At 39.0% G+C, this 110930-nt stretch overlaps 8 protein-coding genes across 15 annotated transcripts; 3 read left to right on the top strand and 5 right to left on the bottom strand.

The window, feature by feature from the left end:
* Positions 1–623: 623 nt before the first annotated feature.
* Positions 624–33232, top strand: skib (v-ski avian sarcoma viral oncogene homolog b). Of its 2 annotated transcripts, none has more exons than XM_079597441.1 (7): positions 624–1930; positions 28635–28748; positions 29244–29347; positions 29478–29755; positions 29975–30246; positions 30824–31054; positions 31287–33232. In XM_079597441.1, the coding sequence occupies exons 1-7, from the start codon at positions 1037–1039 to the stop codon at positions 31506–31508; spliced, it is 2115 nt and encodes a 704-aa protein (XP_079453567.1). In that variant the 5' UTR covers positions 624–1036; the 3' UTR covers positions 31509–33232. The 2 variants fall into 2 exon arrangements, with proteins under 2 accessions (XP_079453567.1, XP_079453568.1); XM_079597442.1 differs by having other exon boundaries at positions 686–1930; positions 29244–29338.
* A 2725-nt stretch (positions 33233–35957) lies between these two features.
* Positions 35958–48393, top strand: plch2b (phospholipase C, eta 2b). Of its 2 annotated transcripts, XM_079597011.1 has the most exons (21): positions 35958–36527; positions 37362–37508; positions 38327–38572; positions 38681–38808; positions 39780–39950; positions 40097–40190; positions 40274–40477; positions 40796–40916; positions 42669–42840; positions 42946–43053; positions 43147–43227; positions 43324–43427; positions 43964–44052; positions 44137–44322; positions 44518–44625; positions 44738–44862; positions 44942–45026; positions 45537–45683; positions 45770–45849; positions 45950–47138; positions 47308–48393. In XM_079597011.1, the coding sequence occupies exons 1-21, from the start codon at positions 36293–36295 to the stop codon at positions 47322–47324; spliced, it is 3837 nt and encodes a 1278-aa protein (XP_079453137.1). In that variant the 5' UTR covers positions 35958–36292; the 3' UTR covers positions 47325–48393. The 2 variants fall into 2 exon arrangements, with proteins under 2 accessions (XP_079453137.1, XP_079453138.1); XM_079597012.1 differs by lacking the exons at positions 35958–36527; positions 37362–37508; positions 38327–38572; positions 38681–38808 and having other exon boundaries at positions 39815–39954.
* grik6 (glutamate receptor, ionotropic, kainate 6) lies at positions 48248–54997 on the bottom strand. Its single transcript, XM_079597013.1, has 10 exons — positions 54546–54997; positions 54072–54141; positions 52356–52387; positions 52074–52253; positions 51709–51935; positions 51436–51533; positions 50006–50223; positions 49680–49899; positions 48492–48736; positions 48248–48362 (listed from the first exon to the last, which is right to left on the bottom strand). The coding sequence occupies exons 1-10, from the start codon at positions 54546–54548 to the stop codon at positions 48264–48266; spliced, it is 1392 nt and encodes a 463-aa protein (XP_079453139.1). The 5' UTR covers positions 54549–54997; the 3' UTR covers positions 48248–48263.
* Positions 54998–55681: 684 nt separating this feature from the next.
* On the top strand, positions 55682–67013 carry brpf3a (bromodomain and PHD finger containing, 3a). 3 transcript variants are annotated; one of them, XM_079596702.1, is made up of 13 exons: positions 55682–55952; positions 57455–58983; positions 59925–60078; positions 60456–60587; positions 60721–60849; positions 61338–61650; positions 62538–62810; positions 63137–63715; positions 63828–63906; positions 65129–65184; positions 65300–65388; positions 65491–65645; positions 65729–67013. In XM_079596702.1, the coding sequence occupies exons 2-13, from the start codon at positions 57503–57505 to the stop codon at positions 65910–65912; spliced, it is 3624 nt and encodes a 1207-aa protein (XP_079452828.1). In that variant the 5' UTR covers positions 55682–55952; positions 57455–57502; the 3' UTR covers positions 65913–67013. The 3 variants fall into 3 exon arrangements, with proteins under 3 accessions (XP_079452828.1, XP_079452827.1, XP_079452829.1); XM_079596701.1 differs by having other exon boundaries at positions 65129–65214; XM_079596703.1 differs by lacking the exons at positions 65300–65388; positions 65491–65645; positions 65729–67013 and adding an exon at positions 64175–64225 and having other exon boundaries at positions 55730–55952; positions 65129–65214.
* Positions 67014–67104: 91 nt separating this feature from the next.
* Positions 67105–73387, bottom strand: mon1bb (MON1 secretory trafficking family member Bb). The gene is made up of 7 exons (XM_079596705.1): positions 72922–73387; positions 72719–72829; positions 72065–72628; positions 70302–71094; positions 68690–68837; positions 68209–68380; positions 67105–68121 (listed from the first exon to the last, which is right to left on the bottom strand). The coding sequence occupies exons 2-7, from the start codon at positions 72804–72806 to the stop codon at positions 68111–68113; spliced, it is 1776 nt and encodes a 591-aa protein (XP_079452831.1). The 5' UTR covers positions 72807–72829; positions 72922–73387; the 3' UTR covers positions 67105–68110.
* A 397-nt stretch (positions 73388–73784) lies between these two features.
* Positions 73785–78972, bottom strand: otud5b (OTU deubiquitinase 5b). 2 transcript variants are annotated; one of them, XM_079596706.1, is made up of 9 exons: positions 77387–78972; positions 75909–76002; positions 75594–75658; positions 75304–75460; positions 75046–75194; positions 74766–74951; positions 74476–74683; positions 74295–74393; positions 73785–74211 (listed from the first exon to the last, which is right to left on the bottom strand). In XM_079596706.1, exons 1-9 carry the CDS (start codon positions 77924–77926, stop codon positions 74090–74092), a joined length of 1620 nt encoding a protein of 539 aa, XP_079452832.1. In that variant the 5' UTR covers positions 77927–78972; the 3' UTR covers positions 73785–74089. The 2 variants fall into 2 exon arrangements, with proteins under 2 accessions (XP_079452832.1, XP_079452833.1); XM_079596707.1 differs by having other exon boundaries at positions 77449–77509.
* grm6b (glutamate receptor, metabotropic 6b) lies at positions 78963–97518 on the bottom strand. The gene is made up of 12 exons (XM_079596704.1): positions 97194–97518; positions 95405–95999; positions 89455–89671; positions 88916–89051; positions 88300–88454; positions 87389–87529; positions 87032–87232; positions 85568–85707; positions 84865–85488; positions 83859–84170; positions 82132–82381; positions 78963–80200 (listed from the first exon to the last, which is right to left on the bottom strand). Exons 2-11 carry the CDS (start codon positions 95942–95944, stop codon positions 82142–82144), a joined length of 2706 nt encoding a protein of 901 aa, XP_079452830.1. The 5' UTR covers positions 95945–95999; positions 97194–97518; the 3' UTR covers positions 78963–80200; positions 82132–82141.
* A 1601-nt stretch (positions 97519–99119) lies between these two features.
* Positions 99120–110159, bottom strand: comtb (catechol-O-methyltransferase b). 3 transcript variants are annotated; one of them, XM_079596551.1, is made up of 7 exons: positions 109432–110071; positions 108976–109046; positions 101855–102026; positions 101525–101642; positions 100549–100742; positions 100263–100394; positions 99156–100075 (listed from the first exon to the last, which is right to left on the bottom strand). In XM_079596551.1, the coding sequence occupies exons 3-7, from the start codon at positions 102023–102025 to the stop codon at positions 99896–99898; spliced, it is 795 nt and encodes a 264-aa protein (XP_079452677.1). In that variant the 5' UTR covers position 102026; positions 108976–109046; positions 109432–110071; the 3' UTR covers positions 99156–99895. The 3 variants fall into 3 exon arrangements, with proteins under 3 accessions (XP_079452676.1, XP_079452677.1, XP_079452678.1); XM_079596552.1 differs by having other exon boundaries at positions 99190–100075; positions 108976–109287; positions 109432–110123; XM_079596550.1 differs by lacking the exon at positions 108976–109046 and having other exon boundaries at positions 99120–100075; positions 109432–110159.
* Between the last annotated feature and the right edge of the window lie 771 nt (positions 110160–110930).

The following is a 110930-nucleotide window of genomic DNA, read 5'->3' as shown; positions in this document are numbered from 1 at the left end:
GCATAATGATTGTAGCCTACCAAAAATATGCTTTTAAATAAATATTTCTTTTGAACTTTCTTTGCATCAAAGATGCAAAGAACGATCATGGTTTCTGGAAACAAATATTAAGCAGCGAAAGTGCTCAAGGTTTTGAACATTATAAGACATTTTCTTGAGCACATCATATTAGCCTATCCTATAGCCTAATAATGACGTAGTAATAATAGTTTTTTAGTAGAAACTTTAGCCTAATCTAGCCTACTTTAAATCAATATTTTATGTCCATGTTTATTTGTCTATCTATTTGGTAAATACGCGTAATTATGTGTTCAGGATCTCAAAGTAGCTACTAAGCACATTAATAGGCTACATTATTTTCACGAAACTTTGATTTATTGAAATGTAGGCCTACATGAACTATTGCTCCTGCTATTAATGTAATGTTCGTGACCTTTAAAGTTTGTTAATAAAAATTACTATAATCCTTGTTAGTAAACTCCACCCCTCCTCCATCCGCTGCAATGGTTCTACGTGTAGTTTGTGTTCCCGCTTTTGCAGCTGCTGGGGCTGCGGGGGGAGGGAGAGCTTCTCATGGAACAGCCAGCCCGGGGAGTCAGTCACATTCTTGGCCGGGATTCAATGACTGAACCAGACACAAACAAACACTGGGAGAGAGAGAGAGAGAGAGAGAGAGAGAGAGAGAGAGAGAGAGAGAGAGAGAGAGAGAGAGACTCACACACTCTCATAGTAAAGCGGAGGCAACTGCGCCGACGAGCTTTACACAAGGCACACATTTTGCGCGTGAGTTGCACCGAGTCTGTTATAGTCGGATTGAGAATTACATTTCGATCAAAACTTTAGACTTTTGGGAGGATTTTCTCGTCGCTCGGAACTCTGGTTCTTTCTGGTACGACTTAAGATTTAAACATGAAACAGTTGAATGGATTACAAGGCGGTGATTTAACGTTACGTTTTCCGAACTGACATGGACTGTTGCGACTCTTTCCGTTCACATTCATTGAATCTGTTGTGATTAGACTGCCCAGGTTTAAACATGGAGGCTCCTTCCAGCTTTCAGCAGCATCCAGGACTTCAGCAAACTCTCAAGCAGTTTCACTTGAGTTCCAAGATCTCTCTCGGCGGTCCGGCAGCCTTCTCGGCTCGGTGGCAGCAGGACATGCTGTTCAAGAAGGACGGCAAGAGCACTGAGGTGATAGTGAACCTCCCGGCGCAGACGCCCCCGGTCATGCCGGGGCCCCTATTCATCCCGTCCGACCGCTCCACAGAGAGGTGCGAGACGGTCCTGGATCGGGAGACCATTTCGTGCTTCGTGGTGGGCGGCGAGAAGCGCCTCTGCTTGCCGCAGATCCTCAACAGCGTCCTGCGAGACTTTTCCCTCCAGCAGATCAACTCGGTGTGCGACGACCTCCACATCTACTGCTCCAGGTGCACGGCGGACCAGCTGGAGATCCTCAAAGTTATGGGCATCCTGCCCTTCTCGGCCCCCTCTTGCGGACTCATCACCCAGACGGACGCCGAGCGCCTTTGCAATGCCCTCATCTACGGCGGCACGTTCCCCCCGCACGCCGACAAAGAGTTGTGCTCCATCGAGCTGGAGCGGACGGAGAAGAGCTTCAAAGTTTATCACGAATGCTTCGGGAAGTGCAAGGGCCTGTTCGTGCCAGAGCTCTACACGAGCCCCAGCGCGGCGTGCATACAGTGCTTGGACTGCAGGCTCATGTTCCCGACCCATAAGTTCGTGGTGCACAGTCATAAAAGGCAGGAGAACAGAACCTGTCACTGGGGCTTCGACTCGTCCAACTGGAGGGCTTATATTCTTTTGGATCAAGACTATAGTGACAAAGAGGAGAGCACCACACTGCTGCAGCTCCTCAATGAGTTAAAGGGAAAATTTGACCTGGGGAACAAGCACAAGACATCTTACAAGGTGAGCTCAAAATAGCGTTATTATAAATCTGAATCTGTTCTGTAGTACTCCAGAATCATTAATATTTTACTCCCAAATATTTATGATCAATGGAATGTGATCATCAAAGTATTATGTGCGCTTTACTTCATTGATTCTCATACACTTGTATTGATTTTTCTCTTTGTCTTGGGCGCTATTTGATCATACAACACCTTACACCTGGTTACACCTCACTGTTTATCGTGCTGTCAAAGTAAACTAAAATATGTCAGACATATTTTCCTTCAATTTCCCCACACAGAACACACTGCGGATAACGCAAACCATACTTCACGTTTCATCCCATATTTATTGTATTCTGTGTCATTTTTTTCTGTTACCTTTCAGTTTTGCCCTTTGTTTTTGAATATCACAACCTGTCCATGTTGACACTTAGTTCATTTGGATTTTTGATCTATGCTCAAACTTCATCTTCCACTCTTTTTAAAGCTATATTTATGCTGCATTTAGCATCATTCTTACTTTTTGAGATCATAACAGACCGTTTGAGAATCACTGCATGTTTTTTTTTTTTTAATATCCTGTAATATCGACTTCTAATGCTATCTTTGAGCGTATTGAAATGAAGGTGCACAGCCGGCCAGTGTCCTGCCCCCAACCAACCCCCCCGAGTGCATTTGTCTAGTTCTTCTGGATGCACTCAGGGGCATCTGCATATGATAAATGGAGCCTCAATTATGTATTTTATGGGAGCCAAAGATAGACAGGGAGGCTTGGGGAAGCCAGTAATGGGCTCCGAGGTGAAGGAGGAGGGTAAGAGTGCTGTGTAGGACATTGTTTTGTGTGTGTGTTTTTGGTGAGGTGGGGGGGAGGGCAGGTTGGGGTTGAGGTCACTCTCTAAAAAGCAGTTGGTGTTGGGTCAGCGCTGGCCTTGGGTCTCCCACTGTCTGATCGGGCTCCGCTCCAGGGTCAGAGATACGGCGAGCGGACAAAAGCACGGGAGTCTCGGGTTGGCTGCTCTCTCCACGCAGCAGCTGTTGAGTGTGATCGTGCTAATGGGTCTACACACATATATGTATGTGTTACCATGGTGTCACTTCAGCAGGCTTGGGATGCATGGTGTGGCAAATGCAGTTTCATCACTGTGGGAAATGTGAGAGACATGGCACATTTCAGAAATGCAGCATCATGTATATTTAACGATCGCTTCTCTATGGGAAAAGTGTTGACTGATATTTGTCACATGAGGCTGAAGGGCTAGTTTGCAGTGCGATGCGTCTGGTTAGGCTAAAGAAAGTCTGGCTTTTCTGTGCAACTATTTTTAGATGATTAGATGGAACCTTGTGTGCATCTCTTATATTTGTTTAAAATGCACATTAAGCATATTTTATCATAACGATATGGGCTGTCCTAACAGTACAGTAGCTGAATGCATGGAAGGGTGGATTTTGTGCAGTTTCTGTGGTTCACTGTCAGAAGTGTCCCAGTTAGCAAGCTGGCGGGGTCCGTGGGGAGCCGTGTACCGGTGGACCTGTACATCACTGGACTAGGTTGGTTGGGGAGAAAAAACATAAAAGAGAAACAACAGCTTGCCACCTTAACCTCAGCTGAATCGAGACGTTTGTTTTATTACGTTTTCCCCCTTAATGCTTGTAATTAAACCTTTAACTTTTAAAATCTTTTCCAGTCTTGCTGAGAATATTTGCTTCATGCTGTCTCTTGCAGAGACTTTTTTTTTTTTTTTTTTTTTGAGAATTACTGTTTCCAAATATTACTCAGATGAGAGGCTGGTCGCCATGGTTATAAGGCTTTTGAGTCCTTTATGTAATAAAGTTGTTCACAGCAGTACAGAGTACACAGAGTTTGCTTTATTTTTTTATCTGAGGGAAAACAGAGTGGAATATCTCTGAGCTGAATTCATTTAAAACAGCATCCAGACTTTGTCTGGTCTGGCTGACATAATGGGGGATATAGCTGGGAGAGGGTGGCGAGTTCTCATTAAGAATCTGTCGCTCCTGTCCACCAGGGCCTTGACGTGCCGTCAAAGGACCGTGACATGTGACCTCTGTCCAAAGCCAGTCAACCAACAATCCCACCCCCTCTCCTTTCAGACAGTCCGGCCAATCGTGTGGCCCTTGCTTCTCCAACTGGACAGATGGTTGTTTGATAAAAGACAGAAAAATACATTGCAAATAAATCGGTAGCAAAACATCACATAAAATTACCATTTGTGTTGGTGTTAAAAATCCCCCCCCCCCCCCATTTTCATGGATTTACATAAAACGTCATCAATTTACCCAGTGTTATCCTCTTAAAATAATAAATCTTAATTCTTACAAATGTTTTTATTATAACTTTTTATTTATTATTATTAATGTTTTTTATTAAAAAAATTATATATATATATACATTATATTATTTTGCTTATTTAAAGATTTTTAAGATTTTTTTTAAAGGTTTTTGCATTTATTTTTGAGGTGCTTTTTTTCTCATCAGTTTGCCAAATGTTGTGCTATTAAATTTATTTATTCATCTTAATTTTAAAAAACAATATTATTTAAATGTATTATATTAATATTTTTTATAATTATCTTTCTTATATTTTAGTATTATATTATTTTACTTATTTGAAGCTTTTGAATTGTTGTGAGACTGAATTGGTGTTTTGCTCCAGTTTTAAACAGATCGATACAGCACATAATGGTTGTGTTGTGTTGTTTTATTTGGAGTTTCAACTTTCCCTTAAACCACATATTTCAAGTGCATGTGCATTGTCCTGCCAGAAATGAAGTAAGGCTCCAGTGAGAATAGTATTGTGTAATAAATTGGACGCAGAGGGGCCGGAGAGCTTTAAATGGGGGGGGGATATCAAACTCTCTTTTGTTCTGCTCTCTCACTTTATCAAATTACAGATGACTCCCAACCTGAGACCAAACCAATCAACTGAGTGTCCGACCCAAGGTGGCCACGGCCATAATAAATGTGCACGCCTGGGGGATAGAGGTCGACATGTGCGTGCGAGTTTGCATTTATAATGCCTGGATCAGCTGTGGGGAAAAGATTAAAATGAGCGCACGTCCTACTCATTTCCATTCCCATCTGTCTGCTGACCTCGCCGTTGCGGCCCGCACTGCGTCCCACCAGCCGCGCTGCCCCTTGCTCTGCCTCCAGACTGCCAACAATTTCATCCGTTTGCCCAACCCCCCTCCACCCAAACACTGCGAGCGCTACTTATTCATCCAGCGCAGTCAGGACACTCACGTAGTCTGTACCACATCACGGCGGGCCGCAAACAACCCCTGCTGCTCAGAATCAGATGCTCAAACAACACTGGGTGCCTGGGGTTTGACTTAGCTGAGTCAAAATCTACTTTCGGACGCCTATTCTCTGAACGGCTGAATTTTAAAAGGGTCGCTTGATGGCTTAACAGTCCCCAAGAGATGCTGTCTCATCCCCTCCCTGGAGGGATGGAGGTGAGGGGGTGGTCAGGGGCTCTCAGAGGTTGTGCCCTCTATTCTCTGCCGAGTGACCTCTTGTTTAAAGGGCGTCAGCTGGAGCTCTCCACTGGCTGATGCTGGGGTGAAGACCTGCCGCCTCTTTTGTTCCCGACATCTTTGTTACTCAAGCTCATTGTGTCTCCGGCTTCGTTTTGGTGCCCGTTGCACGACCGATGTCTCCGTGATAATGAGTCTGTAGGCTTTTGTCTGTGTGTCTGCTGCCAACATGAGATTCATCCACTGTGGTGTAGTGTTAATTTGGTACCACTATAATATTGATCATTAATCGGGATGTAGTTAGCAGCAAATGTCACGAAATCAGGCATCTGTTTTGTGAGCGAGTCTGTATGATGTCTGATGACGGCATTGGTTGAGGTTTAGAGTTGCGCAGGCTGGCACTGCCACCAGTCTGTGGAAACAGATGGCAGAATGATGGTGGTGTTGTTTTATGATCAGTTTCTCAGATCAGGCCCCTTAGTCGATAGCGATCATCAGCTTCATGATTAATATGGCAACCCATCTGCTCTGGAGATGGAAAATCCTGGAGTACACAGCTGCCACTGTGCAAGAAACCCAGTGCCTTAATTGAGGCCCTTGCAAGTCCGCCAATCTGTAACTGTCCACTCGGATGAAGTTTCATTGCGGTGGAAATGGATTAAATGTAGCTTTAATTTAGTGTTCTATCTCTCACTCTTCTTCATTAGATGCACGCCCTTGTACAGCTTTGTATTCCCTCCCTTATCCATCCTCATGAGCTGGAGGATGCGTTTTTATATAATCTGGTTGGAATTTCAATTATTTCTTGGCCAGCCAGAACAAATTAGGAATATTGAAAAAGTCTATTCCTGATCTGAATGTGCTCGACTTAAAGAAACGCACCAGTTTTATTTCAGCCAAAAGAAACAGCGAGGAATCCAAACAACTCATTGCTTAATATTCTCGCATTGTGTCTTGCCTGCAGTGATTATTTTAAATTATATTTTGCTTGAAAACGCCAAACTAAACCGCTGCTGAAAGAATCTGGCGTTCTGGGGCATACTCGAGTGCCTTTACTTCCTAACAGCTGTCGACTTCTGTTAGAGCTGCTCGGAGAAGGGTAAGGACTGTGTGGTAAAGATGTTTCCTCAGGGTCTGTCTGTGGGATGATGCAGCTTCGGTCTGCGTGCGTGTGCCATATGACAAACTGGCATGTTGCTCTCGCCTACAAACCTCCCACTGACCACCCCCAAAGCTATCATGAGGATAAGCTCATGAATCTCAAATGAAGTTGATTTCTAAATGTTCAAATAGCATTGTTAAGTGTTCCACTGTTGCTTGGTCACAGCCTTCCCACATCATGGATTGACGCTGGCTACTCTGTCCATCGGTGATGAGGAAGAATCAATGGAGCTACGCATAATTAAAATGTGTTTAAGATAAATCATTTTATACTATTAATAATGGCAATTCATGTTGGAGCTGTCTAGTAAGCGAAGTGCTTGTGATGACTTGTGCTGTGTCAAATTCATCCATTTCCCAAACTTGCTCCCCCCTCATTATTTGCTTACCCTCATGTCTTTTCAAAAATTTACTTCTGCATAAAAGCTGAATTTTTTACTATCCTGATGTTTTAAAGTGAATATCACTGTTTTCAGTATAACATTGGGCTGTCAAGCACCATAATGACCAGAAAAGCACCACAAAAGTAACTTAGAAACTAGCTCATACAGCTCTTGCACTATACTTCATGTCTTCTGAAGTCGTTCAAATCCTTTGCGTGAAAAACAGAAAGATATGTGAGTTGCAGTTCGCTAAAAATCGTGATATCCACCATTGACCCCCATGGCATGTTCATTTCAGAAGTAGTGGTTACATTTGTAAAAAAAGAGTTTTTCGCAGTTCTTTCTTGAATTAGACTGCCCTGGTTCTCAAATTTAAGTGTGGTCTGATTTTGGTCTGTTCTCCATGCTAATCTGAATTCAGAAGACTTGGAGTTATTCCGATTTTATCCTTTTTGTGTTCCATGGAAGCATTAAAGTCCTATGGGTTTGCAACAACATGATGGTAAGTAAATAATGAATTTTCACTTTAGATGAATGGTTCCTTTTAAATATAAAAAGTGGCAGTTTAAATAAATCATAAGCAAACTGGGTTTTCTAAACCACACAATCGAAAGTTGGCTCTTTTCTAGGCTAAGGAAAAAAGCTTGTTTTTTACCGTGAGCTGTCTGGGCCTTTTATAAAAAGAGGGATTTTGTGTTTTTAAGCAGCCCGTGGCCTCTCGTTCACTCCTCAGAGGCACGCAGACGGCTCTCGCTCCACGCCCAGGCAGCATTATTCAGAAAACTTCTGTGATTGGAGAGTCAGTGTAGTTGCTAAGCAAAGCTGCTCTTCCTGTGCTAAATAAGAACTTGATGCTTCCTGGCTGGTGGGCTGAGGGGAGCGTGCCAGCTCTCTCATGCTCGCTCACTCACTGCTCACTCTGCCTGTCTTTCTCTCTCTCTCTCACACACACACATACACTTTCTCTCTTTAACACATACACAAACAAGTCTCTGCAACACTTGTATCCAGGCCTTCTCATGGTGATTGTGTTACTAGGGAATACAAGGCTCTGTCCTAGCCTTGCAAAAAAAGCAGGAGAAATGATGATGTCAGGATGACCTGATCCATAACCTCCATTTCCCTATGCCTCTCGGGTTCGGAGAAGTGTGAGCCTGTCTCTCGCTCTCGCTCTCGCTCTCTCTCTCTCTCTCTCTCTCTCCTGCTCTCTGGGTGGTGCAAGGATGGAGGGTTTCCTGCATTTGCCCTCCCTATGTTTTGAGGCTTTGGGTTATGAGGCGCATTCAGATTTTTCCAGAAAGGCTGATTCACTTCTCCTGCCCTCAGACAGCTGGCAAGGCCTCCATTTTCCACTCGCTGCGATGGTCCACCACAACATGGTGTTTCAGAAATGCTTCTGGAACGCTCGGCAAGATGGCGTTCTCAACGAAAAGTTCTGTGGATGGAGAGGTTCCTCTGTTTTCATATATAATATCAGATTGCTTGTCTGTACTGCATCTTTCTAAGGCTAAGGCTGTGAAATGTCATGTTTAGTCAGTAAAAAAACGTCTATTTAAAAATGTCTCTTTTCCACGCTTCAGCAAATTGTCTGCATAATACATGCAGTGGAACTGCAGTTACTTAAAGGGACAGTTCACTTCAAAAATAATATGTGGTCTTCATTATTCATGCAGTGACAATGAATGTGTTCTGAAAGTTTTAAGCTTCGGAAACTCATGCAGCGTTGCTATCAATGTGTAATGGCCCTTTTACATCAAGATTGATCGCTATAAAGATAACTGTATGACGCCCACATCAACGGACAATAATGTTCTTTTTAATACCTTTAGTTATGACGTCTGCGATTCTGAAGCCATAAAATGTTATCTGTTTCTCACAAATGTATAAGTTGTTACTCGATAATAATTGTCCACACAATAGGCTGTTAACTGCAGCCACCAGTGAATTGAGCGTGAGAACTGAATCAGTCAAATTCGTGATTCACTGAAAACATGAGGGTGCGTAAATGATTATAGAATTGTCATTTTTAGAACTATCTCTTTAATGTCATTTCGTATTTTTAACAGAAAAGCCATTTTGCAGAGGACAGTGCACATGCTTACAACATGAAGACATAGCTGCGAATATGGTTTTCTTGTTACTCTACATTTCCCTGTAAGCCGATAAGTAAAAATGATACAGAAGAGAGAAGGAAACTGGGTTTTTATGTTCTTGCAGTGGCACCAACAAGCAGACCTCTTGTAAGCCATCTCCCCTAGTGGCTTGAGTGTGTGCCAGATTTCAGCTTGGCACTGGAGATCAGGTATTAAATGCTAGCGAAGCACAATGAAATGTGGTGTGCTGTTAAACACGTACTAAATTTCTGCTATTGGAGCCTTTAGCAATGCGACGCCGAGGCCTGGAGCGAGAGCCCATATCAAACGCATTCAACACGGCTGCCTCCTCACTCTGTACAGCACAGTGAGGTTTTGTGGGACTATTTATCCAGGACCAAAACTGCTGCCACTTTCTTTTTTTGCAGATGACACCCCCTCACTGGCTACTCTAATTCCAAGCATCTGTTCCATCGCTTCTCTATTCTCTCCATTTCTCTTAGGAAGGAGCTTTATTCAAACAGCCTGATGTGTTGTTACAGACATGTCAGCCTCAATTACTCAGTTGTGCTCTGCCTTGGCTTCTTTCTCTCTCCTTTTAATCTGTCCATTCTCACTCTCTCTCTCTCTCTCTACAGTGAGTGGGGCAGGCAAAGGGGAGGGACAGTCAGCTCGGCATATTCTAGATATTAAAAATGTAGAAATGTTGGTGCTGATGCCAATTCTATCTATCTATCTATCTATCTATCTATCTATCTATCTATCTATCTATCTATCTATCTATCTATCTATCTATCTATCTATCTATCTATCTATCTGTCTGTCTGTCTGTCTGTCTGTCTGTCTGTCTGTCTGTCTAAACCCATAACTTCATCTATATTGTTCTGTCTGACTGTCGGTCCTACTGTTTAAAGGTTTGGGGTCAGTATGCCTTAAATTGATCAAAAGTGACAAAGACATTTATCATTTTACAGAAGATTTCAAATAAATGCTGTTATTTTTTAACGTTATATTCCAAAAATATTAAGCAGCACAACTGTTTTCAACACTGATAATAATAATAAGACTTCATATTAGAATGATTTCTGAAGGATCATGTGACACAGAAGACTGAGTAATGCCTTCTGAACATTTGAATGGTTAAACAAATAACAAAATGTATGCTATATTCACTTATTTAGTTTATTTACAATATAATTTGTCATACTACTTTTTTAGTTCACTGTACTTCTATATCACTAAATCTCTGCAGTGAAGACACACTTATTTTCAGTCCTGTTTGAGTTTTCCTCCCTCTCTCTCTGGCTAGGGCAATGTGATAGCGTGCCTGTACCCAGTGTCTGCTTTTATTTATAGTGCGCCAGTGACCACAGACATGGGCAGCCTGAGCCCGGGCAGGCCAGAGCAGAACAGCCTAAAATAGAGAGCTTCTGATCCCATAATGACCCAGCTATTATCAGGCCTATGTCTTAAAATGGGGACCAGCTATCGTGGTCAAGGAAGACGAAAAGCTAGCTTCCCCCTCTTACAAAAATCCAAGCTGCTTTGCGGCTTATCATTATAAGCAGGGTAATCGCGGCTCCTTCTGGGCAGCAACAGCCTAATTGGCCTCGCTATATAGCGGCCTTGGTCTGCTCTGAGGTTTGTCTACTGGTCATCGGCTCACCTGATCCACGGAACGATAGGGGGCTTTGATTGTTCAGGACTTTGTTTAGCAGAAGGCAGCTCTGAGGAGTGCATGCAAACGCTGAGAAGGTTGAGTGTGAATGAAGTGAGGAATGTGAGATTGCGGTGTGACTGGACTGACGCGCAGAGCTTTGATGTGCGGTAGACGTGAAGTCAGCTTGTAAAAGGTTCGCTCAGTATGCATATGGGAGGTGATAGATTCATGACCAGTTGCGATGTGAGGTATCCAGGGGCCTTTTTTTCTGTACACTTTTTTTTTTTTTTATTAAAGTTGAAATTGATGCTCGTAATTTTTATATAATATAGTAATCTGGTTGTATAATTTAATAAGATATAACATTTAATACAGTCGAATAAAATGTACATAAAACGGATAATATAGGTCATTGGGCATTTTTAGCCATGTTTCTTTTTTCTGCAGGGCCTGTCTACGAACCCACATTGGCAAAAAACAAGTTTAGCTCTGTCTGGAGTCTTATGTAATTGCATACCGCAGGACATATAAAAACCTAGATTGGTATGATAGGAAAGGAATGTCTGGGTCAAACCCTGCAAGTGCGAGTTACAACCGCAGTAAAATGGCCATCGATGCATTTCTGCAAAACACTCACTCTGACAAATCTGCGGATACGCGTGCTGCTCAATTTGCACGTTTTAGCTGGTCCTAACTGTACTGGCCACTGATAGAATTAGTCTTTCCAAAAGGATTAGTCACCCTATCATCAAGCCTTCTCCCTAATTTATCTCCTTTTGTTGTGGTGCAGGCTGCATTAAATGGGATCAGGGGCCTTGGCCAGAGACAGTGGGAGGAAGTGGCCCTTTGTGTGCCTGGCAGGTGCACAGGGGTGTGGAATGACACTGGCATTTGCTTGTAGGGGGGTTGGTGGGGGGCGTCTGCGTGTTTGAGGCTGAACCTGTTGGTCTTCTACCAAGCTTCCATGGCGTTCCTCTTTTTCTGCGCTCATTCTTTCTGGCTGTCGCTTTCTCTTTCTTTCCTCAACCAGCCCCTCCGCTGGATAAGTGCTCCTGAGATATCCCAGAAACCCCTGCAACTCCACTTGAACCCTTAATCAAAGGACTCCTCTGGGGTTGGCAGTAAATTCTTCAGGCAAATGTTTTTTGCACTCTCTCTGTCTTTCTTCCTCGCACTCTCTCTTTCTTCTGCACTCCCTTTTGGCTGCCTCCTCTCCGTTTTCTCCGCTCACATCTGGTGAGCAGTCCTTGTCTGCTTTTACTGTGCTGAGGTCATTTTCATCCTATGAGGAAAGTGAAACCTTATGAGTGGAACTGCCAGGGACATGCACAGCTAGGAGGGGTTGTTACAGGCTACTTTAGTGGGACTCCATTTTTATGCTGCTTTACCAATGTCTGTTAACAAGGCCGTTCTTGGCTGTTCAGAAATGTAAGTTGTCTTCGTCCAAAATCTCTGTCCAAAAATCACATATATGCGCCACATTGAAAAAAAACCCTCCTTGAGACATATGGAATGCTAATGAAATGCTTCATGAAAGAAACCCAGCAGTGCAGATTTTGAGGTAGGTTTTTCTCCCCATTGTTGTTTAAAAAAAAAACAGATTAGCGCTTAAAGCAACACCAAGGAACTTTTCCTCTGCGGTCGCCCTACAGGTTGGAAGCAGAATTGTCCATTACCCTTGTCGTAAATAATTTAGCCTACCGCAGCCTACTGTCGCACGCAGGCTCGCAGTTTATTCAGCACCGGCTTTGGAATGAACGATGTCCACAGACAAGTTAGAGTATGATGCATGATTTCATGAAAGTATGATGTATTGCGACATCAGAAACTAAAAAAATCAAAATAATGACTATTGTAACGCTTGATGTAAAGCAAGTCAAATTTGTAGTTTTCTTATGTCTCATTAGAACTACAGAAATGCGACCCGATCTGGCAATCTTACAAAGTGTGGTTATAGCAGATAAAGGACCGCAAAGCGAAGGCAGAAGTTCACCCTATTTCGACTTGATGAACCACTGACACGATTTTGGAAACATTATTTTAAGGTAAAAAATCGTCCTTAGTGTGCACTGCAAAAACATTTTTCACAAAAAAAAAAGATTATTGGTGGATGTTTTACAAGAAAATACTATTTCAGTCTCTTTACATAAAAATGTCATGTTTAATTCAATGTTACTTGCCGTTTCTTTCTATTTAATTGTGTAATTCTTTCAGTGTATACATTCGGATAAATAGTGAGATATTCCAATAAATAAATAGACCAATGTCTGTTAACAAGGCTGATCTTGGCTATTCCGAAATATAAGTTGTCTTCATCCATAATCTTTGGGGAAAAAACAGCTCTAGAGACATGTGAAATGAAAGAAACCCACCAGTGCAGATTTCGAAGTTGGAAGTAGGTTTTCATCGTGTGTTTTTTTTTTTTTTTTTTTTAAACCAGTTTTTCAAGGTCATTTATAACACTATTTTCATTGAAATTCCTGACAAGCCTTGGCCGCGTTTTGCTTGCAGAAGGCCTCACTGCAAAAACCTGAGACAGCTGTGGCTGCTGAAGTGTTCTGCATTCAGCAAGGAAACCAAGTGCTGCATATGCAGAAAGTGGGAGACATTTCCTGGAATGCAAACAACCTCCCTGTCTGATTTTTACTGAAAACGGGCCAAAGAGGTGTCTTTTGGAAGGATCACGTCTTTATTTAGATTCAGAGATTCAGACGGGTCTTTATGTATGATTTCCGCTTTTCTTGGCACCACCGGTCCAGTGTCTGTAATCTCTCTCTTCTTTCTTCCTCTCCTCCTTTTATCTCTCTCTCTCTCTCCTTCATCCACCAGAGAATAGGAAGAAAATGTGCTGAAGCTGCATTTGTCCCTGCTGGCTGACACAAAAAGCAAATTTAGGACTCCCCTCCCCTCTTTCAATTAAAGCTTCTCATGAATATGGAGTTGTCTGTCCGTGGTGGAGAGAGAAGCCAAATGAGAGCTAGCCTGTAAAAATATGAAAGTGACTTAAGCTCAAACAGTTGAAGAATGTAGAAAGAAGATTAGGGATCAGCAGGCTGAGGGCACATGGTGTTGGTAATCATATTTATGCATATTAAAGCCCAAGGGGATTTTCAAGAATGCATGGAAATGCATGGATAATGAGTCTCTTTGGTTGCCTTCAGTCAGATGTTGCTGATTAAACTGGTCAAATGCTTGTATAAAACTCTGTTTGATCAGAAAGAATTTGGCCTTTCTGTTGTCGTGCTTAGAAATATTTATTATTATCCCATTTATTTTGCTCTTTGAACATCTGATTTGTCTTTAAGGTAGACGGGAGGTCACCTCAGGGTGTTTTAGCTAATTCACATTGCTTTAAAACAGACCCAACTGATGCCATTTGATGTCGTTGTGACGGTGTGAAAAGGAGTGGTCCGGTCTTCTCTGTTTTACAGCGGCCCTGTCAGCTTAATGAGGAGAGTATTAACCTTTATCACGTCAAAAGCCCACAGTCCCAGCACCCCTAATGGCCCAGGAAGCCCCGGCCGGGGTTGTAGGGAGGTCAGGTTGAATTACAGGACATAAACAACAACACAAGCAATTTCAGCTGAGGTAAGAAGGTGGGGCTGATGGCAGTTGTTGTTTTTTGAGGGGGATGGGGGGTAGCTAATCTCATGAATTGATAACTAGCAGAGGAAACTATTGATTGATTGATTTTTTTTATTTATTTATGGTGATCTTGCACTTGTAAACTCCCATTGACCTGGATATGTACAGTGGAAAAATAATTTGAAGAAACTAGACGATGGATGGATGGAAAGCCTATTGGAAATATATATATATTTTAATATCTGACTAGTTGGATTTATGAGTGTCTTTTTGAATATCAATTCAATTGAATTTCTGAAAAAAACATAAAAAAAAAAAATAAATAAAAAAAAAAAATATATATATATATATATATATATATATATATTGAAAATGGATTTTCAGAAATTCAATTGAATTGATATTCAAAAAGACACTCATATAAATCCAACTAGTCAGATATTAAAATATATATATTTCCAATAGGCTTTCCATCCATCCATCGTCTGGTTTCTTCAAATTATTTTTCCACTCAGATAAATCCAACTAGTCAGATATTCAAATAGATATTGATAGACATAGATAGATATTCGAATCTAGCTAGCTAGAGAGTGAATGTCAGTTCACCGGGGTCAACTGGTTTTACTGGAGTTGGAGACAAGTCCAGAGACAAGGGGTCCATGGGCACACAGACTCCCCCACCATCTGGCAGCCATAAAAGTGTTGGAAGTTGGAGTTTTTTTTTGGAGGGGGGGGGGCTTTATGGCCTTGCAGGGTGAGACATGGCAAGACACTCTGGATGCCCCCGAGCTCCTCAGCTTCCTTCACAGCCCTCTATTCGGGTCAGAAGTTCATTGCCTTTCTCCCCTTTAAAATACCTTGGAGCTTTAATTCAATTCAATTCAATTCAATTCAAGTTTATTTGTATAGCGCTTTTCACAATACACATTGTTTCAAAGCAGCTTTACAGAAAATGCATTTCAAAAATATACATACAAAAATACAGTTAGTTAATCATGAAATTTAGGGCATAACATATCGCCGGCGTTGGGTCGTCTCTTCACAGGCGTCGAGTCGTCTCATCACAGGCGTTGGGGCATCTGAAGTCTCCATGAGAGGCTGGATACATAACTGGAGCTGACGAACTCTATTTGAGTTATCTCGGGACAGGCGTCCCGAGATAACAACAAAAAAGGCAGATGGGAAATAATTAGCGTAGCTGCTGTTCATAATATGAATGCATTTGATCTGATTTAACTGTAGTATAAAAGGTATGAGATGCATCATGTGAATGCTTGGCTAAAGAGATGCGTCTTTAATCTAGTTTTAAACTGGTAGAGCGAGTCTGAGCCTCGGACAATATCAGGAAGGCTATTCCAGAGTTTAGGAGCTAGATGTGAAAACGCCCTCCCTCCTTTAGTGGACTTAGATATCCTAGGTACGACCAGAAGCCTCGAATTTAGCGATCTTAAAGAGCGCGATGGAATATATGGCGATAGAAGATCTCTTAAATACACAGGAGCTAAACCATTTAGGGCTTTATAGGTCAGTAACAATACTTTGTAATTGATACGGAACTTAATAGGTAAAGATGGTGGGAAGTGGTTTTTATGCAGGCATCTTTTGCATGCGTCTGGCCACGGAGAAAATTTTACAAGGCAGGACAGCAGACGTGATTCACACAGATGGCGAGAAGTTGGACCCTGGTGAGTCAACGAATGAGTTTTGTGTCGATATGCGTCATCATGTGCCTCATCAATTCACTCTGAAACTTCAAACAGCCCCACTGGCACGGAACAGAATAATAAGACAAATAATTAAAAACTTTTTCTGGGTCTCAAATCAATTCAAAATAACATTCAGATTCATGTATATTATGTTTCTACCATCAATTAAAAAGGTCAGGAAACAAAACAAACAATTATGGAATTTTGTTCACGGCACGCTTATTCTCTACTGTCCTATAATCTTACCTTGCATGCTTTGCTCATTGGGATTTTCAGGTCTGATCAAGTCCAGATTCCTTTAGAAATGATATCCTCCACAGAGGCTGAACCAACTTTAACACCTTCTGCAGCTTGAGTAACAATGCCCTCTCATAAGTATCAGTTAACAGAGAGAGACTAAATCAAACTCAGAGGGCGTAAAAACAAATGTACTTTCTTTTGTTAAGAAATTCATTCGGAAGCACAATGACCTTCTTCCAACTTCTTGGCCTTGTTTTTGTTTCCTGTCTGAATTTCCATCTAGTGTATCTCAGCGTGGTTGAGTTTCTAGTCTCTTTACGGCCCCCACTCGTTTCAGCATCCTCTTTGGAGGAGGAAAAATGCTGACAGTGGAAGAGTAAAAACTGTGTTTGGCAGGCACGCCCTTGAAGGTTTCTGTGTCACTCAAGCCCATTGAATTTTTAATTATTTCCTGGCTGTGGTATTCTGCTCTACTTCACTAGGGCGCCTGGCTCCATGCTGTCTCACAGCTCAGATGGTAGACACTGTGTTAGACATTTGCGGTTAAATCTGCTCAAATCCTTGGACGCCTACTGCAAGCAGGTGAGACCTTGGTTCAGAGGCTTTTTTAAAAGGATAGTTAACACAACAGTGGTTTACTTGTTCTAAACCTTTCTTTCTTCTACAGAAGACAAAATAATATATTTTTTAAATATACTTTTTTGGGTGAACTATCCTTTTACTGTAAGCTACTGTGTCTCAAACAGTCCTTGAAAATGTTGCGATACCTTAAGCATGTTAGTGCACATGCAAAACTAAATTGCCTGTATTTACAGCGCCAGCAGTCTGCTGGAGACAGACGGCACTTCCCACTTCACTACGAATCCCGCATGCAGCTTTTGTCTCTCAGACTGATGCATTTAGCATTCAGATCCATCATTATTCCCTGCCCGGCAGACAGCAGTAATGTAATCTCCGTTGATTTACAGGCACAAGTATACATCCCAACTCCCAACAGCTGGATCTGCTCTGTACCAGCGCTGTCTGATCATGCCTATTGGATTTGCCTCTTATAATTATCATAATAATGACTTCAAATGCATTTGACGCCAGGACCTCTGATTGCACTTGACAAGAGCTTCTCCAGGCTGGTGAGTTGCAACATCAAAGAAGCGTTTCGGACTCGGAGGGTGGTGCAGTTTGAGCATTTGGCCCGAGATTTATTGAGAGGCTCTTAACATATTTCAGGCTGTCTCTCTCTCACTTTTCCGTGTCATGTCGAGGTCTCCCGGGTTCCAAGAGAGGAAAAGAGTAATAAGAAAGAGAGCGAGAGCGGGAGATTTTGAATAAACGGCTGGAAATAATGATCTCTGTTCTGAGTTAGTGGTTACATCAACAGCAGTGATTCAGGGAGGAAAAATGTGGTTTATGTCTCTTTAAGTCTCTAGGCTGTCTGCAAAATGCATTAGTCCTGTGGAGCAGACACAGGCCAGGGCAGAGGGAGGAGCCCAGAGCTGCGGAGGGGGGAGGGCTGGAGGATTGAACAGCCGCAGTCTGGGCCTCTAGCCTCCTGGCTAGACTGCTGAAAGTTATTATTGAGTTCCTGAGCAGAGCCTCCCCTCCCTGCCATACTAGTGTCTGTTCAGCCTGTGCTCTCGTTCTCTCAGACTCGCTGGGTGGGTATACGAGCGTGTGTTTACTGGCTGCCAGTTCACCATGGCCTTATACAGTAACGCAGCACACAATTTAGTCTTCCAAACTTAAGAATTAACACTTTGCAATAAAGTTCGATTAGTATGAATTATAAATTAAACATTAACCTGGATTAATAAATGCTTTTTAAAAGTATTGTTCATTGTTACTTCAGGATTCCTAATTCAACAGCTAATGTTAACAAATTTAAACTTAGAGAATCAACATAACGATCTTTATAATAATTATTACAATTACGTACCGGTATTCATAAAATATTCTGAAAAATTATTTAGTAGGGCTGTCAATAAAAAAGCTCAAATTTAATAATGCTGAATAATTGTGATTTAGTATTTTTAAATGTTTATATTTATTTTATTTTTTCACCTTTATTTAACCAGGAGAAAATCTCACTGAGATTAAGAATCCTTGTCACGATAAGTAGCCCGAATTTGCATATACACATATACAAAAAAAAAACAATATATAATAAAACAAACATACAATCATGTTTGTTCATGATTTAAATAATGAAAGCTTAATTTTTGTGTCAACACCACTTTACAATAAGGTCTCGTTACTTAACGTAAGTTAATGCATTAACTAACATTAAAGAACAGTGAACAAAATTTTTGTTACTTATTATTCTTTGTTAATAATTGTTAGTTCATGTTATCATTAAATAATGGTAACAGATACAGCTTTTGATTTTAATAATGTAGTAAAGTAGTAAGTATTGTAATTAGTAAATAATCAACATTAACTAAGATTAATAAATGCACTAGAAGTATTTTTCATTATTATTTGATGTTAACTAATGTTAAAAAATGGAACCTTAAAAGCGTATTTTTAATATATTGCTTACAATACATACTCAAACCATTGCTACCATATCAATTTATTTATCGTTATTGTTCGAAATTGGATATTCAATTGTACATTCTCATTCCCGTATTTTTACATTTAGATTACTTTGCCATGATTAACGCTCACTTTAAGTACATTTTTAAAAACACTAATTTAATAACACTGTTAAATGTCATATTTGGCAGATCTCAAAATGGATATACATTTTTCATACTGTACATTATAATTTTGTGATAACTAAATTCACTTTCACAATTAGCCATTACAATGACTCATTTTAGTGTTTCTTAATTTCATTTATGTATCGTTTCTATTGTATAGATTTATAATACCTGATATCAATCCATTATTGGACATAATTTCAGTGCACATGTATCATGAACGTTGTATGGTCTTATAAGGTATAGAATGCGGTACAAACATATGAGAGGACACAGACAGACACATGTCCCTCAGCTGTTAGTGGAAAGGCCACATAGGTCAGTGTGGATTGGTGCTGGGAAAGCTGGGAGATTACATGCTAACCCCAGGCCGTCTTTTGAGGCAGGGCTCAGAACAGGAGCACCGGGCCCTAATCCCTCTGATCAGATCAGACTGAACAAATTAACGCACAGAGCAGTGTCACATCGGGAACATACACACAGCAGACTCAGGAGACATTTATATAACACACTGGCCTTTATCTTCGTTGTCTCTCTTTTGTGTTAGATCTGAGCTGGCGCTGACTCACTGGTAAGCTACTCTAACCGTCAGCCATTTTGGCATAAGTTCAGAAACACCCGATTATCTGTAAACCAGCCACATCTCGGTTCAAATGAAGCTACTTCACAACTTCACAGGATTTATGCGAGTGGAGCGCTAGTAAAAAGTACATGTTTAATGGATGTCAGGTGTGTAGGTCCATTTAACAAGTGTCCAGAAGACTGGCAGACTAATGTTAGACGCAGGGCTGGGAGAGGGTCTGGTCCGCGAACACCCCGGAGTGGAGATGGCGAATTCAGTATTTTGTTGTGTTCTGTTGGTTGAGTCAGAGCTGAGCTCAAGGTGTTATGCAGTTGCTATGGAGAAAAACATTGGCCCTTTCAGATTCAGAGTGCTGTAAAATGAAAATGGTCCAGGAAAAAGAAGTTTCCAGGAATTTTCAGGGTTAAAAGCACATCAAGGGAGCAGAATAATGTAATGCCTGTTGGCAAAAAAAAAAAAAAAAAAATCAATTGAGGTTGTGTTTTAGATCCTGGTCCCCAGTTTAGGATGCTGATGTCCCCACCAGGTACATAATCTCAAAGATAACATGCAATCCAAAACTGGTGTTTTCAGCAGGGATGCTTCTCATTCTGACAGGTTTGTAAAGTTAAAGTTCACCCACAAATGAATTATTTATTAACGTCATTCTGTATGACTTTCTTCTGGGAAGTTTGAGAAGATATTTTCAGAAATGCTTTCAGTGGTCACCAAATGGCTTTGTTACCAACGTTCCTCAAAATATTTTTTTTTGTGTGTTCCTCGGAAGAAAGTCATACGGGTTTGGAATGACACGGGGATGCGTACATGTGAATTTACTTCATTTTTGGGTGAACTATTCCTTTAAACCTTAATTTTCTTTGTGTAAGACTTAATCAAATCTATATCTTTTGACCAGACATTCAAATCAAAAACGGACTATAACCAGACAAGTATCCCAGCTTTTATTTGAAGGATTTCTTTTTTCCACCATTAGGTTTCCTGTCCTGAAAGAGTGCCCTTCTTTACTGCTTAACGGAAGAATGAGCCTCTCTGTTTCCCTATTAATCTCTTTATGTAATCATCTGCTTTATTAAGCTGTACTACTTCATGGAAAAATGGAAAAGGGATTTTTCCAAAATGCAGGGTTTCCATGTAGAGATGTGACAGCTCTTCACACGTTGCTGTAATAATAGCCAATTCTAACCTTGTATGTTTTGTACTTTGGAAAAAAACGCTCAATTACGGAGTTTTGGGCACTCGGCGGTTAGCTCTTTTTCGCCCCTAATTTTTTGGGTTTTTCCTTCTACCACGCAATTCTCTGTTTTTCCTCTCCTGTTGTTTCTAATGCTTCCTGTCAATCCACGACATCCATTAGCACTCCCACCTCCAGTTTGCCGCACTTGTATTTGTTTTGACAAATGCTGGAGGAACATCGGGCTTTCAAAGTGACTGTAAAAAGCAGAACAAACTAAAATAATCCATTCCCAGCCTTGGCCGTATCAAACCTTAATTATAGGGCCCACTCCCCTCTCTGCCTCGCTCGCAAATGCACGGGCCCTAAGAGCGTTTCACAGAAACTGCCATGTTTTCCATTTACTGTAGGCCTACTTGCGGTGATTAGCCGCAGTCTCAAATGGACATGCTATGAAAGGTCAAGTGATGGCCTCCCTCCTGGATGGGTGCACATTATTGTGCTAGCTCTTGGAGTTGCATGGAAGATGTCTGCTCCATCTTTACAACACCTCTGTGTTGTCGATCGCCAGCGTTTAGATGGCGTCAGGGGTTGAGAATGCCGAAATGTGGTTGGAAGCAGTAAATTTCAGATGGATTTATAGCCTCACTTGAGTCAATTACCACCACGCTGCCCCTCCCCTGTCCCAGGGCAGACACAGTGAAGGTGCTGTGACATCATTGAGACCCTAAGCACTGACCGTAACTTCACCCTGCCAATTCTCAGCGGGAGCTTTTACAACTTGAGCAGCCTCTCCGTACCCTGACACCTTCTGACCTCCCCTTGGCATTCACTCCCTTATCATCCTCCCAAATAAACCCACCACCACACCTTATTTGGTGTAGGAGTCACAGTTATTGCCGTCAGTCCTCCGTACACAACAAAGTATGAGCTTTCACGTGTTCTTCCAGCAGCGGCAGCTTTCTGAAGTGCCTGGGTGTGTGAGGTTAGGTGTTGCTGTGGGAGGGAGTGATTGTATATTCAGTGTCTGACATACCGAAGCAGCTCCCTGACAAAATGCATATCCTGTGTGTCCTGTCCTATTTAACTGTCATGACTGATTGATCGCTGACTGGAGCGTTACGTACAAGTGAGTGCAAGCATTGGTTGCATTCCATGTATGTGGGGAGTATTTCTCCGATGTGTATACCTTTGAACATTTCTTAGACTTTTCTGGTCATTATTTTGAGTCCTTGTCTTTTTTTTTTTATGACTTTTTGCTTCATTAGATAGAGACTGTAGATCATGACTGGAAATTGGGAGAGGCAAGGGAACATGAAACAGAATGTGTTGCAGGCTGGACTCAAACTTGTGTTGCCAGAATTAGCTCCAAGGCATATTTGTTGTAGGATTTTATGCTTTATTGGAGTTTGTAGAGAATGACAATAAATCAGCTTGGAGATATAGGGGGAAAGGGAAGAAATATTTTCTTCTTTAAAAAAATATATATCTTATGCTTACAAAGCTTGGTCAAAAATACAGTAAAAACAATAATATTGTGAAATATTATTGAGATTTAAATGATTTTAATGTTTTCAAATGTAATTTTTTCCTTGGCAAAGCTGAAATTTCAGCATCATTACTCCAGTCTTCAGGGTCACATGATCCTTCAGATTTGGTGCTAAAGAAACATTTATTATTATCATCATCAATGTTGAAAACAGTTCAATATTTATTTTAAGGATTATTTGATGAATAGTTAAAAAGAACAGCAATATTTGAAGTTGGATTTTTTTTAAAACATACATGTCTTTTACTGTCACTTTTGATCAATTTAATGTCCCCTTGCTGAATAAAAGTATTAATTTCTTTAAAAAATCATACTGATCCCAAACTGTATTGTATGTTGGCAGCATTAGCACCAGTACGTGCACCAGCTCTGACAGTGCCCACACTCGACGCTTTTGCTTCAGTTTCTGTGATTTCTTTGCATCAGGCAGGAGGTTTAGCTAGCTGTTAGCGGAGACAGGAGGGGCTCTTCAGTGAGACACAGCTGCTAACAGAAGTCCACACTCTAACTGGAGGAACTAAAGCCCCATCTGCTCAGTCAATCACACAGGCACGAGAGCCAAAGCCAGCCAGCCATTCCACCCTCTGCGCACAGGGACAACTAGAAACTGCAGATAGAAAGGGCGGGAATATCACCCGTTCACTTAGTGTTGGTTAAGGCAGGGCTCGTGGCCTTCTTCAAGCTCTTCTACCTGATATGTGATATTACGGCTCTCCTTATTTCGAGCCCCTTGTGTTGGTGTGGCAAAGAGGTGATTCAGTGAGACTATAATTGTCTTTCTGCACTTAACCTCCTGCGCAATAGCATTAGAACTAAAGCACACAGATTAGAATTTAGGCACGACCAGCACTGAAAATCTGACCGTATGTACAAAGCAGTCAGGTGACTGTACAATATAATATTTTTGTATTCTTGTATTCTATATTGTATTCTGTACTGTTTCTTGTTTGCTGTATTTTCCGGACTATAACTGACCTTTTTTCTCATCTGAAACATGCTGCAAAATATTCCAAAGGGACTTGGTATAATGCAATTAACGTCAAGCATGCAAAATATATGGAAAAAAAGTGCACACATTTGGATTTGTGCCAAATGAGAGAGTACGATTTTTGCACTTATCTGTTTGTTTGTTTTTCTCTCAACAATGCGATTTTGACATGTTGCAACTTGCAACTTGTAGTCAGGTGCGACTTATTTTCTGGAAAAAATACAGTACATTTTTTAAAATCCAAAATTTTCTGTCTATTTCCATAATTGAATGTACAAAATCCCTAGTTTTAAATGTTTTGTCAAACGTACTGATAGACAGATTAGCAGCACTGAGTAATAATCTTTAGTGGTGAGTGTCTAGAGTTTCTACAGACGTTTATTTACTGACGTTTTTCTTTTTCCCCGTCACCCCCTTAGGCTTCCTGGTTTGCATGTTTTCTGCATTATAGTGTTCTAAATGTGAAGAGAAGCAGAAAGACATTGTGTGAATGTGTGTGTGCCTTGTGGGGTGTTTTGTCTCCACCTCAGTGTAAGCATTACTCTCCACAGCATGCAGTTTAATCCATTTAAATACATAACTGCAATCCGTTTCATGAATATATCAAGAGAAATTTGGGTAGAACTGTATGTATGAGTTTTGTAAATGCATTTTATTTGCAGTCTCTGGAGGTGGACTACTTATTGGAGGACTTAAGAGTCCGATGAGACTATACCCTTATGTGCCTGCTGGAATACACCATATTGAAGCAGATGGATTCCTCCATCGCTCTCAGAGCAAGATTACGCATTACACCCCGCCTCTGCCTCAAAAGTCTGTTCCCTCTTCTGCTCAGACAGCAGCAAGACTCCAGTTTAAAGGCTATTATCACAATCCAATCAAGATTGGTTTTCCCTAAGGCTCTGTATCTAACTTCTGGAAAGGCTTCTGAAACAGAATGGACTTGAAGGGAAACGTGATGGCATGGTTTTTTCCTGTCACTGAAAGCGGAAGAGCTGGGGGACATTTTCAAATGGCACCGATCTGCCAGCTGACACCTGGTGACAACCGAGCTTAATATAAATTGCGAGACCCTCCAAAGCACTCTCACGTGCATGAGGACAGCTGGCATTGCCACCTTCTTTCTCTCTCACATACTCTTATACACTTTTATCCTATACAGTCTTCAAGAAGCCCCCTCTAATTAGGGCACCAGTCTCCAGCAATAAAGCTCCCACCCAAGTGTGCTTCACCAGTTTTGCCCTTGACTTTGGCAGAGCACGGCGAAGCACACACAGATCTGGGGATTACATGCAGGATTTCCGTGGGGGGGGAAGAAAAGCTGTAATAGGAAACTTGTTGTGCCTGGTTGCTGTGCACCACCACCGCTACAGTTCTTTCAGGCAGCATGGCACATTATTGTGAGGATGTTAGTAGCTCGAGCAAGTTCAATAGAGCAGACTATTTTAGTTTCACGACGAATGCAACTCCACTTGTTTGGCTTCCAAGTAATGGCAACAGAGACTCAGACCATGCACCTTCTCCCCGAACAAGCTGGATGGTGTGACACGACGAATGCAAGTGGAGGTTGATATTTGCTTCATTAGTCATTCCGAAATCAGAAGCAAACGTGGTCAGATGTTATCCAATCTGTTTTATGACAACATGCACCCATGGCTCTTGGATGGAGCAATGCATTCCAAACTGTTCTACTCAATATTTGCTTGGGACGTTTGCACATCTTGGACCATTTGCAAAAATGTAATTTTTCAAACCCTTTTAAAATCAGTATCAACACATTGAAAAAAACTAGGGTAGGGGTGCATTATATATTGGTACCATATCAGCTGAGATATATTTTTTAAATGTATCTGTATTGATGTTGGATACTGAAAGGGATAGTTCACCCAAAAATGAAAATTTTATGCCCACCCAGGATATCTGCCAGCCATTTTGCTTCCAAGAACCAAGCCTGTTTTTTAGTCTTATTTTTTTATTTATTTAGACAAAGTAGTGTATGATTTTAATATCTGCCATTTATTGTTTATCCGCCAAAACAAGAATATTGAATTTGATTAATGAACTGATTCCTGGAAAACCATCGGTTATGTGTACGCAGATATGCACGTTTCATCCATGTATGTTTGCCGTAATGCGCTCCTTTATAACATGCCTTCAAAGAAATCCTACACAATAGGCAGTTGAAAGGGCATAGGATTGAATGGCCACTTTAAGAGTAAGCCGTACTTGGCCTTCAAGTATACATTCCTGCTGCTTTGTGTTTCCTCTGTGGTCCTGCTCCTCGAACCCGCCCACTCACATTCAGGAACCAGACGCTCCGAGTTCCCACAGGGCCATCAGCCAAAGCAAACTACAGAGAGGAAATGTGGCCCTCACTCACTCACTCTTTCAATCACTCACTCATGTGCTCCATCAGTAATGGAGCCTGTGTTAGTGCTTTTTTCATTTGCTCAACAAGAATATACAGTATGTTACATTTGATCTTACATTAATATTTTATCTGTACTCATGCTGTAGTGTAATTCTAGTGCTGTGCAATAACCTAATTTAGATTTCTTCAAAATTGTATAATACATCCAGATGGCTTCTTTTAAGGTTTATTAGACTGTTGGTTTGAGTCCAGATGTTGTACATGTCCTAATCTGCATCCATTATGTGTTTTGTGTGGTTTTGCCAAGCTGTTTGAGACCGTCTGCCCTGCATGTGTGTCACGAGGCCACGCTTTTGATGTGGTGGTGAGTGAGGGCCATGTCACGGCTGCCCTGCATTTCAGATCAGCGGACGTTGCATCAGCGGCTCCCTTGTGGTGTCTGGGAGGGTGCACAGTCAAAGACTATTATGTCTGGGACGCCCTGGTCTTCCTGGAACTCCAGACCTCAGGGAAGGAACAAACACAGACAGACGCTCTTTGTTGGGTCTGCAGTGGTTGTTCAACGCTTGAGTCATGTTTTGACTTTACCCATCCGCATTTTTTTGGAGGGGGAAAAAAACAGTGCTTTCCTTTGCGCAAGGCAGGCAGGTCTCCAGACTGAGGAAGGAGGGAGGAACTGTTAATTATTGTTTGATTATGGTTATTTTCAGCATGTCACCCACCACAATTTACTTGCAAAAGTTTCCAAAATATTCAACATTATAATTGGATATCACTATGCTAAAAAATGACCAATCATTTTTTTTATTTTTTTTATTTTTTTGGTAAATTATTTTAATTTGAACACCTTTCATCACAGAAAAACTGATATAAATATGTGTCTTTAATTTAAAGGGATAGTTCACCCAAAAATGAAAATTCTGTCATTAATTACCCTCATAAGTCATGTTCCACTTTAGATCTTTTTGATGAAATCGGAGAGCTTTCTGTCCGTCCATAGACCGCTATGCAACTACCACTTTGCCGAATTTAGGCTTTTATTCACATGTAAACATTCATTAACTCACAAATAACTTGTGGTAAATGGAAGTTTTAAGTATGTTTGCTTGATGTGCGAGAATGTTAATTCTTGTGCGTTACGAAGCACGTTTGATCGCAAGAACCAAGTTTTTTTCTTATATTATGCGTCAAGCATGTTTGGTTGAGATTTGTTCGCTGATCAGTGATAATAATATGTGAATAAAAGCCTAAATGAAATGTTTATCATATAAAGCGATCGAGTCACTGCAGAAAATTTGGACTAAAACCGCTCAATTCATATGGATTAGTTTTACGATCTCTTTATGAACTTTTTTATGCGTCAAAGTGGTAGTTGCGTAGCTGTCAATGGAGGGACAGAAAGCTCTCAGATTTCATCAAAAATATCTTCATTTGTGTTCCGAAGATGTACAAAAGTCCTACGGGTTTGGAACATGAGTGTGAGTAATTAATGACAGAATTTTTGGGTGAACTAACCCTTTAATTAAGTAGCCTATCAGTTCCTGAATCAAATCAGAAACAACTGAAAAACGATTTGCCGTTCGGGAAAGGCTTTAAACAATTTACTGACAGTAATGTCTTTTTTCAAATGGCTAATAAGCAAGTCCAAGTGTTTTGTGATTTTATTTTCCCCTTTCCATGTTGCTGTTTAAAATATTGTAGCAATTTTTGTCGCATTTAAAACCATTTGAATCGGTTTAAGCTGTCAGGTGGATTTCAAAGAGAGATGTGGTAGGCTAACGTTATGCCGTGTAGATGTTATAAGTGGAGAAAATAATATTCTTTACACTCGTAAGGTATATTTTACTAATTCTGTATTAGAAGATTACACGTCCTCTATTGTTCTATGCACATTAAAATATTTCAGAAAGTCTATTGAATCGGTAAGAGGCTGCTCTCAAAGCCGCTACACTCATCCTGAAGAGTCCTTGATCACCAATTGGTCCGCGCTATTCTACTCTGCGCTCTCAGAAAATAAGTGTGTGCTTTGTGTATTCCTTGCGTTGCGTGTGTGTGTGTGTGTGTGTGTGTGTGTGTGTGTGTGTGTGTGTGTGTGTGTGTGTGTGTGTGTGTGTGTGTGTGTGTGTGTGTGTGTGTGTGTGTGTGTGTGTGTGTGTGTGTGTGTGTGTGTGTGTGTGTGTGTGTCGGCTCCAAGGCCCACATTACCGACCGTAAAGTCGTCACTGAAGCTGGACGTGGAGGCAAGTGTGTAGCATCAATAGCATGAGTCAGATCCGCATTGAAAGAACCCTCCAAACAGCCATGGTCACATAACGCGTGCTCCCACGCCTTGTGATAACAGGTTTGTTATTATAGTTCGCTACTTAAGATCTGCACAGTGAGCGTGTGAATACACAGTGAATATAATAGAACTACAAGATTCCTTTTTTTTAACTACAAGATTCCTGTCAGCACCCTATGGTGAGACAAATCCAGCGCGGCATCTCCCCCTTGTGTCCCATTACAGTCAACGACTCTTTAGTTCCTGACCTCGTTTATTCAGTCATAATTCTCACCCAGGTGGTGCTTTTCAGCCATAATGCACCACGTTTATTACTCATTGTGAACCATTTTTCTATCAGCACCTCTTCATGACTTTATCCTCCGCTAACTTTCCCACTGACTCTGGTTGTCAGGATGCTCAGGTTACGGGGGTGTTTTAAATTCCTGAACTTGAGTCAGAAAGACAGGTCTGGGCAGGTACTGGTTCGGCAAAGGTAAACACATCCTGGATCTGACATGCTGAAACCTGAGGGCAAAGGGGAGGGATTTCTTACGGGCTTACTCTCTTTTTCAGGAAGCCTTTTTAGTTGTATGAATGCCTGTAGTGTTTGGTTTTTATTTGTACTGATGCTAAATTTACCCTGATTTCTCTCAGATATTTGCTGAGAGCTGTAAGTCGGTTTGACACCTACATGGTCAAAGCTCTACCTCAGCGCTGGAGTCTTGCCTTCACAGTGTTTTTTATCTTCTCATAGAGTGTGTGTTTTTTTGTTACAGGCGTACAGTCCCATTCCCTCCAAAAAGTCCAAACATGACCGCTCAAGATCCCCATCAATGGATAAAGAGAAGCAAGCTGATTGGCTACAGTCTCTGGCTGCATCTGCTAATAAGGTAGATTTGTATTGGTTTGTTTCCTTTAGGGAATACATTATCTGCATAATGATAGATAAATGCAGTGATTCATATTTTGTGGTTTCAAAGCTATTATATCTTTTAATTATCAATTTCATATATTTATTTCATTTAGTTGTTTTGTTTGGTAAATTTTCACACTTGTTTTCATTTTCACACTCCGTCTGAGTATAGTTGAACCAACCCATTGCAGCATAGACCTCCAGATTATGAATTAAATGGAAAGTTACTCTTCAAAATTATAAGCATTTATTATTTTGGCTATTTTATCTAGGCATCATAGATGTTGAAGTTAGGGATGCTTATATTACAATTCTTTACTATTTTGTCTAAATAAATGAAAAACAAATGCAAAAACAAAAAAACTAAACAATTAAATCAATACTGATGAATTGTCTATATTGGCCAATAGCTGATAATATGATACTTCTTGCATCCTTCTTGCATTAAACGGTCTTATTTTTCTCTGTGTAGGATCTTAAGCAGCTCCAGTTTAAGCAGAGACCTTCAGCCTTCAGGCCCTGGTCTCCCAGAGTTCCCTCTGCTGAGCGAGAGACACCTAGCCAGAAGTATGAGAGGTGCGCACATGTAAACATTCTGTGATTATACCATGATAACCATAAGTAGTTAATTCCTCATCTCCACTGCATCGATACATTGCTTTGATTGAGACATTTCATTAATGTCTCCTTTTTCTGTGATATTCAGACCACTTGCTAAAGGACAAGACAGCCTGGCAGTTCCAAATGTATCTCTGCCCATTGACACATTTAAAAATAATGAGCAGCCACCGCACCGTTTCTCTCACCCCAGCGAGACCCACACAAGCAAGACAGAGAGCTCCAGGCCAAGAAAGAGGTGGCCATCTGCAGAGAGACAATCACAGCCGGTGACCAAAGCCTCTCTGCCCACTCCAGTAGTCAGACAGCGTCCTCAGGAGAACGAGGACTCAGACGCAGAAATCGAGGTTGACAACTGTGGTGAAGGTAGGATGTGGAAAAAGAGGATTATCAGTAAAATATGACTGAATCTTGTGAAAACAATTGATACATCCATGTGTGGTATAGATAGTACACTAATATCATGCATGTAAACTGATTAAAGCTTAAAAGAGAGTATTTTTGCAATATCTGGCAACACCATTTAGATTGAGAATAATATATATTACACTTTTATTTCACTGCTGTATTATTCTGTCATTCCAGGTACTGTCTCCTGTTTATTGATGTCCCCTCCGTTTACAAATGGCATTGGAGCGATGAACCTCAGTGCTCCCAGTACTGCAGAGGTGCATGATGGGAGGGTGAGACTAGGGGCGAGTCCTTGCTCTGAGCTGGAAGTCCTCAAGCAGACGCTCTGCAGTGACCTGAGCTCTAAAGAGGCCAGAGAGAAGTTCCTCCAGGAGATCATCCGCATGAGAGTGAAGCAAGAGGACAAGCTAGCCGTCGCTCTGCAAGCCAAACGCAGCCTTCAGCAGGTACTTACTGCGAGCTCCGAAAGTCTGGAAAACTGCAGTTCACAATATCATTTCAACCTGGAAATCAACAAAGGTTTAAGTTTGTTTGTTTTTTTCAAACCAAAGAACGGCCTTAAATAAAGACAAAATATTCAATTCAAATGTTTAAATACTAAAAATAAACAATTATATTTTTAGAATCGTTTTGAATATTCTGAATTTAGAATAATCACAGTGTAGTTGTCAACTAAAACTATTGAAAATAGTTATTGGTAATTTAAATAATGCTAAAATGAAATAAAATTTTGATATTAGATGAAAAACATAAACTTAAAAAACTTAAAAAATATGTATATAAATGTTACCTTGGCCATTAACTGAATTAAATCAATAAAAAAAATTTAAGCTATAGAGAAAATAAAAAAATGACTGAAATCTTAACTAAAATAAAAACTAAAATGAAAATGGTACATATTTACTACAATAATACTGCTCTGCACTATTTCTAGGTCGATAATCAAATAAGCAAATTTGTATAGCGAATTGCTTTTTAAAAATGTGTGCGCTATTCTTCAACAATATTGCCTGTGGTTCACAGGAGCTGGAGTTTGTCAGGGTGACTAAGAAGGGCAGGCTGAGGGAGGCCATTGAGGCCAAGCGGAACCTGAGGAAGGAGATCGAGCGCCTCCGTGTGGAGTGTGAGAAGAAGGTGCGGGACGCCAACGAGTCCTGCGGGAGGCTGAAGAGGGAGCTGGACAGGGAGAGACAGCTCCGGGTGTGCGATAAGGGCTGCGAGGCAGGACGTTTGAGGGCCAAGTATTCCTCACAGGTGAGAGTCAGAACATCCTGTTGGTATATTTTAGCACAGAAGATACATTTACACTGTGTGTTTTTAATGGCTGCTTTTGATGTTAAGACAGCAGGGGGAGTTAAAATGCTAAACAGAAGCGTTTTCACACTTTTGGACACCACTGTGAATAATAAAGTATGACAGCAAATAGGATGTGCACAAAATTTGCTCTGAAAAATGACTTCCAACATCTCTTTTATCTCTCCATCAGATTGAAGATCTGCAGATGAAGCTCCAGCAAGCAGAAGTGGACCGTGAGCAGTTAAGAGAGGACCTGCTGAAGGAGCGGGACGCCCGACAGACCCTGGAGAGGGTCGTCAAAGAGCTTCAGGAACAGCTGGGCCACAAAGCAGAGACGGAGGGACACGCCATCGCAAACACACAACCGACTGAGGGAGAGAAGAAAGAAATGAGAGCTGAAGATGAATCTTAAACGTTTAGAGTAATGTGTTCAATCTATGGCTGAGGATGAAGACTTTGATTTGAGGACGAGTAGAGGACGCCTCTAAAGCCAACGTATTCATGAAAAAAGTTCTGGATCACCGGAAAACGGTCATGATTAACAATCATATTACAGTGTGCGTTTACCAAAACCAATGGAAACTGTAACCATAAATCATGAACTCAAGCAACTGGAAAGAAGTTTGGTCGCTCCTCGATGGGAGGACGTTCAGAGACGGCGGCATCGCGTGTAACTGACTCGCCTTCAGTTAGCTTCTTTAAGCTAATCTAAGGAATTTATTTTGTTATAAGCTATTTAAATTTTTTGCAAAGATACTTGAAAAATATTTGGGAAACAAATGTGTTTTCTATTCACATTACATTGACAGTAGCAGGTGAACAACCTGTTAGTGCCGCTGATACTCTGTAAACTAGAAAGTGTTACAAGCCAGAATTATACTTGCTACACAGGTGTTGTCACTACAAGGTTTTGCTCGCTTTTGTTTCACCTTTTTTTCGCTGTTGTATCGGAATAGTTTGCATGAGCGACAGTGCTATGGTGCAGCAAAGCTTTATTATAAACCTACATTCAAATGAGCTTTTTATCTTTGTATTTTTAATTACCATGTACTTAAAACCCTATAGTATTGGCAATGATCCATATGGGCTGAATCCTACCATCTGTCCTAAACTTCAATATCAAGTATTATACTTTAATTACCAGTTTTTGCTATTTTTAACAGTCCAGACGAGGGCATAAATTTGATCACTTCATGCTCCGTTTGATGGTGAAATGAATGTGTTTTGTTCAGAACCAGAATTATACTCGCGTGACAAATATCCATTTTTAGTCACTGGTTTAAGGTAAAAATTAATACATAAAAATGCTGTTAATGAAAATAACATTTCTACTTATATAGAAAACAAGGATATATATTTTTTTACTTTCTACCAAAAAAAGAATTGCACTTTTAAGAAAAGATAGTTGTATTGTGTATTTGAAGCCCTCTGTTTTTTTTTTTTTTCAGATCTCAGACATCAAGTATTGAATAAAAAAGTTTTCATACATTTGTTACAGATGTGAATACCACTTAAGCATAAAAAAACTATGTAAATATGATAGCTTGCTTTACACTTCACTCTAAATGCTTTTGCTCCAAACCAATAGACTGTATGTATGAAATAATGTAACACGAAAGTGAATTTCTCCTATCATATTTTCAACTAGAGGGCATTTACTGTATAAAATCCTTATGTAATAATATTAACAAAAATCTTAGATCATTATATTTCTGAATAATTTCAGTCCCTTTGGAAATCACTTTATATAATTACCAAAGCAAAGATTCACATTCTGAGAATTCTGGTTGATAAATCAGAAATGTGACTGATGAACTGTAAAGAATATTTGCTGAATTTATAAAAAAATCTTTTATCTCCATTACCCCTGTCTTGAATAAACCTGCAGTAATACATATTCTAACCTCTCCATCGCTCTATTTATTCTGGGTACATTTTTACTTCCCCTTCTATATTACGAGATCCATATGCCTGCCTATGTCAGTTTTTAACCTCTTGATGTTTTTATGCGTCACACTTGAGATATGCATTGTGTGCAGGGTCTTGTCATAGTTTTGGTTTTGATGTGGGTCATTTTCTTTACTTGTTTTAATGTTCCCCCACAAATAATAACATCATTAAACAGAATCAACCATTCGTCTCATGTTTTCTGATATTCTTTGCTACATTCAGTAATTAGGATTATATCATTTTAAAGCAACTATAGAGCCCAGATTTGATAGATTTGAGGCATTTTAAAATGTTTTTATTTCTTGTTTGATTCTGTCAGGAAAAGATTAGAAGAGGTTACCCTGGTTCATAAGATAAGATCAAAATATTAATTATTATTTAAGAGCAGTTAGCCCTAATTCATAAGATAATATTTAAACAATGTTTTTGATAATTTGGGGTTTTATAAGAACAGTTAACACTGGTTACGAATTATAAGATAAAAAATGTATACATATAAATTATTTTAATATAAAGTTATCCATAGTAAGAAAATATATATTTTTTTAAATATGTATTTTTATAAGAACAGTTAACCCTGGTTTATAAAACATGATTATATATATATTATATATAAGAACAGTTCATACCCTGGTTCATAAGACAGAATAATTTATTTTTAACTCTTATCAGTTAACACTGGTTGCAAATTATACTATATAAATATTTTTTATACTATTAACCATATAAACAGTTAACCAGTCACAGTGTATAAATGAAAATATCAAATATTTTAATATGTATTTTTATAAGAACAGTTAACCCTACTAAGTTTAGTGCTGTCAAATCGATTGATCGCAAAACATTTTTGTAAACAAAATATTTTATGTAAGATGCGATTAATCGATTTGAAAGCACAAAAAATATCAAATATTTGTATCATTTGTACTTCTATAATTTTATTTTACAGTTTATATATGTCACGGATTCAGCCAGCAGGGGGTGCCATCCGCCCCAGGTCCTTCAGCTCCACCCACTCGTTCACAATCACCAGAGTTTTAACCTGCCACACCTGTCACTTCACAATTAGGAACACAGTTCACAGTTCAACAGATTCTACTCTATCGGTGGCGGTAATGCACCAATAAGCTAGGTTGCCAACCGCCAAGAAGAAGAAGAAGAAAGAAGAAGAAGAAGAAGAAGAAGAAGAAGAAGAAGAAGAAGAAGAAGCTCCCTGTTTTCTAACCGACAAAGCCAAGATCGCCTATATTATATCACTTCTATGCAAGCAAGTTGAACAAGGTCGTCTGAATTGAGGCTGCCTACTGATAGGGTCTTTCTCCAGATGGCAATTTATGATGATTATATGGGGTTAGAAAACCTGATTAAAACAATCCATTCATGTAGCCCAATGCATCTCAGCTTGCCAGCTAGAAACATTACTGCTGCAATCCTCACCCTTAATTCCATCAGCCGCTACAACAGCACCTCCTAGCGAGCCTATGCAGGTAGACTCATTTCATCTCTCCCAAATTTAGCGTCAACGCCAAAACCATAATTGAGTGCTGTTCAAATTCCCTTGCTAATCTCCACTTAAAATGCACCACAGTATCAGTGACTACCCCTCGATGTTCCATTACAGTTCAAGCTCTCATCCACTCGGGCACCGCGGGGAACTTCATCTCCAGGGAACTTCTCAAACACCCTGGACCTTCTCAAGAAACTTCCCCGTTCACAAACCCTAAGCATCCACTCAATTCTGCATAAGCTGCTGGGTCGAGGAATAATTACTCCTTGCATACCCATAATCATGCTCTGTTTGGAATCCTGTATAGAGGAAATCTCGCTTCTGGTACTGGAATTTAATCACAAATCACTGTAACCTGGAATATCTACAGAATGCACGTTGTTTGAACTCTCGTCAGTAGCAGCAGCAACCAAAAGAGATGAACCTGCTCTGCTGGGAGGTCCTGAGGGACGCACTTACGTTCCATCCATCCTGCACATCTCATGGAGTCAGCTCAGACTGCCCTGTTGCAAACTGAGTCCCCGATTCATATGCCCATTCACCATCCAACGCCAAATAAACGATGTGATGATTTTATCCACCCTACAAAATTTGACCCACCTTTCATGTATCTCTGCTCAAACCTCACCATGACTCTCTTCTCCCTTCCTCCACAGGACGTGTTGCTGCTGACGTACCTTCTCCTCCAGTAGAAGTGGATCACAATCAGATCTACACCGTCCATTCCATCTTAAACTCCCGGCCGACCACATCACATTTAACCGATCACATCACAATCAGGAGTCCCATAAATGCACTAGTTCTACTCGCCTGTTCTCCGCTCTCTTCAGTCTCTACATGAGAGCACCTACCCGACTACCTACCTGTATACTACTCACCTTTGTTAGTCCTTTAAATGCCATTGACCCATCTGTCTTTCACTTCAGAAAACTCCAGGATCGATCCTGCAAAGATAAGAGATTCTTCAGTTAAGTGTGATTGTCAAATATGCCATTCACTTACCTGCTTGATGATCTGAGATGCCATTATCGTTCTATGAATAAAAATCCTGTTCCGTTGATGACGTGCCTCATCTCCTGTTTTGTGATTATGTGTGTGTATATATGTTTTATAAGAACAGTTAACCAGGTGTTAGTTCATAAGACATTAAATATATTTCATGAATTTTTTTGAAGAAAAGCTTATAAAGGACATGCATTTGATATACATGTAATGGAACCCAGATTAATTTCATGCTTCCATTTTTAACTAACATTATTCCAACTATTGATATATCATCCCCTATCCTTTTCCTCAAGTTGACAAGCAAGGCATGAAAATCCCCTAGTACGAGCAATGCCTTCTCCTCATCCTGGATTAGAGATTTACTGACTGCTGACACGTGTGACTCTTCTTCCCGTCCCAGTTCCTCCTAAACTAGCCTACACAACACACTCGTTCACCGTGGCAGTCTAATTGCCCTCACGCTGGAATTTCTGAAGAAAACACAATATCAATGGACCAGAGGGAGGGTCAGTTGCTAAGAGGATCAGTCAAGAAGAGGTGTCAACTGGAATTAAGTCATCTGTCCACATGCACATTGCTACCCTTGAGAATTGTTGGCTCATCATTTCAGTAACACCTGTCTCACTGGATGCCGCTGGTGGAAGAGAGCTAACCTTATGAATTACAGAACTGATACGGTGGGCGAGGAACATGACCAGAGGTCTAGGTTATGACTACACAAGAGTCCAGCAGTAATGAACAGATCTCCAGGAATGGCACCATCATCTCCAACCTTGTTTTCACCGTCTCTAACCCGGCGTCCCGTGAGTCCTGGGAGGAGGCCGCCTTCACCTTTCCGAACACCCTCTCCTTCTATAATGACTTCACCTAAACTATGGCAGAAAGCTGCGATATCACGTCTGGCTGAGGAGTTCTTCTGGATAGGAGGAAGCATTGTTGCATCGCCAAAATGGAGGATGGGCCAGATAGGTAAGAATTAAGACACCGATCTGATGTTTTTATTACAAATATGAAATTATCTAATTGCTGGGTGTACTTCAGTAACTTTTCAGCAGTTCTAAAATGTTATAGTTGTATACTTAATTTAGCTTCAGAGTCATTTTGCATGTTATTTACCTTTTATTTCAAGTATTTTGAGTCCAACAATAAGACAGTGTCCTAAATTATTGCCATCAGGAGAAATGCACCTCACAGCATATGGACACATACAATCCCCAGAGATTAGACTGACTATCTGCGTCACATGACCCTCTGTCCTTGATCCGCTCCTCCAAAGCAACTTTTTTGAAAGCATACCCTGAGTTGACCATTAAAAGTAACCTTTCGTGACTCCTGATCCATTAGAATGTCATTCTGGCATAGACAGAAAATAAACAAACATTACAAATTGTAATAATACTGTATATGATATGATTCAGCAGGTATATTATAGTATGCCTTGAAATAAAGAGATATCTTTCCCATAACGATACAAACAAATGATTGCATGTTGATGCTGTCTCTGAGTTCGTCATGATTGTAGTACTGTTTCCATGATGCATGCCAGCGCACAGTAAACAGCCTTACGAACCTGTGTGTGTGTGTGACGCAGTTGTGTAATCTGATTGAGAAGGAACTTGATGCAACTGCTTCAACAATTAAACTCTGACATTACAATTATTTTCTTAAAGGTGCACACACTAAAGAAATGAATAGTGCCAAAATGTATTTAAAATAATGTACAGACACAAATCATAACAGCCTGTTTACCTGCCAATAACATATGTGCAGCTAAATAATAATCATTAAAATCCTCTTTTGCAGTGGAGAGATGCATGTGCAACATGCAGGCCGGATCTCAAATGATTAAACTAAGAGGAAAATCCAAGGCTCTGGTGCGCCTCTTCTACCTAGATGAGCACAAGTCCTGCATCCGCTGGAGGCCCTCCAGAAAACACGAGAGAGCTAAAAGTGAGTCAGATAGAAAACTGGTGGAGCTGCTGGGGTACATGATGTCAGCATGTGCTTGTTATTTTGAACACCCCCATTAAATTGCATGACAAGTGCAGTTTTCAGTTCATGTAGCCTACAGTACTTTTGAAAGAGGAAATATTTAAAAAAATCAACTCTTGGCATGTTAGGTATTAAATACTACTGCTTACTCAATATTGCATACATAAATAATATGAATAAATAATACATAATAAAAATGTATAATAATAAAATAAAATAAAAATTTCGAAGTGAAACAGTAAACAGTAGTGACCTCACTACATTTATCACATGACCTCTTCACATTGCACGTTTAATCTAGTGAGTGTAAAAAATGTCACATGTTACAATCAAACAATGAGTCAAGAAACAGATGTTAAAAATCACATCTGGAATTACTGGTCCATTGGTCATACTGGAAATGAAAGGTCAACATAGCACAACACATAGCATTGTGGAATACAGTATACCAGTAAGTAAGCTCTGAACTGTTTATCCAGGTATTCTGTGCATAGGCTATAGCAAATTATATTGAAAAAGCGCTGAACAGAATCAATAGTAAGAATAGTAAGATATGCTATCTGAACGGCTTCGATTTGCTACCTACTAACTTTTTGCTAAAAGTTAGTTTTGTCAACATACCGTCCAGCTAAACAGATGTGCTACAACGCGTTTCCGATCAGGTAGCATAGGCCTACAGGTATTTTTCTTTAAAGATTGTTTTGTCAAAAAGTCTGAACTACTGAAGAAATGCTCAGAGCACTGCACTGTTTTTTCTTTGTTCATGGTTTATTTAGTCACCATAGACTCTATCCATGAGGTCTGTGAGGGGATGAGAACTGAGGTTTTCAGGCGATTTGCCAGCAGTAACTTTGATCCAAACTGCTGCTTCAGTATTTACCATGGAGACCATGTGGAATCTCTTGACTTGGTTTCCACGAATGGAGAAGAGGCACGGACCTGGATCACTGGCCTCAAATACCTTCTGGCAGGCATCAGTGACGAGGACAGTCTGGCAAAAAGGCAACGGACACGAGATCAATATCCTTTTAATTGTGTCCTCTCTGAGGGGGAAGGTGCCCCCATGTGACCCCATGTTTCAGTTTGTGTTCGATGTAAGAGTGGATATTTCCTTACATCTTGTTGCAAATGGTTGAGACAGACCTTTTCAGAAGCTGACAAAAATGGAGATGGGAATCTGAGCATTGGAGAGGTTCTACAGCTGCTCCACAAGCTCAATGTGAACCTTCCAAAGCAGAAAGTCAAAGAAATGTTCCAGGTACATTTTATATATAACTAATACTAAATAAAAAAAATCAGTACTAATAACAGCTGATTAAAAAAAATGTGTAGCTTCATCCTTAATAAGCTTCACACTACAGTTCAAAAGTTTGGGGTGAGATATTTTATTTTATGTTCACCATGGCTGCCTTGTGAAATATTATTGCAATTTTAAAAAACTTTTTTTCAATTTTATATATTCCTGTGATGCAAAGCTGAATGTTCAGCAACCATTACTCCAGTCTTCAGTGTCACATGATCCTTCAGAAATTATTTTGATTTGGTGCTCAAGTTCTCACATTGCTTATTATTTTCAATTGAATGCATCCCAGCTGAATAAAACTATTATTATTATTTATTTTTTAAATCTTATTGACCCCTTACTTTTGAACAGTATTGTATAAATGTCAATACCGTTCCACAGTACACAGAGTTGCCGTTGAATAGGCAAACAAGCAAGCTAGCTTGAATGAGCATATCAAACACATTCTCCTAGCTGGTATTTTTGACAAGTCTCATTCTACTGTGTGCTATTTCTACATAGTTTTACTTAAATATCATTAGAGATGTCCTCTGCCAGGTTATATTGGTTTAAAACACCTCCACAGTGCTATTAGCAAAGATGGTGATGAGTACGCTCTGAGTATGTAACATATGGTTCATCTTGAACAGATGGTGTTGTCTGAAACTGGTTAAGGTCTTAACTCTAGTGCCTCTAATCCTTAATGGAGACATATATATATTTCTACTGCAACCAATACCATAACACTACTTTCACTGAAAGTACAAAAAAAAATGATTAGGTAACAGGGGAATCACTAACTAAAAACCTGAGAAAAAAAGTGATTGTTTCACCTTCTAAATTTTCTTTTTTTACATTATCCAAAAAATGCACATTATGCCTTTACGAAATATGTGTGAAATGATGTTTCTAAGTATCTAATTTGAAAGAAACCTCTGCATTCGCAGGAGGCTGACACTGACGATGACCAGGGATCATTGACGTTTGAGGAATTCTGTACCTTTTACAAGCTGATCTCGACACGCAGAGATCTTTACTTACTAATGATCACCTACAGTAACCACAAAGAGCACATGGACGTGAACGACCTCCACCGCTTCTTGGAAAATGAGCAAAAGGCTGGTGTGATTCATTTTGCGTATCGTCATGTATTCGTTAAATATATTACTCTTTTGATGGCCATGAACTGTCATGTTTATAATTAGGGCCCGAGCACCAATGCTACGAATTGCTCCGTTTTTGATGCATGTTCTTTTTTTTCTAGATGGTAAATGTGAATAAAGACTACTGCAAGATGATCATCAACCAGTTTGAGCCATGTTCTGATAACCAAACACATATGCTGCTGGGTATTGATGGTGAGAGACTCTTCATGTGCTTCATTTTTTTTATGGTAATTATAACATTGGAGCTTTACTACATTTTTTTCTTGCTTTCTAAGGTTTCACCAACTACATGCGTAGTCCTGCAGGAGACATCTTCAACCCAGAACACTATCAAGTAAATCAGGACATGACACAGCCACTGACAAACTACTACATCGCATCTTCTCACAACACCTACCTGACTGGAGATCAGCTGCTGTCTCAGTCTCGGGTCGATATGTATGCTTATGTGCTTCAGACGGGCTGTCGCTGTGTGGAAGGTATAAATACTTAAAAGCTTGTCCTTGTCAACATGCTGCAGAATCAAAGTGAATGTATTTTAGATAAAGGGTTGATTAAAGTAACACAATTTAATACGATTTTTACTATCATTAAACTCGACATGAAAATCTTTTCTTCTCTATTATGACGTATATCTCAGTAAAACGGCTTCTCGAACAAGAAAAAATTTAGGTGGGACTTGATTTTGTCCAACAGGAATTAATTAGATTGTTGAGATGTTGTGGTTTCATTGTGATTTAAAACAAAACATGTTATCTCTCAACTAACAGTCTCTCTCTCTCTCTTTGTTTCTCTAGTTGACTGCTGGGATGGTCCTGATGGGGAACCTATTGTGCATCATGGTTACACACTTACCTCAAAAATCCTCTTTAAAGATGTTGTTGAGACAATCAACAAATATGCATTTGCCAAAACTCAGTAAGTGATTTATACTGCCTGGCCAAAAAAAAAAAAAAAAAGTTGCTGTTTGGATGTACCGTTGTGGTCAGAATTATTAGCACACCTGGTAAATCTGATCAAAGATGGCTGTTTATCCTTTTGATCTTTCATTATTTCATGAAATAAATGATTTTCTCCAAAACATGGTGGCCATAATTATTGGCACCCTTTTTTTAAGTACTTTTTACAACCTCCTTTTGCCAAGATAACAGCTCTGAGTCTTCTCCTATAATGAGTTTGGAGAACACCTGACAAGAGATCAGAGACCATTCCTCCATACAGAATCTCTCCAGATCCTTCAGATTCCCAGATCCTTGTTGGTGCTTCTTCTCTTCAGTTCAGCCCACTAATTTTCTAGGGTTCAGGTCAGGGAACTGGGACGATCATGGCAGAAGCTTCATTTTGTGCTTAGTGACACATTTTTGTGTTGACTGTTTGCTTTGGATCATTGTCTTGAATGAAGATCCAACCACGGGCTATTATAAGATTTCTAGTAGAGGCAGTCAGGTTTTTATTTTTTTGATCTGTTGGTATTTGTGGTATTGTTTCCTCATATTTATACTCCGGTGAAACAAGAAGCCATAGCTAGGCAATTTCATGTTCCTAGTCACGGTGGTGTGCTAAAATTTTTATTATCAATGGGAATACTTCAGAGATATTTTACTCATTAAAAATTCTAGGGGTGCCAATAATTGTGGCTAGTTTTGGAGAAAACATTTATTTCATAATGTGATCCATACCCCCCCCCCCCCCAACCCCCCCCCCCCACACACACACACACACACACTTTCAATTTGTTTACTGCAGTGAAAGGTTTGATTTTTGCCATGATTTTTGAATGAAAGATCAAAAGGATAAACAATGCAGATTTATTTTTACAGCAATCTTTGATCATATTTACCAGGGGTGCCAATAATTCTGACCACAACTGTAAATAGGCAAATGCTGAAGAGTCAATGATTGGATCATTTTTGCAGTGATTATTATGTTTCTAGCATGCTATATGTCTAGCAACAGTTCTCCTAACCCTAATTGATGAAGTGTATAGCTTTTAATTTCTTAAACATGTAGGAAGACACATCATGGCCATATTCCAGGATGACAATGTCATGATTCATCACGCTCAAATTGTGAAAGAACGGTTGGGAGGGAGCATGAAGAATCAGTTTCACACGTGAATTGGCACCTCTGAGTCCAGACCTTAAATTATTAGACTTTACAGAGTGATCAACTCTTGTATTGTCAATGCAAGGTCTTGAGAAAAAATGTATGCACCTCTTGATCGAAATAAAATCACAACATTCCATCAAGAGGTGCATCAATTTTTGGTCAAGATTTTGTATTAACAATGCAAGAGTCAAGCACTCTGTAAAGTCTACTCCAGCACACCCCAAAGACTTTCAATGAATTTCAATGGTCTGGACACAGATTTATGTGTTAAAATAATTCAATAAGAAATGAAAAGCTACACACTCTATTTAGAAGAACTGTTGCCAAACACATAACATGCTAGAAACATAATAATCGCTGCAATAATGATCCAATCATTGACTCTTAAGCATTTGCCTTTTTAAATCCAAACAGAAGCTTTTTTTTCAGTCGGGCAGTGTATAGTAATTGTAAATTATTGTTTTTAAATTATACAAATTCATTTCATAAACAAAAATGATAATATATATATATCATATTGTATCATATCATAATATATAAAACTCATTCTTCCACTGTCAGATACCCAGTGATCCTTTCTATTGAGAACCACTGCACTGTGCCTCAGCAGAAGAAGATGGCCCAATACCTCATGGAAGTGCTACAGGACAAGCTGGACCTGTCAAATATAAATACCAATGAGTCCAGGCGTCTGCCATCTCCAGAGCTTTTGAAAGGGAAAGTACTTGTCAAGGTGAGGTAATATTTTACGCTTGTCTTGGAAAACTGCGTAAAGTTTAAAGTAGAATATTTCTGTGACCAAATCATGGGGGGAAAAATGAACACATGTGCTTTCCAGGGAAAGAAGCTGCCAGCAAACATTGATGCTGATGCAGAGGAAGGGGATGTGTCTGATGAAGACAGCGGTGAAGAGGACGAGGAGGAAGAGGAGCAACTCAATGGAGATGTGAGAAGCTTTTTTCTTTTGTCTACATTAGAATAATTGGGTTATTCCCCTTCTGGAGTGTCTGACTAAAAACTGCTGGGTTCTGGGTTACAGACAACAGAAGGATCACCAGAGACGGGTGATGAATCGAAGAAACGCTCACGGAGGACGTTCATGGGCAGCTTCAGGCGCAAGGTCTGCAAACACTTTCCACTTTTCCAGTAAAATAGGGGAAAATTTCATGAAAGCAGCATTATATGGTGTTATGATGTTCCACTATCTGTGTTTTAGAAGAAAAAACGTGTGAAATTAAAAAAGAAGCCCAACGTGAGTGACTCCGATACTGAGCAGGAAATCCTAAGCAGTAACGATAAACAGGCCATCGACTATGGCAAGTGAGTATTTCAGGAGATACAGTTTGTTGTTGAATTATCTGTGTACTGTACAAAAAAAACACAAAAAAAACATGCAGTTTAATTTACAGGATGGCATTTTGGTGCCTGTATATTCATGACTGTATTTTTAATTATGCAATACATTTTATTTGAACAGTAGGGCCTATAAAATATGACTGAATGCCTCAATGTACATAACTGATCGTTCAAATAAGAGAGAAAAAAATACAATTTAAATTATAAAAATCAAATGTGATGCATCATTTATGAAATTATTTTTACTGTTTTAACAAAAACGTTTTTTTATTACAAAAAAACTAATATTTAAATAATATTTTTAAATATTTTATATATATATATATTTACATTATTGTACAGTAAAAATGTAATCTCATATAATATAGTGAGGTAGCTTACAGTTAATCAATTGTCATAGTTTTATTTAATTTATTGTTGCATTCTTACAAAAATTTTACAGTGTGTCTCTAAATCTGTCCAATCTAATGATAGTCCATGTTTTATGGACATTTTTGCAGACGAAGGAAAACAATGAGACTTTCTCGCGCCCTCTCTGATCTCGTTAAATACACCAAGTCAGTGCGTGTTCATGATATAGAAACTCAAGGTAAGACAGTTGCAACCTCAATGAGCACAAACTGTACATGTGTTCTTGATGTTTATGTCTAAATAAACTGTATTGGTGTTGCAGCATACATGTGCAGCTGGCAAGTCTCCTCCTTAAACGAGAGCATAACTAACCAGATTCTGCATTTAAAACCTGCCCAGTTAGTTCGCTTCAATCAACGACAACTCATAAGAGTCTACCCCTCCAACTACCGTGTTGATTCGAGCAACTTCAATCCTCAGACTTTTTGGAACGCAGGATGTCATTTAGGTTTGATTTAGCTTTTTTTCTTTCATTTATTATGAATTATTTCCTTTCTATCATCAAAGCCTTTTGTTTTTTCATTAATGATGAAACAGCGACGACTTTTATTTGAACAGCAATGGATCACTGCTGGCAAATGGTTCTCTCTTTTTTTCCCAGTTCCACTGTGCATTTGTTTGAAATGTTGTTTCATCTTTCCAGTCGCTCTCAACTATCAAACAGAAGGCCGTATGCTACAGCTGAACAGGGCGAAATTTGCAGCAAATGGAAACTGCGGCTATGTGCTGAAGCCAAAATGCATGTGTAAAGGTAAGATGGTGTCTCTAGAGTACAGGTAAAAAAAAGATACATTTGTTTGATGCATTATATTTATTATTTTCTTTGAAAGGCAATCTTCACCACACATAATGATTGTCCTCAGGTGCCTTTAATCCTACACTGGAAGACCCTTTGCTGGGACACAGGAAATCTCAGCTAGTGCTCAAGATAATTAGTGGCCAGCAGCTACCGAAGCCAAAAGACTCCATGTTAGGGGACAGAGGAGAGGTGAGTTCACTCATACTTAAAATGAAAGTACGTAATAATGTGTAACATGCAATCTGAGTTTCACTGCTTTGTTGTCCAGATCATAGATCCCTTTGTGGAAGTGGAGATAATTGGATTGCCTATTGATTGCAATAAACAGCAGACAAGAGTAGTGGATGACAATGGTAAGTACAAATCTGGATCGTGCAAACCGAACAGACAGTATTGGTAATTAAAATATAATGGCATCTATATGGTTAGTGGTTGATTCATAATGTGTTTGTAGTGACTGACACTGATGGAAACACGGCTCAATGTGCAACGTTTATTTTAAATTTGTGTCTGGGGACGTTCACACATACCTCGTTTTTGAGTTCCACTACTTTTTTTTTTATGTAAACAAATGCTAGGCTGATGTCTTTGTATTTTTAAAAGCACTGTGCCAAGTTAAAAGAAGTTATTTTCCATGTGATGTCAGTTCTCAAACAAAATGACTCTTAAGAACCATTCCAGTCAAAAAGATTCATGAGTCTTGAACTCAAATGAGACGCAATCTCGTGATTGTATTCGCAACTAACTCTGACTGAACCGCAAATTATTTTTCAAAATGAACCGTCGCAATTAAAGATTAGCAAATTAACAGCTGAGTTTTGTTTTAAATGTACTTTTCTCATATTTTAATGTCATACTAACAGGTTTTAACCCCATGTGGGAGGAAACGCTAGTGTTTACGCTACACATGCCTCAGATTGCCTTAGTGCGCTTTATGGTTTGGGATCATGATCCAATTGGACGAGACTTCATTGGACAGAGAACCATAGCATTTAAAAGCATGATGCCAGGTAAATTGCATGCCAATAGGTGACTTTATTTGTATTTTCATCAATAATTCAGTCAGTCAGCCTTATATTATTTTCTTGTCCCACAGGATATCGGCATGTCTATTTAGAAGGTATGGAAGAAGCATCTATCTTTGTGCATGTCGGCATTAACGACATCACAGGAAAGGTAACTTTTAATTCGATTTCTCTTTTACATAAATGTAGCTGTTGCGTGAAGTTATTCTGCCTTTTGTTAATTGCCATTTTTCTGATATACTCATAACCAGGTCAAATCAAGCAACGCAGTAAAGCAGCTAATCCAGAAAAACCTTATGCAGACCTCTGAAGATGGCTCAAGGAAGTCATTCAGTGCACACTTCCTGCGTAAAGGTGGAGCTGGGAAGAACCAAACAAAAGTCGTGAAGGGTTTAGCCGACTTCTACACCAAAGAGGACTTTCTAAACCGACGTTACAGTGATGACGTGAGCTCGAAGGACAGCAGGAGCACCTCACAGTCTGCGTCGTTGCTCAGAGGAGCTCAAAGTGAACCCCTGAGAAGGGCCCATAAGGTCTGTTTTCAGGAGCCAGAAGGATCTCATGAGGCACGGCGCCGCCTGTCCTCTATCACATGCTCTGGTGGAGCAGGAGTGGCTATGGACTATAACAACTTAGCATTTGATTCAGAATTAGACATTCAGACTTCTGTGGTTCAATCACACCTTGAGGATAACAAGCTGTTGACGGTTTCAAAACTAAATGAATTACCTCCAACATCTAAACAGGAGTGCGAGTCTACAGATCCTGCTTCTACACTTAATGAGCAAGTCTGGTTAAAGCAGATCTCAGGTGCTACTTCTATTATTGAGGATTCAGTGCAGGAACCTGAGCTTCAAGAGAGCCATCTAAAAATTCAGTCAGAACCTACACAAAAGTGTGAACCCTTGAATTTCCATCCAATACCTGATGGAGTACTAGATCCTTCTAGTGGAACATTAAACACCAGAAATCCGGTGCTCAAGAATAAATTCGGAGCCTCTTTAGATGGTAGGCTTAACCCCCAGTGGCAACCAATGTCAATCCCCGCAACACCTGCGCTGAGCAGACGCAGGAATGACCAAGGCACACCATCTTCCAAAGATTCACCATTTAAAGGATCCAGATCACAAAGCGTCCCAAGACGCCGTCCGTCCTCTCCGCCAAACACTACCGGTCTCATTAGGAAAGAATTCCTCAACCAATACCCCCTCCCACAGTGTAGTTACTCTGCACCAAAAAACTCTGCTCCTAATAATCACAACCTAGCTGAAAGTGAATCAAGCAGCCTAAGTAGTTTGGACAGCCTTGACCTGAGTTCTCTGCCATCCCGTTTCCCTGACAACCAGCAGCAGACAATGGGCACACTGCAGAGGGAAATGAATGCTCTGTTTGAGCAGAAAATGCGTGAGATTCGCTGCCATTCGCCACTGTTTTTCAGAGGTAAGTCGTAACGCACAGAAAAGTGCCAAGGGCTCCTTCCTAAATTATAAATTGTGTTTTAAATTAATGCTCTTTTCATGCTGGTTAAAATGTCTATCAAAAATCACGCTATATTTTTATCTGAGTAGAGATTTGACTGTTTTTTTTGTATTTATTTATACATTTTTAGATTCCTCAACATTGTAGAAAAGCCATGCATGTGAAACCTAAAAAGATACAGAACCGAAAAGAAAATGCCACACCGCAGCTACATGTGATGGATATGAACAGATGCTTCAGGAAGAAAAGCAAACACATAAGCAACTACATATTTGTTTTTTTGTGCAAATATTATTTAGCTTAAATCTTAATCATCTGCTCATGTCATCTGGGCTCATAATTCATGTGTTCATATTTTTTTTCAAAAAGTAGCCTGGAATGTTACATTCTGTCTTTTGCATCTGGAAGCTGCCATTTTGATTTAGATATAATGAATTTAAATCTGTGTTTAAAACTAAACATATGCTTCTACTGCTTTTTTATTAAATAATGCAATCACACATTGGTGTAAGTCCAAGTTTATTAATTCATTAATATACATGGTGCCAGAACGAATACCTCTTTTGTGACAGTAAGAGGTGATTTGTTTTTTTTACACAATTTTATGTATTTTTCCCCATGTACGAATTACAAAACAACTGTAATATGTTACTTGTCATTTTTACTTCTATAAAATATTTTACTTTTTTTAAAGACATTTTCAGATGTCTCCAATCTTTGTCATTCATTAGCAAAATAGATTTTACATTAACATTTTAGACTCATAATGATGGTCTAAATTATGGTTTCAAATTGGAATGCATGATCATTAACTAAAATACAAACAGCTACATGAGATTTTGCTGCAATATTCGAATGAAAAGAAGGTACCTCACGGCACCATCTTCACTGAACAAACAAGTTTAAAAAAATTAAAATTATGTATTAACGTGTACATAATTATGTATCTGTTAAAATGTATAAAATATATTTTCTAGCATGAGAAATAGTAATAATACCTAACACCAGATAATGTACAGACAGTATGAACAGTTAAGTCATCCTGCTATGTAAGACTTACATATTACATCACTGTTGTTTAACCTTTTATGCCTTGTTCTTGTCTGAGGTTTCTTGGTCTCCCTTTGTGTTGGTCATTCTCAAACGCTGGCTCAGCTCCTGAGTCAAAACTGTGCAGCAGGATTTCTGTATGGTTGAGAACAGGTTTATTTTAATTAAAAAAAAAACATCAAAATGTACTACTGTTCCGTTGAAATCTGTGCTGAAGCTTAAAGCCAATGAAAATGCTGTGTGTGTGTGATTGGCATTACTTGCCTTCTGCTCCCCCGCAGTGCTGCGAGACTTTGAGGTGAGTTCAAACAAGGAGAGCAGCACTCCAATCCCAAGGCCTATAGCCAGAACCAGGAAGATGCCCTTCATGCCGTGAGCCCTCAGAGACGAGGCTTTGGCACTATCCGGTATGCAACTGCTGGCCCACCACTTAGTGCGCAGGTACGCCAGCTCCCCAGCCTCGCTCAGCTGCAGGATGGCCACGCTCAGGTTCTTCAGCATAGGAGATCCTGTTCCAAGAAAAAGACTGAGCAACTAAAACCATTCACTGAAGATTGAACTGCAGCAAGAAACATCAAGATGTCGTTTGCTTCCCTTTAAAACAAATAATCCAGCTGAAAAGAATCTCTTGGGTAAACTTTAATGTATGTTAAAGTGCCTCTGTTATGCTTTTTCGAATATTACTTTTCATGGAGTATCATATAGCTGTTTGTGAATGTAAAAGGTCTGCAAAGTTTTTGGGGCTGTTTACACAAAACCATTTTCAAATGGAAAACTCTTTATGCGTTTTGGCTATTCATTTTTATGACAACGACATTTTTGGGGACTGAAAACGGAAACTTTTAAAAACTGTTTTCAAAGCGCAAGTTTTTTTATTGCGCAAACAACAAAAACACGAATTTGTGAAAACGGTGACGTCATGCACATGCGTATTACGTGTAGGTGCGTAGTTTTTCACACAAAGTGACATAACACAGTGTTCTTAATCGTTTTTGCGGATCTGTGTGGAGATTCGCGGAGATCATTTTGACAATGCTGTCGCAGTTCCAAATGATGAGAACTCTTATTGATACAGTAAAACCAACGCCATCGTTACTGTTCACTGCGTAAACAAGTGATGAGGAAGCCTGTGGAGCTGAAATTTCTCTTCTGAACCGTAAGGGGAAGACCAATCACAACAGACTGGGCCCTCTGACCAATCAGAGCAGAGTAGTCTCTCAGAAAGTTTAGATTTAGAGAGACCAAATCCTTGATTGAACGGTGATGACAAAAAAGGTGATGCTGATGTATATTATTAGAAAATGTATGTGCTTTTTTACTTTGCATGCATGTAAACCTGTTGTAGGAGACCTCCAAAACAAAATCAGGAATCTTTAAAATAACATACTAGGGGCACTTTAAGTTTTTAAACTACGTCCATTAAAAAGAACTGCACAATTATGTTTGTCTCACCAAGAGGAGTTACAATGCTGTAACCTCTCATCCCGATGACCTCATGTGCACGGACCAGTTCACAATGCCGTGCCACAGCCAAGTCCAGGGACACCGATTCTCCAATGAAAGCATAATTTCCTTCCTTTGCTCTCTGGACACCCTCATCCATAGAGGTCACGAAACTCTTCCTCCGCTCCATGTGCTCATAGATGCGACGGTAAGATGGGTTATTGGAGTTCTGTGCAAAAAGAATGTTAACATGTATAGAAATATTTCTGTAACATCTGGCAGGAATGAGTTTTACTAATCAGAAAAATGTGCAGATATGATTCATTCAATCAGACCTTGAAGAAGGCGAGGGTGGAGGAGCCGGCAAGCGTTCCATATTCCATCACTTCCTGATTAGCCAAGTCCTCAAACCCTTTAATCATGAGCGGAGCAGAGTCAGACCCCTGAGAGGAATTAAGACTGGAGAAATAACAGGCCAGGAGCACGACGGCAAACAACCACCAGGTACAACTGATAACCCTTCCTGACACCGCTTTAGGGTGAGGGCCTGCACCTGTGGAAAGCAAAACAAATGAGAGGAAAACACGTTATCCTTCCATTATCACAGGCTGAAAAGTAATTCAGATGGGGAAATAGCTGCAGGCAGCAATGAAAGGCCAAGTACACCTTGTAATGCTGAGTATTCCTGTTATTGGATGTTATATTCCTGTTTTTAAAGACAGTCGGTTGAAAGGATAGAAGGACATTATTGTTCATTTCTTTTGACAGGAGTTACAGGCATAAATCTTTGCATACTCTATAAGGGAACGGTGGAGATTACATTTGACAAGTTTTGCTTCTTCGACAGCAATTTTGTTAAAGGTGCACTAAATAAAAGTAAAACTGAAATTAGTTTAAGTTGAAGCATTAAAATTACCAACTGGAAATGAATAAAAACTAAAACTGAACTAAAACAAAAAATAAATTGATTAATTTAATCTACATAGTAATTAAAACATTTGAAAAAAGGTCTGAAAAAAAGTTTGTTTAAACACAAAAATTACAAAATATATAAAAATCTAAAACTGAGATAACAATAAATTAAACCTAAGTAATATTAATGAATAAATAAATAATAACTAAAGGACATACAATTACTAAAGTAAACTATAATGAAAATGAAAACTTAAAAAAAAAGGTTTTTAAAAATATTAATACAAATTATAATAGTATATAAATAATAGTAAAATAACACGAATGAACATGACGTAAACATTAAATTCCCCACCACATCTGACCACTCAAAATATTTTATTTATTTATTGTTTATTATTATTTGTATTTATTTATTTTTATATATGTAAAGCTTTATATATACTTGATATAATTTAATTCATGTAGAAGATCTATGTGTTCTGTTCTTTATATCTGATTGTTATTTGATACATATTCAATAAAAAAAATTAAAAAAAAAGACCACTCAAAATATAAATAAACCGTTATTATCAAAAAACTTCCATAAGATTCTGCAGAACAACACGGAAAATCCAATAAGTTATAATTGAGAGGTTTGGTCTGAATGATCGGAAATTAATTTTGGTGAAAATTCCACAAATTTTGCCATAGGTGTAGAGAAAAAAAGTGAACCACTTTAAAATGGCCAAAGGGGGTGAAGGATATTAAAAAGATTATAAAATAATAGTATTCTGCATGCGAAGCATCAGGACTATAGGCTTTTCAGTGCATGACCCCTAAAATCCGCTATTACATTAATTCTGATGATTACCTTGCAGGGTTAGGGCTCCTACGGCATACCATAAACTGTGGAGAAGTGTGAAGTGATTCGGCTCTGTCTCAGGCTCACTCCATTCACATGGACTCAACCTTGATATAAAGAGACAAATGCAGAAATCAGCATCAGTTCAGGAAAAAATCCTATTCAGAAACCATCCTTGTTCTGAAAAACAGAGCAGCAGTTTTGTAAAACGCTATGTGTGTGTAGTAAAAGAGTAAGTGCTCTTGTTCTATGCGTCTCTGGTGTTCTGCTCATTTCTCTGACCTTCCCACAATGCAGATGCAGACTGCAGTCACAAAGTATGCAATCAGGATGCCGAACCAGGTCTCCCCAGAGAAGGGGGAGAGGAAGTCAAAAAAGCCGGCCTCCTCAGAAACGATATCTTTGCGGAGGAGGATACTGATTCCGGTCTGCATGTAAGGTTTTGTCATTCCCACAGCCTTCTCACGGGCGGCAGTGAGAGTGAGGGGAGCCACGGCGAGATCAGCTTCCTGAGAACAAAATACATGGAAGGTTTCATACTTGGGAAAGATTAATGTCATGGATGATTTAATTGCCATGCTGATTTTAGATTTATATGTAGTACAATATGTGCTTTTGAGTATTTTTCTGTAAAGTGCATAACATACCCCTCTAACAACCTCCCCAATCATTCCGTTCCAGTTTCCACTTTCGTCCTGCCGGCCATACGATCCATCCTTCACCAGGTGAACTTTGTATTTAAATCCCAGTTTCTTAGCCAGCTCAGTGAGCAGATCCATGCAGTAGCCTTCTAACTGCGAGCCCTTGCTCATTGTGTAGGGGTCTTGCTGAAAATAAAACATTTAAGTTGTTAGTATATTATTATTATTATTGTTTAGGCTAAATAATATTAAAATACAAACATCACATTTCATAGTTTTAATGTTTACCTTTATGGTGGTAACTATCAGTTCTTGCCTTGCTGAAATGAAAAAATATATATATTAATAATATAATTAATTTATTATGAATTCAAATATACTGCCGTTTAAAGTTTGGGGTCTGTAAGAATTTTTTGGGGATGTTTTTGACAGGCATATGTTATCAAAACACAGTAAAAAGAGTAATGCTGTGAAATTTATTTAAGTTTGAAATGCCTTTTTTATTTTAATATATTTTTAAATGTAATTCCTGTGATGGCAAAGCTGTATTTTCAGTATCATTACTCCTGTCTTCAATCTTCAGTCACATGATCCTTCAGAAACCATTCTAATATGCTGATTTGGTAAGACATTTCTTATTATTATCAATGTTGAAAACAGTTGTGCTGCTTAATATTTTTGTAGAAGCTGTGATACATGGTGAATAGAAAGTTCAAAATAACAGCATTTGTTTCAAACAGAAATCCGTAATGCGTCTTTGCTGAATAAAAGTATTAATTTCTCTCAAAACAAATCTTACTGACCCCAACATTTTGAACGGTAGCTACTAAAATCTCATCACAGGAGTCTGTCCATCACATAAATAACCATGTCAGCTAAAACAAAAAGTTAAATGAAATTTGAAGGGATTGAAGTCCATAAACAAAACAGCGTCCTACTGAGTCAACACATTTGAAAAGCTTAGATCTGTTCAAGAGTGTGTTTGTTCAAAAGTGACCTCAAGTTGACACAGAGAGACATGGCCAAGATTTCAGTGGCTCCTCTATTGATCTGCCAAATCAGTTCTCTGGCTGGGAGTCTTGATTTCCTGCTGCATTTGTGTCACAAATAGCTCCATCTTAAATTAGCCAGAGTCATCAGAGAACCTTTTGTTCGGCAGCCATCTTCATCAACAAAAAAACACACACATCCTCGCTCAGTCTGCGAATCTCAGGGAGATAATGATGAGTGAATGGCACGGCTGCGTTTGATGCCCTCTTAGGCAGCTTCCGGGTTTCCGGAACCCGCGGCGTTTGGCTGTGTTTTTCTCCTTTCTCAAAAGTGCGAGACAACAATCTCATTGCAAGGCTGAACTGTGACTAATTGGAGTTGATGTTTTTGTCACTCGATCACGAAGTCCTGGTCAGGGCAGTCAAAGAGTATCTAATGCTAAAGTTAAGCAAAGCCCTCAGGGCTCCATCAACACCACAGAGCGATGTTGACACTCATCAGCTCCTCTTATTGAATTTATGACAGACACAGAGGGTCTTCGACGTGCTGTCATAGCTTGGCATGTCTTAAACACTGTTCTGCTTGTTCAAGACTTTGAATTGATTTATAACCGTTTTTGAGAAGATTTCAGCTGGCTGGCTTCCTCTCTGTCAGAATGGGGTTTGAAGTGTGCCAAGAAGGATGTGGTCAGTGGTCACTATCTTTGATGATGTGCCCAGCTGACTCTTCAGCCATTTATCATATGACAGGCCTGTGAAATTCAATAACTTCATGCGGCGAGGACAAGGAGAGTTGGCACAAATTTCATAATAGCTGCTGTTTCTGAAATTACACGAGATGCCGTAAAAGTAACTAATGCCACTATACAGTAGTGGTCCTTTGAGAAAGAGAGGCAACTTTAAGATGGAATACAATAAATAACTGTGCTGTGTGATGCCATTACATCATAACAATTTCACAATTGCTATATTTAAATTTTACATTACATATCCATGTTAACAATCAAACTTGTACCTGCTATGCAGAACTCTGACCCCAGCAAAAAGCATAAAGAAACAATTCCCAACATGTTGCTGATTCTGACCTGCAAGCCAAACAGACAATCTGACTTATTTAAAACATAATCACAAAATAAATACAAATAGTTATGTATTAAATATGCTAAATCATATGCAATATTAAAATAAAAAAAACATATGCTGACCTGTAGCCTAGCTATCAACACATACATTGTAAATAACCAATGTTGTAAATAACCATTTATCCCAAAAGTCATATATTTGTTTAAGCACATTTTATATTAGTAGTACTTGTTGCTTAATATTTTGTTGAGGTTACTGACAATAATACATGAGCAAAAACACTATTTTTACAAGGACCATCAATGCATATTCTCAGATTTTCCAGCATACTTCAAATTAAAAAAAGACAAAAGCAGTGACTTTAAAAAGTTCAAATCAAACAGCGCCCTCCTAATCTCATACTTACCATGATGTCTGCAGTGAAATTCCTCTGTGCTGGGACTGCACTGACACTGACGCTGATCAAGACAGTGGTGTGGTTTACAATAATGAATTAGAGGGTTCCCACTAAAGGCTTGGGAAAAGCCAATGAGTTTCAGGGGGTGGAGAAACTCAAACAAACACTTATAATGAAAAGTGGGTTGATAGAATATTCTAGAGCAAGATGAATTATAGATCTAATATTCCATATATTAGATAGGCCTACAGCAATGTTTAAAATTCATGCAACTTCGATTTTGACATTTGTGTCAAATTTTAATGTTTTAGATAGGCTAAGTCTGACATAATATTGAAAATAAAAAAAATATTATAATAAATAGCATGCCCTTCAACACCAGTGTATCTGAGGGGGAAATTACCAAGCTTTGACTCACAGAAGCTTCATGCATAAAGTGGATAAAAATAACATATGCAATATGCCTAAAGATAGCCTAGTCTTTATAATATTCAGAGAAAAACTGAAAGGATGAAATAATCTCAAATTGTTTAAACCTTCAGATAATTTCATTAAGAATAAACAAACAAAATAATAATAATATTAATAAGTGGACAAAATCACGTAGAAAATAAAAATACATTAAAATAAAGGTAGTCTTTATATGTTCAGAGGAAAACGGAAACGATTAAGTGGGCTAATCTCAAATTGTTTAAAACGTGAGATTATTTCATTAAAAAAAATAAACAAAACAAAAACATTATAATATTAATAAAGTGGAGAAAAATTACATGGGCTATACGCTACCATTAAAATGTTAGTCAGACGGAAAACGGAATTTATTTAAAACATAATAATAATATAGGCTTTTATTATTGTTGTTGTATTATTAGCTACTATCTCAACTGCTATCAAGAAATTATGTTCTTTTTGCACAGTAAAACAATACATTACATGGGCGTTTAATGTAGCTTGTGAACATGGAGTCTATGCGCGCAAACATTTCAGGGAAGTCTCTCGAGTTGTTTTTCTCACCGCTCGAAGCCTCTATTGGGTTTAGCGAGACTCCGTGGCCTCACGATGACCATTTCCACCAATGGCAGAGCAGTGCGCATGATGCGCGCGCCAAGTGCAAAGCCCAACGCCGAGAATTCGCCTTTTTTTCTAAAGGGGCGTATTTTTCTTGCCAATTTAATTACAAACCAACGTTCAATGCACACGAACACTCTGCAATAATGTCAGGCGCCTATTTGAAACACTCGGACTCCATGTCAAGGTGATAGTGTTGTGTAAACAGCCGGGATGTGTGTTTAGAAACGTTTTTGTGGGAAGTCTCATCAATGGAGGGTTGAGGAAGCCCGTCTTGCTACAGAAGAGGACGCTGTCGCCCCTGGATATGACCGGCATTCCCTTTCGTTTCGAGCGATCGATAAAAGAGTAAGTTTGCTGATTTATTCTGCACTGCTTTCTGTAAACAGTAATTTCGCGGGGGCAGGTAGTAGCGCTGCGGTTGCTTTCTTGGACTCTCCAAATATGGCTCCAGCACGGGAAGGCGCTCATTTACTAGCTCTGCCTTTGCTGAATGTACACGGCGCTTTATTACACACAAGTGCTTTATTCTCTGCATATACATACGGCATTGTATGCAACGGAGCTATAGCGTCATATGCAATTATTTGTCGTTTGGTTGACAAAGTGAAAATAAGGCATAGTGCACCGTCAGAGTTTGTTATCAAGAAAAACAATCGAGGTTGAGACTGTCCATCAGCCCTGCTAAAATGGCTGACTGACTCGTCTGTCTCGCTTCAGGATTGGTATTTAGCGCTCTGCAACCGAACTACGTCAACTGGGTCGAGGAAAAATTGAAGGTCTGCCCGGTGATTGGCTCGCATTATTCACGTGATATGAGCACGGCATCCTATTGGTTCACCTGATATACATTTATTACCAACGTTACAAATGGAGCGACACGCACATTGCACACTGTAGAAGATGTGTATCTGTTAATTTGAGAAACCCCTTATATTTAGTAGTTATTAGATATTTATTGATCTCAATGAAGCGTTTATTTTTAATAAACAGCAAACACTTTTTATATTACAGCAAACACATCATGAAGGAGTGGATTCGCTGCTACATTTGATTGTGATGTTTTTATTCAAATGTGCTGATTGACAGTCCTGTTGTTGCTAAAAACAGTTAAAACCAAGGTGATTTGTTGGTCTAAGATGGTTGTTATGGTAAGGCAAGAGTAAGACAACAGGTAAATAGGTAAAAATTATTTAACTAATATACCATATCCTCCCCATAGATTTATCACAAATGTCTTGTGTGGCAAGTTTTCTGAAATTATATGTTTATATGCACAAATTTGCATACATTTGTAGAACAGAAATCAAAATTTGATAATTAGATTTTTTCATTTGGACATGTTATGAGTTTTCACAGAGGGGACTTTGGATAGTTCTTTATAGTTTTACCTCTTCTTAGTCCATAAATCACAAAAACGATGTTTCTAGGAATAAAGTGTTATATAAACCACCAGACCAATTATATATGAAGACGTCCCTCTATAACAACCTTCATAATATTCATTGGAATAAAACTGAAAATGTTGGTGCAACTGAATTGGAGATTTGTGGCTCAGTGCATAAGACATAAGTCATTTTGATAAAACGGCCTTTAAAGATATGCAATTGTAATTGTAATCAACAGACGTAAATAATAATAAAAGAATTAAGAAACACATAAATGTGTATTTTGGGATGTTTTCTATCTACTAGTCTGAAAGAAGACCTGTTATGAAGCGAAATAGCCCAAAATCTCCAAATTGACCAGTGCATGAAAAAACAATGGTTTTGCCTGTAGTGTCTTGCCTTGAGAAGTTTTATTCAGCGATATCTGGTCAATATTGGTAATGTATATTTCTGTTCTTACAGGTACCTATGTCCATTCATATTTTAACATTTATGTAGAGGATAACTTCAATGAGAAAGTTAAAGAAACGAGTTGGCCAATCCAGGGCTGGAGGCTTTGGCAGAGGAGAGGATCAGGGTCAAGTTGGTCCATCCAGCCATGCCGACATGGACGCTCTACTCTGTCCACCTTCTCCATGCAGACTGAACTTCTCTATGACCAGAGACACTCTTACGTATGCGCAGGCTCAGAAAATGGTGGAGGTTGAGCTGGAGGGAAGGCTTCACCGGATCAACATTTACGACCAGCTCTCCGTCGTAACCGAGGACGAAATGCTGGCTCAGGATCTGACGGAGTGCAACAGTAACAAAGAGAACAGTGAGCAAAGACTGGGAAACAAACAAACTGTGTCTAAAAGCAAGCGGAAAGATGGCAAACACGCAGCCAAAAAGAGATCTGGCTCTCAGAATGGCTTGCAAAGTCAGGTCGCTCATTCACAAATCCCCCTGCCAAAGCCTACATTTCGTACGGTGGACAATTTAATGGCCTCAGAAGCCCCTCCTCTTCCTGTGGCTTATTATCGCTACATAGAGAAGTCCGGGGAGGAGTTGGACAACGAGGCCGAGTATGACATGGACGAGGAGGACATGGCTTGGCTAGAGATGGTGAATCAGAAGCGAGTGTCCGATGGCCACGCTTCCGTCCCCCCTGACACTTTTGAGTTACTGATTGACCGACTTGAGCGAGAGTCCATTTTGGAGTCCCGCAGCCAGGCGCTGTCCCAGAGCACCATCGACGAGGATGCCTACTGTTGCGTTTGCCTTGACGACGAGTGTCTCAACAGCAACGTCATCCTGTTCTGCGACATCTGCAATCTCGCAGTGCACCAGGAATGTTACGGGGTGCCTTACATCCCCGAGGGCCAGTGGCTGTGCAGGCGCTGTCTGCAATCCCCGTCGCGACCCGTCGATTGTGTCCTCTGCCCTAATCGGGGAGGTGCATTCAAACAAACCAGCGACGGAAGTTGGGCCCACGTCATCTGTGCCATATGGATCCCTGAATTGTGCTTTGCCAACACTGTGTTCTTAGAGCCCGTGGAGGGAGTGAAAAACATTCCTCCTGCGCGATGGAAGCTCACCTGTTACCTGTGCAAACAGAAAGGCAGGGGGGCGTCTATTCAGTGCCACAAAGCAAACTGCTACAGGGCGTTTCACGTCACTTGCGCCCAGAGAGCCGGTCTCTATATGAAAATCGACCCTGTGCGGGAAACCGGTGTGCACGGCACCACTTTTACTGTGAAGAAAACTGCTTATTGCGAGAACCACTCGCCCCCTGGTACGGGCACTGAGGGGGATGAAGACAATGGGTTGGTCGGGGGCAGGGGTAACAGAGGTCAGAGGTCATACACATTAGGCCCTCCGCTGCAGCAGAACCAGAATGGGCGGAAAAAAGGTTCAGCTGCACAACAGAAGAAAACGCAGAAGAATCCAGCCGGGACCTCGCGGAAGACAGGAGTGCCCCTCCTGCTGGTGCCGCAGATCCCCTCTTTCAGGTAAATGTTTACGTCTGCTCTTTTGTTGGTTATGTCTGGTCTTTTGATCTGACCTCATTGTAAGCGTGTAGAAGTATTTCAGTGTGGAAGTGACTTCCAGTGAATGTTATGTTTACCATTTAGGATACTGTTGTAGAAGTTTGGGGTCAATAAGACTTTTAAAAAGAAATGATATTTCTATTCAGTCAGTAAGGATGCATTTAATTGATCAAAAGTGACTGTGAAGATTTTTACATTGTAACATGATTTCTATTTCAAATAAATGCTGTTATTTTAAAAGTTCCATTCATTAAAGAATACTTAAAATTTTGGAATGATTTCTGAAGGATCATGTGACACTGAAGACTGAAAATTCAGCTTTGCCATCACAGGAATAAATTACATTTTAAATATATAGTGAAATAAAAAGCCATTATTTAAAATTGTAATAATATTCCACAGTATTACTGTTTTTTTACTACATTTTTGATTAAATAAATGTAGCCTAAATGTTTATAATGAGCATAAATAACTTCTTTCAAAAAAATATTTTTATTTTTTATCAGTAAGTAAGCAAATTTGATTTATATAGCACTTTTCCAAACAATTCAATGCAGTTCAGTAGTAGTGTTATGGCAATAATAACAAACAAATATATACTTTAAATAATTACTGTTAGGAAACATTGAGATGCTTTTGAGGGTGAATTTTCTCTTCAACCTCCTCATCCTGGTAAAACAAAAACAAAACAAAAAACGCTTGTTTCCCTCACAAGCGCCTTTAGATCTGACTCCCTTCCAGTTTTACACACTTAGTGTTTACAATCCTATAAATACAATCAAAATAGTTTATTAAATAGCCTGTTTTACTCAGAAATTTGTCACTTTACGGAAGAAAAATGAGAATTGTGAATGTTTCATGTTGAATTTAACAGTTGGCCTTGTTTCATATTTTTGGAATAGGCTCAACAAGATTTGCACAGGGGTCTCTGTTGAAAGGAAAAATCAGTTTATGCAGAGACTCCACAATTACTGGCTGCTGAAGCGTCACTTTCGTAACGGAGTGCCACTCATCCGCCGGCTCCATTCTCATCTACAGACTCAGAAATCTGAGCAGGTTAGTGTGCTGTAACACATTACGCTGTTGTTGACAGTCAAAAGTGTGATAACTTATACTAACTCTAAATAACCAAACTCACACAGAATCTACGACAGCAGAAAACTGCAGATTTCTACAAATTTTGCATCGCTTATCATTCACACTTTTCCCTACCCCATGTTTGTTTATTAGTTTATTAAACATTATGGCTAATTTGATCACGTTTTCAGTTATGAGTAACACATTTAACCATGTTTGAATTCTGCACATTTTCTCCCAAAATCAGAGCAGAAAAATGACAAAATTATCACTTGTGTTGTTGTGTGTTAAATTACCAGAGATTGCTTGTATGTGCATTGCGTTTACAGATTTTTATTTTTTAAATGACTTTTCAGAGAGAGCCAGACGCAAAGTTGCAGGCTGTCAGGGAAGAGCTGAAGTATTGGCAGAAGCTTCGACAGGACCTGGAAAAAGCTCGACTTCTTATTGAGCTCATACGAAAGAGGGAGAGACTCAAAAGAGAACAGGTGACACATCCCCTCTGTCTAATGTTCTTTTGTTACGTTCTCTAGACCCTGTTCTCTGAAAACCATCACTTATTAGGAACAGGATGTGGTAATTACTAATTCACAGAATCGATTGGCTCTCTTCTCTCACCAGATGAAACTTCAGCAGGCTGCTCTGGAGCTGCAGCTCAGCCCTGCGCTGGTGTTTCTGCGCTCTACACTGGAACAGCTGCAGGAGAAAGACATAGATCATATTTTCACCACACCTGTCAATTTGAAGGAGGTAAGGAAATGGGCCCTTTGCAAAAAATAACTTGGTAACACTTTAGAATAAGGTCTCATTTGTTAATATGAATTAATCCATTAACTAACAGAAACTAACAGTCTGTAAATATATTGTATAAAAATGTATTTAACATTTAGATTTTTTAATAAATATTGATTAGAAAAATGTTATTATCATAAGGGCTAAATAGACTATGCTAACCATTCAAACCTTGGTGTAGTTCAGACTCATTCATCAGGGTGGACCAGCTTACTAATTTTTAATGCCATTGATGTATACATGTGGCCAGTCATATTTTAATATGCAAATTTTATGTCAATACCATGATGGTTTCTAAATGACCCACTTTTGCAGCTTAGTTTCCATAGTCTGGGCGGACTTCCCGCTGATAATATTAGTGTCTACATAGTAGATTGACCTTTTTATTTTTAAAAGAGCAAGATTATTATTATTTTTTTCATATGTCGTCTGTATTGTTTTCCCAGGTTCCAGATTATCTGGAGTTTGTTTGTGAGCCGATGGACTTCTCTACAATGCATGACAAACTGGAGGCCCATAAATACTCATCTGTGGCTGACTTGGAGAATGATTTCAATCTCATGATATCCAACTGTCTGAGGTACAACTCCAATGACACAATGTTCCATAAAGCTGCCATGCAACTCCGAGAGGTGGGCGGAGCTGTCCTGAGACACGCCCAACATCAGGCTCTCAGCATAGGCCTTGATCCCAGCACAGGCATGCACCTGCCAGACAAGCCCAGCACACACAATGCCACAGTGTCCTGGTGTGATGAAGGTGAGCAGCTTTCCAATTTTAACAGTCAACAAAACAATGTACAGTCTTAAAGAGAGAGTTCACCCAAAAATGAAATTTCTGTCATTAATTACTCACCCTCATGTTGTTCCAAACCCGCAAGATCTTCGTTCATCTTTGAAATACAAATGTAGATATTTTTTGATGAAATCCGAGAGCTTTCTGACCCTCCCATTGACTGCAACGTTATTACTACTTTCAAGGCCCAGAAAGGTAAAGACATCATTAAAATAGTCCATGTGACTACAGTGGTGCAACCTTAATGTAATAAAGCGACGATAATGTGTACAAAAGAACTAAAAATAAAGACTATTCAACAATTTATTCTCTTCTGTGTCGATCTCTGACACTGTTCACGTAAACAATGCAGCGCTTCTGGGCTATACGTCAGAACGCTGGCTCAGTATTGGCCGGCTCCTGCGTCAGCACCACACGCATGTATCGTGGTCCTCATGTGAACAGCATCAGAGACTGACACGGAAGAGAAGAAGTTGTTGAATAAAGTCTTTATTTTTGGGCCTTGAAAGTAGTAATAACATTGTAGTCTATGGGGGGTCAGAAAGAGCTCGGATTTCATCAAAAATATCTTCATTTGTGTTCCGAAGATGAACGAAGATCTTGCGGGTTTGGAACAACATGAGGGTGAGTAATTACTGACAGAAATTATATTTTCTGGGTGAACTAACCCTTTAAATGACGAGATTAATCTTTCTGATGTTTAGAAAATGTAAATGCTCTCATTATCAATTCCCCCTCATGTCATTTTAAAGTTTCAAACCGGACAAAAAAACACGATAAAAGTAGCCCATGATTCTTGTTGTGATGCCTGATTTTTAATAAAATTTTTTTTTTTCATCGAATAAATACAGTTGACTTGCTTTTGGACCCTGAAAATCGTGTGCACATGTGTCCTGAAGACCAGCTGAAAATCCTGCTGGACAAACTGGATCTGGTGGCGTCTATGCGGACCAGCGGGGGTCGTACAAAACGCATGCGCCTGCTGCGCAGAGAAATTAACAGCCTCCGTCACAAGATCAGCCAGCAGGACCGCAACCCACGACGGCTGAATGGGAAAATGAAACAGAAGAAGAGCAAAGAGGGAAAGAGTGAGGAGAAGATGGATTACATAACCTCCAATACAGGTAACTTCCACTTTAACCTATAATTTCAGTTACCGTAGTTTTTTTTACATTTTAAGTTAAAGCTTTTCGTCATTCATGTATTTTACTTCTGCTTTATTTCAATTAACATTAAAAAAAAGTTTTAGTTAATAACAATAATGGTTACTATTTGTTATTTTAAACTGTCCAAAAATAATATTTTTTTTTACTGAGGCAAAATAGACCTTGGCAGAAGACTTACAACCCAGTCCATCAAGTGATGAATAATTAATTAGCTTTTAATTCAAACTTCCTTAAAAGTTATCTACAAGTTTAAGTTAACCATTCATTTCTTCCCACGGTTGAAGACCCCAAAAAATCAACATCGCAGAAAGCGCAAAAACCCACTTGTCCAGCCTCTTCACCTTTACCTGGAGATTCCCCACCAAACCCGCCTATGTTCTGCCTCGAGACGGGACGGACCACCACTCCAGCGCAGTCAAATAAACCTGGCAGCAGAAAACAGAGGGCGAAAGGAAAAGAAAGAGGCCTGAGAGAAAATCACGATCAGACTTTAGAAGAAGATGAGAACTTCCACACAAAAGAGGAGGACACCAGCCCTCAGGAGGATGCTGTGAACAGGGTTTCCTCCGCAGAGGTGAGGTCTGATTCACCCAAGATGGGTGTGGGTCGCCGGACATCAATCCTCTTCAAGAAAGCAAAAAACGGAGCCAGACCGACAAAGGACAAGCCTGTTTTATTGCAAAACGGAGTCAGCAAAGGCGAAAATGATGCATCGCCACAGCAGACCGCACCAGCCAAATTATTGCCAGCACCACCAGCCCCAAAATCACCCTCTCCGTCCCCTCACCAGCTGAGATCCAGAGGACTGAGTACATGCTCGGACAACGAAGGCGAAAAGGCCCACTCTCGGCCAGAAGAGAATGGTACTGGAATATCTAAGACGATCACTCAAGTTTATTGACCAGTGATTTAAGTGCTGTCATGTCCATCGCAATGTGTTTAATATGCTAACGCGCTCTAATGCTCTTTATTTAGGCTTCGCAAATGGACTCAAGAGACACAGCAGCCACTCATCCGACTCAGAAAGCTGCACTCCCACCTTCCCAACACACAGGTAATGGATGCTGTCTGAACTGAGTGCTTTAAATGCTAGGTTGGCTTGTGGCATCAGTGGGGGTGTTTACACCTGGTCACCTCATGTGTTTTTACTGATCGGATAGCTATCTGATTTGTTAAAACCGTTCCATTTACACTTGGCCACATAAATGTGTCTCCGCAAAACGAATATAAATCCGATCTTCAATTCCGGCGATATATGCAAATTTAACGGAGTTCACGTCAACGAAAGCAACAGATATGAGCTGCATTTTATTTATCATCAGCTAATTTCAAGATCAAAGACTGCAGCAGGAGAGAGAGCGGCATCAGCACTGGTAAGATCATTTAGTCTCACTACTTTTAATGAAGATGATTGTGTGTGTTGAGCGTCTGCGACTTACTTTCAGTTTTATTTGCGGCAGTGCGCGTCGGCTTTCTGAAGAGATATCAGGCTACTCATCTGTGGAGATGTGTGTTGCAGTAGCGCTGTCATTTCATATCAACATGCTCTCACACACTTATTTTTGTAACATTTTCTAGGAGTAAAATTAACATATGTGGCTTCAACAACCAGACTTGTCCAGTTTCGTTTGGAATGCGTCTCAAACCACCTCCTGAAGTGGTTTGAATGATCGGATTTAAATCCGTCTTGAATGCGTTTCGGAGGGCATTTACACCTGGTCTTTTCCCGATCGGATAGCCATCCGATCAGAGAAAACGCATGAAGTGACCAGGTGTAAACACGCCCGGTGTGTCACTGCATGATGAGAAAGTGCAAAAAAAGTTCACCCCAGAGCAAAATATACTTACAAAACATTTCAATTTCAATTATATTGCTTCCCCGGAAGTGGCAAAAATGTTTTAGCAATAATATGCAGATGTTTTTGCTAATCTTAAATTGCATACTGTTTATTTATGAATTTAATTAGTAGTTTATAAATTAAATTACATTTTGATATATTTGAGTTTGTGCATGTTTTCTCACTGAATAAAACATTTATTTGCCTCAAAAGAATTTAAAATGTAGTTTTTTTATTTATATTTTTCATGCAATATCCAAAAATTACCATAAGTATATGGATGGAAACCTGGTTTTATGACCTGTTTTTACACCTGCATTTAGCACTGACCACTTGAGATTGCATCACCTGACACAGATGTTAATACCAGGTGTTCAAGCAAGGTGCCTATTACACAGAAGTAATTTAAAACCATTTGTCTGCTAATGTTTTCTGCAGTTCCTCACCTCCAAAGCGCAGTCGTGGTAAACCAGCTCTCAGTAAAGTTCCTGTTGGTGAGGAGGAGAATGAAGTTACTAATACAAGTGGGTCCAACAAAGACCTTAAAGGAACTATTTTCTTTTTTTTTATTCGTTTTGTTCTATCGTTATTTTGTCTTTACTTTTGTAGGCAGAGACACTTCTCAAAATGATGACGAGATGGAACCTCTAACCTTGGTTTGGGCAAAATGTCGTGGGTACCCCTCATACCCCGCAATGGTAAGGATCACATGCGGTTGCGCTTATGCTTGTGTGTCTTCATGAGACACTTGAATTAGTGTCTAAGTTACCCTAGTCTAAACTAATAATGGTTTTCAACAGGTTGTCGATGCTAACATGCCCCGGGAAGGAATTCTTCACAACGGCATTCCCATCCCAGTGCCTCCTACAGACGTCTTGGATCTGGGTACACGCAGACAAGAGGAGACCGAGGAGAAGCTCTTTCTTGTGCTGTTTTTCGATACAAAAAGAACCTGGTAAGGCGAATCCATTTCATGGAATGTATTTCAAACCTGCAAGCTTGTTTTAAGCCTGTTCATGTCATTGTTTTGCTATTAAGGCAGTGGCTACCATTGGACAAACTCCATCACATGGGCATTGACGACACTGTAGACAGACTGCGTCTGATGGAGGGCAAGAAACCAAATGTGCGGAAGTCAGTGCACATGGCGTATGACAGGGCGATGACACACCTGAGCCACGTGCAGGAAAACTCCACTTTTAACCCCTCAAATTTTATATGAAAGACTTCTATCAAATGTATGTCTAAACTGACTGTAAGATACAAGTGAAGGTACGTTCAAAAAGATGTTTATTGGTTTTTATACCAGTGGAAGGCAGATTTATAAGATAATTTTTGTCTTCTGTCCGGTTTTCCTACCCTCCAAAACTCAAGGCACATCATAAATCAAAACCTGGTTTTATTCCCTTTTAATGTTCTCAATCAACCAAGATTTCTAAGAATGTTTTAAATTCAGTTGTTCTAATTGCACTTATTTTTGTATGTTGAAAATGTTTTGCCACTCGTTCCATTTTCGGCAGTTTTATTGAATGTGAGGTGATGGTATCACTTATGTTGCCAATGCACCAGGGGTGTTCGGGCAGTACGACTCAGGAACTTTGTGCTGAAATGCATTTTGTAATAGTTTACTTGGATACATTTCTGGACTGAGGAAATGCATGTGCACAAAAAAAAGTCCTATTGCCCTTAGATTTGCTGGTTAATCATTCTAGCGTGATCATATATGCTTTTCGTCTTTATCAGATCTTGTCTTTCTAAAACGTCTGGTGTTTGACTACCATAGCTGTTTTACCTACTGTGAGATGCCACTTAATGCTATTCATTTCTTTGGCACTAACACCAAGCTCCTATTTTGTGTCCTTTTTTTAAGTTAGTGCCCGTTTATTTTAAAGAATGGATGTCAAGCTTGTAATTGTGGGTGGAGATCACTGTAAATATAAATGCATGTATGTAGAAAATATGCACAGATGTGTTTTTAAAATCTGAAATGTAAATTAATGACAAACTTTGTACGTCATTTTAATTTATTCGGAGTTGTTATGGAAAGGTTATTTAATAGTAATTGAGAAGGTTTAATTTAACAGCTCTACAGAGCTTTATATTGTTCAGGAAGCATTACTGCTTTAATGCAATTGTTCCTTGGTGGTCTAAAGTGAGAGAACATTATAGTATAAAATATTAAGTAGTCTCTTAGATCATGTACGCAGAGTAAAAGAGAAATGTGTTGTTTTTTTTAAAGCCTGTGAAAAAGCTAATAGTACCAAACAAAAAATGTCTGAAACAGTATTTTCTCAAACGAGAAATAAAAAGACTGTTGAGCTGATGTGTTTCTGTATCTTTCATGTTTACAAGTTGAACTTGAGTAATGTCTTGATGTTACCCGTTCTAAATTTAGCAATCATGTCAGTAAATAAGAGTTCAAAAATACAAGATGTACTTGAGCAACCTCAGATTTATTACAGCACCAATATATTATTCCTCTTGAATACAAATGTTTTGTTTTTTTCCAGAAATGCAAACTTGAGAAAATTGCAAGTATATTGTCATACACTGAGTATTTTTCCTATTAAGTCCAGTGGTTTTAACCTACATTTTATGGTGATCTTGAGCTTATGATTTGATGACAGTCAGGTGCACATGCCAGAAAAGTAAATGTCACAATTCATGACTGGAAAATCAAACAGGAAACAAAAAGTCATATACAACATTTAACTACACATGCTGTGCAGTAACCTAACTGAAAACAGAAAGGAAAGAACATTAATCCCATAGTAAAGACAGAATTTTATGATCTTCTGATATGTTTCAGCTCATGTCATATTCTTGAATTAAAATGGAGCAAGGTTTGGTCTGTTTGGTTTCAAATGCAAAACCATATAAGACAAAGTCAAAGTGAACCTCTAAAAGAATACATCACAAGTACAATGAACAACCAGAAAAGGTGCATTGTGACAAATGCACAGCTCGAGCAGCCATGCTAAATTATTCTGATTCAGACATCGGGACACCAAATTTGATCATTTCAGTTTATCGCATTAATAGTTTCTAATCTATATGCAAATTACATGACCAAATTTAAAGTAAAACAATCCAGTTACAGCTTCAATAATCAGCCATTGCCACCAGTTCTGAAGAAAAAAATCCACATTTTATTGGACCTTTTGCTGAGTAAACTTGTGGTGTTTATCATTTTCACAAAATATGTTTTTTTTTTTTTACTTAAATGTATAAAATCAGATCCAGTCCAGGATGTCAAATGGACAAACAAACAAACAGCAGCTTTACATAACTTATTTACCCACGGTGGTTTATTTATGATCATTTGGTTGAATCAAGTCCATTGTATTACTAAACTGAGTTAAGAATGCAGAGATGCACGTCCTGCCATTTTAGCGATTGGATCGCTGCGGGTCGGTGAGATCAATGTCCATCTGAAACCAGATCAATGCAAATGGTCAGTAGATGGAGGGAATCTTGCAAAAGACCAGGAAACATAATTGATTCGGTTTGACTCTTACCTCTAGAGCTCTTACTGGGGTTGGGGGTTGTGGAGTATTTCGGAGGGTATCGGATAAACAGACGGTCTTCCTCCTTCTTGATCCAGCGCAGCAGTTTGGTGATGGCGTTGATGGCACAGGTTTTCGTGACAAGGGGGCTGAAGCACGTGTACAACTCAAATTTACTCGTGACCTGAAATGAGAAATTGAATTCACTTGCTTTGGGCAACTCGTAATTAACCTGAGAATATTTTCAAGGACGCAGCCAAATAATCAATCACAACGCGACTCCATTTGGAGCAAGGTCAGGGTCCTCATTTGCATAATCTGCATTTGCAAATTTTGACCGCCGCTCAGAGGCCTTAAAGGTAACTCGATCTTTCAAGGTCTTGCCGGGAGAGCGTGTGAAAGCACCAGGCGAGGTGGAAAGCACAACATCAACATGTTTTGCTCTCCGAGTACTGAGAACAGATGCGTGTGACAGCAGCTAATGTTCACATACCCAGGCCAGCAGAGTCTCGCGTTCGGCCACGTGGTAGATGAGCTTGAGGGGGCGTGAGGTGCTGTGGATCCGGCTGTGCATGTCTCTGTACAGGTCCAGGAGTCTCGTCTGCTCCTCCTCACTGCCGTAAGGGGCCTCCATCTCTGGGCTGCGCAGAGAAGCCATGAGACAGAGGAAAACAATGGCGTCTTTGTGCTTTAGATCTAATTTCTGTATGTCATTCATCAACATTTTCAGATATTATATTAGTGGTCCGAGATTGTAAAGAACATCTCATGACAAACAGAGTGCTCTCAATAAAAGCCAATGCATTTGGCATCAAACAATAGGATAAATGAAGAAAGCGTGCTTTCGATTTCTGTCCTTAGTGAAATTCATTTGGGAAATATGTGAGAGGTTTACAGTGAAAATATTAAGCTCAGAGATACTGTAAAAAAGTTATTTGTGGAGATGCTGAGGACAAATCTGATGTCAACATTAGCAAAGGCTTTTTCTCGTTTGCAAAGTGCTACATAAATCAATTTTTAAAAGTTGAAAATTGAAACCAAGTAGTTATTATGTATTGTTTATAGCACTTATTCACATTTTGAATACCTTTTATTTTTATATTTTCAGTTTAAGTTTGTCATTTTAGTACTTCACCTTATTTCAGGTAGTTACCAAGGCAGCATTTTTTATTTTTGGTTACATTTATTGATGTATTATTTATATTTTATTTAATGTTTTTTTATTTCAATTAATAAACAATTTTTTATAGTTTTAGTTCTAGCTAACAATAACCATACTGCAATCACAGAACATCAGATAAATTGCAAGGTGTTCATAACAAGCGGTAAAATATGAGTTAATCTCATTCAAATAAAATAAAAAGTCCAGGTCACATATTATCCAAATATCTAAAGAAGAAAGAAAAGCTATATCTTGCATGAAGAAAATTAAGACATTTTATGTAACATTACAATCAGTGGGTTCTTTTTTTATATATATATATATATAATTTTTTTTTATTCTGACAAAATAGAATTTTAATATCTGCATTTATCGGATATCAGCCACAACATAAAATAATGAGAATTTTTTTGCATCATGTTAATGAGAATTAGAGGAACAAATGTGGTAAACTCTCATGAAAACACTTAAAGAAATCTTAAAGGGATAATTCACCCAAAATGTTTTAATTCTGTCAATTTACTCGCCCTCAAGTTGTTTCAAACCTGTATAAATGTCTTTCTTCTGCTGAACACAAAAGAAGATATTTTGAAGAATGTATGTAACCCAAACAGTTGATGGACCCCATTGACTTCCATAGTATAGAAAATAATGCTATGGAAGTCAATGGGATGCATCAACTGTTTGGGTTACCGACATTCTTCAAAATACCCTCTTTTGTGTTTAGCACAAGAAAGAAACTCATACAGGTTTGAAACAACTTGAGGGCGAGTAAATGATGACAGAATCTTAATTTTTAGGTGAACTATCCCTTTAAGAAAAAGAAGCCTTATTTTAGTAACATTAAAGTAAAATTATAATTTCTTATTTATTTTGCGATGAAATATAAGATGGACATGTTCTCAAAAGGTTTCACGAGACTCTCAATCCTCAAACGACTCACCTGGTGAACTGCGTCAGCTGCCGATGGTTGTCTGGCACGTCGAAGGGCTTGTACATGAAATGCCTGAGGTCAGACACCCCCACCTGACTAACGCTGTACGAGTGAGCTTTCGATATGGCGTTCAGCGCATTCTGCGCTTGCATAGCCTCCTCGATCTTCCTCTTACACTCGGCTACCGAATAAAACGCCTCTTTATCGGTGGAGAGAAGAACCAGACAAACAGTACATTCAGGAGGGTCCAGATAGGAGATGTAAGCATAAAAGTAACAGTCAGGGTTAAAACTGGGCAGGCAGATGGGCGTCCAGATCTCCCCGGCCTGGAAGGCGGACGACGCCCCGATGAGGTTCAGCAGAAGGTGGAGGTCGGCAGGTTCCAGTCGGGCATCGTCGATGACCATCTTTTCTTGCACTATGGTGAGCAGCTGGTTCTTGGCTATGAGGATGGAGAAGACCAGGTTGGGCGTGATGGCCTTCTGGAGAATCTGACTGAGGGAGTCCCTGAGAGACGAGGCCAAGGGGAGACAGTGCACAGCGCAGAGTAAGAGACTGGGGTCTGAGTCCACGAGGTCGAGGAGGCCGTCGAGAATCTTCTCCGAGCCGGCCAGCAGACGACGCAGGTCGTAGTTTTTCTTGTGCTCGAAGATGCGGGTGATGCTGGCCTGCGTGAGCATGCTGACGATCTGGTTGTAGACGTAGAGAAGCTCATTGCGGAGCTGCTGCTCTGACTGACGGCTGCTGGAGACGGACACCAGCACCAGAGGACCCCGCTGCATGAACACAACCGTGTGCTCGTCTATCAGGAGAGAGGAAACCAGATTAAATCATTTAAGCTGTTATTTAGGTAGATGATTCGTTGTTCTTTGGTCTAATAGACATCAGCTACATTTTCACAAATGTGAACAATATACACTACCATTCAAAAGTTTGGGGTCAGTAAGATGTATTAACAGTTTTCACAAAAATATTAAGGAGCAAAACTCTGTTTAACATTGATAATGAAGAAGAAATGGATCTTGAGGACTAAATCAGCATGTTAGAATGATTTCTGAAGGATCATGTGACACTGAAAACTGGAGTAATGGTGTTACTGAAAATGCAGCTTTGCCAAAAGGATAAATTACATTTTAATATGTATTAAAATAGGAAACAGATATTTTAAATTGTAATAATATTGTAAAATATTACTGTTTTCGCTGTATTTTTGATTAAATAAATGCAGACTTGGTGAGCGCAAGAGAGTTCTTTCAAAAACGTAAAAAATGTTGTATGTATGTTTTTATATATAAAAAAAACTTATTAAGAAAAAAGCTTTTTCCCTTTAGAACTACAGCTAATAAAGCTTGATAAATGCTGGAGTCAAATACACGGATTGTATGCATGTTTGTCACATTCTTTCTTGAAAAAAAGAAGACATTTTTCATAAAAATGAATTTAAAGGATTTTAAATAAAAGATTGAAACATTTGCACATTTTTACTCACTAAAAAAAACAGTTCATGTTACATGAAAAATCAAATCAGTGAAATTAAATGAAACACTTAAAGATCCATGATTTCCTAGTCAGTGTCATGAGATAGATGATTGGATAGATGAGGAGCTTGCTCATTATAGAGAGCACCTGATTGGCTAAAGATTAGCATACGCCCCTGAGTGCAAGATGAGTCATCAATATTTCCGGTCTGTTTTCCCAGAAGAGAAAGATTACGAGTAAATGAGCTAAAAAGCATGCCCTTTTCCATCAGTTGGACGTCACAAAGAACTTACCGGAGTAGACTGAACGGATGATGTTGTCTCCACTTTGCACGAAAGACACCAGCGCCATCATCACTCCCATAGTGGAGGACAGAGCCTCCTCACTTCCATATCGGGAATAAATGGGCTTCCCAGCCTCGCTCAACACAAACACATGCTTCCTGTGCTGTCTCCAACTTTCCGCCGTCACGTCCTCGTTCCTGTGCGAAGGGGGTCCCAGAGGTGTGTCGCATAGAGGGGACGAGGCTCCTTTCATTCCCATTCCCTGCTCTTCCATCTTCCCCCGGGCTAACACGGTTACAACAAACTCACTCGAGTCATCTTGGCCATTGTCAACTAATGCAGAGTCCTCGGATGCTTTCCCAGAATCAGTCTCCGAACCACCGGCACACAGAGGCCTGTCATCATCGATGTCGAGCTTCTGCATATCTGTTGAACTTGGCTCTTGCGGTTGGTTGCTCTCCTCTGATGTAGGGTCAGCTGAGTCCAAGAGCCCCTCTGGGTCTGAAGGCATCCTGTGATCTTCATTCACACAGTGGTTTTCTGATAGGACATCACTGTCCGAATAAGCCAAATCTGCAGAGTAGAATCAAGTCTGCATCAGCATGTTACCCACTATGACACAAGTTTAAACTAGTAATAAAACGACGCCACTCAAAACATTACCTATCTGATCAAGACATGGTGGAAGAATGGATGGATCAAATATCTTCACTTCCTCCATATTCCCACTCTGTTGACTGTTTGGATCCATGACATTGACAACATGCAAAACAACTGAATTGAAATTGATAAAGTGACTTAATGACACCCATCAAATGGCAAATATATATATATCAGAAAAGCATTTAACTAATAAAGGTTCGTACTTCGTGTACAACAGTGAAGTCTAACACGTTTAATCTGATTACTGCTGTTATCCCATATCTGCACGGCTCGTGGAGTTCAACACCGTCACGCACGTCTTCTGCCGCAGATAGTTTAATAACAATGAACGACTTTGATAAATAACATTAAGTTAACTGGTTAAAATCATAGAATCATTAACCAGATTACCAGACATAAAGCTAATCTACGTTATTTATGGAAAAATATAATGATCTCCCCGATAAATGACTCCTCGAGTGAACTATTTCACTACTCGTCATAATCACATTCATGTCTGGTGGAATAAATTATTAACGATCATTAAAAACCAAGATCATCTTTCGTTTTCGCTCAGCGCAACTGCAACTGACTCAGCCGCCGGTGCTCCAGGAAGCTTGACGTTAAAAACACTGCAAAACAAAAATCCACAACCACTTCCGGTTGACATATTTCAAAATAGAGGACCATAATGAAATACAACGCAAGTATATTTATAAGTGTGAGATGACAAGAGAAAAAAAATTCAGTCATTTACTATGTATAATTATATTTACATTTACACACACACATATATACATATGAGATTTCACCTCTTTTTACTTTACTCAAAAATACATTTTACAAACTTTTCTTTTACCAATTATTGTAGCAGTTTGGGGATATGTGTTGTAGTGTGTAAAGATCTTAGTTAAGATATTCAATACAGAAATCTCAGGTTTCACGAAATGCTTTTGACAGTGTACAAACATCAACATATTATTTTGAATTGTTTATTGATTATCTGTATATATCCGACAGCATGCTGTGCTGCATTGGTCTATTTAGCAAAAATTAGGGGGGGAAAAAGATCACAACATTTTCAACATTCATATACTAATTAGTATAATTTATTGTGCTCAAATAATGAAAACACCTGATAATAATAAACAGTTGAGATGATATTTTTAATATTAATTTTACAATGTTTATTTAAACATGCACCTAACTAGGTCCATGGAGTTTAATGAAATGAAGGAAAATGGGTTAGCAAAAAAAAAAAAAAAAACACTAGGAAAGATCAGTATACAGTGGTATTTATAAAGAGGGGTGAGGATGAAACATTGCATGGTGTTGAAATAAAGAAATGCAGCCGTTCAATGGTTTCTGCTGCAAGTTAAGCTGTCCAATATATCAACTGCAGTCTGGAGAAGATTCTCTGTGCATTGCATTTTTCTTCAAGCTATCGAGGTATTCTTGTTGTGAAGCAGCCATAACTGAAGCCAGAACGTCATCATCTTCCCAATCTGTTAAACCTAAAACAAAATTAACCACCTAATTAACAAAGACATGAATTATAAGTCAACAAACATTTCTACTAAAGCTTACAATGCCGTACCAAAGGCAGCAGGTGACATATCCTGCATTAGTGTCCTGTACCCCAGGGTTGGGTAGAGAGACACCAGGGAAGAGTTGGCAGAAGACTGATGACTAGGACCTTGAGAAGAAATCAAGGAAGAACCGGTTAGTAAGCGAGAAGTGTGCATTAGCGCAAGTAAAGAAAACATTCACATACAGACCTGGGGCACATGGTGATGGGGGTTTGGGAAGAACCAGCGAGGCTCCTGCTGGGGAGGGGGGTTTGACGGGGGGTTCAGGGTGAGCCGGGCCTGGATGCTCTGGAGAGGGGGCGGAGCTGCGCTGGCGAGGGGACCTGCATCCCCACTCCTCAAAGCCACTGGATGTGGCGGCTGTGGCAGAGCTGCAGGTGGCACTAGCTTTACGAGGCTGAACGGAAAAGCAGAAAGGGAAGTCTGTCAAAGTTGTTTGTTTGAACTTGTTTTGATTTGGTCATGGGATGGTTTCGTACCTGTCTCGCTTGCTTCTCTTGGTCCTGAAGCCACTGCAAGTAGGACTCACGGGCCACCTGTTCCTCGATGGCCTCATTGGTGGCCTCCCAATCTGACGCTCTCTTCTTGTCCTCCAGCATCTGCTGCTCAATCCAAGACTCCTCAGACGTCTTAATAGCGTTTTTCATGAGACTCTGGTCAGCGTACTACATAGAGACAGTATAACAGACATTAGCAACAGAAAAAAAAAATCCTCATAAATAAATACTTGTATTTGTGTGTCTTATTTACAACACCTACCCCCGGTTTAAAGGAGGGGAGGCCAAGCCCCACCCCAACACTGGCCTTGTGGGGATTCACCACAGAGTTATAATGGATGTTCTTGTGGTAACTGACACGTATCGGCTCATCGTTGTTCTCTTGGATGCCGTGGAACGTATTAATTGGCTCTGTAAGGCGGGATTTGTCGAATAATATTAAAACGTATTTCCTCTTCTATCCTAAAATATACCACGGACAGCCTATTAGATGGCAGGAATTCAACAGACATTAACTAACCTGCACCATTCTGGTAAACCTCCACCGGCCGGTTGAACATTTCTGCCATGGCCTGCATCTCAATGTGGTTCCCATGGCAGTTGTTCTTCCTTTTTCTGTTAATGTATGTGGTGAAATCCTCTGTGACATAACTCGAAAAGTAATCCGCATTTTTCGTCTGCAATCGAAGCATAAACAATGAATCAAAACGGCACATCAGTCAAAAATTAAAAGAAGAGGTAAACTCACATTTTAAAGCCAATTATTTTTTAAATACAAAGAATTTATTCTTGAATATTTAACTGACTCACCAAGTAATCCATACACTGCTTCCGTACCACATCATGCATATCTTGGTCCCCATATACTTGATCGGCTTAAAAAACAAACAAAAAAACAATCACATAAATATAAAGTTATTAACTAAACCTATTGAAATCATTTTATGTAATTGAAATAAAGCTAAAATAAAATAAAACATAAATATTACATTACACAACCTTAAAATGAAAAATTTACACTTAAAAAACTTACATTAACATTTAAAATGCTGCCTTAGCAAATACCCAAAATGAAACAAGTTTAAGCTATATATAAATATTTTAATATATCTATATATTTATTACCAACTGCTCTGAAAAGACATGCTCCATCTTCCTTCATTTTTTTTATTTCAAAGCCTTTCTTTTCACTTAAAGCTTTCTCGAACCATTCTTCTTGCTGTAGGTCAAAAAAGAAAGAAAGAAAGAAAGAAAAAGTGTATTATAGTACAATGAATACATGTGACATTTTTCCAATTTCCAAAACAGACAGTGTCTCCAAAAAGTGTTTGGACAATTTAATATTAATAGGAATGGGAAAATGGAAATTTAATTCTTATTAGAAGCTCAACATGACTTTCAAAAATCATTTGTTTTCCACAGAAGAATGAATTAAAACATCAGTCACCATTCACTTTCAGTTTTTGTGGGGGTTAATGTAGGGTTATGTTGATTTTGTGTCACAATTTCAACTTTTTCATCTCATTATTTCAGATTTGTGTCATAATTGTGACAAAAAGTTTACTTATATCAAAAACTAAGACTATGTCATAATTATGATTTTTTTTTCTCAGTGGTAGATATAGACTTCAATAGAGTAAAGATATAAACAATGAACCAAAACTGTAATAATTAAAGAAATAGGCTAGCTCGTCCAAAAATTTAAATTATGTCATTGATTACTCACCCTCATATCGTTCCAAACCCGTAAGACTTTCGTTCATCTTCAGAACACAAATGAAGATATATTTTTTATAAAATCTGAGAGCTTTCTGTCCCTCCATTGACAGCTATGCAACTGACACTTTAAGGTCTCAAAAAGTTCATAAAGAGATCGCACAACTAATACATATGAATTGAGCGGTTTATTCAAATATAAAAACATTCATCAACCCACACATCAGTTGTGGAAAATGGAAGCACAAGCATGTTTGCTTGACGTGCGAGAACCAATGAGGTTCATTCTCGTGGTACGCAGCACGTTTGAGCTTCCACAAGAACCAATGAGGTTTGTTCTTGTGCGTCAAGTAGTTTCGGGTGACCTTCTGTTTATGTTTTCTGATCAATGTTTTTATGTGAATAAAACCCTAAATTTAATCTGTTCATCATATAAAGCGATTAAATCTCTTCAGAAAATTTTGACTAAATCGCTCAATTCATATGGATTAGTTTTAGGATCTTTTTATTAACTTTTTGAAGCATCAAAGTGGTAGTTGCGTAGCTGTCAATAGAGGGACAGAAAGCTCAGATTTCATCAAAAAGATCTTCATTTGTGTTCCGATGATAAACGAAAGTCTTACAGGTTTGGAACAACATGAGGGTGAGTAAATGATGAAAGAATATTAATTTTTGGGTGAACTATCCCTTTAAAAGACTCAAAACAACCAAAAGTCAAACAGGTTTGGAGGGTGCGCAAATTATGGCACTATCCTTTAAAGGCACAGTTTCAAACATTTGAATTTTATTGGGCTAAATGATTATATAGTTAGCTCTCAGCATGCTTGATGGGTCATTCAAACTGGCACAGAAAGCAGTCTAGTAAGAAAACTGTCAATATCCAGAACCTGCTCGACCGTGGCGGGATCCACAAGCTGAAGTCTGGCCGCATTCTCATACTCATCCTCACTGTTGTTGCCTCCAGCTCCCTCTTCGGGTTCCGATACTGGACTACCGCCCCCTCCTCCTCCCACTCTACCTCCTCCACCTGTCAAACCGCTGGAGCAGACCGCCTGCCGTCTGCGCTTGCTGAGTCCGGGTCCCGAGCAGCAGCTTCCAACACCACCTGCGCCGCAGGGTAACTCGACACGACCTGTGACCACAGCCGAGTTCGAGCTCCCTTCGCACTGCACGACCGGAGCTCCAGCAGCACCGGGCTGTGGGGAGGCCTGTTGCGGGCGAGCGCTCGCCTCGATCCGCCGCTCCTCTCTGGACGTGTGCGGTGTGGCCTGGTATGTCCACGGCGGCGGAGAGGCCCTGGGTCGGGACCCCGATCGTCCTGCGAGGGGATGAGGGTGCGACTCAGAGCCGCCTCGTCTGTCCGCTTCATCCGTATGATCACCGCCACCGGCTGTAGAGGCCGGTTTCTTCTTTGGGAGGATTGTCATCGCTGGCCAGCTTGCGGTGATTTGTGTTGTTTTGTGTTACAACACGGAGAATACACGGCCTTTTTAAACTTGTATATAAACAGTTTGTTCGATGCATGTATAGTGTGAAATAATACGGTCGTCACAAATCTTTCAGTTTCGAGGTTTTTCTTTCGTAACAACGACCGACCGAGAGTTTGACACAAACATCAACAAACCACAATGCGATTGCACGTCACTTCCGACGCCTGCTCTGCTTCTTGTTGACAAAATGGGCTCATATTGCTTTGCACTGCCCCCTACCGCATCAACCCTTCGATAGTCTTACGGTGATTTTTGACCCATTTTCAGTAAAGGAAATGTTATTGAATACCACACATTAGAACCATTTTTTTTGGTGACAGTGTATATACTCAACATATTTTCTTAAAAAGTAACTAATTTACATATTTAACTATTTAAAAATGTTTGAACATATAGGTTAGGCCCAAATTTGGCCCACTTTTAAAGTGGCAATAGTGTGCCTCATGTTTGACATTCTCCAAAATTGCTGAACAGATGATCTATAACTGCATAACTATGAACTAGTTTCAGGGTTTTTTGACCACATTAAAGCACCATTCTAAAGTGACGCTTTCAAATAGCCTAATAGTTTGGGTGAATTGTTATTATGTTCAGTAATTCACTCCAGATGAATTATTGAACGTATCTGCACACCCTGAGGTGATAATGTGGCCATGACCCAAAGAGGTTTCACCTCTGGGTGTGTATCAATTTTCAATTATTAAACAGTTTATCGACAATTATTCTTACTTCAGTATTCTTTTGTAACTTTATGAATCTAAACAGATTTTCTAAGACTTCACCCCTCACAGATATTAAGTAAATGAGACATTTACTGTACATGATTTTAGATTATGGAACAACGGATGAAAACCTTCGGGGGAAATGGACCATTGGATGTGTTTTTGTCTTACAACAAATATGAGAACAAAATACACTCACAATCATACTGATTTCTATACAGTAACATATGATTACTTCAATATAATTTTTTCAGGATTTTATTAAATAATTTTTTTCCCAACATGCATTCAATCAATACATTTTTATTCCAGTGTTTTTTCTTTTATCTCTTAAATGAAAACAAGACACCCACAAAATTCATCTAGGCTAAGTAAGCCAACTTGGAACCTGAGTTTACAGCAACTGCATGGTCATCATCATTTCATATTAAATGCTTCTTGAAATAATACTGCAAATACCACTAATCAAACAATGTACTTAATGCACAGTCTTTTCGCTATAAGTGACTACTCTGAATATTGCATGTGACAATAAAAGGATCTGAATGTCAGTCTCTAAAGTCGACTTGTTACTATTTTAATTTTAATCAATCATTAAATACTGATCATTAGCATATACATTTTGTTTAAAAATCAGTATTTCTTGGGGAGCTCAAGGAAACATGATAAAAACTAAACATCTCTAATCAAAACTTTGTTGTCAATACAGATTGTCATTGTTTTCCTCTTGGTAATCTATCATTTTTAATAAATATGATTTAGAATACAGGATTGCCTATTGTAAGGATTGCACACAAGACACTTAAAACATTTATTCGGAAACATCTGAAACATAAGTTATGGCACATTTTCGAAAGCAAAGAGTTCAAAGAGAGTGAAACCTCCATGTATCTGCGTTCTACTGGCTGGACTGTTGAAACATATTTGATCCCAACATTGTCTCTGTAGCTCTGTCATCATTTATGATATGTACTTAAGGAGATAAGGACGGAGATGACAATCTCAAACTGAATGTGACTTATTAATGTACTCAAGTTTTATGTCCGATTCCGTGTGGATACATCAGATGCAAACACTTAGTCCGTCAAGAAATGCTGGTAAAAGAAATGTTCTATTGTTTTTCTCCAGTGACTTTGTTTTTCTTCATCATGAATTCACAAATCTATAATTTCAACTCGGTTGGTGATGCCGTGGTGACAAGGGAAATGTTCAAAGGGACAAATACGTTCCAGTCTCAAAGCTGATGTGAGAGTTTCACATCAAAAAGAATCCATTGATCCTCTAATTTCTGTACATATTGTACAATTAATTCATTATTTCAGAGTTATTCTCAGCCAGACTCTTCTCTTGTTGCAGATATTACAAATCCGCACATCCTCTGGTGATCCTTGTCCATTTGAGGTTGTAAAATGAATGATTTAGCAAACAGCAGTTTGCCTTGACTATCTCCTCAGACTCCTTCATTAGGATGTACACAGGTCTTGGTCACCTGAAGATAGATAGAATATATGTTATATAATGCAATTTTAGTTATAATAATGCAATAACACATGGAAAACTGTGCAGACGTAATTTTGGCCAGGTTGTCACAAAGAAATTATGAACACAAAAGCAAAAACAAGAAGACCCAAGGAAATATTATTAACGGATTATGTTGTAGTCAATATGTTTTTTTCCTGTGAGCTTTTGGATTTTATATGCCTTTTTTTCCATAGTGAAATAAAACCTGTTGCTGTTTACCTTTTTTTGCCAAGTTTAGTGTTTTGTTCTTCCCTCATATTATTTAATATATACATCAAACAAATGATTTGAATGGCAATTTGTAGGGCATAAAAAAACAACTATCCCACATCACTTTTGGCCACTATATATACTCACATAGCCTAAATATATACAGTTGTAATCGAAAATATTCAACCCCCATTGCAAATCAGGTTTATTGGCAAAATTTACAGACTTTCAGCTGTTTGCAATGAACAAATTTAAAATTGGAATAGCTCAACACAACAAATGTTTCAATTTTTTCCCCCAAATTCATCTGAAAATGCATTTTTTAATGACTTCTGCAGTCTCAAAATGATTCAACCCCTTCATGGTAAGCATCTTTAGAACACCCTTTTGCTGTTTGGCCTGCTGCAAACGAGAGGTATAACCAGACACCAGCTTCTGACAGCGTTTCTGAGGAATCTTAGCCCATTCCTCATGAGCAATGGCCTTCAGTTCAGTAATATTCTTGGGTTTGAGTGCTGAAACCGCCTTCTACAAATCCCCTTCAAGTCAAGTGACTGTGATGGCCATTGTAGAATCTTCCAGGACTTCTTCTACAACCAAGCCTTGGTGGAATTTAAGATATGCTTGGAATCATTGTCCGGTTGGAAGGTCCAATGACACCCAAGCTTCAGCTTCCTGGCATGACGTTTTCTCCTATGATTTCCTGATACTTCAATTAATCCATCTTGCTTTCCTGCAGGTTTCCAGTGGCAGAGGATGCAAAGCAGCCCCAGTGCATCAACGGGCACCACCATGCTTTACTGTATAGGCAGAGTGTTCTTTTCAGCATATACTTGCAGTAATTCTTCTTCCTCCAGACATACCCACTGATCCATAGGGACAGAACAGAACAGAATCCCAAAACTTCTGTGGCTTATTTATATGATTTTTGAGCAAATTGGAGCCATCTTTTTTTTGTGCTTTTGGATCAGTAGTGATGCACAAGTTCTGGTATGTGTTTAGTACGCGCCTTACTGTGCCAGCTGACACCTCAGTGCCTGTTGCCACCAAAATTTTCTGCAGGTCTTTTGCAGTTATTTGAGGGGTTTTTTAACCTGCCTTCTCAGAAATCTGGTTGTAGCCGTTGATAGCTTCCTTTTTCTGCCTCGTCCAGGTAGTGTAACCACTGTTCCTTTAAATTTGAACTATGCTTCCAACGGTGTTCTAGGAACATTTAGTGCCTTCGCTATTTTTTGGCATCCTGTTCCTTGTTTGTGATGGGTGATGATTTCTTCTCTTACCTTTTTGGACCATTCTTTTGACTTAGCCATGTTTCTAACATGCAATCAAACGTGACACTCAAAAAACCTAGCCAGTTCAAGTATTTCATGTGTTCTAGCTCAAGCACACCTGGTGCAACTAATGAAGCCCTTGATTGGTTGCATCAGGTGTGCTTGAGACAACACCTGTTTTGTAGATTTGTGCTGTTGTGAGGGATTCTATTCAGGGGGTTGAATAATTTAGATTTTTTGATATGTGTGTGTGTGTGTGTGTGTGTGTGTGTGTGTGTGTGTGTGTGTGTGTGTGTGTGTGTGTGTGTGTGTGTGTGTGTGTGTGTGTGTGTGTGTGTGTGTGTGTGTGTGTGTGTGTGTAATAAATAATAAATAAGTATACAGGTAAGATATACAGGTACAAAATTTTTTTTTTTACCTTCTGGTCTTTATTGGGATCTATCAGGTTCAACTTTGGTCTCTCCGTTCTGCTTGTCGTTGGATTTCTGCGAGAGATGAGTGGAAACAGTGGCTGCCTGGGCCACGGCTTTGAAGCTACGCTTGCGCTTCTGAACGTTCTGCTCAGGGTGGAAGATGATGACATAGACTTTGGGGATGTACAGCATGCCCAGGGACACCGTGGCACTCAAGCTCATGGACACAGTCAGCGTGGTGGTCTGAATGAACATCTGGTTCAGGGCGGAAAAAAGATTAAGAGTAATATTTTAGCCTGGCCTCAGCTGCGACCTATCACAAGTGGTAGATCAGCTGTCAGGGCTTTAGCACTCCACATTACACTTATATACATACTCTCTGTTGATGGTCACAATTCATTCCCTGGAAATCAGTGTACCGCAATCAGTGTAATGACCCAAAGGACTGACATCAGCAATTCAGTCAGTTTATAGTCTCCCGTCTTAGTGCGACATATAATTTGCATACATTAATTATGTATTCAAGTAAGGTTGATGTGAGGTCAGCTATGTGACTCCATATTTTCTTTGTCTTTAATATGAGCCAAATGAATAAACCCTGATCGCATGCTGTTTATTGGCATGTGAGTCTTATATATATATGACAACTGGTGAAGATGCACAACACAGTTGTGTTCATTTATAATATAAATATCGTAATAGCCCCTAAAGAGATCTTACATTTCATGAAATTATGTGGACTGCACTCATATAATGACCGGCACTCTAAAAAGTTAAAAGCGCTGTCACACAAGAAACTAATAAAACTGTTTTTTATTAACATTATAAAACTAAACAATATACAGTTTAAAATTTTAACTCAGTATAATAAAATGTGAGATAACAGCACTCAAAAACATATATCTAAAAATATATATACATACACACTGCAGCCCGCTCTGTAGTCTAGTCTTTTATTTTTCCATGCATTTACAAGAAATGAAAAGACTTGAAGACCACCTGAGGGTCAAAAGCTTTGCGGTTGACTGGCCACTAAAAGACCTCTCTATTAGTCAGAGTATACTTTCCATTTTTAAATCCCCGTGCTTTGTAAGCAAAACCATCCCCCACAGGATGAATAGACGTGAAAAATTGAATGACTAAATGCATTAAATGTGGCTAGCATCTTAACAGCTTTTAGTCCAACACCAAACATCATCCAATTAAATAGCAATTATGTTAACCAGATATAGCTACAGCTTTTTAGGTTTCTAATATCTGATTATGGTTGAAGCATTCGCAACTAAATGTTGCAGCATCATTAACTGAACCAGAGCCATCTTATCCAGAGAAATGTATGTCTAGACGCTTACAGGGTGGAGATCATATTTCTGTATAACATGTTGATGTCAGGCACCAATGAATCTTCTACACAAATATCATGGAAGCAAGACTTAGGATTTTATATAGATGATGCCAACAGACCCAAGCACAGACTGTTAATAGTGAAACAATTGTGAAATTATTGCAATGTAAGTAACATATGAAAAGAAATGCAAAATAATTTTGTGAGAAAATTAATAATAATTTAAAATGTAATGTGCTTATGAGAAAATACTGTATGAACAAATGGAATTAATGCATTGTTTGCATCTATTTTTTTCATTATAGTTTTTATATATAGAGCTGTTCAATATTGCCTGTTCTATTTAAATCAGATAAATCTGTCCAAAATATCTTATTGACAGTTTACCTTTTCTGTGGATTGTGATGTGCCGAAAAAAATGGGAACAAAGGCCAACCAGATGATACAGGTGGTGTACATGGTAAAGCCGATGGGTTTGGCCTCATTGAAGGTCTCAGGAACACCTCTGCTCTTAATGGCATAGACTGTACATGTGACCATCAGCCCCATACTGTAGCTCAGACAGCCAATCAGAGACAGATCTGACATATCACATTTCAGGATTCCACGGGCGTACTCCGGGTTGGGGGGACGTAGCTCATCAAAGTCGACATTCGTGTGAGGGGGCATCACTCCAAACCAAATGAAAACACCCAGGAGCTGTGAGCAGAAAAGAGCCATGAATCAACGTTCACACAAAATCAACTTCTGTAAAGGTCCATGATATCATAAATACCATTAAATCAGTTCAATAAGAATCCAAGAGACCACGTTGTGTTTTCTCAAATAATAAACAACCATTAATGTAATGGAGGACACCAAAAAGAGAAGAGCTTTCAGTGGAATTTGCAGCCCCTCCGTGCAACACTCAAAAGCTTGCTTCTTTAATTATTTAATGGACGAAAAGTCCTTAGACCAAAATATCTTTTGGAGACATAAAGCACAGTGACAACACTGTAAACACACAACAAAGCAGTTACTCTGATCAAGAGTTAATTTAGATACAAATAATTAAAATGAACATTGACTTAAGGTTTGATATATATAGTACATTCCCATATATGTTGAATTACTGTATGTTTTGTGTTTTCAAAAAATAAAAATTTAGTGGAATTGGCAGAATATTGTACATATTTAGTTTTTTTTTTCTACATTTTATTTTATTTTTTGAACACAAAATCAGTAATTCAACATATATGCATGGGAATGTGATAATAAGTTTTGTTAAAAAAACGTTAGATGAGTAAAAAAAATGGTGCATTTTTAATATATGTTGCTCAAGTATCTGGTAGATCGTTTTGTGATAAAAGCGTCTGCTAAATGAATGTAAATTGCATTACGGACAGACACGCACCTGTACTGAAATCAAAATAAATGTGATGATCAGCTGGGATGTGGGGCTGATAAACTTTGGTGGCGTGACTGATTTCTTTCCCTGCTCAAAGATCCTGTAGATTCGATTGGTTTTTGTGAGCATGGCAGAATAACTGATGCACATGCCCAGCCCCAATAACAGCCTGCGGAACGCGCACACCACGGAGCCTGGCTCGGCGATCATGAGGAAGGTGATGAGGTAGATGAGGAAGATACCGGTCAGGAGAACATAGCTGAGCTCCCGGCCCGAAGCACGGACTATGGGGGTGTCGTTGAAGCGGATGAAGGTGATGATGACTCCTGATGTAGCAAGAATGCCCAGCACTGCCAGAAATACCGGGATAATGGCCCACGGAGAGCTCCACTCCAGCTTGATGATGGGAGTTGGTCTGCAGCTTGTGCGGTTAGGGGTGGGCCTCATGTCAAAGGGACACATGTCACAGTTAAACTCGTCCAACAGGTACTGGTAGCCGTCGCATAGTTCGCAGTGCCAGCAGCACGGCACGCCCTTCACCATCCTCTTCCTCTCCCCAGACTCACAGGGGAAGCTGCAAACCGAGTCTGGGACCACTTTATCCCCTCCAGACCACTGCATTTCCTCAGCCTTACAGAAAGAGAGGGGAATATTTCAAGAACACGCATTCAGAAATGTCCCAAACTACAAAGGGGCTTAATATGCTTACACTGAGTCGTAAGTGGTTGGTCCACTGGCCGATAAATTTATATCCCGGGCTGGTGGTATTGGAGAGCTGGTATTGAAAGATATCGTATCGTCCTGGGGCGTCACCGTTTTCATTAAACATCACACCTGTACCGGCACTGCCTTCAGAGTAAACACACAGGGTTTTGATATTCAACATCACTAGTTATTATTTCAAATGAAATCGTTTGAAACAACAGAGTTATTTAAAAGAAACGGCCCACTGGAATGGCATGAAATTGTATTAATGCGTGGCAATGCACGCTTCTGCAAACCATTGTTCTTTTTCACCTTATGATTTAAAGTCAAATTGTCAAGCATAACTTTGAAGGTGACTTTTCCATATCAAAGCTTGCTTAAAAAAATACAGTGTTGTAACTGACAAAATGGTAACACTTTACAATAAGGTCCCATTACTTCACATTAATTAATGCATTAACTAACATGAACTGATGGTAATACATTTGTTACAGAACTTATTAATCTTTGTTAATGTTAGTTGTTATTAGAACATTGTTAGTTCATGTCAGCTCAAATCCATTAAATAATATTAACAGATACATCTTTTGATTTTAATAATGTATTAGTAAATGTTGAAATTAACATTAACTAAGATCAATAAATGCTTTAGAAGTATTTTTGATAGTTAGTTCATGTTAAGTAGCATTTAACTAATAAATGAACCTTTCTGTAAAGTGCTACCGACAAAATGTAATTCTATGAGGAAAAATGTGGTACAAAAAGGCAAACTCAATTTCATGTTCCAGAGTTTACGAATCGCAAATCACGGTCTGCACACAGTGTTTTGTTCCCCTTAGGCACTCAAAGCAGAAAAGATTTCCATACAAGAGCGTGAGGACGTCCACTGTGCGTAAACTGAATAGCTGTGCTTTTCATAGAAATGTCTTAAGAGCGAGTGACGAAAAGAAAAGGGATTTTCACCGAAAGATAGCGCTGAAAAAGGAAATGCGCCTTGTGTTTGGAGAGAGGCTGCCCCAGGGAGAATCATAGACAAGGAGAGAGAGACGAGGTACGTGCGCTGCTGCATTGTGCATTAGTGGATCTCTTCAGGCTGGGATTGAGTGCTGACCTCTCTCGCCGCACTCTGACTAACCCATGGGACTCACAACCCTCCTCCTTGGAAACAGCAGCTTCTGTTCTGGCCTTTCCCCTCTTGCAGAAACTACTCCTCACCTATTATCACCTGTCAGTCTCACAGTAATGGCAATATCCTCGATTCGAGAAGAGCACGTTTATTACGTGCAACCTTCCTGGCAGATTCAAACAAAGCATTCCTCGGAAATAATAACTTACATTCAAACTGCTGTGAAGTTCATTAGTCTTGTATGCATACAAAGCCATTACGGAAATTCTGACTGTCTCAAGGTCTCGTTCACAATGTTTGGAATGGCTCACATGCTTCAGCTGTGTCCTTGAGATGGCTTACCATTAAAATTGACAGCACGGATGTAGCTCAGCAGCATTCTTCCATCCACCGGGTCCATTTTGTCACAAACGCCCATTGAACCCGGACAAAGGTCTATGTGCATGCTATGGAGAGCGTGGGCCATGGCATACACAGCGTCGATCACAAACTGCACTTTCCCTTCCTGCTCGTACGCCGAATCCTGGCTGATTCGTTCTTCTCCTGAAATACCAAAAGCAACATGACAGGAATTGAAAAGCTTTGCTGGAGGAATAATCCACTTCGATGTGCTTTGCGCATCTTAAAAGCATAAGAATGTATGATAATTCAAGTACTACAGCATTTATGGGAGTAATTTGTTGGAAATGATTTCCTCGCCTGTGCATTTCCTCAGCCCGCTTTCGCCTCTGATTCCAGGCCGTGTCAGTTTGCATTTGAAGTCATCTTCCCAGAACTCAGCGAACCAGATGTTCCTCCTGTTGTTTTCCAGAGATCTTGTGGCAAAGTACTGGTCAAACCCTGAGAAACAGGTTAAAGGGATAGTTCATCCCAGAATGAAAAATATGTCATCATTGCGAAACCATATGCTGTTTTTTCTCTCTCTGTTGGACACATACTGTAAGTGAAATCTAGTGTCTTTGAAATTTTCAGCTGTATGGCAAAAGCAGCATTACAATTCTTTAAAAATGTTTGTGTTCAATAGAAAAAAAATGTAGCATACAGATTTGGAATGACATGAATACTTACAAACTTGTCCTTTTGTTGAACTATCCTTTTGCGATAGAAGAACTCCAAAGGTTTTTCCTCTTTACAAAAGTTAGTTTTTCTTGCCTCTGTCACATTCGGGTTGCTCAGTTGGGGTTTAAAAGACTACTTTAATATTATTGAGCTATATTATAGAGCTGGATAATGACACTCACTTAATGATATTTACACTGTTATTGAACTGAACTGAATCAACACTGAACTTTCTTGAGCTGAGTAATAACATCGCCTTCTGTAGAGCTGCTTATAGCTATATATAGCCTACTGTATGTGACTCGATTTGACTTAAGTACTTAATACATGAGCATAGGTGCAGAATCTTTTTGAATAACTGAGGGTGTATTCACACCTGCCCAAAAGGTCCGCACCAAGGGGGGGAAACGAACTAGAGTTCGATTCAATCGAACCAAACAAGGCAGGTGTGAATACACCCTGAGTCTGAATTTGAAAAATGTAATTTTTTGGGTGGATTTTTTTCTTAATTATGAAACCTTTGTTGATCTTACACTGCTACAAGTTCATACCATCAATGGACGCCCGCTTGGGGAGGATGGTTACTGCACCCTCAGCCACGTCCTCCTGGTCCAGGATGGGTGAGATTTTTGCTCCCCAGCTATCAGATCCCACAAACAAAAAGTGACCTGTAAGATTGGCTCTCTTTGCTGCTTCCAGGACACGCCTACAATAAAGGAATTCAAAGGCAGAAAAGGCAGGTTCATTAAAGATAGGGAAAATCAGATCCATTAGTTATGATTTGTTGATTATTGCTGATTTCAGAACGATATGTGTGTGTGTGTGTGTGTGTGTGTGTGTGTGTGTGTGTGTGTGTGTGTGTGTGTGTGTGTGTGTGTGTGTGTGTGTGTGTGTGTGTGTGTGTGTGTGTGTGTGTGTGTGTGTGTGTGTGTGTGTGTGTGTGTGTGCGTGCGTGCGTGTGTGTCATTATCAGGTTCATTACAAAATGCAAATTAAACTAGATTAAAATTCACTCTGTAATATATTAATTTGCCATAATTCCTTCTAAGACTCCTGATGTTCCAGTTGTAGGGTGATTGATCTGTTCTCAAACCATTTTCAAATCTTTTCCAAGGCTATATCTCCAGCTTCCGAGTCATGCAGAATTACATCTAAAAGACAACTCACTTGATGTCATCTTCATTAGCGAAGATAATAACCCCTCTGGCATTGGATGTCTCCATTAGCCTTTTGATGATCTTGTCAAACTCTCCTGGTCTTGGCTCCCTAGGAATTTTAATGGCCTGTGCGATGCAAAGACCCCCTGAATAAAACAAATTAAAATGACGAATAGTTTTGAAGGAGTCTGATACGTTCATAAGAGAATGATGGTGGCAGGGTCTTTAGATTGAATATAACATCCCGGTCAATCTGTAGCATGTCTGTCATTAAGTCTAGGTGACTAATAACTTGTTTACCCACAGAAAATCCCATGAAACCTTTATCCCCTGATCATTAACCTCTTTTCCGCATCAAATACAACACCAGATGTGTTAAATCCTTGGATTGACTATGATAAATTCCTCGTCAGTTATGGAAAATCAGGGTGTGGTAAATCTGGTTAAATTAGCTTACAACCAAAGCACATATTTTGATTTATAGTATATGTAGATTTAAATACAATCTTTTAAAAGCTACTGAAGCCACTTTTCATGACTTTTCTGTACCTGCTTCCCTGGATATCTGGATGAAAGCATCTACACCACTCTCTCCATAGTTCCCCTCTGATGCCAGAGTAGAAACGTAGTTCCATCCCATGGCTTTGACAATGTCCACCATCGCCTGGGCCTGAAAGGAATCTGGCGGCACGACTCGGGAGAAAAATTCGTAGCGATTGTTGTCACTAAGCTCAGGTGCTGTTGAAGCATAACTGATCTGAGGAATCTGCAAAATGGAAGATATAGAACACAACAGTGAGCAACAGCAGGACTCACTTTGCGTCCTTTACATCAATTTCATGAATTTCTCTGATCTGTTAAATTGATTTTACTGGACTAATAAAATACATTTTTAATGATGTTACACCACAGGAGGATGAGTGTTCCCCCTCGGTTGAAATAGTAGACAGGTCTGGGGTAAGGTTCCAAAGGGTAGTTTTCTCAGTAATGCCATAGAATAACCATTTTTGATTCCTCAAAGAACCTCTCAGGCAACAGTCCTTAAAAGAGTTTTCTGAGTGTGAATAAATGTAAAAAAAAAAAAAAAATTGTGCAATGGAAAGGTTCCATGGATGTTAAAAGTTCTTCATGGAGCAAACATGCCAGTAAAGAACCTTTATTTTAAAGAGTGTGGTGGGGATTTATGAGTGACTGTTTCTGTATGTTACATCATTACACCGGTATGTGTCGATGAGTTACTGTGTTATGAGTGAATCAATAAAACATATTCCCAATCGATTCATTTAAAACTGGCTCCATCTGAATATGCAGACTTCCCTATGTAAAGTAGGTGTAATACCGGTTTGTCAGAATTCAGTAGACAAAAAGTACCCGGATGCCGGAAATTCTGAAGTGTGCATTGCACACATTGCAAGGTCACATAACAATGAAAACATGACAAATGTGGTATATCCAGATTACATTAATACTACACAGAACATACTTTTTTATCGGTCGCAAAGCAATTCAAACTAATTGCCTTCTCTGAGAGTACGCGGTTTTGGATGAAGCCATTTGTGAGTCACTGAATCGTTCACTCAGATTCATGCAGGGATGAAATGAGTCATTAGTGTGTCACAGTTTGTGTACTTATGCACTACTCTATGTAATATAAATAGTGTGTTCATCCTGAAAATTTCAAAAAGGAAAACTGCCTTTCAAATACCCGGATGATGAACTTTGCTGGATAACAAAATAACTGTATAATATTCATACACTACACGCTTGAGTACATATAGTGCATAGATAGTGTGTCATTTGGGACACAAATAGTGATATATTCACTCCACCGATTTGTTTAGAAAACACTGATTCAGGAATGTCACTCAGAGACGCTGAACTATAAAAAAAAAGCTGTGGCTTTGGTTTGAACAAAGTTACTGGCAATACTGGGTCTGAGGTTGTTCTTTTGTTTATTGAACTGTTGTATAAAATAAATATCACATGTCTGAAGATAATCATATTCAGTACAACAGCACATAATATTGCTTAGGCATAATTATTGCATAATGTTGCTTGTGTCCTAAAACACAAGAAACGCAAGTCTCCTGCAGCAAAACAACCCTAGCTTTAGTGTTTGCAGCAGCAGATAAAAATCCTGGGGAAATACAGATGGCACGAGCTACCACTGTAAAAGCATTTGTTTGTATATAAAAAAAAAAGGATGAGAAGATTAATTTACTGTTGTGCTAGTTTCTTAATGATGCAGTTGATGTCATTGGGCTAGGCTTTGCGCCGACTAATGTCTGCCGAGCCAGTATGGCTTAATGAAAGGTTCTTTAAAGAAGCGGGCAAGCGGACAGTGAGGAAAAGGTGGATACAGACCCGAGAAGGAGAGAAGAGGGAGAGGACCATTTGACAGATTATCTAGAAGGATTAGAGGGGTTTTAGTCAAATTATGTTAAGCACAGAGGGAGAGAGACAGATCAAGAGACAAGGTTGCCATTTCTCAGCCATAAGCCATACAATATATTTAATTCTACTAGCTTACTTGCTATGACAGATTTAACCACTCCTCCCCCATCATATACTGTATATATTACAGCCTTTGCACTACCCATGACCTTTCGGGCACTTGTTACGTCTGGCATAAGAAACAACAATATCCAAAGTTTGCAATGCATTCCTCACCCAATGCCATTTCAAAGCATCAATGCAAAGATATAAAGGAAAACGTGGCTATAGGAGGACGTTGCTGAAAGATTTTGTCTCAGATACTAATTTGTTGCTATGCATCATAAGCATTTCAGCCTTCCTGCCTTTCCACACATGCGTCATGTCAACATTAACAGCAGTCACATGCAAACATTACCTAGAAGTGTTTCATTCGGTTTAGACATATGCTCCCTACACTTAAAATGTGAACATGTGCATTTTTTCTTTTTCTTAAAAATTACTTTCACTGGTGTGGTGTACAAATATAACCCAAAATATTTAGGTCGATTCATCCAGATTAAATAATAGTTCTGATTAAAAAGTTAATGTAATCATAAAGTTGAATGAAATCATAAATCGTTCTTTTAAAAGTAACATCTTTCCAAGATAGGAAAAAATATATAATGTCTTAAGGCACTTCATCCAATTCTACAAAAATATGCTTTATAGGCCGAATGTCATCCACCTATCATAAGAATCTGATATGGAATGGTTCAGAAATCTTTATTTAAAGACATATTGTGTTGTCTTTAAAACAATCTTTTCTGGACTAGTAAAACCCTTGATTTATGTGAGGGTCAAGCAGATCTAGAGACTGAAATGAGATCTGTCCCTGTCGATCTATGTGTTAAAGGCCCACACTCATTCAGCTAAAGCCACAGAACAGAAGCTGCCTGGAGCTGATAACACGGCAACTGCATTTCTCCGGGCTCATGCTTGATTTTCCATCAGGAGTCTGAGCTGGAGAGAGGGCTTTAATGGAGAGCGGATCCTCCGTAATGCTGTAGTTAATATCTGTCTTCCTCAGTTCCCACTTACCACAACTCAGGGAGGAACATGGACATGAACAAGTTTGTAAAGATAAACATAGAAAATGATTCAAGATTACATTTGACACATGCTGTTTATTCTTTGCAGTAAGTATTGCGGTACGTCCATACACAGCCCTTTCAATGAATCAATTCAAACTCTTTATTATTCAAAAATATTCATGAAAGTCCCTAATTTGATTATTAAATTATATGACAAAAAGATATTTTACAAAGTAAGATATTAATGTTTATTATTATTATATACTGTTGTATTGTTTTATATAAATTAAAAATTATATTTTTCCCTTGACATGCCATGCTAATTTTGTATTGAATTATGAATTCATTATTTATAAAATCTTATTTTTAAGATTTTAATTGTGATTTACTTGCATTAAACATGAATTTCAATGATACATTTTTTGAGACACCAGGGTAAAATAGGGTACAAATTTCAACAAATATATATCACCATACTTCCCCTGTTGTTTAATCACAGTTTTGTATTACAAGTTTTTTTTAAATGCTATGTTAAAAAATATGCAATAATTGTCATATATTCCCAGTACAGAAATCTTAACACTGGATAAAGCCAGTGCCAAAATTCTTGTATATTTATATTTTACATTGTTTATAAATTTGAGTTAAGAATTTTTACAGAGGGGATTTTGGAAATCTCTTTATATCAGTCCATAGATCAGAAAATACTGTCACCATGTTTTTGTCTTGCCTTAATAACAAATTTCAGAGCAAATATTTATGAAGACTTCAGATGCAAAAGCCTCTAAGTAAAGTGCCATCCGAAATTTTCTTCTAGAATGATCCTTTTTATCAAGCTTGTATGTTTATGTTCAGTTATTTAACTTTAATGGCAATGAAAATTACCTATTTATTGTCATTAAAGTGAAATTACTGAACTTAAAGCTACACTGTGTAGGAATTACTCCCATCTAGCGGTGAAATTGTATATGACTACCAACTGAATATTACTTTAGCCCCTCCCATTCCGAGGGCGAATTAACTTATGCGATGGCTGTATTATTTCAAATCTGCCTGCCCGGCAGTCGCGAGAAATCTCCCCCTCGCATTCGTCACGGTGCCACTGAGAGTTAAAACGCGAGAGGCGAAGCTTGAATTTCCAGGCATGTCCATCTTTGCCTAATGTATTTTCAAGATGGAGGCGCAACATGGCTTCCGCCATTCGAGCAGCTCACCCGTATGTATTATAAATGGTAGATTCTACGCTTACGAGAATACTTGATTAGTTGGTAGAAGTAATTATACATTAATGAGCACATATAATTTTGAAAGAACAAAGTGGTTTTTGCTAAGAATCAACTTAAAAAATTACACAGTGTAGCTTTAAATATACGAGCTTGATTAAAATGATCATTTAAGAAGCAAATTTCAGATGGCACTTAGAGGCGTTTGCATCTGAAGTCTTCATATATATATATTGAAATAAACTAAAGTCTGGATGACACTTACTCCAGTAAATATTTCTCAGGCTTCATTTGTGTGACAACTATCCCCCAGTCTCCGCTTTATCCAAGGGCAGCAAAAAAATTGAGATATGATTGTTTCAGCCATATCAGCGAGCCCTGCTCCAGAACGTATCACTAAAAGTAATGAACAACCACATCAAAGTAAGATTAGGATGCACAAATTCCAGGTATAATGTCCTGAGAAAAACCTAATGGAGCTTTGATGAGTCACTTTTATTTTGTGAATTGTTTATCTTCCCTAAACCCATGGTGACTGAAAATGATTGCAAATAACTTCTGGGCGTGAGGTTATCAGCTCACGTACTAAAGCACACGCAGCTTTGAGCGCTGACCACAAAGAACACAAATGATTAAAACCAATAAACAAATAAAAAAGATCAAACGTGGCAGAGGGTGGAATGAAATTGAATGTAGTTCAGGTGTAGGATTTGCAAGCTGAATGACGATCTAGAAATGAGAAAGGATTTGAAATTAAATGACATGCACGCAGCACATTTCAATGTGGTGCTTCTCAATGATTTAAGGAAGGACACATGTCAATGACGTGCATTCAAATTTAGTAATTCAAAAAACACTTCTCACTTCAAGGAAAATCTGATACTCTACAACAAAATAAAGAAAGAATCTATATCATTTAAGAAGCTCTTCCTGAGAGGCCAGTGAGCTGAAACACAATCCAAACCTTTTAACAGAATTAGTTATACTTCCTGTAGCCCTGGCGCTATCTGCAGCGCTGCAGAATCCAGGCTTGCAGCAACACCAAGCAAGAGGAGATCCAGTGACTGCCACACATATACAACATTAAAAAGAGCCATACATCTTATGGCAATACAGGCAAAAACATTGTTTTTTCACTGGTTGTGGTCACGTTTGACTATTTTGCTTCCATAACATGTCTTCTTTCAGACTAGTGGAAAGAAAATATCCATAATGTACATTTATGTGTTCCCACTTTGTCTATTTGCATCGTTATATTGCAAATACAATACATATGTTTAAAGGCCATTGAGTTTTTTCTCATGCTCTGAATCAGACATCTCCACTTCAGTGGCACTCACACCAAACTCTCCAGTTGTAAAATATCTATATTCCGAAAGATTTTAGAGAAGAGTTTGTACATATAAAATTTGCCTGATTTTCTTACATAATATTTTATTCCTAAAAATATGGTGAAATATTTTTCTGGTTGTTTTCTGACAGTATTTTCTGATTTATGGACTGATATAAAAAGAATCCTCCTTGGAAAATCCAATATGTCAACAAAATGAGTTCATATTTATTTGCATGTTTAAACAACCTAAAATTTCAGAAATCTTGTCATACAATACAATTGTCTTAATGTACTGTGATTAATAAACTGGGGAAAGTATGGCGATATCTATTTGTTTAAACTCTATTCACCTGTAATGTCTTGCCTTGAATTAAGCATTTGCTGAGCCTGAGCCTGAGGGAATCAACATTAAAATGTAGTTTAAAATGATCCCTCACCGCAAACAGTCGAAGAACATTGGCCACCATTATGGACACTGAGCTGGCCGAAGCCCCGATGACCCCTACCACTCGCTCTGGTTTTGGAATGATGGGAGGCTCTCCATTGGAACAGCGAACATCTGAGTTGTCTTTCTGGATGAGGGCCTGGACAAAGGTGAGGGACTGTTCCAGCGCATATGTATCCCTGGAGCACGTGTCCAGTATCCTGGCACCCAGGGTGATGTTAGGCAGCAGGTCTGGGTCGCTGTTGATCTGGTCCAGCGCATACAACATGGCCTCCATACGATGGATCCCCTTCTCCTTCTTAATTTCCCCACATGGAACACCAGCGGGGCCCCTGGAATGCACCGGAAAAAGCCCTCCCAGAGTGATGTCACCCTCGATCTTTATGGAATGAGTTGAGGAGGAGGCCGAGGATTCTGGAGTAAATCCCATCATCACTATCCACATGACGTGAATCAGGGAGCCCACGTGTTGTCTGGGTGCCCTGCTGATCCTGCAGTGATGGCATAGTGATGATGTCATAGTTGCTGCCATGCAAGGGGCTGGATCTTCTGCTACAGCACAATGCTTTCTTCTCTACCTGTGTCTCCTGTGGAGAAATGAGACAAAAGATGTACACGAAACTGATGCACAAAGTATGCCTTTCGACAGCACTGCTTTGCAGATAATGCATTAAAGGTGCAGGTAAATGTTTAATATTATCCATTAATTGATATTATCAAGAGACAACTAAATTATAGCTAGTTGAGAGCTTTTCTATTAAATATAATATAATTAATTTACTATAATAATAATGAAATGTGATTACACACACACAGACACACACACAGCATTGTATTTGGTAGCATATTTTAAGTTTGTTTCCTACTTGTTAAAAAATATATATATTTAACACTGTGCCAACCAACTGTTCTATTAAATGTAATAGAATTGATTAACTACTATTATAATAATGCTATACACACACACACACACACACACACACACATCATTGTGTTTGGTTGCATATTTTAAGTTTGTTTCCTAATTTTAGTTTTTAACACTGTGCCAACCAAACCCGCAATATTGACAACATTTATTTTTTTCACTTAAAATAGTTAAAATCATTTTCATATTTAATTACCATTTTTTCCCATTCTATTTCTTTCATCAGGATAATTCAACAAAGAATGAAAAGTCTACCCAACCAACTTGGTTCATTATACTATAATGATATTGTAAAAGTAGGCCTTCTTTCAAAAATAAAAAAAATACCATGCATGGCAAATTTTTTTTTTACATTTGGCCTACACATAAAAGCCTATAGACAAAGATTCAAGGAAGTACAACATGTAGTTTTACATCCAGTGTAGCCTACGTTTATTATAAATAATTTTACTTCACCATTAAAAAAAAAAAATCTTTACAGTTATAGGCTATTTAAACCCAAAGTCATGTCTTCTAGAATATGAACTCACTTTTCCGTCTTCGCACTCAACAGACCGCTGACAGTAGAGGGCATGTATAGGCAAGCATATTAATATTTTATGCAAATTAACTGATACATATTCAGCAACAGGTGAGCGGAAAAATCGCTATATTTGGATTGAAAGCTGAAGTTCCCGCGGGGAGACTCACGCGTCGCACACGCACACCCGTTTGATTAAGTGTTCATGGGGAACCGTTATGTTTCGCGAGACCTGAACAGACATCTTTACAGCATTTTACAACGTTTTAAGTGAATTTACATTCAATGGTTTGGCATAACGATTAGCAATTTATTCGCTTCTTAAAAATGTCTCACCGACTGATGCAGCTGCCAGTGAGCGCCCATCTGGAGCTGAAGTTGGATGGTTTTGAAGCACGACAGTAGATGTCCCCAACATCCGAGTCTTCAGCTCTCATCTTAAAATGTCCACAGTCTTCTCACACAACGACAATCTAAAGATTCATTTGATTAAGGTGAGATTTTAATGTAGAAAGTATTGAGAGCTTTAAGAAACTATAAAACGCTGGAAAAAAGGTGGAAAAGCCCGAACATTCCACAACTGTGATTCTACAAATCACTGTCAAATCCTTTAAAAGCCCCCTCACTCTGTCTGTCTCTTTCGCTCACTCTCTCGCTTTCTGTCTCCCTCTCTCACACACTTTTGTTACTCTCTCTCTCTCTCTCTCTCTCTCTCTCTCTCTCTCTCTCTCTCTCTCTCTCTCTCTCTCTCTCTCTCTCTCTCTCTCTCTCTCTCTAATGGGCACAGATTGGGATTACCACATCATGCATGCATTTGAAAAGTCTCTGAGAGGGATGGACCGGTATATATTTTTAATGTGAACACTGCTGGATATAGTTCTCTGCGTTTAGACCGTCTGCTTTTATGAAACAATCTCGTCATAATGATTTATATGATTTATTTGTGTAGATTTTAGAATTATTCTTTGTCTTTTTATAAAGACAGATAATCTATCTGACCTCACTGTCACGTGTGTTTTTAAATGGTAGTGTATAGTCTAACTCTGGTCCATAATACCATCGTTGGACTTTATTCTGACACACATGGCTGTATATGGGCTAATGGCTTTTCACATCTCCAACATATTGACTCTGCACTCTTCACTTTTGGTTACTTTTTTCTCTGGACATCTTTGGCTTTTGGTTATGAATGAATTATTCAAATAAACGCACCATCTCTATTAAATTTTAAAGCAAACCAGCTACCGAGTATTCCCTGTTCATAGATCATTTAACCCTCTATGGTACGCAATATGATATCAATAAGAGAAAAATATTAGAGTTGTTTATTTGTGTAAGTGTCCTGCTTAAAATTGGACACTATAACAATATCAGTAACCTTTTGCATGTATTTATTTATTTAATTTTTAAAAGTGTGTTGCCTTAGGTGACATTGTATACGACGCATGCATTTAACCATTTGACATTTTCACTTAGAAAAAAAAGGTATTTATTGAAAACATGAATTTCTTTAACATTGAACAAACACATTTATCCAGTTTTTAATGTATTACAAATTTCATATTTAATAAAAAAGTAAGTTTCCAGCGGTTGCTCTCAGGCAACATTGTACCATAGTGGAACACAAGTATTGCCAATCCATCAATATCATCAAGTTATCATATCAAGTTTTCATATCCATCTTCATCCTCATCTCCATCTACGCTCTGGAGGCAACACCGTATAGAGGTTAAGGTTTAATTTTATTTATAAGTGTGCTTGTGGATGTATTATGTTGAAATGTGTGGCTGGGCTGTAGTGGTTAATGTTCAATGCTATTAAAGATTTATGACTGTTAAATTAAGTTGTGGAATATGACACTATAAAATCTGAGAGGGATGGATCCGAACAATAAATTAACAAAAAATAAAAATGTAATTGCCTGTTATATCTTCACAGTCTTGTGTGTTAAGACAAAAGTAGCAACCTTTTTGCTACTCTGGTCAAGTTTTAGTTATTTTGGTTATGTCTGTAAATAACACACACACACACACACACACACACACGCACATTGGTGCAACTACATTATGAGGACTCTTCATAGGCGTAATGGTTTTTATACTGTACAAACTGTATATTCTATCCCCTTACACTGCCCCCGTCACAGGAAACATTCTGCATTTTTAATAAAATATTGTTTTTAAGCTATTTGAATTACGAGGACTCATGAAATGTCCTCATAAACCACGTTTAAGTTGTAATACCAGTGTAATACACGTCATTATACAAATTTGTGTCCTCATAAATCACATAAACAAGCACACACACACACACACACACACACACACACACACACACACTTTATACTGTACAAACTTTATTACACTAACGGGAAATTTTGTTCCCATAATGTAGGGTTTACCAGGCACACACACAAGCAATGGTGAGGTCATGAAAATGTGTTTTATAATTTAGTTAACATTAAGACAGTAGCTTAGATTAAAAAGCTAATAAAAAAAAAACACCTTAAAAATTAAATGAATAAAACATTATTGCCAGAGACAAATACATTTGCAACATTAAAGCATACACAAATGCACAAAAACGTAAATAAAACTGCAATCCAAATAAGCCGCTATCAATACTGCAAAAAAAAGCTCAAATTAAACACACTCTATGACATGAACACAAAGTGCCATTGTTTCAATTATTACAGAATAACTGTAAAATAACCTAAAAAAGTTACATTTTCTGTAAAAGTATAAATACAAAGTCACTGTTTTATATTTTTAAGATAACATTTCTGGTTACACTGTAAGTGAAGGTCTAGAGAGACAAGTCATTTGAAATGTGATCCTACCCTCTAGTGGTACAGAGTGGTAAAAGAGTGGTCTTGTTTCAACAAATGCGTGTCCTGATTCACAGATTTTAAGTACAGTACGTCTTAAGGATTTATGATAATAAATCATTCAAATTACACCTCATGTTAGGTCTGAGAAACTCTTAGCATAAAAAGTCAAGCGAAAAAAAAGGTTAGCATGAACCATTTCTGTATATCTCTAGCCCAAAAACACAGACTTTTCCAAGCCGTCCTCTGCCTTGGTATACTCTAAATGGGATTTAAAATAGCAGCTTTTATAGGAAAGGCTATTGCGCACATATTGAAGATAGTCTGGGACTCCCGGACAGATCACATTATCAGCAAGCAGAACGGTGCCTTTCCTTAGTAGACCACAATCCTATAAATAAAGAAGACAGTAAAAAAGAGAAGTGCAGACAAGGTTGGATATGTGCTTCCAGTAAAATCGAGAGGAAAATACTGACATTGCAACTGAATTCATGAAGTTTTTGGACATTTTTGCATTGTAAAGACAATGATCTCTAACTGAGATTAAATGAAATTACAGTGGTCAGAATCAAACACACCTCCATTAATTTTGTGTCAGGGAGGTAACGGTCCTTCCAGTGGTCCAGAAAAACAAAATCAAATGTTTCAATTCCAAAGTGCTCCTTCATGCGCGGGATCCAATCTTCAGACGCACCTTCTACAAGCTGGACCTGATGAAGTAAAACAACGATTCAAGGCATGATAAACAGGAAATGACTCCTTTCATTTGAAATATATAGGCTACAAACATAACGTTTGCAGAGAGTAGAGAGTAAATAAGGACTACTGTATGTAAAAGTGTTTGTGAAGGAACAGGGCCCTTACTCTGTCTTCAAGACCCGCCCAGGCGATTACTTGTCGAGCAATTGCAGCATAACCTGCATTGAACTCCAGTGTTATCAGACGAGCTCCAGGAGGAAGCAGACGAGCGATGCGCACTGTAGAGTATCCGCAGTATGTGCCCAACTCTAGGACCTTCTCTGGGTTCAACTCACTCACCACTGAGTCCAGGATAGAGCCTGAGTGTACACACACACACACACACACACACACGTTTGTTTCATTATATTAGTGAGGACATTGCAGACTTCCATTGGCCTAACACAACCCTTACCGCTAAACATATCCCTCAAGAAACATGCGCAAAATACAACACTACATTTTAATAAAAACATGTTTTGGTCGATTTATAAGCCTTTTTAACTAGTGGTGAGGATCAGTAAAATGTTCTCACTAGTCGGTTGTTGTCATAATATTTTATTGTATAAGTGAGAACATTTGGCCCTGACAAGTATAGCCAAAAACAATTTTGGTTTTCTATTTTATTATATTTTAAAATGTAATGAATTACTGTGGTGGTAAAGCTGAATAATTTTCAGCACCATGACTGTTTCATGACTGATTTGGTGCTCAAGGAACATTTTCTTTTATTATTATCAATGTTGAAAACAGTTGTGCTGCTTGATATCGTTTTGGAAACCATGATACAATTTTTCATGATGTTTTGATTAATAGAACATTCGAAAGAACAGCAATAATTTGAAATAGAAAACTTTTGTAACAATGTAAAAGTCTATAATGTCACTTTTGATCAACCAAAGACACCCTTGCTGAATAAAAGTATTAATTTATTTAAAAAGAAAACAATTTTTTTAATTTTTAATTAAAAAAACATAATTAATAAAACCCATTTCCCAATTTTGAAGCAAATATATTCAAATGTTGTCTTTCCCCTGAACATTTTTGTGCAATGAAAGAATTTTTTTACATGAGTCTGGAAATACAAAAGCAGTGCTCTGACCTTTCTCATCTCCAATGTTCATAGCCCATTCACTGTGTCGGCAGAAATGATCAATGGCCGAGATCACACTCTGAGGGTCACCTCGGGCTGCATGCTTCCGTACTGCTTTCAGCAGACGCTGGGCACAACAAAGACATAAAGGGTTCTGGTGACGACTTTATTTAATTTATGGGCCTCAATAGTTTAACACTTTGACCTCCCCCAGTCTTTGGATCACATGTCCCATTATGCATCCTAGTTGCAGATGCAGGACAGGACCGAGGTTACGAGGTACATTCTGTAATTTTGTATTGAGATAGAAAACTGTTAAACCAGGACTAATCGAGTCACCTGTGGTCGAGTAGATCGGGTCAGAGTATCAAGAACACGCTCAACGACGACATCATGCCAGAGTAACGCGAGACTGCCGTTGAACTGCACAACAGCAGGGATGAACCAGGAGTACAAGACATATAAAAGCACTGTGACCCCGACAAACCAGCACAGCAACACCAGCAACATACTAGAGCCAGACACAGAGATGCATAAATCATTAGAATACATTTATTGAATTAAACTGATAATCACATAAAGTACAGATCTAGTTAATTGGCTCAGATAAATCACAACATAAATTAAATCAAATGTCTATTCAAAGCGTTTGCATTGCCTTAAGTATTTTAGAAATTATAGACATGTATTATTTATTATTTTATTGAACTTTGCCACTATGTAAATATTTCAGACACAAATTGGAAATCAATGTACACCACAATTTTAAAGTTTAGGATCATTGAGGCATTTTTCATGTTTGTTTGTTCACCAAGGCTGAATTTATTTGATAAAAAATACAGTAAAATAGTATTACAATTTAACATAACATAAAATAAGGCATATAAATGAATAAAAGCCTGATATTGCATCCCTAAATTTAGAGTTAAAATAATACATCACCTTTCAAGAAAGCCAACACACACACACAGACACAGACACAGACACAGACAGACACACACACACACACACACACACGTATGCAATATAATAAGCCCAGGTCTGCACTCCTGCAGGTCATGAGATGAATGTATATGGAAATTAATCATCTCATTCAGTACTGTGCTTTCATCTCTCTGGCCATTCCTCTATTGTAATGGTCTAATGAGATGGGTGGTTACTATGCAGCAAATAAAGCCTGAACTGAAAATCTCTCTCATGTGATTATTTGGTTGCTATTGCTACAACATGTTGCTGTAGCTCAATCTGTCCACGAAGCAAATATTGGAATTGGGACAAAACTACAATTTTCTCACAAAATGTGTTTTCCTTAGTCAACACCACTAGATACAACAATAACATGTGAAATATTTATTATACACTACCATTCAAAAGGGGATTTTTTGGGGGATTTTTTTATTTTATTATTAATGCTGTTCTTTTGAACATTCTATTCATCAAAGATTCCTGTAAAAATGTATCACAGTTTCCACAAAAATATGAAGCAGCACAACTGTTTTCAATATGAATAATAATGTTTGTTCTTGGTGGAATAGATCTGCTACGCTGTTGATTCTACTGTTGTAATTGCTGCTGCTGCGGTTTATTATTGCTGCTGCTGCTGCTTCTACTGCTGTTGATTATTGCTGCTTCTACTGCTGTTGGTGCTGCTGCTGTTGATTATTGCTGCTGCTTCTACTGATGTTAGTTATTGCTGCTGCTGCTGCTTCTACTGCTGTTGGTGCTGCTGCTGATTATTGGTGCTGCTGCTGATTATTGCTGCTTCTACTGCTGTTGGTGCTGCTGCTGTTGATTTTTGCTGCTGCTTCTACTGATGTTAGTTATTGCAGCTGCTGCTGCTTCTACTGCTGTTGGTGCTGCTGCTGATTATTGCTGCTTCTACTGCTGTTGGTGCTGCTGCTGCTGATTATTGCTGCTGCTGCTGCTTCTACTGCTGTTAGTTATTGCTGCTGCTGCTGATTATTGCTGCTTCTACTGCTGTTAGTTATTGCTGCTGCTTCTAATGCTGTTGTTGTTGTTGCTGCTGCTGCTTTTGATTATTACGGCTGCTTCTACTGCTATTATTGCTGCTGCTGTTGATTATTGCTGCTGTTTCTACTACTGTTAATTATTGCTGCTGCTTCTGCTGTTGTTGCTGCTACTGTTGATTATTACTGCTGCTTCTGCTGCTGTCGATTATTGCTGCTGCTGCTGATTATTGCTGCTGCTTATACTGATGTTAGTTATTGCTGCTGCTTCTACTGCTGTTGATGCTGCTGCTGCTGCTGTTGATTATTACTGCTGCTTCTACTGCTGTTAGTTATTGCTGCTGCTTCTACTGCTGTTGGTGCTGCTGCTGCTTCTACTGCTGTTATTGCTGCTGCTGCTGTTGTTTATTACTGCTGTTGGTGCTGCTGCTGCTGCTATAGATTATTCCTGCTGCTTCTACTGCTGTTAGTTATTGCTGCTGCTTCTAATGCTGTTGGTGCTGCTGCTGTTGATTATTGCTGCTGATTCTACTGCTGTTATTGCTGCTGCTGTTGATTATTGCTGCTGCTTCTACTGCTGTTATGTATTGGTGCTGCTGCTTCTACTGCTGTTAGTGCTGCTGCTGATTATTGCTGTTTCTACTGCTGTTATTGCTGCTGCTGTTGATTATTGCTGCTGCTTCTACTGCTGTTAGTTATTGCTGCTGCTTCTAATGCTGTTGTTGCTGCTGCTACTGTTGATTATTACTGCTGCTTCTACTGCTGTTATTGCTGCTGCTGCGTATTATTGCTGCTGCTATTACTGCTGTTGATTATTGCTGCTGCTTCTACTGCTGTTATTGCTGCTGCTGTTGATTATTACGGCTGCTTCTACTGTTGATTATTGCTGCTGTTATTGCTGCTGCTGCTGCTGTTGATTATTGCTTCTGCTTCTGTTATTGCTGCTGTGTTTGATTATTGCTGTTGCTCCGACTACTGCTGCAGAGCATGTATGTATGGTCAACATGGTACTGCCAATACATACATGACATGCTGTGAGCAAGTAAGACATGCTGCTGCTGTACAATAGCATACATTATTTACCCATAGCAGATCTATATAGGTGGAGCTGGGGAAGGTGGAGGAAATCTAAAACCATGCTGAAAACTGCAGACGCTGGCCAAGTATTTGAAAGTTGAGCAGCAAGCTCATTGGCTGCTTTACAGCAGGAACCAATCAGAATGATGTGATTGCAAGTAGATTGAGTTAAGGACCTATCAGCCTGTGCCATCTAGAATTTCATGACAAAACTTTGTATCTATTTTCAATTATTCTATTTGAATATTTTACAATATTACTGTTTTTGCTGTATTGCAGCCTTGGTGAGACTTCTTTCAAAAACATTAAACAATCGTATCAACCCCAAACTTTTGAACCACAGTGTAAATTTCAAATCTAGCATTCACTTTATTGAATGAATGAATTGAGACTACATGGTGGTTTCCAAATCCACTCTTAAGCCTCAGTTATACTCCAGTTTAGACGTGTACACGGACAGCTGAGGACAGCACGGACGCAGACTACTTGTATTTATACTACAAAAAAAGTGTATGCTGGGGTCCGCGCGACGGATGTGTTCTGCACATGCGCAGTAGATCAGCGCAGTTGGTGCTGATCCGCAGTTGGTCCTTTTGCAGCCTATAGTGACCGTACATGTCCGCACGGTCATAAAAAATGGGGAGGCAGACGGATGTCCGCAAAGAGCCTCCGCATACACTCTCCGATGACGATTTTTACGTCACACGGACCCTAGCAGACCTCCCGGAGGTGTAAAGTATAACAGCTTTACTCTGCATATCAAATGTGTTAAATGTAGGAGCCTTTTCCCCTAAAACATTTAAGTGATCTTTAATAATTTTCCAAGTGGAAATGTTGCTATTTAAAAAAATAAATAAAATAATAATAATATATATATATATATATATATATAAATATATATATATATATATATATATATATATATATATATATATATATATATATATATATCAAGTATTAGAGTGCTAATGTGAATCTGAGGGAGGTGTCTATGTCGGGAGGATCTGTTGGTTGTGCTCACTGGCAGTTGTCGAGCGGCTCCCAGACCTAGAGAACAGTGTATATTTACAATAATTTAATTGACTGATCTAAATGTATTATTATTATTACTAATACTATTATTATAAATTACTAATGCTAATCCTATTATTATACTGAATATTATTATTGTTACTACTATTATTATTATTATTATTATTAGTAGTAGTAGTATGTTTACTACCACTACAACTATATTACTATACTATATACTATTACTATGATTGTCTTAAATTACATCTATCTATATATATATCACTAAAATATCTCATTACTTACCAATGAACCTGCATACACCACTATATCGATATATTTAACTGTTCTCCATCTATTTGTTTTTTGTTTTTCACTCTTCTGTGTGCGTGTCATTGATTTCTTACCTTGTATAAGCTACTGTTTGGTTAACTTGCAATAAAAAAATAAAATAAAAAAAAGAGTGGTAACACAATTTAGGCCTGCTTCTTGATTTAGGTTTTCTTTTGTAACGGTTATGTTTGGTTCTATGAACTCTAATTTTGATATTCTGTTTCCCTGCTCTGTTTAGTTTTGGTTTTCTTGGTTTCTAATAATGTCCCTGTTTCTTTCTATGGTTACTCATAATTATGGAAAAAATAAATGTGATGTCCGCACAATGAAACAAACAAACAACTTTTATTGAAAGCGCAACGTTTCGACCGTCAGGTCTTCATCAGGCACAATACCCATGTTGAAAAATACAACTCTTACAGAAACAGATAATCACCTTAATTAGACACACACTCCAAAACATGTGACAATTAATTCAAATCATGTGACAAAAAAATACTTACAAAAAGAAAAAAAAACTAATAATTATCACATGTATCTCATTTAGTTCCTTGTTATCTCTTGCATATATACTCCCTGTTCAGGTTAGTCCTCTGTCGTGTTGTTTATCTCCTGTGTGCTCCTAGTGATTTCCTGAGTTTATTATTAAAGACTATTTAAAATATTCCTTTTTCGTGTGTGTTGCCTATACCACTAAACGTTACAGAATAACCGACCAAAAGCCGACAGACAACAACAGTCTTAAGACCATTTTCTGGGTCGGGGCCCAGTGAAGTCAGTTGGTTGACTTACTGGAGATGGGGGGTTACACCTGGAGGAAATACGTCTTCATCTGTCTGGAGTCTGCTTACCTGTATGGGTTTCAACTGAGAGTGTCAAACCTGAACCAGTCGCAGTCCCAGACCCCAAGCCCACTTCCACCAGGCAGCCATTGAAACCATTAATGTGGGAGTTCTTGTGGAGTTTGACTGCCTGGAGTATGCGCCTACTGATCAGTCAATCCTGGAGCCAGGAGCAGACTGTTGCCTGATAGATCTGAGGTCCGTGGATCCAGGTTCCACCCTAGTCTTCACCTTCGAACAAACTCCTCCGCCGGTCCCTTCCGGCTGTTCAGATGCTCCGGTCCCATCCGAAGACCTTTTTCCTCTGTTGTTCCTGCCCAACTCCATGCTCCCATCTCTGCCGCTGGTTCTGGCCAGTTCCCTGGATCTGCCGCCTCTGCTGGAGTCATCCAGCTCCTCCTCGAACCTTCACCTTGGTCCTCCAGGCCCATAACTCCTCCTCTGTCTGTCAATCCATTGGCTTCGCCCAGGCTCTGCACTCCCTCAACTCCACCGTGGTCTGTCAGTCCCAGGACTCCTCCGGGCCCCCTCGTCCCTCCAACTCAGCCTCAGTCAAGCATCGCTTTGCCTCTGCCACAGACTTACGGGTCTCTGGCTGCACATCGACCCTCCACCCTTTTGGCTCCACCAGGCTACTCCTTTCCTCCGGCTTCCCGGTCATCGTCATCGCCCCGGTCTGCTGAGCTCAGTACTCCACCTTGGTCCCATGAGCCAGCGACTCCTCCTTGGACTTCTGGGCCGTGGATGTCATCCTGGTCCATCAGCCTCTCTGCCCTGGGTCTCCACACAATCTGGCTCCGGCTACGCCTCTGTCGGTCGGCCCCCAGGTTCCACCTAGACCACACACCAAGGCTGCATCCTGTCTCCTCCCACCGTCGGCTCCACCATGGTTTCCAATAGTTTATTTTTCCCTGCTCTGTTCAGTAATTATCACCTGTACCTCATTTAGTTCCTTGTTATCTATTTCATATATACTCCCTGTACAGTTTAGTCCTCTGTCGGTTATCATCTTTATTTAATGTGTTGTTTATCTCCTGTGTGCTCCTAGTGATCTCCTGAGTTTATTATTAAAGACTATTTAAAGTATTCCTTTTTTATGCATGTTGCCTACACAACTAAAAGTTACACCTTTTCAGATTTTTTTTGCAGAATAGAATAAATAGAACATGAAATAAAAATATCCACTGCAAAGTAAATATGTACTTTATCACAAAAAATAAGATCTTTTAATAATTGTTCAGTTAATAATGAAGACAAAAGTAGTCATGGAGAGTAAGAAATGCACTTCTCAAGTTGGATTTTAGAGTTGCATGGCAACAAGCACAAGGTTAAGAGCTATTAGACAAAGAGTGTATCACCACTGAGAGAGGACCATGACAAGGTCTTCTCTGGCTTTCTTTAAATATATACACAAATGTAGCTGGGGTCTGGAGTGGAATGCAGAATTCAGCCACTTTCCTGGACAGACATTGTTAGTGAGAAAATCCTCTCAAATGGGTGTCAGAAAGGAATGAGAAAAGCACAGAGGCTGGCTTTTACAAATTTCATTGCTGTAAATATTTACCAATGTATACATTTAATGCATTGGAAAAGTTCAGCATGTGTGTACTATAATGTTAATTCACACTGCAATAGCAAGTATCGCAGCAATAATGCTAAATAGCACAAAGATTTTATTATAAATGAGAAATTATTTCATATCAATATTGCATGCTATGTTAAAGTTGATATCATTAGAGCAACATAATAATTTAAAGTGAACAAGAAATGCGATACACTAAAAAAGACTGTTCTGTCTTCAGTGACGTGCAAACATGATAATTGGTATCGGCTGACCAGAACACACACTGTGAAACATTTACTAAAATAGATTTGACGTAAACTGGGTTTAAATTTTAAACTAGATACAAGCCTAGAAAATATTTACAAAGTGACCAAAAACACAATGACACATAATAATAAAAATATAGTTATTATTTAAATAATGAAAGAGACCAGAAAGAGGGTTATAGTAAGTGTAACATTATTATGCACACAACATATTTTCATATAAATGTGCAATAATAAACTATGTAATAAATGGACAACATCTTTAAAAAAGGCAATTAAAGTAAATTATCTTAATGATGGATGGTATGCAGTACAGCGTTTTCTGAATGTTCATAATTCAACAGAAATGGCATAACATAAATTACCATTTAAGAATAAATGATAGAGAGAAAACACTTACTTTCGATGAGGGCCTCTCCTTTCCTTTTACAAAATCTCTCTTTCACTTAAGGACCTTCTGTTATAACCAACCTGCGAGGATGCAATGCATACTGTTCAGCGATCTCTCTCTCTCTCTCTCTCTCTCTCTCTCTCTCTCTCTCTCTCTCTCTCTCTATCTCTCTCTCTCTCTCTCGCTCTCTCTCTCTCTCAGCTGACCATGTAATATGCTCTCTCTCCTCTTTTGGGTAGTTTTGAGCTGTGAGGAATGTTTGGCCGCAGGCCTTTTAGGGGATACACCCGACACCCCCAGAAAGTAAACAGAAATCCAAAACTAGGCCAAAGATAAAAAAATAAAAAAAAACTGGCATTTTTACAGTCTATGGTTGTGCTGCAGCTGCATGTGGCAGCAGATGAACACTCTTATTAGTTCAATACAAGTTAGTTCACCTCAAATTGAAAGTCATAGGCTACTCACCCTCATCTACATGCAGATTTTCCATAAAATGGAAGTTCATATAGTGAACACAATCGATCAATGTTTCAATTCCAAGTCTTCTGAAATCATACGATGGATTTATATTCGAATCATACAGGAATTTACATTGTTATTCGCTGAAAGTTTCCCCTCTAGTTGTTTACTTTTTGTTAAAGCACGCGGTAGCGACCGGATCTTTTACTTGTGAACCAGTTCATTCAAATGAACCGATTCACACGAACCGATTCGATTCGTTCGTAACGGAACGGGCCGAACGGCATGACATGAGTAAATGCTAATGGCAGAAATCAAATTTGCCAATTTTAAACTGTTGCTTCAAAACAAAGGGTTTCAAGACAGACGCTGAAATGCCAAACTAAATAGAGGTAAAATTAAAGCCTCTGGCTTTAACAGACTGACTAAAATGTAGATTCTGTTCTCACGGAACAAGCACACAAATCAGCTATTTGAGTAGGCCTATCTCAAAAAGATAAACCATACGGAGAATGCCAGCACAACACATACGCCGCTCCTTCCAAAATGCTGCACAGGCTACTTAGAGCAGACATTTACTTTGTTAGACTGATGTAACCCCTGTCAATAACTTCGTATGATTTATCTTGTTAATTTGATCTGATGCGATACCGTGTCCCAGCCATACTTATCTAACACATTCTAGCCTACATGATTACCGCTTGGGAAGCAAATTCAGATAATTTGAATGTTGAAACAGAATGTTGTAACAGAATGTTTTAATCTATTCAACAGCTGTCATTGCATAGTTAACATGAATTTTAAATTGTTCCAAATGTTGTATTTTTTTCATTCCATTTGACTTTGTTGGTATCAGAAACAAACGGGCAATTATAACAATTAAATTTTATATTTTTAAACAAAAGTAAACCTATTCGGTGTCTCCATATGAAATATACTGCCCCTTGGAGGTCAGATAAAGAATTGACAGGAACTGTCTACCGAACTTTAAATGTAATTTTATTGAATTGGGTAAATACTTTTACTATTAGTAGCCTACTTTTAGTTATTTTTAACTATAATAAAAAAGTATCCCCTTCAAAATATCGTACACAATCAGTAGAACGTACCTTTCTGTCTATTTAAATTAACATAGGAAGTATAGGGACTCAAGACACTAATATGTTGTGGCTGAGCATGCATGGGCTGAGTTCCAGCATGGACTAAAGTAAATCATTGAATCACTCAGACCCTACAAAAATAAATAATAAAATAACAATAAGTGCAAAATATGGGTACTGTGACAACCTTCCTGTACTCCCACCTAATAAGGCCCCTCCAATCCAATCTGAGAGTGCTCTAAAACATCTTTAGACCCATTCAACACTAAATGCTGTCTTCTGCACTAAAAATTGCACAGATCAGTAATAGAAATGAGACCATACTAACTGACGGTCAGTGGCAAGCTTCCCAAACACTTAATAGCAATTATTGAATGTCTTTTCAGTATTGGACAATACCCTCCT

This window comes from Phoxinus phoxinus, assembly GCF_949152265.1.
Source record: "Phoxinus phoxinus genome assembly, chromosome: 22".
Lineage (NCBI taxonomy): Eukaryota > Metazoa > Chordata > Actinopteri > Cypriniformes > Leuciscidae > Phoxinus > Phoxinus phoxinus.
Note: the sequence above shows the minus strand (reverse complement) of the source record. Positions and strands in the feature narration are given on the sequence as shown.

Bases quoted from the DNA above. Each gene is read 5' to 3' on its own strand.
- skib (XM_079597441.1), top strand. From the start codon at position 1,037: ATGGAGGCTCCTTCCAGCTTTCAGCAGCATCCAGGACTTCAGCAAACT. The intron at 1,931-28,634 runs GTGAGCTCAAAA...TTTTTGTTACAG, and splicing joins AGCACAAGACATCTTACAAG to GCGTACAGTCCCATTCCCTC. The intron at 29,756-29,974 runs GTAGGATGTGGA...CTGTCATTCCAG, and splicing joins GGTTGACAACTGTGGTGAAG to GTACTGTCTCCTGTTTATTG.
- plch2b (XM_079597011.1), top strand. From the start codon at position 36,293: ATGAACAGATCTCCAGGAATGGCACCATCATCTCCAACCTTGTTTTCA. The intron at 42,841-42,945 runs GTGAGGTAATAT...TGTGCTTTCCAG, and splicing joins AAGGGAAAGTACTTGTCAAG to GGAAAGAAGCTGCCAGCAAA. The intron at 44,626-44,737 runs GTAAGATGGTGT...GATTGTCCTCAG, and splicing joins GCCAAAATGCATGTGTAAAG to GTGCCTTTAATCCTACACTG.
- grik6 (XM_079597013.1), bottom strand. The intron at 52,254-52,355 runs GTAAACATTAAA...TTTTATTTTCAG, and splicing joins TGATAGTTACCACCATAAAG to CAAGACCCCTACACAATGAG. The intron at 51,936-52,073 runs GTATGTTATGCA...TTTTGTTCTCAG, and splicing joins TTGGGGAGGTTGTTAGAGGG to GAAGCTGATCTCGCCGTGGC.
- brpf3a (XM_079596701.1), top strand. From the start codon at position 57,503: ATGAGAAAGTTAAAGAAACGAGTTGGCCAATCCAGGGCTGGAGGCTTT. The intron at 58,984-59,924 runs GTAAATGTTTAC...TTTTTGGAATAG, and splicing joins CCGCAGATCCCCTCTTTCAG to GCTCAACAAGATTTGCACAG. The intron at 60,850-61,337 runs GTAAGGAAATGG...TTGTTTTCCCAG, and splicing joins CACCTGTCAATTTGAAGGAG to GTTCCAGATTATCTGGAGTT.
- mon1bb (XM_079596705.1), bottom strand. From the start codon at position 72,806: ATGGATCCAAACAGTCAACAGAGTGGGAATATGGAGGAAGTGAAGATA. The intron at 68,838-70,301 runs GTGAGTCGTTTG...TTCTCTGCGCAG, and splicing joins CAGCTGACGCAGTTCACCAG to CCCAGAGATGGAGGCCCCTT. The intron at 68,381-68,689 runs GTATGTGAACAT...TTCTCATTTCAG, and splicing joins GCGAGACTCTGCTGGCCTGG to GTCACGAGTAAATTTGAGTT.
- otud5b (XM_079596706.1), bottom strand. From the start codon at position 77,926: ATGACAATCCTCCCAAAGAAGAAACCGGCCTCTACAGCCGGTGGCGGT. The intron at 74,394-74,475 runs GTCTGTATGTGA...TTTCTTCTCAAG, and splicing joins CCCATCACCATGTGCCCCAG to GTCCTAGTCATCAGTCTTCT. The intron at 74,212-74,294 runs GTACGGCATTGT...ATTTTGTTTTAG, and splicing joins TATGTCACCTGCTGCCTTTG to GTTTAACAGATTGGGAAGAT.
- grm6b (XM_079596704.1), bottom strand. From the start codon at position 95,944: ATGGCAGCAACTATGACATCATCACTATGCCATCACTGCAGGATCAGC. The intron at 89,052-89,454 runs GTACAGAAAAGT...TGTTTTATTCAG, and splicing joins CCAGATATCCAGGGAAGCAG to GGGGTCTTTGCATCGCACAG. The intron at 88,455-88,915 runs GTGAGTTGTCTT...CCTTTATTGTAG, and splicing joins GCTAATGAAGATGACATCAA to GCGTGTCCTGGAAGCAGCAA.
- comtb (XM_079596550.1), bottom strand. From the start codon at position 102,025: ATGTTGCTGGTGTTGCTGTGCTGGTTTGTCGGGGTCACAGTGCTTTTA. The intron at 100,743-101,524 runs GTCAGAGCACTG...GTGTACACTCAG, and splicing joins GAACATTGGAGATGAGAAAG to GCTCTATCCTGGACTCAGTG. The intron at 100,395-100,548 runs GTAAGGGCCCTG...TTACTTCATCAG, and splicing joins GGGCGGGTCTTGAAGACAGA to GTCCAGCTTGTAGAAGGTGC.